The 144,179-nt window shown below is 37.1% G+C and overlaps 1 protein-coding gene and 1 pseudogene across 1 annotated transcript; both read right to left on the bottom strand.

The window, feature by feature from the left end:
- Positions 1–44,864: 44,864 nt before the first annotated feature.
- Positions 44,865–51,495, bottom strand: LOC134363673 (Y+L amino acid transporter 1-like; annotated as a pseudogene).
- A 17,580-nt stretch (positions 51,496–69,075) lies between these two features.
- On the bottom strand, positions 69,076–108,111 carry RIPK2 (receptor interacting serine/threonine kinase 2). The gene is made up of 11 exons (XM_063079795.1): positions 107,279–108,111; positions 102,686–102,839; positions 100,050–100,205; positions 93,813–93,970; positions 92,746–92,795; positions 91,700–91,861; positions 85,157–85,242; positions 75,482–75,571; positions 74,321–74,414; positions 70,133–70,294; positions 69,076–69,554 (listed from the first exon to the last, which is right to left on the bottom strand). The coding sequence occupies exons 1-11, from the start codon at positions 107,449–107,451 to the stop codon at positions 69,223–69,225; spliced, it is 1,617 nt and encodes a 538-aa protein (XP_062935865.1). The 5' UTR covers positions 107,452–108,111; the 3' UTR covers positions 69,076–69,222.
- Between the last annotated feature and the right edge of the window lie 36,068 nt (positions 108,112–144,179).

Raw genomic sequence — 144,179 nt, 5'->3', positions numbered from 1 at the left:
TAAAAAATGTATTTTAAAAAGTATCTTTTTTAAAGTGAAATCACTTAAAAGGGGAAAGAAATAAATGTGTACTTATTTTTTAGAAATGTTCACCTTAGAATTAATAAAATAAAGTGATTCCTGGTATATTGTAAATACCGATATTTTAAAATACAACTGCCATATTGCTCTTTGCAATATTTCTAATTAACTGTAAGTACAATATTATATTAATACCTACCATCACTCACTTTACAAATAGTTGACTTACTATAGATAAATGTCTGAGATTTGCCTTTAAAACTTCAGCAAAAAAGAAGAAAAAAGACATGTAAAGGGAAATAGATGAAATAAGATTGGCAAAATATTAGTAATTATTGAAGCCACATAATGGGGGTTCACTAGATCATTCTCTCTGTTTTTGGTGTATGTTTGAAAATTTTCATAATAAAATGTAGTTTTTATATAAAGATGAATAGCTCCTCTTTAACAATCTTAAGCATTACATAATTCCTTTTTCTCTTTGAACTCAGATTTCCGTTTCACTTTTCCTTAATACTTGTATCTTAATGTAAGTTTTAAACTTGAAAATCTTATCTTGATTATCCTATCACACTTTGCAATAATAGTATCCATATTAATTGAATTTAAAAAAACTATTTCTGTGATCCTAAAGCTTTGTTACAATTTTTTTCTCAATTGGGTTTTCAGTGTAATCATAATTGGTACATAAAAGATGTATATTACGTAAAATTTATGCAATTATAAAAAGCAAAAGCTAAAATTTTAATGGAATTGCACCTCTTAATGAGATGGTTGGTTCTTTTTCTTGAAAATTTCAAATTAGTGTAATTTTACATTGGTGAATATTACTAGTTGCTAGAGTAAGACAAGATTCAGCATCAGTTCCATTCCTATTTTTTAATACTGTATATCTATTTTAAGAGCTGAGAAACTGTGTTTACATAAGTTAAGTAGATACAAGTGTAAAAGGTTTGTTGTAGCAATGTCATTTTGAAGTTTTTCCAAGTTATGCACCAAAAAAAAAAACAAAACAAAACCTCATAATAATCTATTATTAGAAGTTTTTGAAAATGTATATTAGTTGACATACTAGATTAGGTCCTCCTTCAATTCTGGTGATAGCAAAGAACTGGAAAATCCCGCACTTGCAAAAATGTTTGTTACCCAGTCATTAGAATAATCCACTTTCTCAAAACCAACTGTACTACTTCAGATTTTCCCTTTGTTTTGCACCCTGGAGGTGATTCTACTTGAAGCATTATGGTAAAGTTTAGGATAATCGAAAAATATGCCTTTCCTTTGTATCAAGGGAGATGAGCCATTGTAAAGATCTCTTGGGAAAGAGTCACATGAAGATGAAGATCAAGATCTGGCAAGTGATTCCCTTAGAATAGCTATACCTTCCTATCTCACTCTTTTTGTCTTAAAGTGGTATTTTTTACCTAAAAGTTGCAAAAATAATACAGTCAAATGAACTATAATGTTTGTAACATCATTTTCCCACCTCCAAATATGAATTCAAGTTTCAAGACTGCTCAATTAGAAACTGGGTCACAGTCTAGTTGAAATTAAAATACAAAGCAAGTATAAAATCTAAGAGGTAAGAGGTGGAACAGAGGGCCAGATTTAACCATGGACAGAAAAGAAAAGGGTTCTTCATAGCATGATGTGAGTTGACAGGGAAAAGTCCCCAAATATTTTTTCTCCTTTTAAATTTTTGCTGAATTCCAAGTGTCCATGTTGGGAATTAGACAGTTTATTGCAAGAGGTTAGATTGGAGTAAAGTGGCAAATGCTAATGCAAGGAACAAAACCAAATACTAGAGAAGTGTGCCAAGGTAGAAACAGCACACAAAGAGATAGAGAGGTCAGAGGTTAAACAAAGTCAAAGAGACCCAAAAGTGAGTGCATAAACCGATGTTACTGAGCCAAGAATCTGGGCATAGAGAATCGGCAAGCACAGTTGAATTGGGAACAAAGAGACAGGAGATAAGTGGGAATTCCAGTGAGTAATTTATTTTCTGGAATCTGGGTACGTGTCTAGAGTCTAGAGACCTCACAGGTATTTGTTTTTATCTCGTTTTCATGAGTGGCCTGGGGCATGGTACGTGCGTAGTTTGTGCTGACATAAAGTACTTTGACAGAAGTCAAATTCTAACTAGTAAAAGTTTTATCCCCTGGGCTTAAAGCACCTGAACGGACTTCTGTTAAAGTGTTAATGTGCCTGAAAAGATGAATTATCAGATCCTTAGCAATAGTGAGAAAAAGAGCCTTAAAATAAAATGTATGATGGTAATTCCACCACTTGTAAAAAATTTTGTATGCTTAAAACTGGTTCGATTTTATTATGTGTAAATTACACTTCAATAATTATGACAAAAAAATCAATTAAACAAAAGATAGTACCTTTCAGTTTTTAGGGATGGAAAAATTTTCAATTGAGAGACAGCTGGACAGAGTTTCCAACTCTGTCTCCTTAATTGGATCTTTTTTTGTTTCCTTGTTTTTTGTTTTTCTGACCGGTAAGGGGATCACAACCCTCTGCACGGTGTGGTTCACACCACGCTCAGCCAGTGAACGCACCGGCCATCCCTATATAGGATCCGAACCTGCGGCCTCAGTGCTACCAGCGCCACAATCTCCCGAGTGAGCCACGGGGCCAGCCCTTAACTGGATCTTCTTGAGATTTTCTCAAATCAGTTTCTATCCATGCAACACATTTTCTCTTAGGAATGTACTTCCCTCACTTCTAAAAATGTTTCTCTTTTTGACTTAAAAATATTTTCATTTAAAAAGTTAAAAATGGTTAAAAATTATCAAACCTTAATGAAATCTATAATGTTTCTTCTTCACATACTTTGCCCTACAACGTTCCCTCCTTAGATATAACCATTTTTAACAATTCAGTTTTTATCCTATTACACCCTTCTTTATGCAATACAGACATACGTATCTCTTTCTCTTAAACCAAATTGTGTCACAACTAACACACTATTTTGCACTTGCTTTTTTTTAATTCAATGACATATCATAGGTACTCTTCCACTACATATGTATCTACTTTATTATTTTAAAAATCTGAATTTTATTCTATTGAAAGAATATACCACAATTTATTTAACCAGTTGCTAACTGATTCACTTTAAATTTGTTCTAATTCTTTATATTTTCAAAAATGCTGTTAAGAATATTTTTGAACATATATCCTTGCCCATTTGGATGAATATTTTAATCAGAATTATGAAGAAATGAAGCTGATGGCTCAAAGGGTATGTGTATTTTTACCTTTTTTTTATAGGTACTATTTTACACTTCCCAAAATAGTATATAAGAGCATCTTTTCCTCCATTGTGATGTTTTGAATTTTTGTCTATCAAATAAATAAAAATGGTATCTTATTTAATTTGTAGTTCCCTATTCATTAGTAAGTTTAAGTATTTTTAAATATGTTTATTGATTGGTCATTTGTATTTATGTTCCTAGACTTGCCTGGTCATTTGTATGACTATCAATCGTGTTGTCTGTAGAAGCAATTTATTTATGAGATATGAGTTGTCTTACACATTGCAAATATTTTCTTTAGGTCTTGTATCTATAGATGTTAGAATTTTGCTTGAGTGTAGAGATTTAATATTTAATTACAAATTGGGAATATAATGGTTAAAATGCTTCAAAGTCACAAAAACCTAAGATTGAATACTCACTGCCATTAACTTCCACTGTGATTTCACGCTTACAGCTGGCCTGAGACTCAGTTTCCTCCTCTGTTAACTAAAGATAATAATACCAACTGCCTGAAATTTCTATTTGATATGGTGATACAGCCTGGTACTGTAGATGCTTAACATATGAAAACTCAAATTATTTTATTCTGTATTTTTGTTATCATGTTCTCCAGAACCTCCAGATCTTGCTTTTTTTGCTTTGAACTCAACTATTATTGCTCTGAAAATTAAACCAACACAGTTTTAGAAAAACTATGATGAATTAGTTATGAAAAAGATGAGGGTGAATCTGTTGTTTCCTTTATTATAAATATCTTTATAAAATCAGACTATTTCATTTATTTATTATTTCGATCATTTATTTATTTATTTATTCTGTGTCAGTCAGGAAGCAAGAAACCAATGGCACATTCAGATTAAGATGATTTTTTTTCCCATTATTATTATTTTTATTTATTTATTTTGAATGTTCAGGAGATACAAAGCTGATTGTCCCCCCTCGTACCCATGATGTGGGGGCCAGATTCATATTGGGGACATACCCATTACCATAAATTGCTTTTGTACCCTTTGTCCCCTTCCAATTATCCCCCAACTTCCCTCCCCCTCCCCCTCTTCCCTCAACTTCAATTTGTAGCCCTAGAAATGTTCCCTCCCTCTGTTGGATCATGGCACTACTGTGGTCTTTCTTTCCAGCCTTCATTTCTCTTTTAGCTCCCACATATGAGTGAGCACATGAGGTATTTATCCCTCTGTGCTTTGCTTGTTTCACTCAACATAAATTTCTCCAGGTTCATCCACGTTGTTGCAAACGGGAGTGTTTCATTCTTTTTTATGGCAGAGTTGTATTCCATACTGTATATATACCACAGTTTCCTTATCCAATCATCTATTAATGGACATTTAGGTTGGTTCCATATCTTGGCTATTGTAAACAGAGCAAAAGCAGACTATTTTAATGTTAAAACATTTAATGTTTAAATATTATCTCAATAATACTATATTTTAAAATTGCTGCCACAGCAATAAGTAGTACATTATCATAAACAAATATTTATTGCACCTATTTTGCACAAAGTGAAAGATGTCTGGGCATTTATCTTTAAGTAGTCTTTCATAAATATTAATGCTTTAATACATTTTTATATTACTCTATTTTTATCTTCTAATATATTTTATGTTTCCTAGAATTTTAATGGAATTTAAAAAATTTTAAGTATTTGGCCACCATCCTCCATTGCTGGTTTGTAAATTGATATAACACTTTTGAAAAGTAATTTGGCACACAATGTGCTTTTCTGAATCAAAAATTTCTTTGGTTTTGTAGGGATAGCAAAATCCCCATCTCCATCTTCCTAGATTCTCAACTAAGTACAAGAGTTAAATTGACAGAAGACAGATCAACAGGAAAAGAAGCACATGACCTTATTTAATACAAGTTTTATGTGGCACAGGAGGCTTCATAAAGTAAGAAAGACCTGAGGAAGCCGTTAAGAGTCACTTACTTATACATTGAATTGGACAAAGAACAGTAAATTGTAAAGAAGCAATTAAATTATGTGAGGAGGCTTAAAAGATAAGAATTCGTTTTTTAGATGAATAGAATTTGTATAGCATTCTCTTGGTTCCACTTCTTGTTCATGAGGATAAGATGTTACATCTTTCCCATGGGAATCTCATCTTCTGCATTTAAGAAGCAGCATGGAGGTCAGAGTGATCTTTTTGCATCTGCTGTTTTTCAAGTGCCTTTAACTTAAATAGTCAATATGCCAGAATGGTACATTTTTAACTTCAGTCTTAAAATGCAATTTTATTGTATTTATCACTAAGAAAGAAATAAAACTGCCATATCCTTTGACACAATGATTTCTTACAACTAATAACATTTGTTTTACCGTTACTGACTTATTTTAGACTTCTTTAGACAAGCATTTTTATTATCTATACTTCCAGTGCATGAATAAGAAGGAAAATACAAGCAAACCTCTTTATATTCAGAGTCCAAGTCTCTGTGTGTCACTTTTTCACTTGGAATTGTTTGTCTACATTTTACTACACAATTTTGTCCTCTGTGCCATCAAGGGTAAAATGTTATGTCCTTTCAAAGAGAGCTCCAGGTGGCTAAAACCCATTATGCAAAGTTTGAAACGTGCTTTCTTGATCTTGCCAGAAGATATCAAAGATGGCAAATTCATACAGAATGCAAAACAAGTATAGTAAGATCGCAATTATATGTATTAAAAAATGCCCAAACCTTAGGTTCAGGAAAAAGATAGGAAGAAAATACATCAAACTGTTATTATTATTTGTGTTTGGGGTGGTTTGAAATTAGTTTTTGCTGTTTAAATTTTTTAATTTTCTTTTTAAAATTCTTTTTAAATTTTCTGAAAGTATATACAGTTGACCCTTGAACTGCACAGGTCCACTTATACACAGATTTTTTTTTCAGTAAATACATAAATATTTTCTCTTCCTTATGATTGTCTTAATAACATTTTCTTTTCTCCAGCTTACTTTATTATAAGAATACAGTATATAATATATACATAACAAACAAAATATGTGTGGATTGATTGTGTTATTCGTAAGGTTTCTAGTGAACAATAGGCTATTAATAGTTAATCTTTTGGGGAGTCAAAAGTTACACTTGAATTTTTGACTGTGCAGAGGGTTGGTGCCCCTAACTCCCAAGTTGTTTAAGGGTCAACTGTACTGCTTTTATTGTTAATTTAATATTATTTGATGTTTTATTATTGTTTAATGAAAATCACAACCCTATATTGTATAAAATAGCTTTAACTATTTAGATTTTCCATTGTTATTAAATGAATCAGGCATTTTAGTGTTTTAATAACCCTTTTAAATAGGAAAATATTCAGCAGAATGTTTAATATGTATTCCTTTTCAAGATCTTTAGCTGATTACAAACTGTAATTCTTTAAAAAGTTTACAATGTAACATTTCAGTCTGAAAGCACTATTGCAAATTAGTTCAGCTGCCTTTTTAGTTCCAAGAATTTTTCAGTCTCCTCGGTGATCTAGAATTAGCAAGTCATGTTGTCACTAAAATATCACCTGCCTAGTCTTGTGAATGCATGAACAATTCAGACTTATCCAAAATAAATTTTGACTTTAACTTCCCCAGCACATTTTTATCTGCTCAGTTCTAATAGCTTCTCTGTTAACATTGTCACCTTTCCTGTGTATACCCCTGAATTATATTTTGTGAAAATGGCAGCCAAGTATTTTAGACAATCCTGATTTCAGATCTGTTCTTTTATTTCCCATAAGTACATCCATCTCACTGGTGGTTTAGAAATCCCAAATCCAAAAGTCATTGAAAGGGAAAGAGATAGATTAACATCAGAATCAAAATAGCTAATTACTTATCCAAGCTTTTGGGAACAAGGCAGTTTTATGAATTTTTGGAGAATTAGCAACACCCACAACCAAACAGATTTAGAAGCATTCCAAGATTTAAGAAAAATTTTCTTTTGTTTACATTCTATATTATTCACACTAATATTGCCTCCCATAGTATGTGAAATAACTAAGCAATAGCATTTTTCCACATATAGTCAATTAAGGAAAGTATGTTGGAGTCAAAGTGATAACAGGATATGGAGTCATATGACTAAGTTTGTTTTCTCACCTTTCGCTAGGTGATATTGGGGAAGTTACTTAAATTTTCCAAAGCTTTGTTTCCTTGACTGTAAAATGGTAAAATGATAATATTTAACAGAGAAAATAGCAGGCCTTTGGGTGGATCACTATAATTTCTTACAACAGCTTGATAGAACATCTTTATAGACTTACAGCCTTAGTTCATATTCCTTTGTTATTCCCACCTTTGATCTAGAAATACTAGACAGGGTACAATCTTTCCTGGCCTTGTGAGTCTTTACCAGGTGCTGTTTTACAAAAGACAAACATGCCTTATGAATAAGATAAAGGTCTTCAAACTGGTTTTGTCAAGAAGGTGCTTGGGTATGCTTTGTGGTTGCAGTCTGTAGTTGCAGATATTGCAAAGTCAAATGTCTTTACTCTTGTCAATATAGTGGTCAGGGCACTGTCTTGACTCAGAGCAGTTGTAGAAAGGTCTTTCTTTTTTCATAACTCAGGATGTATTGCTGCCTTTAAATGTAAGAGAAGAAATCTTAACCCCTTGATAATTAACATTTTACACATCAAGCTTCAGGTGTGAAATTGCTGGTCTAGCTCAGTCGGTGGAAGTAAAATTATATTGTACAGTGTTTTTTTTTTTTTTTTTTCAATAGATACTGTCATTATACAAACTTCCAGACCCAATTTCTTTTTATCTTGACCTGTGTTTGCCTTTGGTGAAAATTTAGACTTTTCTCAGATGTGCCAGTGCCAACAGTGAAATGAAAAGAACAGCCTTGAATAAGCTGCTGCTGAATAAACTATGTGTTGGGTCATAAGGATTGTGTCAAAAATGACTCTGTTGTCCCTCAGCTTATTAGATAAGTCACTGAAAGCCATACCTTACCCAATTCAAATCATTTCCAGTAGAAAATGTTTTAGAAGGAGGAAAAGAAAATATTTGGTTTTGCAAAATAGTTTAGCTTTTGAATCTTATTTTAGGTGTCCATTGACATTGGCTTCATGGTTCACACAAATCCCCTTTCATTTCAAAGAGTTTTATGAACTCCCTTTCCACTCCCCCAAAATGGAGAAGAAACACTGGTCCCATCTGAATCAGGCCCTGTCTGACTCTGGGAGTTGACTTTCCGAGTCAGCAGAATTGAGGTCAATTATCTGGAAGCGATGCCGCCAGCGTTGGCAGCCTGAACCGAGAGCCTGTACAAACTTCAGAGTCTGATTATACCAAAGACAAAAGATTGTTGGCATCATCAGTTCCCTGAACAAGCAACAAGTGGGCATTCCATTCCAGGGGCTACTGAGTGACCTCATGATCCTTCCCCAACCATGAGAAAGTTACTTTTAGCTCAGCTATTAGGAAACAAAGGAAGGTTTTTATTTTGTAAAACTGTAGTATGACATAGGATTTTTTTTTTTTTTTTTTGGTCAAGAATTTTGTTGATTGGAAAAAACTAAAAATGTTTTGAAGTATGCTTTATTTAAAATATTAGATATTTCTATAAATTCAACTAATTTAAAATGTTTTATTGAACATTAATTGAGCAGCTGCTATGTGTTAAGCACTTTGTTAGGTAAGGGAGATACCAAATGAGTAAGACCTGCTGTCCTCAAGCAATATACAGCCTAGTGGACAAACATATACATATTTTATGTGTAAGACAAATTCAGTTTCTCTGATCATTAGAGTAATGACTACTAACATAGCAAGGCCAAATGCTACACAGGAAATATCAGGGCCCTAGAGTCACAAAGACCTGGTTTTAAATAGGGATGATTGTGCTAGCAAGCCATGTGAACTTCAGTTAGTCTCTTTGAGTCTCAGTTCCTTATCTATAAAATGGAGATATGACATTTATCTGATTGTGCAGCTGTGAGAATTAGACATATCAGAGGTCAGGGTTCAGCACTCTCTCTGGCGCAGAGTGAATGATCAGTAAAGAGGATCTTTTATTAACCCCATGACTTAGTAATAGTGATAACATTTATAATATTAATTAATGATCCCTCCTGATGTAGGCAAAGTAGACATCTAGAAAAAAAGTTTCCTAGCCCTTGATTAAATACCTTATTTTAAAATACATTGCTTTTCTTGATGTACTAAGGGCAGAATGTTAACTAAAAAGATAATGTAAATTCAGACAGGTGTTACATTTCTAAAAACAAACCTAATGCCAATGTGAGGTAGTAAGAGTCAGAGTGTTGGACTAGGAGCCCAGGCCTGGTTCTAACTCTGTCAAATAATGACTGAAAGAAGTTGGGCAAGACTCTTAATGTGATAGGGCGAAGGAGCATGGTGTGGGGGGTCCTGGGTGAGGCCTTTAGCAGCTTCAAGCTAGATTCAACCAAAGTAAAATCATACATTGATTTTACTTATGTGGCTGTGCAACGGTGTCTATAAAACCTGTCCTCCAGCCTTCCGGCCACAGTGCTATTCCAAGGCCTTCCCTGTAGAGGAGATCTGGGGCTGCACCTGCCATCTACTATTAAAGTCTCAGTTTCTTCATCTATAAATTGAAGATAATACTAGCGCTACTTATTTTAAACGGTTTCCAAAGGGATGAAATTATGAGAATATATCTGCAACTATTTTAAAAACAATATATTATACTAGTGTTTTTTTTTTTTTTTTTAACTCCTGACCTACCTGAATCTATATCATCTGGGGGTTGCTTGTTGAAAGGGAAGATTCCTGGGCCCTATCCTAGACCTGCTATGTTAGAATATGCAAGAGTAGAGCCTGGAGATCTGCATTTTAATCATGGCCTTCAAGTGATTCTTGTACACATCTAGTTGAAGAAATTTTACCTCATTCAAGTGTGTTATATAGTTATTACCATAGTGTCCCTCATCTGCAGTTACACTTTCCAAGGTTTCAGGTACCTGAGATCAACTGTGGTTTCAGTTACTGGAAGTCAACCACAGTCTGAAAATATTAAATGGAAAATTCCAGAAATAAACAATTCATATTTTTAAAATTGTACACAGTTCTGAGTAGCATGATGAAATCTCACACTATCCCTCTCCATCCTGCCTGGGACATGGATTATCCCTTTGTCCCTTGTGTCCACACAATAGATGCCACCCTCCTCTTAGTCACTTAGGAGCCTCCTCAGTTATCAGATCGACTGTCGCTGGATTGCAGTGTTTGCGTACAAACCACCCTTGTTCTACTTAATAATGACCCCAAAGTGCAAGAGTTGTGATGCTGGCAATTTGGATATGACAAAGAGAAGCTGTAAAGCAATTACTTTTAATGAAAAGGTGAAAGTTCTCGACTTAACAAAGAACAAAAAAAAATTGTATTCTGAGGTTGCTAAGATCTATGGATAGAACGAATCCTTTAACTACAAAATTGGGAAAAAGGAAAAAGAAATTCATACCAGTGTTGCTGTCACACCTCAGACCACAAAAGTTACAGCCACAGTGCACAATAAGTGCTTAGATAAAATGGAAAAGGCATTAAATTTGTGGGCAGAGACATGAACGTGTTCAGATTGATGGCAACATATTGCACCAGATTGATTTAATCTTAATTTAACTTTATCACAGGCATGTATGTATAAGAAAAAAATACAGTACATATAGGGCTCAGTACTGTCCATGTTTTCAGGCATCTACTGAGGGTCTTGGAACATATTCCCAGCAGATAAGGGGGGACTATTGTACAAAAATATTGAATTGCACATGGACAGGGATTATTTTCAGAATCAAAGTTTGGAAACAATAAGTGACCTGCCCAAAGTTACGTAGCATGTAGTGGAAACAGGGCTCCAATTTAATTATCTGTAAATCCAGTTCTCTTTCTACAACATCAGGTTCTTTCTTATATAAAAGGATTATATAAATAAAAAGACATTATTTTTCTTAATGTGAGACACTAACTGTATTTTGAAAACAGCCACTTCCATGCCAAACAGTGGCAAAGGGTGGTGTTTCTGTTCTAAAAGATTGACTGGGAAGATTCCAGCAAGTGGTATCTTTAAGGAACAGGCCAAGAGAAGAGCAGAGGTGAATCCTAGCATCTGGCTGCTACCTCTTTTTCCTATCCCCTTCCAGAACAGGTCTCCCCCAGGGCAACTGAACAAATATTTATAAAATGGGGGAGTTCTACTTGACTTACTCTTCTGAGAGTTGAACTTCCATAGCTTAACATTAGGACCATCACAGTTCCCAAACTGTGTGCCTCAGTGCCCTCAGCGAATTCACTGGGGATCATAGTGGTATTAGTAAATACCAAGCTCGAGGTAGTTCACTGTTCTATTAGTCAGGGTTCTCCAGAGAGACAGAACCAACAGGACATGTATATAAATATATGAGAGGGGATTTACTAGAGGAATTGGCTCACGCCATTGTGAAGGCTGAGGACTCCCACAATAGCCGTCTGCAAACTGTATGCCTATAGGGTGGCTCAGTCCGAGCCCAGAAGCTTCAGAACCAGGGAAGCTGATGGTGTGATTCTCAGTCCGAGGCCAAAGGCCTGAGAGCCTGGGGATATCACTGGTGTAGGTCCTAGAACCCAAAGGCTGAAGAGTCGTGAGTACAGAGAATAGTATATCTCGGCTCCAGCAGAATAGAGTGAGAGAAATGTCTTTTCCTCCAGTGGGTTGGGTGGTGCCCACCCATATGAGGGTGGATTCTTCCCACCTTGTCCACTCAGGCCCACATGTTAATCTCCTCTGGAAACACTTTCATAGATGCACCCCAAAATAATGCTTTACCAGGTTTCTACATATTCCTTAATCTAATCAAGTTGACACCTAAAATTAACCATCACAACAGTTTTTAACATTCATTTATGCTACCTTTCTTCTTATTATATAATATTTTTGAAAGGGTGAGTTTTCAGCTGTTGCCGTGATAAAAACCCATCACCCTGAGTAAGATCAATATGTAACTAGAAAATGAGGGTGGTGGTGTCCCGTCTGATCTCAAGGTCTGAAAAGTTGTCTGGTGCCCAACTGGCACACACATCCCATTAGGAAACAATTGTGGCCCCTTAGGAGCAAAGTGACAATATTATTTTTTCCTCTTAATTTATGTGTATTATTTTTTCAAATGGCTATTAAATTGGTAGGACATAAATATTTACCAAATTATTTAGCTCTAATACTTAATAAGCCTAAGTATAAGTATTTCTTTTGGCCTGAGGCATTTGATAAAATTACTGAAACACAAAGGGTACCACAAAGCCATAAATTTTGGGAACTTCTGCATTAAAAGTTGGGGGGGGAGGATTTTATTAAAAATTTCAATTCAATTCAATAAATTTATTCATAGATAAGGTACTCATTTCTTTAAGCAGTAGAGGCAGCAGTCAATAATCTGAGGGCCCAGACATCTGGGTCCTCTTAGCCATGGCAGAACTACATGGGGTCAAGTGTGCCCACCTGTGCACAACTATTTCTTCTTTTCAACAAGAGAATCATTCCTGACACATCCTGTGTGGTCTACCCGACACCTTTCCGGACTTCGTGGATGGCACCATTTCCTGGGACTATGCACCTCAGACAAGAATTGCTTTGCTTCAGTTGTATCTGACTGCGGGGAGCAAACAGAAAAGGAAAGGCTGCCCCCATGCCCCGGCTCACTACCAGCTTCTCACTTACAGACGCAGAGGGATCTAGTTTCACGGTTTTGAGATCACTCCACATACAGATTATTTGATATTTTTTACATTTTTGCCTCTCTGAGACTTTAAGTCAATTAACAGAAATCTCTTGCAGTATTCTTCAAGAAACAAAAACAGAAAACGAAAAGAATTTGTTGCATTTTGCCAAAATCCTCCACTGAATGGTGAGAGCTGCTGTGGGTGAGAAATGTGCGGTTCTCAGCAGCTACGTAGGGGATGGACACTAAATTCTTGGCTGCCTTTTCTCATTTTGTGAAATGGGGATATTAATGACTGCTTCAGAAGGGTTTTAAAAGGGCATCACATATAAAGCAAATGTAAAGCATATGTAAAGCAAGTGATTGCATGGTGCCTGGCACATTTTAAATCTCCAAGAATTGCAGTAATTTCCATAGATATCTTCCGGTGATTAGTTATCAAATCTCCCTGGGCCTTAGCTTTCATGTTGAACTCTGCATTGTAGGTATGCATGTTTGTAATTTTAGGAAGCAGAACTCACATAACATCTCGAGCTTTGAGAAAGACAATTCTGTCTCTACCCTCTTCTCATATGAGCTATTTTGACCACTAATTGCTTAGCTTCTTCCTGCTTTGTCAAGAATGGCTTGGGAGATAGGACATCATGTGAAGTTGACAGTTCTCTCCCACCCCTGCCTTGTAGTGTATGCTGTGGAGAAGTCATTTGCTCTCCGCACAGATACTCAGTACAAACCTTCCCCTGACATGTCTGGGATATTTTATTCTGTGTCTTTGCTCATGCTCAAAATTACCTTTTCCCTCCTCTCTTTTTATCCAAAATTTACACACTCTTTTAACTATTCCTTTTTCTTATCAACCCTTCTTACAGGAGTTCTCCCCAGTGTGAAATCTCTTAGCATTTGGAGTCTAGACTACTGTATTCATATAGCACGTATAATATCATATAGTGCAGTATCTTACTTTCCGTTTTTCTCCTGTTTATAGTTCATCTCCTGAGCCACATTCTCAGCTCCAGTTCTAGCTGTGTGACACTCTGTAAGTTTGTCTCTTTGAGATTCACTTATTTCAGTTATAAAATTCAGGACTACCTGAAGACAGTGGCTCTGCCTTTTGTACCTCTGTCACACAGGACCTTGCATGTAGTCAATTCTCAACAAATTCTCAATAAATAATTCGGATTGATTGCAAGGCTTACTATGTATGTTATGTACTTGAAAATGCACAGATAAAAGACACTCTGTAAAACGTCAAATATTGTCCTAAATTATTTATATTTATCTGTTGAGTGTGTTATTTTTGACCCAAAACTAATTTTGTTAGAGTGTGTGTTTATTAAAATTAAGTGAAAACCTCTCTTTTATATCCTTAGCTTATATTAGGTCTAAAGGAAGAAATAAGAGATCATTAAGCTTGATGAAAGGATCTAACATGCTGGTCAGTAGAGGGTCAATAAAACAGCAACTACTACTACAAATAACATATATCCAGTGCTTACATGACAGCAGTGTTCCATGCTCTTTAAGTGTCTTAATTTATATATTGACAACTATAAAAAATAGGCAGCATTCTTATCCTCTCTTCACGGATGGAGAAACTGAGACAGAGAGTTTACAGGACTTGCCTCAAATTTAGAGCTAAGGTGAAAAATAGCCTCTCCAAGATGTCCATGCCCTAATCCCGAGAACGTGTGGATGTTACTTTACATTATAAAAGGATCTTTACAGACATAATTAAGTTAAGGATCTTGAGATGGGGAAATTGTCCTGTACTATCCAGGTAGGTCCGATATCAATCAGTACAAGGGTTCTTAAAGGAGAGAGGTGGAAGGATCAAAGAAGGAGATGGGACAAAGGAAGCAGAAGCTGGAGTGATGTGCTTTGAATGTGGAGGAAGAGAGCCATAAACCGAGGAATGTGGGCCACCTCTACAAGCTGGAAAAAACAAGGAGAGGGATTCTCCCCTGGAGCCTCCAGAAGGAATGGTAGCCCTACCAACAAATTGATTTTATCCCTGTAAGACTCATTTTGGGCTACAGGCCTTCAGAAACGTAAGATAATAAATTTCTGCTGTTTCAAGCCACTAAGTTTGTGGTAATTTGTGACATCAGTCATAGGAAAAAATTACAACACATATATTTAGTCCTAAGAGACTAAGTCTGGAAGTAGAAATAGACTTAAACTGAGAAGTAAAAGAAAAATGTACTTAGAGATACTAAAAGAAAGAGCTTACTAAAAAGGATCATTTAAAGGAATTAGCCAAGGCAAAGAGCTCCATATGAGGAGTCATTTCCAGACTTTGCTCCTGGTTCCTGGCTAGCTCTCAGATGCCAAACAATCACCTCAGCACTTGGGGCTCAGGTTTCTTAACTCTGAAATGAGGATATTGTGACATTTTTCTCAGAAATGGAAAAAACTATTCAGACATTTATATGGAACAATAAAAGACCACGCATAGCCAAAGTAATGCTGAGCAAAAAAAAATAAAGCTGGAGGCATAACACTACCTGACTTTAAGCTATACTACAAAGCTATAATAACCAAAACAGTATGGTACTGGCATAAAAACAGACACACTGACCAATGGAATAGAATAGAGAATCCAGAAATCAACCCACACACTTACTGTCAGCTGATCTTTGACAAAGGCACCAAGCCTATTCACTGGGGAAGGGACTGCCTCTTCAGCAAATGGTGCTGGGAGAACTGGATATCCATATGCAGGAGAATGAAACTAGATCCATACCTCTCACCGTATACTAAAATCAACTCAAAATGGATTAAGGATTTAAATATACACCCTGAAACAATAAAACTTCTTAAAGAAAACATAGGAGAAACACTTCAGGAAATAGGACTGGGCACAGACTTCATGAATACGACACCAAAAGCATGGGCAACCGAAGGAAAAATAAACGAATGGGATTATATCAAACTAAAAAGCTTCTGCACAGCAAAAGAAACAAAAGAGTTAAAAGACAACCAACAGAGTGGGAGAAAATATTTGCAAAATATACATCTGACAAAGGATTAATATCCAGAATATATAAGGAACTCAAACAACTTTACAAGAAGAAAACAAGCAACCCAATTAAAAAATGGGCAAAAGAGCTAAGTAGGCATTTCTCTAAGGAAGATATACAAATGGCCAACAGACATATGGAAAAATGCTCAACATCACTCAGCATCCGGGAAATGCAAATCAAAACCACATTGAGATACCATCTAACCCCAGTTAGGATGGCTAAAATCCAAAAGACTCTGAACGATAAATGCTGGCGAGGCTGCGGAGAAAAAGGAACTCTCATACATTGTTGGTGAGACTGCAAAATGGTGCAGCCTCTATGGAAAATGGTATGGAGGTTCCTCAAACAATTGCAGATAGATCTACCATACGACCCAGCTATCCCACTGTTGGGAATATACCCAGAGGAATGGAAATCATCAAGTCGAAGGTATACCCATTCCCCAATGTTCACCGCAGCACTCTTTACAATAGCCAAGAGTTGGAACCAGCCCAAATGCCCATCATCAGATGAGTGGATACGGAAAATGTGGTACATCTACACAATGGAATACTACTCAGCTATAAAAACGAATGAAATACTGCCATTTGCAACAACATGGATGGACCTTGAGAGAATTATATTAAGTGAAACAAGTCAGGCACAGAAAGAGAAATACCACATGTTCTCACTTATTGGTGGGAGCTAAAGATTAATATATAAATTCACACACACACACACACACACACACACAAAAAAAACCGGGGGGGGGGGGGGAAGAAGATATAACAACCACAATTATTTGAAGTTGATACGACAAGCAAACAGAAAGGACATTGTTGGGGGGGAGGGGGGGAGGGAGAAGGGAGGGAGGTCTTGGTAATGGGGAGCAATAATCAGCTACAATGTATATCGACAAAATAAAATTTAAAAAAAAAATGAAATGAGGATATTGTACTAGGAAGACTGGGTCATATACATATTATTAAAAAAATTTTTGAATAGGTAATATATACATATTAATGGTACAGATTTGAAAAAGTTTACAGGGAAAAGGAAGTCTTTCTCTTACTTCTTGTCCTTCAGGTGTCTAAGTCCCCTTCCCAGGGGCAATTATTGTTACCCATTATATTATGCATTCTTCTAGAGATATCGCATGCATTTACAAACCCATACATATTGAAAACCAAAAAAAACAAAACAAACAAAAAAAAACAACCCATGCTCTGACCAGCTAAATTATAGTGCCCTGGAAGATCCAGGAAAGTCAGTAATCACATCCACTTCTCCTGGAAAACATTATCATAAGACCATTTTTACTTAGAAGCAGACTTAATGGCTCCAGAAAGCCATAAAATAACCTAGGATCTTCTTATAACCCTTACCCTAGATACCTGCACGTAGGATGCAATCTAGTAACAATCTCAAATCCATATATCATGTGCAACCAATGGAAAACCTAATGAAGTAATTTGGTGGGGCTGTCCCTCTCTCTCCCTCCTTTGATCCTGCCCCCTTCTTGTGATTATCTAATGCTAAGCTCTGCTGGCTCTGTTCAGTGCATTTCTCAGGGTGACTTGACAATGGATCTCCCTGTTGCAATTGTCAGATTGGCTCAATAAATCTTTGCTATATGTATTTGGCCTCAGTTTCTTTTTAGGTCAACAATATGCATATTATTTTTTGTTGTACAAATTATAGCATATTAAACAGATTGTTCTGCCCCTTGCTGTAGAGTTAACAATTTGGGAATTGTCCCATATGGCTCCAGACTAGTATATACCATCATTCCTCTTCCTTTTTAATAGCAGCATATTCCATCATTTCAGTATTCCTGAGTGTATTTAACCTGTGCTCTATGGAGACATTTAGAATTTTTCCTGTCTTCTGCTATTATAAATGAAGCTGCAATATATATTTTGTTGCATGATACTTCTATGTGTTTCAGTATATCTGTAGCATAAACATATGTAATTTCTGAGTTATAGAGTGTGTTAAATTAGAAATTTGACAAATATTATGAAATTATGTTCCCAAGAGGTGTATTCCAGTTTTCTCCTGCTATATATATCAAACCACTCTACACTTACAGACTTAAAACAGCAATTTGTTCCCATCTCTCATGGCTCTGAGAATTGATGGGCTCAGCTGGATGGTTTCTGGTTGGGGTTTCCCACATACTTGCAGTCAGATGGTGAGAGCAGGGTCTTCTGAATGCATCTTCACTCACACGTCTGACCTCTGGGTTAGAAGCACTAGAAGAGCCAGGGGCTGGGGACAAAGAATATTCAGCCAACTTTAATATAACCTAAAGTAGGACCAGTCTTCATCTCTCTCAGCATTATAGTCTCTTGCATCATATCTCTGCAATTTTGATAAGTGAAAGATAGTATCTCATTATAATTTTTATTTGCATTGATCTTATTGATTGAGGTTTAACATTGTTACATATATTTAAGACCCTTTGTATTTCTTTTTATGTGTATATGTAGACTGTTCTCATAACTTTTGCCCATCTTCCTATTGAGTTTTTAGTTAGGCAAGAAATAGGTTTCCATAGGGTGACGGGGAAGAGAGGGAAAGGTGACTGGGGGTCATCTGAGCTGAGGGAATCTACCATTCTCTGCACTTTCTGGGGAGGTGGCAAGGCCTAAAAAGAATTGGCTGAATGTTGTGTTCTGTGCATGTGGACCTTTGTGGAGGCAGCCTTGTGAGAAGTTTCACATGTCCCAGACATGTCACAGAAGCTGTGAAGAGCCACAGACCTGAAGAGGCCATGCAGAGATGAACGGTGGATAGATAACATCTGTGGACAGATGATCAATAACCAGAAGGACTTCATCAATGCATTAGCCCTCTGTAGGGTCCCCAAACTATGGCTCAGTAGAAGGTAAAGTGACAGGATGTAGAAACCCTCGGTATAACTGAAGTCAAGATTTCTGCTGGCCTTAAGAGTAAGGAGAATATAGAACATTAAACCATATTTCTCGCTCACCTGAGATGATGGACTTCTTTGATCCACAGCTACTTTCTGCTCTAAAATCTACAAATCCTTCCATTTGTTCAAAAAGTGTTTTATTGAGTACATGCTTTTTGCTTGGCACTGAATTAGCAGATATGATTTCTACTTTTATGAATCAGCAGACCAATGGAGGTAAATTATCATACAATGAACTACTATACACTGTAATGACAATGATGAACTTATACCATCAAAGACAAGCAAAAGGTGTGATCAGACATCATAACAGAGTCCTAGTCTAGACCAGGGGCTCAGGAAGCCTTCTTGACAAAATGATATTGGAGGGGCAGAGGACAGCTTTTCAGAAAAGGTATTCAGAGAAGAGCATTTCTTATGATTTTGAGGTTGGTGAGGATGATGATGAATTTGGATAATGTGTCATAAGAAGCTGTTGAAATAATCTGTTTTTACTGCTGAGGTAATACTTTTTTAAAAATTAAAAGGTTTAATCTCTAAAAAATACAAATTTTAGTTTAGGGAACTAATACATAAGAAAATAACATAAGCATCTTTCAAAAAATGCATCTACAAGAATTTTTTAGTGATTGTTTTAATAGCCAAAATGTAAAACCACCTAAATATTCAACAGTAGTGAGTTATTTAAATAAATATGGTCAAACATGCAATGGACTACTATTCAACTTTAAAAATGTTGTTGTAGATAATTTATTGACTGGTTACATAAAAAGGAGTTTAGAAATGATAAATAATTTTGTGTGTGTGTGTGAAAAAATTCAATAAAGAGGTATATAAAAGTTGACATAGAAAAACCAGTAACCAAGTTTATTTCTGAGCAGTTAGGTTATTTCCTTCATTTGGCATGTCTGAATTTTCTAACTTTTATAAAAAGTTTTACACCAAGGGAAAAATGGGGGGGGGGGGAAGTATCTTTTAGTAAAAATGTAAATAAACCTGTAATATTTTAGCTGGATATAAAAAGATGGGAATGGGCATGGGGCTGGGGAAGGAGGAAGCAGTTGTGGTGGGCATGATGTCTCTGTTCAGATTCAACACTGTTGGGAAAATAAAATAGTTTGGTCAGGGCCCTCTCCTCAGGTCCAGTTGGGTGTGGTTTTAGCACATCCTTTGTAAGCAAATTGTGTGTGTGTGTGTGTGTGTGGAGTTAGTGCACATGTGTGCCAATGTGTCTTTTTAGTTTTGTTGCTATTCTTGTATTCTAGAGAGAGTGACAGAGAGAGAGAGAGAGAGAGAGAGAAAGAGAAGAGAGTAGTTTTCTACTCTCATCTGCCTGGCACAGCCATGCTTTCCAACCTACAGCTTCCAAGGATCTTTTGGCCAGTTACCTAGCTCATAGACCTGCATGTGACGGGTCTGGTGACCCAGCCTGGCATGTGAAGGGTTTGTGACCCAGTCTGTGAATGGGCTTGAGGGGTCTGTGAACTCCAGACCCAGCCACAGCTCAGTGATCAGCCCAGTTGGTGCAGGATTACAGCAGGTAAAAGAGCCCAACAATTGGCATAGTTGCCTAGCTTTACAATTGGCATCACAAACAGGATTAAGAGCTAGACAATTGGCAATGTTGACAGGATAGCTAGACATTAGCCTTAGCAGTAGCACCACAATTGGCATAGTCAGGGCAGGAGCCAGAGCTCTACAATTGGTGTAGTTGGCAGGATTCTGAGCAGTCACAGGAGGCAACAGCCCTTGGAAGAAGGAGAAAATGTGGCTACTTTTGAACATGCTCTGCCTTATGGCCACCTTCCTGTTGACTGGGATCTGGTTGCTGCACACTGTACTACAAGGCAGCATAGACCAGGCACTACAACTGAAAACCCCTTGGGTGGGGGAGGAAATGTGGCTATCCTTGAGCATGTGGTGCCTGGTGGCCACTTTTCTGCTGACCAGAGCCTGGCTGCTGACCACTATGCTGCAAACTGATCAAGATTTGTGGCAGAAAGCAGAGTTGTTGGAAGCATGGATAAATGTCCTAGAGGACAATGTGCAGTGAATGGCCACTCCTGCCTCTCACACCAGGGAAGACAACCAACCCAGTGGTGAGTTGGGGAAAACCGTGCATCTCTAGCCACGACCTGTTGTGCATGAGAAGTTGAGACAGTAAAGCAGCAGAAACAGGGAGAGCCCCTGGTGGCTCCAGCTATGACACCTAGGGGTGGATGGTATAACATGCTCTAGAGACTATGTGGTAAATGCATGTTGCATTTGTCTGATGGCAAGAGGCTTGGAGGGTGCCACTTAAACCTGATGGCTGGCCAGGTGCCATAAAACCCGAGAAAAGAGTGCCACATGCAGATGGGCCAATGACCTGAGGACAGGTGCCCCTGAAGAATTTCAAGTATGTTTTCACTTGGTGAAAAAGTGGAAAAGTTAGTCTCCATTACTACATGCCTGCCTTGGTGTCAGCAGTTACAGGAGAGCCACAGATATGCACAGGGGCAGGGCAGCCACTCCTTGATGGACTGGGCGAATGCAGCTGTTTGTACTGTGTGGGCAAATGCTGCAAAACTACCTGAGACTGAGTCAGTAGCCAGTGTAAGCTGAGCTGATTGAAGTAATTCAAAAGCCAGAATGTGAAAGGGAAGCAGAGCATAAAGATTTGGAAAACTTGCAGCCTGGCCATGTGGTAGAGAAGTGGAGAGCAGGCAAAAAATGCAACGGTGAAGCAGATAAACTGTTTGCTAAAGACATTATCTTGGAGGTGAGGCAGCCAGATGCTAAGAGCCAAGACAATGGGGATAAAAGCCCTAAACACATTTGAGAAGTCTGCATGGGTGCTCCACCCATCACAGGCCCTGAGGGAGAAGTTTGGGAATGTGCCCCTCCCATCCTAAAAGGACTGAGTTTGTCCTGGAGGACAGACCTGGGGTGCAGCTGCCCTCGGCAAACTGCTCCCTGCATCCCAGCCACTCTGGCTGGAGTGATCTTGCCTCAGCACCTCTGAAGAAAAAAAGCCAAAAATGTTGGTGGCGTTCACGTCGTGTTAAGTTTGCAGGCCAGAAGTATGTGAGAGCAGTGGAGGCATGGGAGCCTCCACCTAGATTTCGGAAGATGTATGAAAAAGCTGGGGACTCAGGCAGAGAACAGCTGCAGGGATGGAGCCTCTGTGGAGGTCATCTATGGGGCAATGTGGAGCAGAAAAGTGGGGTCAGAACCCCCACAGAGAACCCCCTCTGAGGAAATGTCTAGTGGAGCCAGGATGGCAGGACTGCCACCAGCAGCCCAGAACTGTGGCACTGCTGGCAGCGTGGAGCACCAGCTTGGAAAAGCCACAGGCACCAGGCAGCTCAATTCTCTGCACCTGGCAGAGCTGTAGGAGCGAGGTTGCCCAACACTTTCTGGGTCCAAGTGCCCCAGTGTGCTTAACGTTTGTCCTGTTTGGGTTTTGGATTAGTTTGGGGTCTGTTTTTCCTTTCTATTCCTCCCTTCTGGAATGGGAATGTGTACCCACTGTCTGTCCCACCTCTGTATCTTGGAAGTACATAAACTTGTTTTTGACTCCTTACAGGTTCACGGCTGGAAGGCCTTTTGCTTTTGGTCTCAGAGGAGACTTTGGACTTTTGAGTTGGTGCTGCAGCAAGCTAAAGACTTTTGGGACTGGGATGGAATGCATAGTATGTAAATATAAGGGTCATTTATCCTCACTAAGGGAACATCTCAGAAGATTCTGAATGTGTAGGTTATACTGTGAGGACCCTGAAGGGGTAGATTGTTGGGAAAATAGAATAGTTTGGTCAGGGCCCTTGCCTCAGGTCCAGTTGGGTGTGGTTTTAGCACATCCTTTGTAAGCAAATTGTGTGTGTGTGTGTGTGTGTGTGTGTGTGTGGAGTTAGTGCGCATGCACGCCAATGTATCTTTTTAGTTTTGTTGCTATTCTCGTGTTCTTCAGAGAGAGAGAGAGAGAGAGAGAGAAGAGAGAGAGAGAGAGAGAAGAGAGTAGGTTTAGTGAAGCAGGCAGGCGGGTGTCTGCCTTGGGCGTCTGCCCAGCACAGCCATGCTTTCCAATCTACAGCTTCCAAGGACCTTTTGACCAGTTACCTAGCTCATAGACCTGCGTGTGACGGGTCTGGTGACCCAGCCTGGCATGTGAAGGGTTTGTGACCCAGTCTGTGAATGGGCTTGAGGGGTCTGTGAGCTCCAGACCCAGCCCTAGCTTGACAATAGGCCCAGTCAGTGCAGGATTACTGGCAGGTAAAAGAGCCCAACAACTGGCATAGTTGCTTAGCTTTACAATTGGTGTCATGAACAGGATTAAGAGCAAGACTATTGGTGCTGTGAACAGGATTCCAACATTAGCCCCAGTGCCACAAACAGCTTTCCTGAGAACAAGAAAAGAGACTTTTTACCTTCTGCCAAAGGGCAGAGACAGAATAAAAGTATAAGATGAGCAGAAAATTCCAGTTCCGAAGATAGAGAGTTTCTTTGGCAGAATTAGAGCCATCCACTAAGAGACAGGAGTACATTAAAGTGTGACTGGATCCCCTCCACTGTGTGAATGCCACAGTGATTGCCCAAGAAGGCAGAGGAACAAGAGGTGACAAAAGGGATTTCTGCATAGGTAAGAGGTAGATAACTACTCCTGAGTTCCTTCCAGATTAAAGAGTCTATGACTTTATAAACTTCATTTCCTCCAGGAAATATGTGCAAATAACCACCTCTAGAGTGTCTTAAGGCTCATGCCTGGGGAAGTAGAAAGGAATGCCTGGATCTCTTATTTTTATTATGTTTTACTTCTTCCCTAGAAATCAGGCTTGTGAAAAAATATGTGTGATGTTAATATCCTTTTAATTTTTATCTACAGCCTCATTTGATTCAATTATTCTTACAAGGCCTAGAACTATCTTTTATTTTTGTTCACAGTGCTTCAACTCCAGGACTTGGTAAGGATTTATTGTCTTCTAAACGTCTCATCTAATCTTTTTAAAAAACAGCTTGAGTCCAAAGTTCAGTGGTCTTTGACCATAAATAGTGCTGGAAAAATACATGTTTCCCTTGTTTTTCAAAAATGCAACTTCACAAGAGTTGTATGTATGAGCCATTCACATACAATAATAATACAGATTTAAAGGTGGAGAATCGTCTGAGATCCAGATCCTGTCCATCTGGTTATTGTGCTATGTGCCCTGCATAGTCTCCTACTGAGCCCTCTGTGCTGAAGCACATGTCATGCATTGTGTTCTAATCTTTTTTCTTCCATTCCATTTTGGACCATTGCAAAGAGCATGAGGCGTTTTGGAGCTGCTTTCAAAGAAGTGTATGTGTTATTTTGACAGTGGCACCAGGGAGACGAAAGCATTCATACTTGCCCCAAATACCATGAAAAGCATGAGAGCTAATGCAGTCACTTTCATTTTCTAGGAAAAATAATTGTGTTGGTTTATTTGGAAGCCCTTACACACAGCACAATGGGATGCAAACTGCCGTTTTATTGCCAGTGAACTGGATTCTTTTAGAATACAAATTGAGCACTGAGCTCCCTCTAGTGACAATAATATAGATACATTTAAGAACTGCCGTACTTGTACATATTGTGCAATTTAATTCAATTATTTTAAATTGTATTAAATTCAATTACTTCCATTTACACTTAATTTTATTTTTTGGCAACTGGCTCGTGTGGGGATTGGGACCCTTGACTTTGGTGTTATAACACTGCACTCTAACCAACTGAGCTAACTGGCCAGCCCATTTACATTTAATTTTATACAACAGATATTTATAGAAGCAGAAATTTTGTTAAGGAAACATTTAGTAAAACTATAATTTTAAAGGACTGCTAGAAATGGAAATTACAATAACTGAAAATGTTTCAGGCGATGATAGCATAATGTGAAAAAGACAACATTCAAGCTCAGTTACTTTGTGTCTTTTGACCAATGCCCCAGGCTTTGGTAACCACATTTTACTCTCTGTTTCTATGAGTTTGATTTTTTAATATGCCATATATCAGTGAGAGCATAAAGGCAGGTATTTGTCTTTCTGTGGCCTGGCTTATTTCACTTCACATAATGTCCTTCAGGTTGTCCATGTGTCACGAATGGCAGAATGACAAGATTTCCACTGTGTGGAAATTTTCTTTATCCATTTATTCATTGATGGATCATTGAGTTTGATGTTAGCTATGAGTTTGTCATATATGGCCTGTATCTTATTGTGGTATACTCTTTCTATATATAATTATTTGTGAGTTTGTTTTTTTTTTAATCATAAAAAGATGTTGAATTTTGTTGAAAACCTTTTCTGTATCTATTAAGATGATCATATGATTATTGTCCTTTATTCTGCTAATGTGGTATAACAAGTCTATTGATTTGCAAATGTTGAACCATCCTTGAATCCCAGGAATAAATCCCACTTGGACATGGTGAATGAACCTTTAAATGTGCTGTTGAATTCAATTTGCAAGTGTTTTGTTGAGGATTTGCATCTATGTTGTCAGGGATATTGGCCTGTAATTTCTATACTTTCGTATATCTTCATGTTTCTGATTAGAATTCTTTTCTGTCAGTTTGAAGAACTCCCTTTAGTATTTCTTGTAAGACAGGTTTGGTGTTGATGAACTCAGCTTTTGTTTGTTTGGGAAGGACTTTATCTCTCCTTCATTTCTAAAGGACAGCTTTGCTGACTACAGCATTCTTGGTTGGCAGGTTTTTTAAAATTCCTTCATCACTTTGAATATATCATCTCATTCTCCCCTGTTTTGTAAGTTTTCTGCTGAGAAGTCCACTGCTAGCCTTACTAGAACTCCCTTATGTGTGATTTGCTTCTTTCTCTTGCTGCTTTCAGGATCCTTTATCTTTGATTTTATTGTTGTCAGGATTGTTGTTGCTGTTGTTTTGGCAGCTGGCCAGGACAGGGATCAATCTCCAGACCTTGGTGTTATCAGCACCATGCTCTAAATAACTGAGCTAACCAGCCAGCCCTGTTTTTGATTTTTGACAGTTTGTTTATAACATGTTCTGGTGTAGTTCTGTTTAGATTCAATCTGATTGTAGACCCTTGACCTACCTTCCTTCCTTCCCTCCCTAGCATGCCTTCCAACCCTCCCTATTGCTATTCTTAAGGCTTAGCTCAAACACCACTTCCTTAGGCAGACATTTGGTTCAGGAAAATTATTGTAGAGTATAAAGTTTACTATATGAATAGCTCAGTAAGTAAATTAAAAATATTGTGATGTACAAGATATGGAACATTTTAGGCATAACACACTTATAGACTTGCTACTGAATGAGAGCGAAAGTATTCTAGCTCTTTTACCTTACTGGCTACCTCTGTGACAGGGAAGGGATACTAGGCCTACTGTTCACAAGAGGTTGCCTGGTTACTGTAACTTTAAAAGTATTTCTCAAATCTCTGATTTTGCCAACATTAATGAGCTCTAATAAGAATATGATAAAAACAAACTTATTTTTAAAATTTCTTATGTTTAATTTAAGAAAAGTTAGCATTTAAAATTAATATTGGTAAAAATTGCCAATTTTTATTATAGACCCCAAAAGGAGAATTTATCCTTAAAGTTGAACGCAGTAATTTATGCCTATTAACTTTTTAAAAAGCATTTCCACATATGTCATTTCATTTCATCTTCCCTACAAATTCACAAGAACTATTTTTCAAGGCACTTTAAGTGACCAGAAATGAGATTTAGAGAACCATACTTAGCTTTCTCCATTCATTGGAACTCTCTGTGAATCATTATCCACTTTGAGTGTTCTAAGGAAGGTCTTATTCCAGAAGCTGGGTGTTACATTAGATGTCTCCTCACCTTCCTGTATGATCCTTTTTGTTATTGTTTAGCAACTGTTGTCAAAGATGTGGAGTATGGGTAGTGGAGGAGAGACAGAAAGGAAAGGGGACAAGTCCAGATTTAGGAAAATATACTACAAAACAGAAAACGTGGAAACAAGGGACATTCTGAAGGAAAGAAAGGCAAGTGTACTATCAGCCGTCCTCAGAGCTGGGTGTGATTAGCTGGGAATTGTATCACCTCTAGGTGATACAATTGATCACCTCTAGGAAAGAGATGTAGTTCCTCCACAATGTACACTCTCTATCCTGCAGCTCTTAGTGAAGGATTAATTTCAGGAAGAAAAATAATCAATTGCTTAAAAAAGAGAAAATATTTCAACATGTGAATTTTGAGAAGAAAAAGAAAAAAAAGGAAAATATTCTCAAGAAGATTCAAGAATATATCAATTCATATGGATTATTCATAAAACATTAATTAAACACCCATTATATGCCAGATTCTGGGAATACAGTGATGAAGGACAGAGCCAAAAAGTTTGTAGGTCAATGAGTGTCAGAAAATAATAATGACCATTTATTACGTGTTTACCTTGTGTGGAATTTGTTTACCTTTGGCATTACTTAATCTTCACAACAACCCTATGACGTGGTTATTATTATTTTCACTTCATACATATTGTGACTATGGTATAGAGAGGTTAAGTAATTGTCTAGGGTGCTACAGCTGGCAAGTGACAAAACTGAAAATTTGAACACAGGGAGTAGAATGTCAAAACCTTTGCCTTTGACCTCTCTTGTCTCCCCAAATAGTACTTCACTAATTTCCTTGGGAAACATTTTATTGAATGCTTTCAGTGTGTTAGCCTTATACTGGGTTCTGTGGATACTCCAGCATGTAAAATTGATTACAAAGATGGAGGCCAATAGACAGTTATTATGAGGCAGTGTAATATGTGATGGTGGAAGTCAACAACCACATATGTGGGGTTGGTCAGGAACAGTCTCTTGTAAGAGTCAATACCTGACCCGAACCCTGATAAGTGTGTAGGGATCAGCCAAGCAAAGAGCAGAGGCAAGTGCTTTCCAGCCAGAGGATGCTGGATGTGTCAAGGATTGGAGGCTCCAGAGAGCATAGTTGGCTGAGAGAATGTAAGTGATCAATATGGTGTGAGATAAGGGTTAGGGTAGGGACCAGGAGAAAAGAGAGGGGAAACAGCAAAGCTGAAAGAGGCAAGGCCAGTAATAAAGAGTCTCTTTATTTAATATTTTTAATGTTTTCCTGTTTCTGTAAAAACGAAACATTTGTTTTTTTGAAAAGGATTCTGATAGTATATGTATTATGTATGTAAAAGTAGAAAAAAAGCAAGTAAAAATCACCTGAAATCTCTCTCCTCACTCTGAGATTACAATTGTTGACATTTTATTGAACATCCAGTAACTTTCTATACATTTATAAACATACGTGTATATTTATGTAAATTTACATAAGTGGGATCATACTATGCATTCTGTTCTGTAACTTCCCTGTTTATATGTCAGTGATAAGAATCATGCACTTTATTCTGAAGAAGTATAAATGAAGGATTTCAGATAAGAAAGTAATGATTATAATTCCATATTATAAAAATATAACCATAATAACAATATCATATTGTGTGAATTTGAGGCAATTTGATGGCAGGAAGACTAACTATGAGGCTGTTTGGGGAACCCAGCAGAGAAACAATGATGAAATGGACCCAGGCAGTGGCAGTGGGATGGAAAAATGGATGAGTTCAGATGACATGGGGGTAGGCTCAGCAGCCTCTGTGACTGGGGAGGCAGGGTGGTCAAATGGTGGGAGAGGAGGAAAGAGAATAATCTTCAGTGACTTCCAAGTTGCTGGCTTAGGATGATGCGTCAGTGTTAGTGCCTTCAACTAGAACCTCGGGGTGCCTGTGGAATATCCAATTCAAGAGAAAAGTAAGCATTTAAATATGCAGGTCTGGAGCTCAAGATTGAGGTCAGAGCTAAAGAAATAATTCTGGATATGATAGGTGGTTAAAACCAAGAAAACTAAGGACTGAACAATGTCTGACGGTGGGCTAAAGGGAAAATGCCTACCAAACTGAGAAGGTGTCTTGAAACCAAAAAACAAAATAGGCAATTTCACATGATAAAGCAAAGAATTTTATTAGGATGATGGATTGGGTAGGCGATGACGCAGAGTTGTATGCAAGGTGTCTCCATGCCACTTCTGGTCAAGCCCACGTTTACATAGGCAGTTCACACAAAGGCAGTGGTAAAAGCCAAGAAGCAATTACTAAATAAGAAACAAGCTAGTGGCACTCACTCCAAATGTCTTATGGCAGTGATTATTATCTTTGGTGGTCTTGTGCTGTAGGTAGCTGGAATGCTGTTGCCATACCAGTACCTGATCATTAAGTTCTTGTTGTCAACAAGTTGTTTCTACCTATTGTTCTAACTACCTCATCCCCAGTTACTGTATAACTCTTGTGGGCAGGGTTCACATGAAGGGCACAGAAAGCGGTAAGGGCTTCAAGATGGAGTAAGTTATGTTCAGCCTCATAGGGAGACACCAAAATGTACAGACCAGGCAGAGGACTTTGAGTAGGGACTTTGTTTTGTTTGGTGTTGTATGCTCAGACAGCCACTAGCACATACTAGGCTCAAAATGTTCCTTGAATGAGTAAATGGATAATAATACACATTCTACTTCTATTTCAATACAAACCTAGTAAATACATCACAACTTGCATCTCTATTTCTTTCTTGTTCCATGTATCTATGGCTGCATAACAAACTGCCTCAAACTTTGGTGACATAAAACAAAAACTTTTTCATTCTGCCCACAGATCCTGTGGGTCAGGAATTTAAATGTACCACAGAAGGATGGCTTATCTATTCTCCACAGAGTTTGGGACCTCAGCTGGGAAGATTTGAGGGCTGGGATGACTTGATGGCTAAGGCTGCAGTCATCTGAAAGCCTGTTTGCTTACATGTCTGGTGGTTCATGCTGGCTGTACCATGTAGCATCTTAGGTTTCAAGAACGAGTGTCCTGAGAGAACCAGGCAGGAGCTGTATTGCCTTTTATGACCCAGCCTAGGAAGTCACATGGTAGTATTTCTGTCATAGTAACAAACACACACAGATTCAAGGAGAGGAAACATGGGCCACTAGTCAGTAGGAGAAACATCGACAGTCACCTTGTTAAAAGAGCATATGGGATGAGAGATATTGTTTGGGAAACTATGATCCTCCACAAGCTTTTTGCGTTCCTCACTATTTGTCCATTTCTCTATCTGTTTATCTGTAGCTCTCTGGTAGCAATGTCAGAATGGTGACAACATTAAGAAGACAATCAGCTAAATTCCCTACACCATTCCCAAATGGACTGAGAAGACAGCCACTTCCCTTTCATCTCAGACTTATTTTTAAACAAAGACATTGCATTAACTGTGATTAAATTTAATTATCACTTAATAAATACTTATTGAGTTTCTATTGTTTGCTAAGTGTTGCTCTAGGCAATGGGGATAGGCTGAATGTAACACAGAAACCAGTTTGCTCTCTCAAGAAGTTTACAATCCAGAGGAAAAGGAAAATTAAATTAGAAATTTGTATACTAGGTGATGCAAATTTCTGTTAGCTCATTGTTCTATCAACCACTGGTAGAATATCATTTGTTTTCAGAATATAGTAACATGAAACAATTTATTGAATAACTGGTTGGATACCAGACACATCATTCCACTGGCATTCCCCGATCTACCAGTCTGATGACTTCTCCAGAAAGGAAATGAAGTGATTGAGGCATGACTTGTGCTTCATGAGTTCATGCTGACTTGATCATGAGTGATCACGGCTTCCCTTTTTTCAAACTCATTTTCTTATTTTAAATATTTGAATAATCTTAGACATCTTTATTAATGTTCAGTAGCCATCTGTATTTCATTTTTATAGGTTCAAAACTCTCTAGAATCTCTCTGAAGATATTAAACATACTTACGTTGGCACTTTATTTTGTGCCCTATGTTGTGCTTTCTTAGATTTTAGTTCTGCTTTTCAGTTCGGTGTTTCTCTTCCATCATCTTGGTTGTTTGATGGTTCCTGGTTGTTTGGTCATTTTAGTAGACAAAATACTGATCCAAATAGTGGTGGTGGCTGGACAGTGCAAGAAATTCTCTTTTGAGTGGCTAGAAGCTTAAGTGTGGATTAAATCAGCTCCAACTCAAGTGGTTGATTGCGGCAAAGAGAGGGTAGGCTTTTCCTTTAGATGTGAGTATGGTTTGTTTTAAAGGATACACAGGTCTTCTTTGCCTGTGACAGCGCCCTGATTCTCTGGACCCAATGTCCATTCTGATAGTCTCTTCTGTAAAACTCTCACTAGATAGAGCCTGAGGCACACATCAGCACCACCCTGCGGGTGGCACGAAGAACAGCTTTGCCTTTACTAGTTACCTGGCCCCTGACCAAGGCTCACTTCTTCCAGCCAGCCTCTGTTCATTTTGATTGTGAGGCTTTTGCAGAATTTTGCTGAAAAAACTTTTATTTTCAAAGTTCTCCTTCATGGGTCTGAATTAATAGTTTGCTTAGCTCCATTATGTTTCAGCATCAGTATATTCCAGAAATTCTTCAGTATATTCCAGTAATGCCTTCTGAATTTAAAAAAAAAAAACTTATTTAGACTTATTTTTATTTAGTTTTATTCTTCTGGCATTTCTATTTGGGAAGAGAGGTGACTGCATGTTTCCAGTCAGCCAGCTTTAGCTAACAGCCACCTACCCCTTTGTATGGTAACTAATTGTTAGAGAGTTCTGCTGGGGTCACAGTGACCTCACACAGTGTGTGGTTTCTAGAAGACAATTTTTTTTCTCTATTCTTAAATTATTACATGCCTATGTCCATTTCTCTTGCATTTCTCCCATTCTCTGCAGTTTGTCAAAGATTGCTGAGAGCAGCCCTTTGCCAACATTGACAATTCTGTTTATAGTGCTCTGGAAAGTATTTCATTTGAACAGAGAAAATAACTCAATGATCGTGCTGTTCCTTACCTATCCAATTCACTTCAGTTCCGTCTTAAATGTGCTTGTTTTATCTTTTCAGGTGTTGAAACTTTTCATTGAAGCACTTTTTCTTGATCGCAAAAAAAGAAGAAAATCAGATGGAAATTGGGTAGTTCTATTTATTTTTTCCACCTTTGAACATTGCACCACCGTCATTAATGAAAAGAAATCTCCTCCGTCTTTATTATCTCTCACCTTTAATTGATTTTCTCAAGTCTGAACTCATCTAAAGCCTCGCCATTCTGGGCATTATTAACAGAGAGGTCGGTACACAAATTTTAATTTGTTCCTGATTTTATACTTCTGCTATTAATTTTTGTACCTGTCTTTTAAAAATCCTAGCCTTTGAAATAACACACAGCACAATGTTGATAGCTCAGGGGTGTTGAGATAGAGGGAGAAATGAAAAGTGAGAGAATAAGGAATGAATCATTGGTGATGAAATACAGGCAGTACGAATAGCAAATGCTGAAGTAGTTTCTGGTGAAACATATCAGATGTAATATGAGTAGCTCCTCCTGTGGTTGTGGTGTGTTCCATTGGTCACCTCTGACCCTTGATGTTAGGACTCTTTTTCCATTGAAAAGACATATCCGAGTCATCTAGACCAGTGGACTTTCCACCCGACATTCATCTTGTACACAGTATTTTACAGATTCCAAAGCTTTCCAGATGCACTGTTAACACTTATATTTCTTTCCCATCCTCACAACAATTCTTTGAAAGGAAGGAGGGAGCTAGAAGTCAGGGGAAACTGTATTTTTAGGCATAGAGGAAGGAACCGGGAGAGGAGAAGTGAGGTCATCGGGTGGAAATTTGCAAAAGTACCTCTGTCCTCGGCTCTGTTTCTAGAACCACTCTTTCTCCTCTTTGAAACTCTTTACTTGGCTTCATTAATTCTATGTTCTCTTGATTTTCCTCTTACCTTTTCCAGTCTCCTTTGCTGGCTCCTCTTCTTCTCATCCACTAAAACTTGTAATTCTTTTAGAAAAGGCAAAAGCAGCTTTTTGAAGCATCCAAAATGATATTCTTCATGAAACTTAATTAACTTAGAATGTCATTTTTGCCATGTGAGAAGTACTTTACTTTCAGATTAAACAAAACAAAAGCTAGAATTGGAAAGGAAAGAAAAGCAACCAAAGGCTTTGTGGGTTAAAAGTGGGTTGAGATAGTCTTTCCAATTCCAAAATAAATGTGATTTCTTTAAAAATGGCAGAAATACTCTGATGCTTCACTAATCCATTTAAAATCTGCTTAAACTTCTTTCTCATTTGTATTTTAAAATATTTTTGTTACACTATGTTAGTAAAGACAATTTGGAATAATAACAACTGTTGTAAATAAAATTAGCAAGTCTAACTGGAAATGCTAAGAATCACCTTGATATGTGCAAATAGTAAACCATTATCTCCCCACCAAATCTTGTATGTCTGTCTTAATATTGACTTAAAGGGGTCAGATCTGGCAGGCCTAATACCTATACATATTTTAACTCTTTAAAATTTCACTTGAAATGAGTTAGTTTTTAACTTCCATGGACAACTTATCTAGTCTGGATAATTATTTAGAATGAGTGTGAGGTGGGAGATAAGAGCGGAGATGTATGTATGTGTTGGGGGTTGGGGAGAGGTTGGGCAGGTAGTGGTTGTAGCTGCAACCTGTTTCCAAATTTTGGCCAGCTCTTAAAAAAATGTTATTTTTCTATCAGGAAGAGAGAAAATAGTATAAATAACTAGGGAACCTTATTTCAATACTTTAAAAAGAGTTAGAACAAATCCTTCTAATTGCAATTGAGTACATTTTTGATCCTTAAAATTACAAAGAAATGAAAACAGGTACTTAAGCAAGTACATGTACATGCACATTCACAGCAGCACTTTTAGTAATAGCCAAAAGGTGAAAAAGTCCCAAATGTCAATCAATAGATGAGTGCATAAACAAATTGGGATATATATTTACAGTGGGATATCAGTCAGCCTAAAAATCATTGGTACTTTCTGCAAAAAATATTGATACTACAGCATGGATGAATTTCAGAAACATTAAGCTAAGTGGAAGAAGCCAGACACAAGGTCACATACTGTATTATTCCACTTATATGAAATATCCAGAATAGGCAAATCATTAGAAATAAAATGCAGAATGGTGGTTGCCAGAGACTGGAGGGAGGAAGGGGAGGAATGGAGAGCAGCTGTTTAATAGGTACAGTGTTTCCTTGGGTGATGAACTAGACATTTTGGAATTAGACAGAGGTGGAAGTTATGCAACATTGTGAATAAACTTATTTTTTTAAAAGTATGTATTTATGTATAGATTTATATACAGAAAGCCTGGAATGATGTGCAGCAAAATGTTAACAGTACTTACTTTTGTACTTATCTGTAGTGAGCTTATTTTGTGATTATCTGTATCTTTTAAATTTCAATCGTAAGTATTTATTACTTAAATAAAAATATAGCTTTTTATGTTTTCCATGCTTCCATAGTTAACCTTCTATTCTTCCTATGCAACTTCAGATATAATCCTCACTCCTGAAATTTATTGAAAAATATCAGGACAATAGCTTTCTCCTAGCATTCTGGTGACACTTTTGGGTAATCGTCCTCCTTCTGTCCCTCAATAACATGTCCTCAAGCATGTCACTCCTAGGTCTCTCAGCCAACCATGGCTTTGGGGAAAATAGGAACAGCGTAAGGATGCCAGGACAACCCAGTACATTTCTCCTTTCATTGATATGACCAGCCTCAATCAACTGTACCTGCTCTGTTTCCACACCTCACAGTGGAACTTTCTGCATCTTTCTGATCCAATAAGGTATCCCAAACTGATGTTTTCATACAAAGACCGAGAGCAGACATGATTTTTTGTTTTCTTCCAAGTGATATGTTTGCACTTATGAAATCTTGTTAAATTTAATGTCCACTAATTTCTAAAGGTGGAAATCTTAGATAACGTCAGAGAGTAAGTAAGCCCTTGTGAACAAGAAAATTTGCTTAAGGCCACATTACTGGACAAAGTCATGTCTGGAATCCAGACTCCAGTTCTAGCACTTATTCTTCTAAACCATAATGCCATGGATGTGAAGCCGAATTCAAGAACAATCTGCATGGAAAATCTTGGTTTAGGTAGATAAATATGGAAATATGATAAAACATATCATTTAGTTCTATTTAAATGTTCAAGTTCTTCATCTTAAAAGGATTTGCTGGATGACAGCTAACAGGTTGGATGATTCACAAAGATCATTTACAGTGTTTTTAAAAATATGCTGGGGATTTTCACAGAAATTTTTACTTTCCTGAAAGTCTTTTATTTCCTCATCTTTCTTTCTGCTCATACACATGTGAAGTTCTTCTCACTGTCTGCACATAAACAGGATTTGTTGCGAGCGAGTTCAAAGAGATAACTAAGTGAAATGTTTGCAGTTGATATGAATCAAGAACAGATCAGTGAAGTGGAAACCAGTGAAACAATTTCTTTATTGTTAGTATTCAGAGAACACTGGCAACAGATCATGAGCTACTAAAAGCAATAACTACTTGAGGGTAGAGCTGTATTTTCATTTACTTATTTACTTTTACTATGGTAATACTACTTAATAACTTTCCTCCAATGAACTCTTTGAGATCATAAGTGAGTGCTCTTGATATTAGGGATGCATTCTCTTGCCCCAATTATAGATACTGATTGAATTTTCATGTTAAAATAGAGCAAAATAGAGAGTAATTTAAAATATTTAATCAAATATTTTAAAAATTTCAGTAGTAAAGTAAACTCACATCAACAGAGAAAGGGTTATCACAATATAAAAAAAGGAAACTGATAAACTAGGCTATAGACAAGCCCAGGACATTTTAGAATATGGCACATGATTGTAAATATCCATTGAGTTCTACTTAGATTTTTTTGTTTGTTTTGTTTTTTTCTTGTTCACCATCCAAATCTGTTAGGACAGCAACTGAATATATTTTGTTGTTGAAGCTATAACTACACAGAAAAACAAAACATGGGAAATGACATTACTGAAACACAATTTTGGGACATATTAACTTTAAATATTGTGAACTATGACTCCAAAAGACAATGGACATTCTTCCCATTATAATTTAGGATATAAAAGACCTTTAATTAAAGCCTCAATGGAAAAATTCCATTATTTCCTTTTGAGAAAATAAATCCATTATCATATCAGCCTTATTGTCTTTTTTTTTTTTTTTTTTTAAGATGACTGGTAAGGGGGTCTTAATCCTTAACTTGGTGTTGTCAGCATCACACTCACCCAGTGAGCTAACCGACCGTCCTTATATGGGATCCGAACCCTCGGCCTTGGTGTTATCAGCACCACACTCTCCCGTGTGAGCCACTGGCCGGCTCATCATATCAGCCTTACTGTACAAAATTTCTTCTATCCCCTATCTTTCATGGTGAAATTTTCTCCTTTCTTTTTGGAAGTAGAAAGAATTTGGTTATGACATTTTGTAAACATTTGAGATTATCTTTAGAGAAAGGGAGAACAACGAATGGAATCATATTCTTGAACTATGATTCAAGATGATTATTTGCCTTTAAAAAAACTGTTTCCTTGTTTGAAGTAAGAACCTCTGATTTATCACCTATAATGCTCAGGGGGTAAGTTGTCACTTTGAAGGCAGGAATTATCCCACACTTCCCTGTACTGAATTAATATTGACATTCATAAACAAGACTAACAATAGGTATCAAAATAATAAGCAATTTGTCTCATGTATAGGAAGGTACAAGTTATTGATCATTTTTCCCTGTTGTTTTGAGTTTAGAATTTGCTCATCTGTAAAAATCACAAGTAAAATGTGTATTGTGCTTCATGGGATGAAAATAACATTTCAAATACGATACCTTGGGTTAATTCTCATAATACCTCTGTTAGAAAAGCATGATCATATTCCCATTTTTGCTGATGAATATCCTCTCTTCCCAGAGAGGATAGATAAGGAGTAGAAAGAAGATTCAAACTCATCACCTTGACTCCAAACTCCAGGTTTTTCTACAGTTTCTTCTTCCTTCCTTCCCTTTCAAAGTTTTGTTTCCTTCCTCTCAACTCTTCTCTCTTCCAATTCCAAGGCTCAGAGACACGTGCTTGTCCACGATGGGTTATTTCTAGTCTTCTCTTTCGAGTGTCTCTAAAACTGAGGAAGAAAGGATACTTCTGATCAGGCTTTTCTATTTGTTACACAGATTCTCCTCTCCCTTAATCTGAAGGAATCGCATAAACACACTTTAAGAACTGAAGCTCTTCTTGGCTTTCTCCGTCTTCATCTCTCCTTTCTCCTCCCCTCTTCTTTTCTGGCACTGGAGGAAAAACTGGAGAAGACATCCTTACAGTCACGCTCATTTTTTAGTATGCCCTATTTTTTTAAAAATGTGGTGAAAAACCCATAATACTTCCTCTTTTAGCCATTTTTAAGTGTACAGTTCAGTAATGTGAACTATATTCACCCTGTTGTGTGACAGATCTCTAGACCTGTTTTGTCTTGCAAAACTGAAACTCTGCACCCATCAAACAACAACTTCCCATTTCACTCTCCACCCCCGACCCCCGGCAACTGACATTCTACTTTCTGTTCGCATGATTTTTACTACTCTGGAGTCTTATATAAGTGGAATTAAACAGTATTTGTCCTTTTGTGGAGGCTTATTTTACTCACCACAATGTCTTCAATGTGGCAACATGTGACAAGATTTTCTTCTTTTTTAAAGGGTTGGATAATATTCCATTGTATGTATAACCACATTTTGTTTGTTCGTCTATTGATGGATGTTTGAACAGCTTCCACATCTTGGCAATTGCAAATAATGCTCTGATGAACATAGGTGTACAAATTCCTCTTTGAGATTTTACTTTATATGTATTTTTGATATAAATCCAGAAGCAAAATGCTGAATCATATGGTGATTCTATTTTTAGTATTTTGAGAAATCTCCATACTGTTTTGCGTAGCAGCTACAATATTTTACATTTCCACCAGCAGCACACAAAAGTTCCAGTTTCTCCACATCCTCACCAACGCTTGTTATTTTTTGATTTTGAGATAGTGGCCATCCTAATGGTATGAAATGATATCTCATGGTTTTGATTTGCATTTTTTCTAATGACCAGTGGGTATGCCCTTTTTATCAAAACATTTTGTTTTCGTAACTGAGTATATATTATGTTCTCGGCACAGTGGTAAGTGTTTTGCCTGCAAAGCTTGTTACGTTTACCGAACATCCTATGACCGAAGTAGTATTATCCTTACTTTGCATCTGAGGAAAAACATTAGAGTTTAGTTTTTCTAAGGACGGAGAGCTGCTAAATGATGAAGTCAGAATTCTAAACCAGATCTGACACCGAAGCTCATATTTCTAACCACTGAACTATTCTCTCCCTGACTTTTGCTTTGTTTATTAATTTCCTAAGGCAATGTTTGGTGGCTAACACATTGTCCTACACAAAAGAAAGGGAAAGTAACATTCCTTAAGTGTCTGTTTTGCGCTAGGCACATTGCTAAGTGCTTTTAGATGTGTACGTGTGCATGTGATTTGGAGGGAAGTGAAAGAGGGAAGTCCTTTCATTTGGTACATTTACTCCATTTGCATGATTACCATTGTAAGTCAAATGTGGGAAGAAAATTGAGCTTGGATTTCTTACCATGGAGTCTGAATTCCAGACAAATTCCAATTCCAATTAAGGAGTTGATTGTATCAGTGTAAAGAGGGAATATCACCAAGAGAAGGGTACACAAGCAAGAAACCATAGCAAGAAGAAGAGGCATAGCTAGGGATAAAAGGAAACAATAAGTAACTACATCAATACCATGTGGGAGCTATGTGGTGGTCTATTCTCTTTGACACTACTCCTTATTCCACTAGCTCTATTTTCCCAGTGTAAGATGCTTACAGCTTCTCCCATTATAGTCCCTTTGTTCTATTCCACTACATGACTGCACATTGTTATGTTAATAATAAAAGCAATGGGTTGAGATTTATAATTTAGTTTCATTTACATAGTGACACATTCAGAAGTGATTGTGACATTTAAGATGACCTTAAATCCCAGGAAAATTAGATTGTGTGAAGAACCACGCAACCCAATTGGGACATTAACTGTGTATGGGAATCCCCTAATAATGAAATCTTTAGCCCAATGCTCACTTGGTCACAAAAAGCATCAAGTCAATGTGTGTATTAGTCCTTTTCTGTTGTTTATAACAAAATACCTGGAACTGGGTAATATAAGAAAATGAAATTTATTGCTTACAGTTTCAGAGGCTGGGAAGTCCAAAGTCCAGGGAACACTTATGGTGAACGTCTGCTTTGGTGGTGGCTTGACAGCAATGCAGGGATCTCACATGGCAGAAAATGGTGGAGCAGAGAGAGAGAGAGACTCTCATGTGCTTTCCTTTTAAAGCCCTCAGAACCATGGCCCCATCACCCTTATTAACCCCTTCACTATAGCATGGTCCTTAAAATCTAATTACCTCTTCAAGGCCCCACCTTTCAACTTCCATAATAGGATTTCCCACCCTCAAAAGTTACAGTGAGAATTAAGCTTCTAATATATAAATTTGGGGGGACATAATTCAATCAATCTACAGCAATGGCAAACTAAAATTATTTTATCTGTGCCTTACAACTAAGAAACACATCAACTTCCACCCCCAAATATCTGGATAGAAATACATTGGGATCTACAACTGTATTTTTTTCTAATTTATAGCTCCAATTATACACAAAAATATCTCTAAGTAAAACAGCATAAATATCCCAATAAGCTTATAAAAGAGGCAATTAAAATGACCTTTGGTATTTATAATACTCATTGAGTGCTGCCAATGATACAGAAACAAATAAGCTAGTTAGTGTTTGTAGCCAAATGTGGTATCATCCTCAGCCCTCCCTCACTAAAGCAAGGAGGCAGTGTGGTAAGCTTGGCAATGTAATTTGTATCACAGCCTTCAGTGTTGAATCCATGAGCCAGAAACAGCAAGTCGTATTATCTCAGCATTTCTAAATTTTGTAGATTTAGAATTGCTGAATTGAAATGAAATTATCAAATATATTAAATGCTGCTCATTGACATCAATATCTGGAATCACAGCCATCTGTAAAAATTATACACAGATTTATTATTCCATTTTATTAACCCATTTCATATGTTCTTGTTAGACATTGTCTTATTCATTCACCCAGTAAGGCTATCCTTCAGAAATAAGGGAAAAATAGCATATTTTCCAGACAAACAAAAACTGTGGGAGTTCATCACCACACAACCAGCTCTGCAAGAAATCCTCAAGGGAGTATTGCACTTGGAATTCAAAAAATGATAATCACTACCATGAAAACACAATAAAGAACAAAACCCACTGGTAGAAAAAAATGCAAATGAGAAAGAGAAAGAAAATAAATCTTACCACTTCAAAAAAACCAACAAACACCAAAGAGACTTCTGATCAAGATGGTGGAATAGACAGTATCCAGCATCACCCTCTCCCACAATCAACCAATTTACAACTTATTAAAAAGCAACAGCTACCAAGCTGGGGCCACTAGAGCTCAGGAGAAGAGGAGGAGAGACCTATGTAGTTCATGAGGCAGGAGAAGCTATGATGGGGGAAAGAAATGACCACTCTGACTGTTTCAAGTCCCCAACACTTCAAATCTGGTCCTGGTGAGCACACAGAGCCAGAGCTGGCAAAATCAGCAGCTGTGCCAAATAACCAAGTACAAATGATGGATTCTATCTTCAACATCTTCTCCTGTATAATCTCTTCTTACTGTCCTTTTCCCCCAACTTTCCTGACCATAGGAAAAATTCCTATTTATTGAAACTCAGCTAAAGCATTACTGTTGTGTGAGGCTTTCCTAATCCATAGAGCTGAGTGAAGTTCCCTTCTCTATGCAGTTTTTGGACTCTGTGCTCACTTCTGTTATAATATTGATCCTTCCTTATAGTAATTGCTGATTAGATTTTCTCTCACTCCATACAGTGCTTAGCAAGGCCTGTTTCTTATTCTTACTTAATCTTCAGTCACTATGTTAGACGATCTGCACATATTCTGTTCCACCTAAACTGCTCTTGTCGGTGTATTTCATCACTTTTATCCAACTTTGAAGCTGACTCTAGAGAGGGTGACCTCTCTAGAAAAATCTTTCTGGAGCATACCAAGCCAATTCTGTACCCCCCTTCACACTATTATAGCTTTATTCTAGATAACTCCTATTTTACACTAAAAGTTGGCTTCCAACTACCTCCAAATTGGGCATAAACCTATTTTCATTATTAGCTATAAATTCCTTGGGGACAGAATTGTCTAACTTATCTCTCATATCCTGGTCCCTTCCACCATGTTTGGCACAGAGCAAATACTCAAGGATTGGTAATCATTATGCATCTGAGATTCTCAAAACCACGATCCAGTGATGTTTTCCATAATGACAAGCTACACCAATAGAAAAAGATATCAAAATCCTCCATTTATAGTGTTTCCAAAGAATAAATATTTTTCAATCAGAAAATTTATTTTTGTCTTTGCAATGACTTATAGAAATAAATCTTCATATGTGAAAAAATTGATAGGACAGAAAATTTAGTCCTGTATATTAGAAGAAGAAAACACCAATAATCCCTTTTTACTAGTTGTTAAAGTAGACCTGTCTATCTTTTATTTGGTTGGTAATGACTTTCAAATATAATGCACAGAAATGAATTTTCCTAGCTGTGGTAGATAACCCATTTCTTTGACTCAGAAGTACAAGAAAGGCCAAATAGACTGAAGTGAAGATTTAATAAGTCTTTATTTTTTATTCTTATTTTCAAACACATGGATAGCTATAATGGAAAAGTAGAAATTCAGCCAAATGAATGTCTGTACTGTCTGCTTTGTGGTTAGAAGCTAGAGAGCTAGCTGAATTGCCCTCTGGGCAAAGAGGAGAGATCAGCTTCCCTATACACACTTCCCTTCTCTCTACTCTCACAATTCTAAAGCAACAAAAAACCAGTATAACCTGAAAGAATAATACTACTGAAATCAGTGTACAGGCAGGGAAAGAAGAGATTTTCAATCACAGTAATTTATTGGAGAAAAACTAATGCTTGCATGGCCATACTATAATTAAGGTTACAAACTTAAAACTCTTGGAACCCTAATAGGAACTCAAGAAGAACAGAGGTGACCTTGCTTCCTGATCGTCTCATAAAGGGGGTAGGAAGGAACGCAGAGTACCTGGGTTGATTCAAACTCCATATTCTGCTCATCTCTGGCCAGTCTCTGGCCCAGGCTCTTAGGTCTCATATAGATTTAAGAAGCTTTAAGATACACCTCCCTTATTTTAAAGCTGGATGAAGATCTGTGAATATTCTCAGATCTATAAATGTAAAAAGATGAGTGGGACAAGAGCAGAATTCTTGCCAATAACAGTTTCTGTAACATCCACATCTGATTTACTTACATTGAAGAGAGCAGGGACTTGTGTGAATTGTTCCACAGGGATCATGCTTAAACCACAGGGAGGTGCCTTTTTCTAGAGCCCACATAAAAGAGCCTGGAAAATGGGTGTGAAGAATGAGATGCTTTATTGCTGTCTGCTAGATGGTCTGAAAACACAGCGACTGGTATTTCTATGTAAATAGACATGGCAAGACGGAGAGAAATTCAGATGGCACACATCATGAGGTGCTTTTTTTTCCCTCATGACTCCTGAAAATCAGAGACCACATGGGAACAAGATGGTAGGACTGGAAAGCCCCTTGTCCTTGCCATTTGGTTTAGTTACTTATTAAGAGTAGGGGGAAAGCCGGGATGAGGGCAGACAAGACCAAGTGTTGCCAGATAAGATTTAATGCAACCACTAGACAACTGAGAGAAAATAAAACACTGTAGCAAAATTATTTTTTTCACTGCACAGAAGCAGACAGCACTCACCACCGGCATGGTGTGGTGGAAAGGCCACAGAAACTGGAGTCAGAAGACGTGAGAATGAGCCCTGAGCTCTTCCACTTCCTGGCATACGGTCTTGGATAAACCCCTGTTACATCATTCTGAATGAGGTGGTTTACCCAACACCAAGATAATGGTAATGATAGCATCAGCAGCAACAATCTCACCGGGTTTGTTATAGTAAATGAGATAAGATTAGCAAAGCTCATTTATCATCATTTCCAAAAAAAAAAAAAAAAAAAAAGACTAGACTCAAATGATTGTGGGAACTGTTCCACCTTTATTATTCACCACGAAAACTAGAAACATCTCCCCCAAATCTCCTTCAAGCACACCCATACCCTAAGCTCCTCTTTTCTCTTCACAATTAGTTGCAAAAAGCTGCAATTAGATGAAAAAAAGCCGAACAGTTTTCTGATGGCCCACCGTTATTCTAGCCAACTCTAGGGCAACGAGACGATGGCCAACAAGGGAACCTGCAAACGGGAGGGAATTTTAAGTACATTGGGGAAGAGGGGGTGCATGAGTCTTGATTTTTCACAGCCTGTTTTGCTGCATTCATCAGTTGGCTCCTTTCCCCTTGTATTCATCCACTTAGCATTTTCCCACGTTAGTACTTTGCTATGTAATTATCCTGACTAACAACTATGTACAGAATGTGAAGTGACTGAGCTGCTGCTTACAAACTCTGCTTTCCCACGTCCTGGAAAAGGCTAACTTTTTTTTTTTTTAAATAAATTTTACTGTGCATATTTAAGATGTACGACATGTTTTAAGATACATATATATAGTAAAATGGTTATTATAGTGAAACAAGTGAACAAATCCATCACCTCATATAGTTACTCAATTCTTTCCCCCCTGTGGCAAGAGCAGCTATAATCTGCTCATTTAGCAAAAATCCTAAATATAATATACTGTTATTTACTATAGTCTTCAAGTTGTACATTAGCTCGTTGAACTTATTCATCCTACATAGTTGCTACTTTGTATCCTCTGACTACATCTTTCCATTTCCTTCCCCCTTCCCCCAATCCTGGTAACCACTATTTTATGCTCTGTTTCCATACATTTGCCTTTTTTTTTTCCCCCAGATTCAAAATATAAGCGAAATCATGGAATATTTTTCTTTCTGTGTCTGTCTTATTTAACTTAGCATAATGTTCTCCAGGTCCATCTATGTTGTGGCAAATGCCACGGTCACCTCCTTTTTTTAAGGCTGAATAATATTCCATTGTATACTGTATATCTAACAGTTTCTTCATCCATTCCTTCATTAATGGATGTATAGGTTGTTTCCATATCTTGGCTACTGTGAATAATGTTGCAATGAATGTAAAAATGCAGTTATCTTCATGAGATGGTGATTTCATTTTGGGGCTTATATACCTAAAAGAGGAATTGCTGTATCATATGGTTTTACTTCTAATCTCTTTAGGAAACTTTGTACTGTTTTCCATAATGGCTGCACCAACGTACATCCTCACCAACAGTGTACTAGGGCTCCCTTTCCTCCACACCCTCACTAACACTTATCTCTTGTCTTTTTGATAACAAGCATTTTAACAGTTATGAGGTGGTATTAGTTGCATCTGGCACAGGCCTCAGGCTGCTTCTACTCATGGTGGAAAGTGGCAGGCAGCTGGCGGGTACAAGCAGATCACATGGCGAGAGGAAGCAAGAGAGAGAGAGGGGAGGTGCCAGGGTCCTTTAAACAATAAGCTCTCCTGGGAACTAACAGAGTGAGAACTCACTCATTACTCCCCCCTCCCCCCAGGGAGAGCATTAATCCATTCAGGAGGGATCCGCCCCCATGACTCAATCAGTTTCCAACACTGCCACATTGGAGATCAAATTTCCACATGAGTTTTGGAGGGGACAACACATCCAAACTCCATCATCACATCTCACATTTTCCAGTCTTATCTCCTAAGACCATTCCTATGAAGATTTCCTCCAACATTCTTGTGAACACGCAGAATACGGCTAAGTTCCCAGATCTTTATACTTTTTGTATTAAATTTATATGATCACAGTAGCCCAAACCATGCCCTGGTTTCATATCCAAATCCTGCATATGTGACTTTTGCATATGAAGGAAATTTCAGACCATATTTTAGAACTATGCAGTACCTGTCAGGTACTTAAAACAGGGTTTAGTTCTTCAGTGATAAAATTCACAGCATCCCATCCTATGTAGGAATAAAGGGCTGAATACAGAGCTAGCACAATGTGTCCTTGACCAGTGGTGGAATGTTCGAATGAGTTCATTAGGTTTTCTCTGTTTCCTAGAATAATTTTTAAAAACAGTGCTTTAACTTTTTCTTTTGTATGCATGAAAAATCTGTTGAATGGGAGAGAGTTTCACAAAGAAGTTAGGAAAACAGGGTTTGGTTATCAGACTGGGATTGAGAACTTGCTGTTACCTATTGTGTAAACTTGGAGAAGGCTTTGATCCTCAATTTCTTCATTTTTTAAAAAAATGGAGATAATAGACTTTTCTAACTCCTAGGGTTCTCCTGACAATTAAATAATTTGTGAAGAATCTGGCCTATACTAAATATTTAATCAATAACATTACTATCTTACAAGTGAAGAAAAAGTTTTAAAACAATAGATAAAATTTTCAACTTGACTACTTGATCTCTGAGACTCTAAGATTCAAAGATTCTTTGAGTAGAGAATGTTTCTCAGCTCAGAAAATGAGTTGCAACATTTCACGTATTCAACATGTTATTTTTCATCAGCACTCTACTCTCTAAGATGATGGAAGTTACTTTCAAGTGGTTAGTTGTGCAACGAACTGTACATTAACTCTTGCCAGACACTGGTATACCCCTTCTGAGAAAGTAAACAGCAAAGCTGGAGTCTTTAAGCAGTTTCCTTGTCTCACTGTCAGAAACTCCATGTTTCAACTGTCTTACGAGTTCAAAAGTAACATAATCTAAGGAAAAAAGGGAGCTTGTAGGAATACAGGTAAGTTTGAATTAACATAGGATTGACTCAAAATACAGCCTGGGAAGCTTAAGGGAAGATGAGCATATCTCTGCTCTGGGCCTTTTCAAAATCATTGTATATTCTGAAATCCTTGATATTCTTCTTAACCCGTATAAAAATCAGAGTGGGGTGGGAGTAAGCAAATCTAAGATACGGACTGATACAATTTGAGTGTGATAGCTTCCTCTTTGCTGAACACCAATTCAAAAAACACTTACATCTTGTAGTTAAGAATGCATTATTCTACCACATTTAAAAAAAAAAATACATTTTCTAAGCTTGAGAGGTTTCTTCCTAAGTCAATTATTAGGCTACTACTCACTCATGCAATAGATTACTTCAAGTCCTTCCCTTCAAAAATCTTCCCAGATATTTTCAATAAGTTTTTTCAAACATGCCATCACTCTAAAGATGTTTTGTGGGATTAGAAGTTTAAAGAAATTCTGCCCAACACAAGTAGAGCCATTTTTTTTTTCAATGTTAATTTTTCACTTGCTCGTAATGCATGCTACTCATTTTCCCTGACCTTTTGCAAATGTTACTTGCGTGAGCAGTTCTGGGGATAAAAATGTCATTTCCTTCAAGAATTTGATAATAAGATTTATTTCTGCTCAATACTTTTAAACGTGATGAAATAAAGGATTAGAAGAGATATCTGTAATAGTCTTAAATAGTCTACTCCCCTCCTAATGTAGAGAGTTAGGTGTCTTCAATTTTTCTGCACTGGTATGGTATGCCAAATGCAGTTCTACATATCGATGTGAATATATCTCAAAAACAGTATGTTCAGAGAAAACCTCAAGTAGCAAATGGATATGGATAGTGTAGTACCATTTATGAAATGACACTAGGGATATATTGATATGTAGTCAGATTTTTAAAAAAATACTCGGGAACATAAGTGCTTGGGAATATAAATACTTGATTTATATTTACCTCAAGATGGTTATTTTTTCGAGAAAAGTGGTAGTGAGAGAAAGATACAGGGATGGAGCTTTAGTTTTATATACAGTGTTTTATTTCTTTTAAAAAGTCTGAAACAAATATGGTGAAATATTAACACCTCATACTGGGGGTCTCAAAAAGTTCATGAAAAGATTCATATTATCTTTTAATTCTATTTTTCCATGAACTTTTTGAAGTACTCTCATATGTGTGGTTCATAAATTCGTTGTTATGTTTTGTACTTTTGAAAAATTTCATAATTTGACAAAGAGCTAGTTTTCTGGGAGCTATTAACATCTCTGAAGAAACTAATTAAAACAGGTGGCAGAGATCAGCGAAGTCACTCGTGTAGTACCCACTCTGGCATTTCCTGGGTGAGAGAGCACTCAAGTCTAAAGCTTCAATTATGATATCTTTGTAGGGAAGATGACCAGACATCCCCTATTCTGTGTTCTTTTGTTTACAATGTAGGTTTCAGTACAAATCTGACACTATCAGAAGAGAATGTGTTCCTCAAGAAATCATGGAAGCCTAGCAACGTTATTCTATCTCTTGTCTTTAAAAATGGCATCGCATTCTGGTTTGATTTGTCAGTCTTGGAATCGGTGGGTACCCATCTGACAGATGGATCCATGCTCAGCTTGATGTCAAAATCTGTATTCGAGTTTACAAAACTGAAGACCGGAACCTGAAACTCAATAAGGTAAGGTAAGAGTGCTATGTCAGGCCTCTTGAGAAAGAGTTAGCTTGCTTTCTCTGGGCTATACTCCCTCTTTGACTTCTGTCATTTTCTCTCTAATTTCCACTTCAAATTTGGTGATGATTTTGCAGCTCACCTAAGGCCTAACTGTCCTTTGAAGACACATACATTATGGTTGGTTGTTTATGTTTTGGTTTCTTCTCTCATCTCTAATTTGATCTCCTGGAGAGCAAGAATGTTTGTTTTTTGTTATTTTCTCCTCTAAGAGTTCAATACATGTTTGTGGATAAAATAACATTGTGAAGGTTTCAATTTACTTTGAGATATCTGAGCTTTGGTGGCACTAATTTGTGTGGCTTAAAAGAACATCAGCAATAAATAAAACAACTGCTATTATCAGAATATTTTTTAAAAAGTGTGTCTATTACAAAAGTAGCAAGCTCAGAAGAAAAGTTATATTTGTCACACAATGGTATAAATTTTGACTTTGGGCATCTAAGTATCAATTTTTAATGCTCTACTTCCATTGAAGTTTTGATACTAGAAGGTCCTAGGAATTTCACCTTAGGGTCATTCTCATTTAATGGCTGAGAAAACCAAAACTTGAAATGGTTTCAGTAATTTTTTAAAATGGTCCTCAACTACTAGAGTCTAATTAGAATCTAGGTAGGTCTCCTGGCTTGATATTATAGTGCTTTTTCCATGATCTGTTATTATGGCATCCCCCCCCACCCACCATATATATCCAAGATTTTGAAGACTTATGGTCAATATGGTGACATGGCTCCTGAAGATCAAGAGTATGTCCTGTTTATCTTTGTATAGCCAGTGCTTAGCCTTGCGCCAGACACAGAGCTAGCATTTGTCAAATGAATGGTTTAATGAGTGTCTTTCCTTGATAACCTTGGGAGAAACATTCATTGTCCTAATTCTCACTTTCCTGATCTCATAAAGCATGGATGATATTTGCTTTGCTTATTCTATAGATTGGTTTTGGTTAAATCATTAAATGAGATAATTATGCCCAAAAAGCCACTGAAAATTGAAAAGCTAGATAGATTTATGTTTTCATAGTCAAAACATTTGATAGTGGCCACATCTGAAACTCCATAACATTTTCTTTAAACTGTGGTATTAGCGAGTTTAGAGTCTACTAAACAGTCTAGCTTAGTGCCTAAGAACTATGTAGTAGGTTAATACCTGTGTAATACAGTAGTTAATGTTTATTTAAATACTCCATGGGTATAGTTTGCTTATTTATCTTATTTGCCTAGCTTTTGGTCTTATGTTTAATAAGGAAATAGCCACCTACAGATATAATTAAGGTGAGGGTCAAGACCTTGGCACATGTGAAGATATCCTGCACTCTGGTCCCAGACTTCACACTCATGAAATTAATAATTGTTAAGGTGCCTGTAGAGAAAATGAATACAGTATGTTAAAGGCAGCATTATGCTAATCACATCACAGGAACAGATTCTTACAAGCATCAGTGCTCAGGAAGAACTCTCAACAGGGCAAAAGTCTATTGTTTAAAAAATAAAAATCTTAAGTCTGCAATTAAGACTTAATGTCTACAGAATGCATAGTAGTTCTTAAACTTACCTACTTTCATTTTTCCTACCCTTTCCTGCCCTGTGATTAGAGTGGTTCCATGAGTTCTGAAAATGTTCATAAAAGAGATCTCATAGTTTGGTGTAACAACCCAAGCTGGACCCCAGCAGTCCTCTTCTTATGCGGGAACAGCTAAGGCTGCCCTGTCATACAACTCCAGGGGCACCATTCATTCTTATTTCCCTGTCCCTGCACCTTTGCTCATGCTGTTTTCTACACGTGACTGCTCTCTTGTATATGTCCTATATTTCTCTTTGTTAAAGTCCAGTCTTTCACTGTGTCCTGACAGTCATCTTTACTAAGAAATGTTTTTTAAACCCAATTCAAATGTGTGCTCTCTCACCTTTGAAATATTATAGAGCTTGTTTAATACATTTCTGATGGAATATCATTTCTTTGCTTAAGCTATTTATATGTGTCTTAGACTCTCAATAATATCTGGGCTAATTGGGCAAGACTTTATTTTTATAATGTCCCCACAATTTTTGACATATGGAATATTTATTTATTTATTTTATTTTATTTTATTTTTTCATCTTTATTTATTTTATTTTTTTAAATTTTATTTTGTCGATATACATTGTAGCTGATTATTGCTCCCCATCACCAAAACCTCCCTCCCTTCTCCCTCCCCCCCTCCCCCCCAACAATGTCCTTTCTGTTTGCTTGTTGTATCAACTTCAAATAATTGTGGTTGTTATATCTTCTTCCCCCCCCCCCCCGGTTTGTGTGTGTGTGTATGTATGTGTGTGTGTGAATTTATATATTAATTTTTAGCTCCCACCAATAAGTGAGAACATGTGGTATTTCTCTTTCTGTGCCTGACTTGTTTCACTTAATATAATTCTCTCAAGGTCCATCCATGTTGTTGCAAATGGCAGTATTTCATTCGTTTTTATAGCTGAGTAGCATTCCATTGTGTAGATGTACCACATTTTCCGTATCCACTCATCTGATGATGGGCATTTGGGCTGGTTCCAACTCTTGGCTATTGTAAAGAGTGCTGCGATGAACATTGGGGAACAGGTATACCTTCGACTTGATGATTTCCATTCCTCTGGGTATATTCCCAACAGTGGGATGGCTGGGTCGTATGGTAGATCTATTTGCAATTGTTTAAGGAACCTCCATACCATTTTCCATAGAGGCTGCACCATTTTGCAGTCCCACCAACAATGTATGAGAGTTCCTTTTTCTCCGCAGCCTCGCCAGCATTTATCGTTCAGAGTCTTTTGGATTTTAGCCATCCTAACTGGGGTTAGATGGTATCTCAATGTGGTTTTGATTTGCATTTCCCGGATGCTGAGTGATGTTGAGCATTTTTTCATATGTCTGTTGGCCATTTGGATATCTTCCTTAGAAAAATGCCTACTTAGCTCTTTTGCCCATTTTTTAATTGGGTTGCTTGTTTTCTTCTTGTAAAGTTGTTTGAGTTCCTTATATATTCTGGATATTAATCCTTTGTCAGATGTATATTTTGCAAATATTTTCTCCCACTCTGTTGGTTGTCTTTTAACTCTTTTAATTGTTTCTTTTGCTGTGCAGAAGCTTTTTAGTTTGATATAATCCCATTTGTTTATTTTTCCTTTGGTTGTCCGTGCTTTTGGGTTCGTATTCATGAAGTCTGTGCCCAGTCCTATTTCCTGAAGTGGACATATGGAATATTTATAACTGAGTGGAATGAAATGGAATTAAACTTTCAAGATTTAGAATCTTATTTTAGCTTTATTGCCCACTAACTATAAACTGCTAGTGGGTTCTGAATCTGAAGTTACCAATTATTTTTTACAACATTTGTAAGTAAAATAAATCTGAAATAAATGAGTGCAAATTTCTTGGTGATAAAAGGTCCTAAGTTTAAAAATTGAATATTACCAGAAATAGAAGTGACTATTTCCCACAAATAGATTAGCCCACAGCTAAATTTGAAATATTAGGTTGATAGGGTTTTAAAATAGCCTATGAAGTCTCCTTGATTAGATTTGAAGAGCAAAGTACTATACTCATGTAGGCAGGCAGCCTAGACCAACTTCGCTGCCTCATATGGGGGCTCACAGTTTGGCCAAAGTGGTGCAATAATGTATTTCATAAATGTGATGGCCTTTATGGCCTGTCCTGTTGGCTCGGTGAGGAGTAAAGATGACCAAAGTCAGATGAAGGCAGTAAATCCACTGCAGGCTTCCAAGATGTATGCATAGCTGGCCCCTGACTTCTGGATGGAAGTTCCCAGCTCAGTGTAACATAGAGCTCCAAACAGTGAAAAAACTCCAGCAATGGCCCACATAACCAGGGAAAGCCATAGGAGGTGCTATGCATCAGAACCCCCTCGGGGGATATGAATATGTCTGAGCTGATCATGTGCCCTTCTATGGGACAGATGCCACTCTATAAAGTGAGGTCCTGCTTCATTTGGACTTTTTCTTTTTGATCCATGTCGTGCTTGTTTTCTGCTGGTTCTCCATTACTGGGTGTGGCACATTTACTACAGGATACAGAAAAAGGACCAGCCATCTTGTGCTGTAATCACACCTGCAGGTTGATGAGACAATAGGAAAATACTGTTAGTAAGATGGCACAAGAAGATGGCAAAAACAACTCTTGGTAACTCTCAAACCAACAATAAGTGTGAAGAGTGGTTAAAGAATACTCATAGAAGATTCTGATACGCTGTCACTGAATATATACAGTGAATGACTTTATTTTTAGCATGATTCACTCATTCATTTATTCATTTTCAAAAGCAGTTAAAGAACTCGGCAGACATATGTTTTAGGAATACAAATAATAAAGCATAATCCTGGTCCTCAGGGATCTCAGTGCTGAGAAAAAATTAGGATGCAATGTAAAAGGTCAGTTGGGCCGCAATGAGCTCACGGGGAAGGCAGCAACTGACTTGTCTCTGAGATGATGGGAGTGTCTTCAGAGTTGGGCATGCTGACTCAGGCACATGAAAAGGAGAAAGAGGCATTGCAGGTAAAGCTCACAGCTATGCAAGGCAACGACACATGAAAGGCCTAGTAGCCTGGTGCAGTTTAGGACACAGAGAGAGTGGTACCAGGAGAAGAATCTGAAAAGTGTGTATAAAGCTGGGAACTTTAAAGAGTTTTTGCCATAGGGAGATTGGCCTCTATCCTGTGACTATTTGGGAACCTTTGAAGATTAAGCAGATGTGACGTGACAAGCTCTATTTTAGAAAAATGGAAGAAGCATGATGGAGAAAAACTGGGCATTGGTTTTTACAGTGATTTAAGAAATTTACAAAATTCTATCAGTCCTGCTTTAAAAATCTGACCATTCCTACCTTTATTATTGTAGTTGGAGGCAAGGTCTATGGGACAGTCTCTTAAACAGCTCTCCCTGCTCTTGCCCCTCCCAGTCATTGTCTGCACAGCAGCCCTAGTGATCTTCAAACACATACATCACAGGATACCATATCATTTCTCTGCTTAAATGTGTGCACTGGCTTCCATCATATGTAACGTGGAATCCAAACTCTACCAAAGGCCCGCTCCATTCTGCCTACTCCTCTGGCTTCCTCTTGGGGCTCCTTCACCCTCATTCACGACCCTCCAATCACACTGACCTCCTTTGGTCCCTTCAACAAGGGAAGCCCATCTCCCACTTAGAGCACTGGCTCTTGTCCTACATTAAGAGCTCTTCCTCCACATCTTCACCTGGCACACTCCTTCTCTTCATGGGGAAATCTTTCAGATCTTGCTTTTTTAAAAAATTAACCTAACAATTTTTTTTTCTCAAGTAATTTCTTCCTTCCCCTAATCCCTCTGAAACTCATTATTCTGCTGTGGTTTCCTGATAACATTAAGCACTATCTGATAGGATCTTGAAGTGAACACTTAAATAAATTCATACATTGATCCCACTAAAATATAAACCTCCGAAGACAGAGATTTTATCTTTTTCATCACATTTCTACTCCCTAGAACAGAGCCTGACACATGGCCAGTGTTCACTCGTAATTTCTAGAATAAATTAAATCTCAGCATTATATTCCTTGTGGGAGGGAGGCACAACAGCAAGAAGTCAAGAAATCTAACAATGTGGATAACACTGTCTGAGGCAATTATATTTCTTAGCAGAATGTGCCCAGGACATCAGCCAAGCCACTACTTGTAAATCTACTCTCCCTCTGCTACTCCACTGGGGACTTCTGCAGCATTTTCTAGTGAAAAACTTACAATCTCAAAGGATAGGTTGGCTTTTGGAAGAACTGTAGGGCATCCTACAGCTACTGAAAGCAAGTTTTTCCATAAGAGGTACTAAATTCACTACAATTCATTCGCTGATATTGCATTTCTTCTATGCTACCACACTGAATATTTTATTATTTTTACAGTTCAAAGAATATTTAAGGAAACATTTTTGTATACTTGTCATTGAATTGAAGTGTAATTATGCCAAAATGTGAGTTTACCTGTAAACAAACATGCAAAAGGTTTTCTCTGAGTCCCTGAAAACAGTCTATTTATTAGGCTCAAAAAATTCTTTCATCCAGATAAGATATGCTACATGAATCATTGTAAACTTATTGAATGAAAAGTTAATCGGAAGTAAATTGCAGCAGTAATAACTTTCAGAACAGTTATAGAACAGTGCAGAAATGGTATAGAAAGTGGTGTAGTTCTTATTCCATTTTATTAAGACAAAAATTAAGATTTGACACCTATGCAAAGCACAGGTTGTCCTTGTGAAAATCCAGAGAATGACGTTACTCAGTTTTATCTTAATTAATCACATAAAAATACAGGGTGGAATGTTATTTCTGACTGGTAAAGTGCAGGAAAAATAACTCCATCTTACATCCAATCTATTTATATCTCTTTGGAACAATCAGACCATCTGATCATTTAAGCTACACCCTTATTCTCTAACCACATCATAAAGTAGTCAAGAACTATGCATTTGAAAGATAACAGATGGCTTCACAGAACAAGTACATTAGATATGCCACTCAGTTTTAAAAGAAAAGCTATCAGCAATTCCAGAAAGAAAAGGTGTACCCCTTGTACTTTCCTCTGTGTTCAAACAATCGAAGAGTTATGTTTCTGTGATTGATAACTGATAGAAACAGTCAAACTTCTTTCTCCCGGGGAAAACACAGTCATGCTTTCTCTGCCCCATCTACTCTGAGTATGCCATTAGCTGAGTCAGAGAGCAGTCTGTGTCAGCAGGAGAGTTCTCTGATTAGCTGATGTGGAGTTGTCTTCTCAGGCCTGACCTGAGAAAAGCAGTTTCTGCTCATGACGTAATTGGAAAGCCTAGAGCATTATGTCTAGTTGCTTGTTATTGTTTTAATAAAACAGGGCATATGGAATCTTGCATCTAAACTTAACAGTTTGTGGTAATGGGCATGCTGCCAGGATGGATCTGGCCATCACATCCTGGGCACGAGTGGTGATAATCAGCTTTGTACCCCATGAATATTCGTAACCAATAAAAAAAATAAACTTAGGGAGAAGGGGTGAGAGAGGGTGGTTGTGGTTTGGGAGAGGAAATAAATACAAAAGAAAAGGAGATATGATTTTTGTGTATGGGAAATGGTGATGGTTAGTGCAGGCGATGTGAAGAAGAGCAATGTCAAGTTGTTTCCTCAAGAACCTGAGGACTTCTCTTACTTGGCAGACGAGGCACTGGACTTCTTTTTTTTCTGGAGCTTCAGCTCAGTCTTAGTCCTACTGGCGTGACTTCTAGAAGCCAAACTCCTTTAGTGGCTGCTAAATACGGCTATTACTGCTGAAGGACATTTTACACATTTTACTCTGAAGTGCCCTAAGGCACTTCCCTAATAATGATTATTATTCCCTAATAATCATTTATGCTACTGTTAAACAGACAAGTTTTAAATTTTAATTGCATTTATTTAAGCAAAGAAAAACAAAACAAAACAGAGCAAAGCAAACAAAACAGAAACGATTCACAATCCAGCAGCGCTCAGAACCAGAGCATATTCAGAAAACTCCAACCAGAACCGTGACCTGACAGCGTTTATAGGAAAGGGAAGTGCAGTGTAGAGAGAACTTAATTGGTTACAGCTTATTAGTTAATTGGTTACACGGCCTCCTGCAATTAACTATAGCTCAGCTACCGTAGTTAAACTACAAATTAGTTTGGTCTATCAGGCCTAGTATAGGAGCCTAGTCCAAATTGATGGATTTTCACAGATTTTATTTAATATTACATATGCATACAATGAAAGAGATACTAACAAAGAGGGAGGCTCTTTAAATAACTTCAATTGAGGAAGTCCCCCCCCTTGCTGGTAAAGAGACACTAATTCTTAAATAGTTCACCTGAAAAGATTAGAAATAATAAGTATTAACCATTTCTCACTATGATGAACCTACTATGTTTACTTGACCTTCCATTTGTAGAATTGCAAATTGAAGAATTGTTAAATTGACTTAGTAAGGTTGTGTTCAGTCATCATCCATCACCCATGACCATGCAAAGTATTCAAAAGAGAACCGGGAAAAAAACCAAAAAGCAAACCCCAAACCAAAAACCTCAAGTTCTTCAAATTCATCTTTTTTTCCACTGGCAATTAATGTCTTCTCTTTACTTACATAGATGTTTTTTTCCTTATGAAAAGTAAGTATGTTGTTACAAAAAACATCATTCTGCTTTTTAAATTTCCTGATATGATTCTAGAATTATGAGTAACTTAAAAATTTTTATATAACTTAAAAATATTTCAAAAGTGCATACTGATGGTAGAGAAGGTATGGGTAATCTGGTTCTTCCATTTATTATCTTTTGGGTAGTTATCACCACTTACTGTATTTTGGTAAACTTTTATTGATCCAGTCTTCTCTATTCTCATTGCTGGTGAGCTCATCTATTTTCATGATATTAAATAATATTTAAATGTCATGTACATATTAATGAATGTCAAATTTATTTATCCAGCTCAGATTTCTCTGATCACAGACTTGAACTTGATATTTTGGACTTATTCTTGCAATTTCAAACAATGTACCCCAAACTGAACTCTTAATATTTTTCACCCCAAACCTGGTTGTTACCAGTTTTTTTCTATCTCAGAAAATTTAACCATATTTTAAAGCTAAAATCTTTGAGCTCGTTCTGACCCTTCTTTCCCTCCCCAATCCCATATTTCCATAGCCAATAGGTGGGCAAGTCTTGTTGTTCTACCTCCAAAATATATCTTAACTCTACCACTCCTTTTTATTTCCATTGCCAAGACCCCATCCAAGTCACCATGGTCTCCTTCCTGGACCTATTTTAATAGCCTTCTAACTGGTCTTCCTTCCTTCACTTTGAAGTCCTTACAATTCATATTTGTATATAGCAGCCAGTGTGATTTTTGAAAATTCGAATCATCACATCATTACTTGTATAAGTCAGGGCCCTTCAGACAGGCAAAACAAATAGGATGTGTACAAGGTTATTTTGAAAAGTTCATGGAATGATTCATGTTATCTTTTGATTTCATTTTTTTCACAAACTTTTTGAAGTATCCTCATATGTGAAGGGATTCCTTAGGGGAATTGGCTCACACAATTATGGTGGCTGAGAAGTCCCATGACAGGCCATCTGGAAGCTGGAGATCCTGGGACGCCGGCAGTGAGCTCAGTCCAAGTCTGAAAGCCTCAGAATCAGGGAAGCTGATTGTGTAACTCTCAGTCCTAGTCTGAAAGCCTGAGAACCCAGGGAGCCAGCGGTGTAAGTCCTAGGGTCCAGGGCTGGGGTTCTGATGTCCAGGATGAGAGACCAGTGTATCTCAGGTTCCAGAGGTTGATGAACACATTTGCCTTTTTCTGTTTTTCTCTCTGGGGGCCTCCAGTGATTGGATGGTGCCTGCCCAAATAGAGGGTGAGTCTTCCCTGTGTGGCTCACTTGGACTCATACAATGCTGTCCTCTGAAACACCCTGATGGACACACACGTAGTGCTTTACTGGGTTTCTAGGTATTCCTTAATTGAGTCAAGGGGACACCTAAAATTAACCATCACATATTCTTCTCAAACCCTTCCATATAGATCCCTTTGCACTTGGGATTATACACTCCTTCCCTTGGCCTGTGAAACCCTATATGATCTTGCTCCTCCCTCCCTCTCCTCATTTACTGTTCTAGTTACAGTGGCCCCCTTTCCACTTCTCAGAAAAATGCCATGCTTTTCCGTCCTTGAGACTTTGCATTTCTTGTTCTTTCAGACTGTCATATCCCAGGCAGACTGGTTCCTGCTTCTTACTTAGGATTCCATTTCAATGTGACCTCTTCAATTATTCGATTTAATGTAAGTCTCCCCTTTTAGTCACTATTACTACTCCCTCTTGATCATCAAAGCTCTGATAACAATCTGTAATTATTTCCTGTACTGATTTTGTTTATTGTCTATTTGTCCCATTATAATGTAAGCTCCTTAAAGGCAGAGATGCCGCCTCTTCTTATTACCATTGAAACCACAATACTTAGTAATAAATAACAGATACTCAATAAATATCCATTAATAAATAATACTAGCACCCTCACTTCATATCAAAATCTTGTATCATTTGGTTCAATTTTTTCATCACAGTAATTCTGGTCTGAATATTCCAGTGTCTGCACATTTTCACCATGCTATGCATATTCAGGCAATGCATATCCATCTCTTGATTAAGGAGCTAATGAGTTTGTAAAATTGTCTAAAAAGATTTGATGATACCCAAACACATAGAAATTTTAATTGGCACTGTTGTCACTATTTTGGGTTTTAACATATATTATGCTCCTAATTTCATATCCTGTGTAAGAGTTTACCCTTTTAAGAGTAGTACTATGTTATTGACTCATAGTCAGCTTAGATAGTGTCAGAGATCATTCTTTTTAAAGCGTTGCTTTAAAAGCATCTCTTCCTTTAAAGCATTTCATTTTTTTGTTACAACACAAATAGCTGTTCATTGTAGAAATGAATTTAAATACAGATAGCTTAAAAGGTTAAAATAAAATGATCATAATCCCTACACCTAGAGGTCATTGTTATTAAATTTTTTGTATATTCCACACATAGTACATGCATGATTTATAAATTTTGACTCTTAGTATATATAGTTTTTGGAAACACAATTTTTACTAAATATATTCTACTCATTTTTTAATGACATTAAATATTTTTCTTTAGTGCCATGTTAATGATGTGTATGTATTCTATTACAGAGGTATGCCATAATTTATTCAACAACATTCAAGAAATATTCAACACATTTTTGGCAGGCTCTCTACTAGGCTTATTGAAAGTCACTGTAAATGAGATGTAATTCTTGTCCTCAAAGAGTTTACAGTCTAGTAAAGAATACAGACCATTAGCAGGTAATTGCAAGACAGGGAATTAAAACTCAGACGGGGGTGTTGATTAGTTTTCTATTGTTAATACAACAGTTTACTACAAAGTTAGTGGTTTAAAACAACACAAGTTTATTCTCTTCCAAAACTGGAGTCCAGAAGTCCCAAATCAGTTTCACGAGGTTACGGTCAAGGTGTGGCAGAGCTGGTTCCTTTTGGAGGTTCTGAGGGGAGAATCATTTTCCCTGCCTTTTCCACTTTCTAAAGCTTCATTCTTTGCATTACTTGGCTCCTGGCCCCTTCCTCCACCTTGAAGACAGTAGCATAGCATCATCAAATTTCTCTTTGGTTCCATAGTCACATGCTTTCTTTCTTCCGTAATAAAATCTCCAGAGCTGGCCTGTGGCTTACTTGGGAGAGTGTGATGCTGATAACACCAAGGCCACGGGTTCAGATCCCTACGTAGGGATGACCGGTTAGTTCACTTGGGAGAGCGTGGTGCTGACAACACCAAGTCAAGGGTTAAGATTCCCCTAACCGGTCATCTTTATTTAAAAAAAAAAAAAAAAAATTCCCTCTCCTTCCTTCTTTAGAACACTTGTGATTACATTTAGGGCCACTCCCAAATCCAGGTAATCTCCCTATCTCAAGATTTTGAGATATATAAGGTAACATTCATGGGTTCCAGGGATTCAAATTTGGATATTTTAAAGAGAGCTGGGGTGGTGGGGGGTTGGGGGGTAGGGAGGAGGGCATCCCACGATCAGGGAAAGTTGAGTGCAGTGGTAGATGTCAAAGGTGAGAACTTTCAGGAAAGTCTAGATTAGTTGGAAAGGGAAAGGGAAGAATGATCTATTTAATTAGTAGGAACCAGAGAATGGTTGAGACCCAGACGATAGCTGTGGTTTATGGGAATTGCTGACAGCTTGAGTGTATCAAATTCAATTGCAGAAGGGAGAAGGAAAGGAAAGGAAATCAGAAGCCAGAATTTGAAGGACTTTGTGTCCTGGGGAAATAAAAACCATCAAAGGGTTTTAAAAGGGGCAGGGACAGACCCAGCTTGTGCACTAAAAAGATATGACTGATTCCACTGTGAAAAATGTACTGAGGAAGGGAGCAATCATTCATTCATCCAAATTCAACACATACTTTTTCAACCTACTAGGAAATACTAGATCCTACAAGTACTTAGAATCAGACATGGTTCCTACCTATCCTTATGGAATTTAGTTTAGTGAGGATAAAGCAAACAGACAATAAATAAACTAAATATTTACACTTTGAGATATGGTACAAAAGGAATACATGGGGTGATGTAAGAGAGAATAACTGGAAACTCTACTTTAGACATGGTGCTCAGGGAAGGCCTTTAGGAGGAAATGAGGTTGGAGCTGAGATTTGAAGGGTGAGAAAAAGCCAGGAGAAGATGTCCTCAAGAAAGATACCACTTGTAAAAGGCAGAGAAAGAGTGCCAGTGAGCTCCAGGGGAGCCAGCCAGGAGGGTGGCGTGACATGACATCAGAGAGGTCAGCAGACTCAAATCTTAGAGATTTTTTTTTTTTCCTAAACACAATGAGAAGTCACTGAAATACTTTGAGCCAGAGAGTGACTTGAGTGGATTTATTTTTTAAACACCAGATGAATGTTTAAGCTGATAGTTATCAGGTAAAGAGATGCTTTTGATCTGAAGTATGGTAATGCAATGGAAATGGAAAAAGTTGTCAGAAAGAAAATGTGCTTTTGGAGGTCAAATCAATAGGATTTGTGATTAATCGGATATGAATGAAGCGGGGTTAGAGAGTAGAGGGAGGAGGAAGTGAGAGACAGAAAAGTCAAGCTTTTCAAGGTAGATGGTGGTATTATTCACTGAGAAGCAAAATGTAAGAAGGAGATCAGGGTTTGGGTGTATGTCGCAGTGAGGAATGAAGAGGTGACTTTGGGAATGTGGAGCTTCCTGTGGAGCTTTCAAGTTGGCAGGTCTGGTATGAGGTGAATCTCAAATTCAGGACAGAGGGCTGACTTTGGGAGTCATTAATATCTAGGCGACAGTTAAGACCATGGAGGGGGATGAGGTAGATCAGAGAAGGGTATAAAGAGGCCAGACTGAACCTTGAGTAAGAGCACTTGACCAGGAGAGGACCAAGAAAAAACAGGGATGTGTGGTGTCAGGAAAGCGAAGGGAACTATTAAAAAAGGAGAAAGTGATCAGCCGCATCAAACGGGAGAAGGACTGAAAGCTTCCCCAGGATTCAGAAACTAGGAGGGTGTGTTAGTTATTTTTGGCAAGAGCAAGTGCACTGGAGAGGTTCAGATGGAAGCCTGATTAAATGGGTGGAGGGATGAACAGAGAGAGATTAGGGAGGTGCAAAAGTGAGAATTGCTATAGAGAGCTCTTTCAAGAAGTCTGGCCATAATTAACTTGAGCTATTGGTGGGAGTGTAAATTTATACAAACTCTTAAGGGGAAATTTGCCAACGTTCACTGACATCTAAAACGTTTATACTCTTTGATCCAAATAGTTCAATTTCTAGATCTGTGCCATAGTACTTAAGAAGTCTACAAAATTATATATACCATATCTATTCATACCTTCTCTAATAGTAGAAATTTTAAAAATTAAAATGTCCATCCACAGGAAGTAGATTAAATATTGGTACATTTATATGATGGAATACCATATAGTGGTTTAAAATAATGATGTACTGACATATAAATGTTTAAGAAGCAAGTTCCAGAACAGTATGTGTTATTAGTTTATGGAAAAACAAAATCTGAAAACTTAATTACCAGGCTGTGAATTGTGGTCATTTTGGTCAGGGTTAGAGATCATGGAGCCCTTTTACTTTGTGTATTTATTTTTATCTTATTTCTTTAGGAAGCAGGGGGAAAAAGAAAAAAAAAAAAAAAAAGGAAAGAAATCTGGCTGTAATGGAAAGAAGAAGGAAAAAGAGAGAGGTAGAGGCAAAGGAATGAAATTTTTTTTTTTTTTTTTTTTTTTTTTAATATTAGAAAGTCTTGAGCAGGCTTAAGTGTTACTGACAGAAGCCTGGAGAAGGAAGTGGTTGGAGTGGATTGAGAGGGAAAAGACCTCTAACAAGCTAGAGGAGAAATGCAGGAACAAAGGATTATTCTTAAAAGGAGGAGGGGTATTTCTTCCCCATAAGAAGAGAGTAAGAAGACAAAAAAAAAAAAAAAAAAAAAAAAAAAGGTTTTGATTCAGTTAACTATTTAATAGTAAGAAGGGTCATTTAATGAAATCCTTATTTGACATTTTTTATGTTGTTTCAAACTTTTTAGTGTTTAAAGCCAGCATTTCTTAAAGTATGACCCGGAGACTCCCTGAGACCTTTTGGGGGTCCATGAGGTCAGATCTATTTTGATAATAATTCTAAGATGTTCTTGCATTTCTCACTCTGCCGCAGAAGAAGAGTGGAATTTTCCAGAGGCTACATGACCTGTGATTTTGCAACAGATTGAATGTGAAAATGAGAACCCAGCTCCCTTCCACTTATCTTCTTTAAATATTAAAGAGGTTTGCAAAAATATAAAACAATGCCATTCTTCTCAACAATTTTTTTAAAAAAATTATCAATATACAATGTAGTTGATTTTTGTGTCCCGTTACCAATTCCTGCTTTTCCTCCCTCCTTCTTCCCCCTCCCCCCATCAACATCATATCTGTTCACTTGTCTTAACAAGTTCAAGGAATTGTTGTGGTTGTTGTTCTCACCAATTTTTTAGTTATTTTTCATAAAGATAGATTAACATGTAATGGGTATATTATTTCTATTTTTAAATGAATTAATATATATTTTGATTTCTCAGTTTAAATTTTTACTATGGCAAATATGGATAGATATAACCCATAAAAGCAAAAAACTTTTGGCTTCTCAATACTTTTTAAGCAGTGCTTCAATGAACATGTTTGTGGCTTAATCTTTATGCACATCTGTGATTATTTCCTTAGAATAAATTCTTGGATTGGTGAATTAAAAAGTATGAATTAAAAAGTATGCAAAAGTCTAAGGAGACAGGACAACTAAATGTACTGTATTTTGGTATCCTGGAACAGAAAAAGGGCCTTAGATAAAAACTAGAAAAATCTGAATCAACTATGGTTATAGTTAATAATAATGTATTAGTATTGGTTCAGTTATCATAACAAATGTACCATACTAATGTAAGATATTAACACTAGGGAAAATTGGGTGTGGGGTATATGTATAAAATAAACTAACATCGTGTTAGTTTTCATTGTAGCAGCTGCTTAAATGTGTCATCAGCGACTAAAGCAAATCAAAGAGGAAGAACTCATTTAGTAATAAAAAAGGGTGTAAGAGCTGGTTAAGGAGGTCAGGGTGATTAACAGCATCACTGTGGGACTCAGCAGAGTTCTTCCTAGACTCTGGAAATTACTAGCTGTGTCTCTTAGGGCTAGTCACTTAACCCTCAATAACCTCTCCTACCCTCAGTTTCCTCATCTGTATGGTATGGATAATAATAGCACCACCTCATGGTGTTGTTTTCAGAATTAGATGATATTTGGTAGGATAAGTCTAGTACAGAGTAAGCACTCGAAAAATGTTAGATATTGCATTATAATTAAGCAATTCCAGTTTTAAAAAACATCTTTCTGAATATTTATATTATATCTCTGGTCTGGTGCCCTTCTGTGATCTCCAGAATGCTTACTTGACTGGATATCCAAAAGGCTTCTCAAATTTATCACATCTAAAACAGATCTCTTCATTACACTTCTCAAAACCAAATTTAAGAAAGAAACAAAAAAACTCACAACTTCTTTCTACTTTTTCCCATTCACTAAATTACTCAGGTCCCAAACCTAGGAGTAATCCTTTGTCCTTTCCTTCTGTCATATCTAATCCATTATCAAATTGTGTTGGCTCTGACTCTAAAATATATACTGAGTTTGTTGCTTTGCCTCCCATGGATTTGTCACCCCTTTTCCCCTGGGTGATGGAGCCACCAAAGATTACTCAAAGTCCACCTCTTCTGAGCAGTGTGATGCGCCCAAAAGGGGTTAATCTCCCAGAACCCTCAAGATAGAGGCATTCCTTCCATCTGGGAAATTAACCACGAATTGGGGCTCTCTTCCCACATTTATTCTCCAGACCAGGAAGTTCCAGGAAGAGAACATAGGTGGGGCTTTTGCTAAGTACAGCTTAATAAGTTTAACAATAGAAGCTGGTAACATTCAGTAAGGTGACATTCTATAATGCAATTAAGTTGATCCACTAACAAAAGCTTGATTTTAGCAAACATTCTCTTCTTACAGCAATTTTCCAGCATCTTTACATATCAATCAGTAACCTGTCTGTCTTTGAGCCAGCAACCTTGCTGTGTTACAATTTTTTCTCTTACAACAGAGACTATATAGCGTTGGGAAAATTTCCTGTCCTTTGCAAGGTCAATATTTGAAACTGCAAGGCTTTGGAAAACCAGGCCCTGTGAAGTATATTTGTTTTATGCATACTTCATAGAGTTTGTTCATTTCTCTGTCTAAACTGACCCACTCTGGTCCAAGCCTTCTAAATGGAGTCTCATATCCTCCTCTTGTCACTCCCCTCCCTCACAATACCTTCTTCATAGAGCAATGAGCATTTTCTATCATGCTTAGAATGAAGTTAAACTCCTTACTAGGGCCTAAAGCACCTCAGGTTCTGGACTGTATTTATCTCTCCCACTATCTCACACCACCCTCCTCTTCCATTGCCTTCCAGCTATATTGCCCTCTGCTGTTCTTTTGCCTGGAAAGTTTTTCTCCCACCCCTCAGCATGGTTGGCTCATTCTCTTCCATAATATACTGCAAGCTTCACCTTCTAAGAGAGGTATTTCCAACCATGACATGCAAATTAATTTTCACCTCACATGCAAATTCTCTCACAAGACTTGCTCATTTTTTAGTTCTTTCCATATTCTCTAATTACCTTTTCCTTTTGTTTACTAGATTGTTTTACTCAGCCACGAAAGGGTAATTTCACTCTTTAATTTTCTTAGTACTTTTTTCAAGATATTGAATTTGGGGGTTCATTATGTGGTTGGTATCCTTAAATCATGGAATTTTGGTGGGTACAGTGCCTTGCACCTAGATTTTATAAGCAGAGTTCAAGCAATACCAATTTATTTATTTATTTATTTCAAAAGATGACCGGTAAGGGGATCTTAGCCCCTGACTTGGTGTTGTCAGCACCGTGCTCTCCCAAGTGAGTGAACCAGCCATCCCTATATAGGGATCCGATCCCGTGGCCTTGGTGTTATCACCACCACACTCTCCCAAGTGAGCCACGGGCCGGCCCTAGCAATACCCACTTAATATTTTGAGAGGAGGCACGTCCCATTTTAATAATTTAATGTACTTATAGTCAAAAAAAAAGTGTACTTATACTAAAACACACATTTTAGATGAAAAGATAAGCCTTTGCTTTAAAAACTGACCTGGAAAAAAATCATCTGGGTTAAATTCGTTGATATTACAAATATTACAATTACATTCATTAGTAATTACTAATTGAAAATATTTCAATTACATTCATTAGAAATTATATGAATGATTATAGCTAAATAGCGATAAGCTTTGTCAAATTGAAGGGCAGAAGCCTTGTGGCATTTTGCAGACCTTGTCCTTGGCTCAGCACCATTCACCATTTTAATTAGTAACTTGGATGAAATTATAAAAGGTACGTTTGTCAAATTTGTGTACAACAAGCTGGGAGGTTCCAGATTTAGGAATCAAAACTATATTGAATGAGTGGGAACTAGGAATAAACTTAGATAAGAGGGATCAAGGCAGCATGTTATATATGGGCCTGAAAATCCAACTCAACTCCATGAATATGAAAAATGGAGAAATAAGGCAAAACAATGCAAATGTAAAGACAAAGGAGTTTTAGCTGGTAGTTAAATATTAATTCAACAATGACATATGACTGCTAAGAAATGGGCTTTTAGTGTCTTATTTAAGTATAAGGAAGGTGATATTTCAACTAGGCTAGCAAGACCTAACTAGGAGAATTGTGTTCAATTACAAATACCATACCTTGAGAGGAAATACAGACTATGCCTCTTAAATAACCACTGAAGGAAGTAGGGACTATTTTGAATCAGAAAAAAAATATTATCAGGAACAGAAGTGTTGCCTGGAAATATATGAAAGGTTTGTCCTGTGGAGGAAGGATGAGATTTACTTATAAACTACCCCAAGGTTTGGAACCAGAGCTGATAGATACACACTACGGGGAAATAGATTTTTATATCAATGTAGGCAAGCATTGATAGTACTGTCTGGAGATGAAATCAATCTCCTGAAAAGGGAATAAGCTCCCCCTTTACCAATGGAAGTGTTTAATCATGAGATACATGTCAACAAACAACTTTACTGTAGAGAAATTTGAGACATCAGATGCACACTTGTTCCCTTCAGTCCATTCATTGATTATATGACTTCAAGTCTTAAACAATTAAGAAAGAAATGGATAACAAAAATAGAGGCAGTGTAGAATAATTTCCAGGAAAAGGATTAGAAGGAATAGACAGGTTTTTAAAGGAAACCTGGGTGTTTGAGATTGAAAAGAAACGATCCAGTGGAGAGAAAAAGCAGGAGATAGTTTGGGAACTAGTCTCTGTGGAAGACGGCAGGTATGAATTTAGGGAAGAAGCACATTTCTGAAACTGACGTGTTTGTGAGGATGGCTGAGCCTGAAAGTTTACTGATTTTCCTTCTCTCCCATTAACCATAATTTTTCCTCATTAATTAGGAAATTAAGTATTTGACAAAGGGGAGTAAGGGCGGGCAGAGAATTAATGATGGAGAGAAATAAAAACCAGCCCCCATTGCTTGGTACTATTGCTTCAACAGCCCAGTCTTTCACAGTCATGCTAATTTCTTTAGTGTAACTTTGAGCACAATTTGGTCTTGCTTCTTGTGTTGTTCCTTTTGTATCAGCTGAGCTCTTCTGCTGTCGTAATTCAAGTATTTGTCTCTTCTGAAGTTCTTCCCTAAAGAACTGAGTTGTAGGTTCTAATCTACTGATCTGATTGTCATGTTTAAGTGAAGTGATCTTTCCAAAATGAAAGACATAACTAAAATTGTTTTGGGAATTCAAGTTGGATGCAAAACAAAAGTAAAATTTTCTAATCAAACCTCGGTTCGGAGACTGCACATGTTGTAGATACCTGTGGTAATCAGTCATCAGGAAAACAGATCTGTGAACCTAAAGAGAAAGCATTTTATGCACAATTCTATAGTGTTTCTTAAAACAAAGGGTCTTGAACTTTATCATGGATAAAAATCACCTGAGACATTGTTAAAACATGTTCCTGGACTTTACCCCCAGAGACTGATTCAGTAGGTGTGATAGGAGCCATGAAGTTGCATTTCTAACAAGCTCCAGGTGATACTAATGCAGCTGTCTGTGGCCTATATGTCTGGGTGGTCTTAAAATACACTGAGAGGAATGACATCTCTAGCATTATGTAGTACTGTCTAGTCAAAAGGCAGATTATTAGGTCCCTTCCTGGAGTGACTGAATTTTAATCTCTTTCTCCTGTTACATTTATGATGTTGTTCCTTGTTGGCACATTCAGGTACTAACTACATTATGATTTACTTAACAGTACTTAAAATTGTCTTTTTGAATATTATAAAATGACACCTTACATATTAAATTAAAATAGAAAACCAGTAACACTTGTGATGTGTAGTTCATTTTCAAACTGAATACAATTAAAAAATAATTATAAAATTCTTGCTAAATATTGTTTCTGAACGTCTGAGCCTGAAGCCTATTCTGTTTTTGTTAGCAAAGGGGATTAAAAGACGATAGCACAAACTTAAGATATTTTTCTTCACTTAATTAGAAGGCATGAAAAAGAACTATATGACTCCAATGTTACTTAGTGCTGTCTACATACTACCTAAAATAATCCCACTTACCACTAGCTGTACTCACACTACATTTTGAGAAATGTGATTTAAAGGAAACATCTCCCCTTCTCCAGCTTTCACTCCACTGAACTATTGTTAAAGAGATATTCAGAAAGTGCCTACTCTATGCCAAGCCCTGTTATATACTGCCTGATCGCAGTCAGCATACTGTCTCAGCTTCCCCTAAACATCACTGCGTTATTAAATACAGGTCAGAATGAAAATCGGCTATTGAGAAGGGATGAGAATTCATTGCAGGTTCATCTTGATCCTTGACACCATCTTTTTATTCATTAATATGTTATTATTCATGCAGAAAAAGTCTGCAGAGCTGTGATGATTGATGACTACATCTGTGTCTTCCTTAAAGCAAATTATGGGAGAAAGCAGCTGTTATGCAGATAGCCATAAGCATATAGAATATGAGTTCTTAGACCTTTGCAGAAAATGGAAAAAGCAGGGCAAAGTTCATTTCATCAATCCAGGCTTGGCAGTTAGTTCAGTTGGTTAGAGCACAGCCTTATAACACCAACGTTGAGGGTTTGGATCCCTGTACTGGCCAGCTACCAAAAAAAAAAAAAAAAAAAAAAAAAAAAAAAATCATCAATACAGATGTAGCATATCAAATAGATAAAAGTCAATTTGAGGTCATCAATATTCAAAATAATTAATTTTCTATGTACAGAGAAAAGGGAAAGCCTCCGAAAGAAAAGGTTTTTTCTCTACTTATTATTTCCAAAATTGTCTTTTACTTTAACACCTTTTAAAATTTAATAGAAAACTCATGTGTTTCATTAGTTTTTATTTTTCCCTATTAATTTCCATATTTCTCAAAGACACAGTTACCCACAGGTTACCCACAGGTTAATGTCAAGCTCCAAAATGGAGATCAAAATACTTATTTTATAATTTTAATGAAATATTTAAGTGCCTTGATGCCATCTAGTCTCACGCTTGTTTTCAATTTTTTTCAGGTTATGGGTGGTGCATCTTAAAAGTTTGTACTTTCAAATTATTCTGTATCTCACTTTTTAATGACTTTGCTAACATTTTAGGTTTTCATTTATGGATATAAACTTTTACCCCCCAAAAAGAGCTCACACTGTACTTTTGTTGTTTGGGCTAAACTTGGTGTGAACAAGTTAAAAAAAAAAAAGGAGTCCAGATATTATGCAGCAATTAAAAGAATGAGTTAGATCTATATCTGATCTGGAAGGTTGTATATGCTGTTACTATTAAGTGCAAAAAGGAAGTTGCAGCATGATGTGTCATAATGATGATAATACTTATAATATTAAGAAAAGACCCTCTTCCAAATGAGCATATACTTTAATGTAAGCAGGAAGAAGGATGCAGACTGTTAACTTTTGTTAGCTTGGTTGTCGCTGACAGGGAGGAGAGCTGAGGTTAAAAGTGAGGGCAGACAAGTGATGTTAAAATATTAATTTTTTCTCTGTATACTTTGTATTATTTTAAACAACTTTTTAAAAAAGAATTCATAAATAAAATTTAAAAATGTAATCTGGATAACAGAGTTTACAATGAACCTGGGATTGTAGGATAGGAATGCTATACTATCTCTGACTTGTGTATAAAGGATATATATACTTCATAAAGTCAATCAAACTGCATCTAAGACAAGCAAAAAATGATCCACAAAGAAAGTGAATTTGAAAATGGCTTCCATCAGAAACTCATTATAACTTAAGACACTGTTATGAACAAGAACAATATAATTATTACACTTTAAAAAATAGTTTCAGTTAACAAAAGAGACAAAAAAATGAAATATGTAGCAAAATGAAAACTTTTTAGTTACATTAATTTAAAAAAATACTGCAATGTCACAGAAGGAGACTAATATTTACCCAAAGAAGAATCTTCAGTAAAGCTTCTAATACTCGTATGAATTTTATAAAAACAATGTCAAGGCAACAGAAAGATAAATATCCTTTTACAGACTGACTTTTCTTCTTGAAAAAGACTCACTTATAAGCTTTTATTTTGAAATAAAGATGGTGATCTAGAAACTATAAGTGTTTCCGGGTAAGGTTGAAGACCCATTTGTCTGTTATCTTTCAACTTTTGTACTATAACTTTGGCAAATTCTTCTCCTTGGATGTCAGTAGTGTCCAGTAATTGCCTGACTTTTGAAGTCCTTGTAGGCTTGGTACTAATAAGTTCATAGTCCTCCTTCATGATCAAGTCCCTGGACAGAAGGGCATCTAGTGATTGGTTAAGGCAGGCCTCTGTCATTTGGTTCACAATTTCTTCCCTTTTGCTCTGGATCCACTGCTGGGCTATCCCAGGCTGCAGACGCTCTGTAGAAGAGCAAGGACAATTAAAAAGGTGAGGACAGATATATTTAACAAAAAATTACATGAAAAAGAAAGTAGGCATAAAATTAATTTTTCTATGACTGTGCCAATATTGAACACCAGTATTTTAGGGGGGATGCTGTTATTTTTCAGGAAACGTTCAGTGATCTGGGTTATCTACCCCTCACAGCCCAGGAGCAGCACCGCCCTTTTATATGCTATAAATCATGAGGCAAAAACCACTTTATTTTTCAGTTTTTGATTTTTGTTTTGTTTGTTTCAAATACAAAGGATGCCTGCATATTTGTTAAATAAACAAAAATAACTTTACCTTTTGTGACATATTAACCTCTTCTTAGTACTCCCTTTCTAGTTATATGTTAATGAATACCATTTGGACCTATTCTTATTTGTCAGCATTCCTGTCTTCTGGGATCGGAAGTGCTTTCCTACTTAAAAAGGTATGTATTTAACATATTGAGTTAATAAAGACAAATAAAGCTTATTGTATGGCAAATCGACTGAACATATATTTGTTAGGTAAATGGCATCATTTACAGTGTCCCGCAGTAAACAAATACCTGAATTTCCTTCAGCTAAGAGTGAATTTATTATTGCTGTAGAGCATGGGGCAGTCTTGTGATCACATAATTTCATCCTTTGAGATGCAGAAATGGTACTATCCCAACTGTGATTTACTGGACAGTGATGGAGCTTCAAAGAAGAACATTCTTGAGTTTTTCCTGTAAAACACATCTTCATTAGGAGTAGAATATTCCTTAGGTATTCCTATTAGCAAAAATATCCACATGTGGGTCATATACAAGGTAGGCTCCAATATCTTCAGCTTTTACTACTATTAAAACTGGTTCAGAAACCTAATTTTGCAAGTAAATATTTTTTTTAAAACAAAAAAGAGCTTGTACTAAATGTTTTTACTATAACTTCCATCTGTGAATGTCTTATTTATATAATTACGTTATATAAATTTCTAATTTATATAAATCATGGAATTTTACTTCATCACATAGTCCCATAGTTCTTCTTGTGTGTCTTCTTCCTCATTCTACACTTTAAATGTATCCACTAAATCTACATATGACTTGTGTCTTTCTACTTTCTCTCTGGCAAGCCTATTCAATCTCAGAGCCTCAATCATCTCCTTATTCTCAAATCCATGTAATTACATTTTCTGTCTTCACTGAACCTTAGTCTTAAATTTTCAAAAGCCCACTGGATATCATCCCCATATGCACTGCTAGTACCTCAAATTAAGGGGGATGGGGAGGCAGGTCGGAGATGGGGGACATGGGGTATAATTGGAATTTGTGGTCATGGGCATTCTGCCAGTATGGATCTGGCCATTACATTTTGGGCATGAGTAGTCACAGTCAGCTTTGTACCCCATAAATATTCATAACAACAACAACAAAAATTAAAAACTTAATTCATCTTAAGTCTAAAACCTGTTTCAACTTCTGTTTCTGTTAATAGCACCAATGCTCTCCCAGTCACCAGGCTTACCTTATTCAGCCTGGCCTCTTTTTTCTCTCTTTTTTCCTTCAGGTGAAAAATTATTTAGTCCTATCAAGTCCTCCATAACATCTCTTGCATCACTCCTACCCCCTTCTTTTACTCTGGATCAGTTTCCATAATCTTTCATTGGCACTACAGTAATAGTCTCCAAATTGATCTTCCTATTTCGAGTCTCCTTTTCCTTTCAAAATATCCTACATATTCCAGCTAGGATGAATCTTCCTAAATCAAAAAATTTTATCATGTCACAGCCTTGCTCAAAAATGTGCTATAGTGGCTCCCTACCCAAGTAAAAAAGCTCAAATCTCTTAGATGAGTGTTAGAATTTGTGATTATATGACTCCAGCCTACTTAATTTTATCTACTTTTATTCAACTTTTTCACCAGCTAAACCAAACTAGTCACCAATCTCTGTATTTTTTTGCTTCTGTGCCTCTTTAGCCTGGAATGCCCATCCTTGATAACTATTGGTCCAGCCTTCAGCCAGAAATCATTTCTTCATAATGACAACATGATAAAGTGACATGAAAATATTATCAAAAGACTTGGCTTTGAGTGTTGGGTTTGCCAGGAACTAGCTATGTGATCCAGAAAGTCCTTAATCTGTAAAATGAGGACTACATTCCTTACAAGGTAGTTGTGAAAATACTTTGTAAAGAGTGTTACTCTTCTACTGTACTACCACAGCTCTGTATCCATCTCTCTCTTATGATATATCAATTTCAACCTCATACTATGGTTACTTAGAAATACTTATTCTATTTCTTACCTGTTTTTTTTTTTTTTTTGGTTTGTTTCCACAGTGTCTAACATAATGCCTTTAATACTTAAATGTATTTGTTGAACATTCTGCTACTATGTTCATATTTTTAGCACTTGTCCCTTTTAAAAAGTGACTAATGAATGCAAATGAAAGACATATTCCATTCATGACAAAGACCCTCTATAAGTTAGGTATAGAGGGAAAGTATCTCAACATAATTAAAGCCATATATGACAAACCCACTGCCAATATCATCCTGAATGGGGAAAAGCTGAAAGCTTTTCCTTTAAGAACAGGAACTAGACAAGAATGCCCACTCTCACCACTCCTATTCAACATAGCGTTGGAAGTACTAGCCAGAGCAATCAGAGAAGAGAAAGAAATAAAGGGCATCCAGATTGGAAAAGATGAAGTCAAACTGTCCCTGTTTGCAGATGACATGATCCTATATATCAAACAGCTTAAAACCTCTACAAAAAAAACTCTTAGAATTGATAAATGATTTCAGCACAGTAGCAGGATATAAAATCAACACACAAAAATCAGTAGCATTTCTTTTCTCCAATAGTGAACATGCAGAAGGAGAAATCAAGAAAGCCTGCCCAGTTACAATAGCCACCAAAAAAATAAAATACTTAGGAATTGAGTTAACCAAGGAGGTGAAAAATCTCTATAATGAGAACTACAAACCACTGCTGAGGGAAATTAGAGAGGATCCAAGAAGATGGAAAGATATCCCATGCTCTTGGATTGGAAGAATCAACATAGTGAAAATGTCCATACTACCCAAAGTGATATACAAATTCAATGCAATCCCCATCAAAATTCCAAAGACATTTTTCTCAGAAATGGAAAGAACTATTCAGACATTTATATGGAATAATAAAAGACCACGTGTAGCCAAAGCAATGCTGAGCAAAAAAAATAAAGCTGGAGGCAAAACACTACCTGACTTTACGCTATACTACAAAGCTACAATAACCAAAACAGTATGGTACTGGCATAAAAACAGACACACTGATCAATGGAATAGAATAGAGAATCCAGAAATCAACCCACACACTTACTGCCATCTGATCTTTGACAAAGGCACCAAGCCTATTCACTGGGGAAGGGACTGCCTCTTCAGCAAATGGTGCTGGGATTACTGGATATCCATATGCAGGAGAATGAAACTAGATCCATACCTCTCACCATATACTAAAATCAACTCAAAATGGATTAAGGATTTAAATATACACCCTGAAACAATAAAACTTCTTAAAGAAAACATAGGAGAAACACTTCAGGAAATAGGACTGGACACAGACTTCATGAATACGACCCCAAAAGCACGGGCAACCAAAGGAAAAATAAACAAATGGGATTATATCAAACTAAAAAGCTTCTGCACAGCAAAGGAAACAATTAACAGAGTTAAAAGACAACCAACAGTGTGGGAGAAAATATTTGCAAAATATACATCTGACAAAGGATTAATATCCAGAATATATAAGGAACTCAAACAACTTTACAAGAAAAAAACAAGCAGCCCAATTAAAAAATGGGCAAAAGAGCTAAGTAGGCATTTCTCTAAGGAAGATATACAAATGGCCAACAGACATATGAAAAAATGCTCAATATCACTCAGCATCCGGGAAATGCAAATTAAAACCATGCTGAGATACCATCTAACCCCAGTTAGGATGGCTAAAATCCAAAAGACTCTGAACGATAAATGCTGGCGAGGTTGGGGAGAAAAAGGAACTCTCATACATTGTTGGTGGGACTGCAAAATGGTGCAGCCTCAATGGAAAATGCTATGGAGGTTCCTCAAACAACTGCAGATAGATCTACCATATGACCCAGCTATCCCACTGTTGGGAATATACCCAGAGGAATGGAAATCATCAAGTCGAAGGTATACCTGTTCCCCAATGTTCATCGCAGCACTCTTTACAATCGCTAAGAGTTGGAACCAGCCCAAATGTCCATCATCAGACGAGTGGATACGGAAAATGTGGTACATCTACACAATGGAATACTACTCAGCTATAAAAACGAATGAAATACTGCCATTTGCAACAACATGGATGGACCTTGAGAGAATTATATTAAGTGAAATAAGTCAGGCACAGAAAGAGAAATACCACATGTTCTTACTTATTGGTGGGAGCTAAAAATTAATATATAAATTCACACACACACACACACACAAAAAAAAAAACGGGGGGGAAGAAGATATAACAACCACAGTTACTTGAAGTTGATACGACAAGCAAACAGAGGGGACATTGTTGGGGGGGAGGGGGGGAGAAAGGGGGGTGTTGGGTAAGGGGCAACAATAATCAGCCACAATGTATATCGACAAAATAAAATTAAAAAAAAAAAAAAGACATATTCCATATAAACCATGATTGTCTGTCAAGAATATAATAGTGAGAGAAAATAGATAACTTGCAAGTCAATACTGATTGAAAAATTTACATACTAGATAAAAAATCATCGTCTTGACGAGCTGACAGGGACTTTGAAGTTGCAGGAGAACCACTATTTTCATGGACCTGAGAGGATCCACATGATTCCTAAAATAAATAGAAGATAAAAGATTTAGGTTAATAAAAAATCATTTTTTTCAAAGTTGTACAGTTTTAATTTCTAAACAGTTCTTTCTTTTGGCTTATTACAAATGAAAAATCAAAACTATGAAAAATTATACCTTAGAAAATTAAAGAAACACATATATAAAATAACCAACAAAGATAAACTTAATTTCTTTACCAACTTAAATGATGGGAATGGGGCAATAATTAAATATTAGAAATAATTAATTTTTCAATATTTCCTAAATGATCTTAGAGGCTATATCCAGTGGCTAGAACAGTGGATGAGAAATTTGAAATCTGCAACTCTAGTTACCTACAGATTTACAAAAAATGCCTGTTCTCAGTGTCCCAGATTGCTTCAACATGGAGGGTTGGGAAACCATGAAAATGTTAATAGAGAACACTCCTAGCTCTGTCATGGAATTACTGACCAACCTTCAATAAAGCACTTAAACCCTCTGGCTCTCAGGTTCTTTGTACTATCTATCTAAAATATGCACAAAAGGGCTTTAAGGATCAAAGGAGATAGTGTATGTAAAGATGATTTGAAAAGTATGTATTGTGCTTTAAGATTCATTTTGAAGGCATTATCACTTTTCTAAATTGTAAAGTGAACATATATATTCTTAAAAGAGAAGACTAATATGAAATAAGTCTGAATGAATGCTACTAAATAAATCTTTCTTCTTGGCTTTTCCTCTTATTAATTATTGTAACAGGTAAGAACAAGGTGGCATAAATATAGTGGTAGAACTATAATCAATGGTTTGCCTCTACATTACCCAGGGACATCATTCATTATACAATGAAAGGACAAGGACAGAACTCAAAGTCAAACAAAGAAGCAAGGATTGTGGTATGATGAGATTAATAATGAATTGAGAATCAAAAGAGCTGGGTTTCAACTTGGAGATTGCCATAGGCTACCAAATAAATCCTAAAAGCTCCCTGGGCTGTAGTTGCCCATCTGTAAAAGAAGAGGTTAGAATAAATGATTTTTCATGTTCTTCACACACTTTGAGTTTAATACATATATATTTTTTTACCTCCTGTGGACCACGATTTACAGATATGTTCACAGATAATTCCATTTTCTTCTGGTCACATAAGTGAATAGTACTTGAAGCCCTCTGTAACTGTAATGAATACATACATGTACTTTAATTAAAGGTGATTAGGAAATTACAGAAGTAAAATATAATTTAATTGACATATTTTATATGTTTATACAAAATCAGTGGAAATAAAAGCTAAATCAGTTGGGGATATAATACATAAGGTAAGGTCTTAGGCAGGAGCTGAAGGCAGGCCCCACCACCCAACAGCAGGTAGGAGCATGCTCAGGGTTCTAGGCAGGAGCTGAGGGCAGCAGCCCCCTGGCCAGCAGCAAGCAGGAGCACACTTGGGGTTCTAGGGTCTATGCAGGAGCTGAGTGTGGCACCCCTGCCCAGCATCAGGAAAGAACATGGTGAAAACACCACATCTGCATGGGTAGCCCACCATAGCCACTGCCACAGCCACAGCTTGCTGCCACAGTAATAGTCACGGCCACCATGCAGGTGACTCACTAGACACTTGAATGAATTCACAAAAAGAGAGTCACCAGTGGAGATTGGAAAAAAGAAGAGGAAGTCTCTCTCCTCAAAGCCAACTCCAGACAATAGAAGAAGCAACTGCTCTACCAGATGACTAGACATGAACATAGAGATACCAGACATATAAAAATCCCAGAAAATATGACTCCACCAAAAGAAAACAGTAATTCTCAAATACCAGACCCTATAGAGCAGGAAACCCTTGAAATGACTGAAAAGGCATTCTAAGTAATGATCTTAAGGAAACTCAATGTGATATGAGAAGACTCAGACAACATAATAAAACAAGAAAAAATATCCAGGATATGAAGGAGTAAATTTACAAAGAGATTAATACTTTAAAAGAGGATGTAGCAAAACTTACGGAACTGAAAGACTCATTCAATGAAATAAAAAACACAACCGAGAACCTAAGCAGCAGTCTAGAACAAGCAGAAAAAAGAATTTCTGATCTTGAAAATAGTCTTTTAGAAATAACCAAGGTGAATAAAAGAAAAAGAATTTTTTTAAAAAAAATGAAGAAAAGGGGAGGAGAAAGGAAAAGGCATCGGAAACCTATTCAATGAAATAATAACAGAAAACTTCCCAGGCATATGGAGAGACAAGGACCTTCAGATCCATGAGGCTCAAAGATCTCCAAACAGATTCAGTCCAAATATATTTTCTCTGAGACACGTTATAGTCAAACTGGCAAAGCTCAAAGACAAAGAGAAAATCTTAAAAGCAGCAAGAGAAAAGCATCAAGTCATCTATAAGGGAGCCCCCCCTACCTGAATAACAGCAGATATCTCAATAGAAACTCTACAGGCCAGAAGAAAATGGGATGATATATTCAAAATACTAAAAGAAAAAACTGCCAGTCAAGAATGCTATGCTCAGCAAGGCTATCCTTCAGAAATGAAGGAGAAATAGTGTATTTTCCAGACAAAAAAAGAAATTCGGGAGTTCACTACCACACGACCAGCCCTGCAAGAAATCCTCAAGGGAGTCGTGAATCTAGAATCTGAAAAATGATAATTACTACCATGAATACATGGGAAAGAACAAAACCTGCTGGTAGAACAAAAATGCAAACAAGAAAAAGAAAATTTTACCACTGCACACAAAAAAACAAATATCAAAGACAAACAATAAAAGGGGGAGAAAGGTACAAAAGATATTTAAAGCTTCCAAATGAAAATGGATAGAATGCCAGGAGTAAGACAACACCTTTCAATAACAACCCTAAATGTAAATGGATTACACTCCCTTATCAAAAGACACAGACTGACTGATTTAATTAAAAAGCTAGACCCAACTATATGCTGTCTTCAAGAGACTCACCTCACCTGGTGAGGCACACACAGACTAATAGTGAAGGGATGGAAAAAGATATACCATGCAAAAAGAAATCAAAAATAAGCAGGAGCAGTTATTCTTCTATCAGGTAATATAGACTTTAAACCAGAAACCATAAGAGACAAAGAAGACCACTATATAATGATAAAGGGATCTATACAACAAGAAGACATAACAATTATAAATATATCTGTAACCAACAATGGAGCACCCAGATATATAAAGCACACACTATTAGGCCTAAAGAAAGAGACCCTAATATGATAATAGTAGGGGACCTGAATGCCACCTGTTAGCACTGGACAGATCATCTAGGCAACAAATCAACAGAGAAACATGGGATTTCAACTATACTTTAGACCAACTGGATCTGGCAGGTAATTACAGAATATTTCATCCAACAACTACAGAATATACATTTTTCTCATCAGCACGTGGAACGTTCTCCAGGATAGACCATGTTAGGCCACAAATCAAGTCTCAACATATTTTAAAAATTTAAATCATTTCAAGTATCTTTTCAGACCACAAAAGATTGACACTAGATGTCATTAACAAGCAGAACCAAAGAAACTATAAAAACACATGGACATTAAACAACATGCTCCTGAACAACCAGTGGGTCCAAGAAGAAATTAAACAAGGATCAAAAAATTTCTTAAAACTAACAAAAATATACATCATAACAAAACCTGTGTGATACTGCAAAAGCAGTAGTAAGAGGGAAATTTATTTCAGTAAACACTTACATCAAAAGAATAGAAAGATTTCAAATAAACAACCTAATGCTGCACCTCAAAGAATGAGAAAATCAAGAATAATCCAATCCCAAAATTAGCACACAGAAAGAAATAATTATGATCAGAGCAGAAGCAAATGAAATAGAGACCCCCAAAATGATACAAAAGATCAATTAAATAAAAGTTGGTTTTTTGAGAAGATAAACAAAATAGACAAGCCAATAGCAATGCAAACTAAAAAAAGAAGACCTAAATAACAAAAATTATAAATAAAAATGGAGGCATTACAACCAATACCACAGAAATAAAAAGAATCATTAGAGACTATTATAAAGTATATGCCAACAAATTTGAAAACCTGGAGGAAATGGATAAATTTTTGTTCCCATACAAACTACCAAGACTGAACCAAGAAGAAATAGAAAACCTGAACATATCAATAACAAGCAATGAGATTGAAGCAGTAATCAGCAGTTTCCCAACAAGCAAAAGCCCAGGACTGGATGATTATACTGCTGAATTCCACCATACCTATAAAGAGGAATAAACACAAATTTTCTTCAAACTATTCCAAAAAATTGAAACAGAGGCCATTCTCCTAAATTCATTCTATGAGGCCAGCATTACCCTAATACCAAAACCAAAGACATCAAAAAAAAGAAAAATACAGGCCAATAATTCTGATTAACAAACACAAAAATCCTCAAAAAATATTAGCGATCAGAATACAACAACACATCAGAAAAATTACACACTATGATCAAGTGGGATTCATCTCAGGGATGTAAGGATGGTTCAAGATATGCAAGTCAATAAATGTGAAACACCACATTAACAAAATCAAGGATTAAAAACCATATGATTATCTCAATAGACACAGAAAAAACAGTTGACAAAATTCAACATCTCTTCATGATGAAGACTCTCAGCAAATTAGGTATAGAAGGTCCACTGCTAATATCATCCTGAATGGGAACAAGACAAGGATGCCCACTTTCACCACTCCTTTTAAACATAGTATTGGAAGTAATAGCTAGAGCAATCAGGCAAGAGAAAGAAATGAAAGGGCATCCATATTGGAAAATATGAAGTCAAACTGTCCCTGTTTGCAGATGACATGATCCTATACATAGAAAAACCTAAAGACTTTACCAAAAAACCCTTAGAGCTGATAAATGATTTCAGTAAAGTTGCAGTATATAAAATCAATATGCAAAAAGCAGTAGTATTTTTATACTTCAGCAATGAACTAGCAGAACAAGAAATCAAGAAAGCAAGCCCATTTACAATAGTCACCAAAAAAATAAAATACCTAGGCATCAATTTAACCAAGGAGGTAAAAGATCTCTACAATGAGAAATACAAATCACCACTGAAAGAAATCAAAGAGGACACAAAAAGAAGGAAAGACACTCCACACTCTTGGATTGGAAAAATTAACATTGTGAAAATGTCCATTCTATCCAAAGCGATCTACAGATCCAATGCAATCCCCATCAAAATACCAATGACATCCTTCACAGAAATAGAAAAAGCAATCCTAACATTCATGTGGAACAACAAAAGACTCCAAACAGCCAAAGCAATCCTGAGCAAAATAAATAAATAAATGAATAAATAAATAAGTAAATAAATAAAATAAAGCCAGAGGCATAATACTACTTGACTTCAAATTATTCTACAAAGCTATAGTAACCAAGACAGCATGGTACTGGCAATAAAAAACAGACACTCAGACCAATGGAACAGAATAGAAAACCCAGAACAGAATAGAAAAGCCAATACCTGTTGGCTGTAAATATTCAACGCCCTTATTTACAGCCAACATATATTTGACAATGGCAACAGGAGCATAATTGGGGAAAGGATGGCCTCTTCAGTAAGTGGTACTGGGAAAACTGGACATTCATATGTAGAAGAATGAAACTAGACCTGTAACTCTCACCATATACCAAAATCAAGTCAAAATGGATTAAAGATTTATCTATAAGACCCAAAATTATAAAACTCCTAAAATAAAACATAGGGGAAACACTTCAGGAAGCAGGACTGGTCAAAGACTTTATGAACAAGACCCCAAAAGCACAGGCAACAGAAGGAAAAATAACCGATTGGGATTATATCAAATTAAAAAACTTCTGCACAGCAAAAGAAATAGTTAGCAGAGTAAAAAGACAACCTACAGAATGGGAGAAAATATTCACAAACTATGCATCCAACAAGGCATTAGTATGCAGAATATACAAGGAACTCAAACAACTTAACAGTAAAAAAACATGTAACCGAATTAAAAAATGGGCAAAGGAGTTGAAAAGGCATTTCTCAAAGGAAGATAAACAAATGGCCAACAGACATGAAAAAATGCTCAACTTTCACTAAGCATCAGGGAAATGCAAATCAAAACCACGTTGAAATATATCATCTCACCCTAGTTAGACTGGCCAGTACCAAAAAGACAAAGAATAACAACTGCTGGCAAGGATGTGGAGAAAGGGGAACCCTCCTACACTGCTGGTGGGACTGTACATTAGTGCATCCATTATGAAAAACAGTATGGAGGTCCTTAAAGAACTACAGATAGAACTTTCATCTGATCCAGCAATCCCACTGCTTGGTGTATTCCCAAAGGAACGGAAATCATCATGTCGAGGGGATACCTGCACTCCAATGTTCATTGCGGCTCTATTTACAATAGGTAAGAGTTGGAACCAACCTAAATGTCCATTGATGGATGACTGGAAAAGGAAAATGTGGTATATATACACAATGTAAAAGTACTCTGCCATAAAAACGAATGAAATTTTGCCATTCACAGCAACATGGGTTAACTTAGAGAAAATTCTGAAGTGAAATAAGCCAGGCACAGAAAGAGAAATACCATATGTCCTCGCTCATAAGTGGGAGCTGAAAGAAAAAAATAAACAAACAAAAAGAAAGAAAGAAAGAACAATCACAATAATTCCTTGAACTCTCAAAAGGAGAGAACAGAACTGAAGACACCAGAGGTGAGAAAGGAGGAGGGGGAGGGGGGTTAGGGAGAAATTGGTAAAGGGCCACAAGAAATATTTACATTTTGTAATTATAAAAATAAAATAAAATAAAAAATAATTTAAAAAATAAAGAGACATGTGAGAATCTTTCTCTCTCTCTGCTCCGCCATTTTCTACTATGTGAGACCCCTGTGTTGCTGCAAAGCCACCAACAAAAAAGACCCTCATCGTAAGTGTTCCCTGGACTTTGAACTTCCCCACCTCTGAAACTGTAAGCAATGTTTCTTTTTCTTTCAAATTAATATATATATATATACACACACACACACACATATATATACAGTAGGAGAAATAACTTTAGAGACACAGAGTTTGAATTCTGCTTCATATTAACTGGTTAACTTGAGCCAATTATTGATCTTTCAGAGACTCAGCTTCATTCTTAAAAATGTAGTACTACCTACATGCAGGATTTTTTAGAGACTGAGATAAAGAATGTAAAGTTCAGGTATAAACTAGGTATTTAATAAATTTTAGTGTGTGTTTGTGTGGGCCTATTCACAATTATTAAACATTTACTATATTTCAGGCACTATGCTTGTAAGTACTACTATTATTTTCACTTTACAGATGAGAAACTGAGGCTTGGACTAAGTAAAGGAGGTAATACATCATAATGGAATGGTGGGGGCCATGTAGCCAATCAGACCTGGTTTAGAATGCCAGGATACCTAAATGTTTGACAGTGGGCATGAGACTTAATATCACTTTACTTATCTATAAATTGGAGATAAGAATACCTATTTTGCAGGATAACTGAAAAGAAAATTAGAAATAATATATACAGATAAGCCCTAAGACTACTTGTAAGTACTCGAGAATTGGTAGCTGCTAAGCAGATGATTTATTTAAATACAGTCTTCCCTCCAAATCCATGGGTTCTAAGTCCGTGGATTCAATTAACTGTGGATCAAAAATATTAAAAAAAATTTTTGTCTGTACTGAAAATGTACAGACTTTTTTCTTGTCCATTATTCCCTAACCAATATAGTATAACAACTACCTATACAGCATTTACATTGTATTAGGTATTATAAGTAATCTGGAGACAATTTAAAGTATACAGAAGGATGTGTGTAGGCTATGTGCAAATACTATGCCATTTTATATAAGGGACATGAGCACGCAGATTTTGATGTCCAAGTGGGTCCTGGAGTAAATCCCCCATGGATACCAATGGATGAGTGTACTATAGTTCTGCATTAAAATCAAGTGATTTACTCCTGTCTCCATAAACCAGGCTTGGATTAGATGCCATCACTAATGAGTGATTTAATAACAAACCTTTGGTTTGCTTCCCTTCCCCAGACCAACATAATGCCAACTGCTCTTCAGAACTTTAGAAACTGGTGAGTTCCACACCCATCCCCACATGATTCACATTTGTGACTGCCTTTTCCATTACATAGGTAAGGAACTTTAGGAGAAAAAAACTCCTATTCATCTATGTATATAATGTACCTAGTCTAGTACTTTGCACACAGTAGTTCAATGGACATTTGTAAATACATTTTTATATAAACTTTTAAAATTAGTTTTGGTTATGTCTCTGTTATGTAAGGTTTTTCTGTGCTTATAAAATTTACCAAAATATTTCTGATAATGAAGTATCCTTGAATTAGCAATATTGTTTTTCATAACTGATCAGTTATGATGATTCAAATTGCATATGAACTAGTGAATCAATACCCAAGAAGAAATAAAATGGAGTATTAAAAAAAACCCTCTTTTTTTGTTCAGTTTTTTTACTTAACATATAGGAAACATTTACCTATGAAAACATGAATTATAGGAGGCAGTGCAAAGAACCGAAAAAATAAATGCAGGAAACTCAAACAAAACAAGTCAACCTAAATGCTAATCTTCGTTTTCAAAAATTTCTTCATGAAGAATATTATTAAATTTGTATTCTAAAGTTGGCCCTGCCATTAGCTAGCCGTGTGTGGTATTACGCAATTGACTAACTTCCCTATAAAGTAGTCCCCTCCTATCTGTAGTTTCACTTTCCCCAGTTCCAGTTACCAGAGGTCAACTACTGCCAGAAAATACTAAATAAAGAATTCTAGCAATAAACAATTCCTACAGCGGCCAGCCACCAAAACAAAACAAAAACAAAACAATTCCTAAGTTTTAAACTGCACACTGTTCTGAGCAGCGTGATGAAATCACGTGCCGTCCTCTGCCTTCCCACTCCATCCTGCGCCGGACATGAATCATCTCTTTGTCCAGCAGATGAACATGGTAGCCGCTCCCTGCCTAGTAGTCACTTAGTAGCCATCTGGGTTTACAGATAACCGTGGTGGTACACCAGTGGTTGTTTTAAAAGAACCCTTATTTGACTTAATAATGGCTCCAAAGTGCAAGAGTAGTGATGATGGCATATTGTTATGATTGTTATATTTTATTATTAGTTGTTGCTGCTAATCTCTTACTGTGCATAATTTATAAATTAAACTTTATCGTAGGTATGTATGTATAGGAAAGAAAGAGTAGAATTTGGTATTATCTGAGGTTTCAGGCATCACAGGGGGTCTTGGAACTTATCCCCTGTGGACAAGGTGGGATTTTGGTAGGTCAGTTTCTCATCTGTATAATCAGATGCTATTCTTGCTCTAGCAGTTTCACAGAATTGAGACAAGGATTTAAGAAAGAAAAAACAACTATAACAACTCTACGTGAAAAAAAATATGACAAGTTAAAAACACTGAAGAAAGCAATGCTATTATTAAATGGTATTATAAAATATTTGAAAATATACCCTATATTTAAAAAGCCAAAATTTCTTCTAGAAATTAAGTCTTAAATAAAGGATCCTAGTGTTTAAGTTGTTTCAGGACAAGATGCTTCTCTTCCCTTTCATAACCAAGACAACAGGCCCTTCTATCCACCTCTCTTTGGAAGAAGAGAAAGAAAAGAGAAGGTTGTGAGGAGATAAAAAGGAACTAAAAAGATAAGGCAAAAAGAAATGTTACCCGAAGTTCATATCTACTAAAAGTGGAGAAATTGGTATGCTCTAGAAAGGCTGTACCTACTCAGATGCCAGGGACCAGTGAAACGTTACCAAAAAAACTGAAATGCAGTTCCTATTTAATTCCTTCCTTTATGCGCTCCCTTTTAAACCAAATGTTACATCAGTAGATCCAGCAAACTCAAGGGGCAAGCAACATCATTTAGCGATGAGTAAATTGTAGCTTGTGCTTCTTCACAACCCGAGGATTTGGCTAACTGGTGGTTTGTATTATCAGATGTTAAGTACAATTTAATTAAACCCAGCAAGTGCTAAACTATGCTTACCTTGTCCTAAAGAACTGTAGTTCTTTTAAGACAACTTTTGGTAATACTAAGAAAAGCCTGCAGTGATAGGTCCCTTCAATTGTTGTTCTGATCCACAAGAACCAGATTGAGTAAGTAAGATAACTGTCCTAGGTAATTCATATCAACTGCTACTGTGTTTTTGATCTACGCAACATGTAGTGTTTGAGTGTGTGTGGGGGGGAAACCAAGTAATGAAAAAAGTACACATTTTGGCCTCAATCATAATAAAAATTCTACAGCTTAACTTGGCAATACATCTTAGAAAAGCCCAAATACACCAAATAAAAAGAGAATTGCAAGAATCCAGGCATCTGTAGGTAAACTTTAGAAAAATAAATGTAGATTAAAAAATAAAAAAACAAACAGAAACTTCTAGTGATTCAGGACATTCATTGTATACAACTGGCCTTCATTATACATTTTAAATTTAAATCAGATATATGAGGGTTATGGAAATGTCTTTAAAATCTGAAGGTGGTCATTTGAATGAAATGGAAAAGCTTTTTAATGACAAAGAAAAGGTAGTATTCATAGTCTCTGGTAAACTCTCCCACCCCCAAACTGTAGCCTATATCTGTGAAAAATATATAGATTAAAAATTGAACTAAACTGAAAATTTCCATGAGTAATAAATAGTTGTTTAAAGTCCGTCCTAATTTCTAGCATTTCATTTGGCAATTTACCTTTGTTTTCTTTAGCTGAATAACAGCTTCAAGAAAAGTTATTTCTTCAAATGTTCTCAGAACTGGCTCAAGTTCTATTAAACATTCTAAATAAGAAAAAAAAAATACAATTGGAGTTCAGATTGTTCTTAATCATTCAATTGAAATGCTAATATTTACCTGATAAAGCCCCAAGTCAATTTTTCCTCAAACTGTGACATTCCATTGTCTTAAGAGTCTTTATTACTGGCATAAAGATAGACATAGGGATCAATGGAATAGAATTGAGAGTCTAAAAATAAACCCTTATAATTATAGCCAACTGATTTTTGGCAAAGGTGCTAAGACCATTCAATGGGGAAAAGACAATCTTTTCAACAAATGGTGGTAATACTGTTGGATATCCACATGAAAAAAGGTAAATTTAGACCTTTATCTCACACCATACATAAAAATTAACTTAAAATAGATCATAAACCTAAATGTAAACATAGGAGAAAATCTTCATGAACTTGGGTTAGGCAGAGTTCTTAGATATGACATCAAAAACAGAAAAACAGGATCCATTAAAAACATTGATAATTTAACTTCAAAAAAACTAGAAAACTTTTACACTTCAAGACACTATTAAGAAAAAAATAATAAGCCACAGACTGGGAGAGTATATTTCCATATCACATACCTGATACTTGTATCTAGAATATTTAAAGAACTCTGACAACTCAACAATAAAACAAGTAACACAATTAAACAACAAGTAAAAGTTTTGAATTTCACCAACGGAGATATACAGATGGCTAAAAAGCACGTGAAAAGGTGCTTAAAACCATTAGGAAATGCAAATTAAAACTGCAATGAGATAACACCCAATACCAGTATAATAGTTATAATTAAAAAAGACAGAAACTAACAACTGTTGACAATGATGTGGAAAAACAGACACCCTCTTACACAGCTGGTGGAAATGTAAAATGATGTAGCCACTTTGCGAAACAGTGTGGCAGTTTCTTAAAAGATAAATTGATTATACAACCTAGCAATTTTACTCATAGATAGTTAACTAACAGGAAGGAAAACATATGTTCATACAAAGACTTGTATGTGAATAGTCATAGCAGCATTATTCATATAGCCAAGTGAAAACAATCAAAATGTTCATCAACTGGCCAATGGATCAACAAAATGTGATACATCCATATCGTAGAACATGAGGGGTATTCAAAAACTTCATGGGAAGAGTCATATTTTTAATTCCATTTTCCCATGAATGTTTTGTAGTACCATCGTATTATTCCGCAATAAACTACTGAACACACTACTGATTCATGCTACAACCAAGGTGACCCTGGAAAATGTTATGCTAGGTGAAAAGAGCCAGTTGTTTATGCTTTTTATTAGCCAATCCCCTTACTACAATCCTCTACTATAGTCAATGCTTTATTTTAAACTTCCTCTATTCACATTATTATGTGATTTTTCTCTCCTAAGTACCTCTTACATGTGAATATAAAATATTGTCTTCCATAAAGTTTTTTTTTAAAGAACCAGTTGCAAAGAACCATATGTTATTATCATTTCATTTATATGAAATGTTCAGAAAAGATAACTCAAAAGAGACAAAATATAGATTACTGGTTGCCTGGGGTTGGATATGGGAACACTTAGTGATTACAAATGGATATGAGAAATTTTGGGGGATGATGGAAATGTTCTAAAACTGGGTTATGGTGATGGTTGCAAACTCTGTAGAATTACAAAACAATCAATCAACCTACACTTAAAATAGATGAATTTCAAGTAAATTATACTTCAATAAGGTTTTTGGAAAAAGAGAAACATTTTAATAAAACAATTCCTCTCTCTGCTGTTGTGCTACTTTGCCACTTAATGAGTACATTATTTTAATAGTTGAATCCATTTTTAGGATGTATATTCTACTAGTCATTATTTTTTTCAACAAAGCTTTATCGAGCTTTCCTCTTTTCCCCTAACCTATATTTTTTTAAAAAGAAAAAAACAATATTGCTTGCTGTTAATTTTTGAAGCTTATCCTTACCTTTTTCTATTATAATTTTTTTGTTCATTCTTATTCATTCTTTTCAGTCGGTTTATCCAAGAGTAGGCACTTTGAACTTTGATATCTAGAGGTCCTCTTGTACTTTCATGATCTCTCGTTTAGTCATGTTGACAGTTTGTTTCCTGAATACACTTACATTTTTCCCTATTACTGATTTTTATTCTAAACTAGATAACAGTGCTTTTTAAGAAATATGATAAAACTACTATCAGATATAAAGCTGAATATTTTTATAGCCTTTATAGCCAATTTTAGTTAAAGAGCCAGTTTAAAAATAATTACACTATAATTCTTGTTACTAAAGTTTCTGAAGCCATATGTGTGATTAACAAAACACTGCTCAAATCTTCATTCCAACTGAAAAAGCAATGTAATGTATTTTCCATTCCACATACCCCCAAGGTTCATCAGGGTTATATTTAAAAACTCAAAAGTTGCTAAGATAATGGATTCACATTTTATCTTATTTCCCATCACCACGAGGAAGGGTATGTACCTCCTTTTTCTCCAGTGCCACTTCTAAATAGTAATTTCATCTCCTTACCCTGAAATTCTAGCTCTAATTCGTGCCATTGTGTAATACTCACTTTCCCACATACTTCCTGTTTTTCCCTATTGTTCACTGAAGACTTTGGCTTTTGGCTTACTGACTTCTCCACCCTGCAATGATCAGTACTTTGTAGAACACTTGAGAGGAACCCTCTGCAAATCTCTGGGGCTCTCTCTCTGTGCATCTTTCTCCTCTCTGGTACTTTATATGTCCTATAAACTCTGTCTGCCTTGATCTACCCAGACTTTCAGCCCCACCTCCTCAACTCTGAGTGCCCACTGGGCTTCACCTCAGTTTCCTTTTCCTGTGCTGTGTCTAGAAACTCTCAAGGCAGTATGCTGGGCAATCATCAGGCTCAACTCATTTGTTTTCCATTTCTCAGAGTGTTTCCTGATATCTAGTGTCTTGAAAACCACTGTTTTATATGTTTTGCCTGGGTTCTTTGGTTGTCTCAGGCAGGAAGGTAAATTGGCCCTTGTTACTCCATCTTGGCCAGAAGTGGAAGTCACTGGTTTCTCTTTAAATTAACGGCCAAACCTGGGCATTAAACACTACTTAGCAATTCTATTATGCTTCCCAAATAAATTTATGATTGCATTCTCATAGATCAGCAGTTCTTAGTGTGGTCTAGGGAGCCCTGAGGGTGTTGGTCCCTGAGGCTCTTACAAGGGTTCATGAAGTCAAAACTATTTTCAAACTAATAAATATTAAGACATTATTTTCCCTTTTTACTCTCATTCTCTCACAAGTATATAGTAGATTTTTCCAGAGATTAAATGAGGCGTGATGTCATCACTGCTCCAACAGTCAATGGAATGTGTTCTTATGCATTCTTATATTTAAAAATTTTCTCAGTTTTAATTTCCAATGTGGTAAATATCTATAGATATGATCCACACAAACAAAAGCTCTCAATAATTTTGAAAAGTCCAGATACCTATAAGTTTGAGAATTGCTATCTTAGATGACCATCTTGTACAGCTGGAGGAGACACTTATGTCCTTTCTTCATGTTTCCAAGGTGAAGATGAAATCCCCAGTTTAATATATGAGAAGGAAAAGTACAGGAAGAACACATTTAGCTTCTTTCTGCCCCTCAGTCACTCCCCCTTAAACTTATCTCATTTGTTAATTTTGGAGAAAAACTGAACATGCTTATCTGGTCCCTTCTCAGTTTTCTCTTTCTTTTAGAATTCAGAATATCTAAAGAATGCACAGATTTTCTATTTCCCCACATAGAAGAAGGGTGAGGCCTGTGGTGAGCTGGTAAAGCTGTCAATTCCAGAGGCAAAGTATTGCCAAGCCCATTTAGCTGCAGATCTAAAGTACATTCTCCAATGAGCTTTATCAGTAATAAAGCTGATATTCTGATCCCCATCTGTCTTTCTTCTGTGGCTTTTCTTAATATATTCTGAACTTAGGAAGGGAATACAGGGGTAATATGTATTGTACCTTATTTTTCTTTTCTTAAGCTTCCATCTTTCTTTTGAGATGATCACCTATTCTCATACTACATTGAGAAAACAGAAGCCATGAGAGGGAACTCCCTCGAGTTCTACCACCAGATCTAGAAACTTGTATCTATCTTTCCTGCTTTATCCCTTGTATAGTGGAAAAAAATGTCCATATACTCATACAAATGTTAACAGTATCACCTCTGCTCTGAATACCATTTCCTTCACCTCTCTTTCATTCCATTCCTTACATTCTCTCTTAGCTCTTGTACTGCCAATCTCTGCCTATTAGATCATTCTATTATTCTATTATTGTCTCCTATCTTTATGTAGGGAAAAAATCTTGACCCCATATCATCCTTTAGCTACCACCTCAGTTTTCTGCTCCCACTCAGAGATAAACACCTTGTAGATATTGTCCATACATGTCTCCACTTCTTTCTCTCTAATTCTTTAACATACATCAGTCTTCTGTTTTCACATCTCCACTAAAACTACATTTGTTTCGGTTACCATGATGACAATATTGGAGAATTCTGCTCATCTTATTTGGCCTCTTGGCATATTAGACATGGCTGACCACTCCTTTGAAACTTTCCCTCTGGTGGCTTCCAAGACATAAGAGACTACATTATCTACCGTCCTCTCTTCCTCAATCTCTTTTCCTCTTCCTCTAGACAATTTCTAAGTATTGAAATGCCTCAGAGCTCTAACGCGGGTCCTTTACTCTTTGCTACTATATTCTCTCCCAAGGTGATACAGTCCAGACCATATATATGTCGGTGATGCTCAGTTTTATATCAGGAGCCCTGATCTTTCCCTTGAACAACAAATTCATTTTTATTGTAGTAGTAGCTATAATTATGATTGTGTCCACATTTTGGTCATTATGAATTATGCTGCTACAACTACTCACATACAAGTCTTTGTGTGAACATATCTCTTAGGTAACTTCTGTGAGTGGAATTGCTGGAGTGTATGGTAAATTTATCTTTCATTTTTAAGAAATTGCCAATTGTTTTCCAAAGTGGCTGCATCATTTTACATTCCCACCAGCAGTGTATGAGGGTTCAGTCTTTCCATATCACTGCCAACACTTGTTATTTTCTGTCTTTTTAATAATAGCTACTTTGGGGGTATAAAGCAGTATCTCATTGTGGTTTTAATTTGCATTTCATAATGACTAATAATGTTAAGCATCTTTTCATGTGCTTTTTAGCCATTTGTACATCCCATCTGGGGAAATTTAAATCTTTTACTCATTTTTTAATTGCGTTATTTGTATTATTATTGAGTTGTCAGAATTCTTTATATATTCTAGATTCAAGTCCTTTAGCAGATACATGATATGCAAATATGTTCTAGTCTGTGCCTTGCCTTTTTATCTTATCTTAATAGCATCTTTTGAAGTGCAAAAGTTTCCAATTTTTTTAAAAGTCCAATTACAATTTTTTTAAATTATGAATCCTGTTTTTGATGTCTCTGCCTAACCCAAGGTCATGAAGATTTTCTCCTATTTTACATTTAGATGTCCTGATCCATTCTACCTCTGCAATATATCTTAATTCTGTGTAACTTTTCTATCTCCAGAATTACTACCTTAATTAGAAAATCCTGAAACAGACTCCTAGCTGGTTTCTTTGTTTCCACTCTTGCCTTTGTCCAATTAATCTTCCACACAGCAGCAAGAGTGATTTCACCTAAACTTAAATTAGATCGTGTCACTTCCCTGCAAAACACACTTTAATGGCTCTCCATTGCACTTGGAATAAAAATCTAACCTTTTTACGATGGCCAACAGCCTCTTCCTTCCCTCTCCGTCATCTTATATTATTCCTTTCCTTGCTCACTATATTCCATATATTTAGCTACAGAAGCATTTTCTTTGTTCCTTGCAAATACAAAACTCTTTCCTCTTCTAGGCTCAGGGTCTTTACCCTTGCTGTTTTCTCTGCCTGCAATACTTTCTTTAGCTTTTGAATGAGTGGATTCTTTTGAATTTTCAAATCTCAGCTCAAATGTTTGCTTCTAAAAAAGACCTTTCCTTCCTTCCCTTAACTAGTCTATTACCTTACTTATTTCCTTACAGGAGTTCCACAGTCTCTTGTGTACTTGTTTTCTCTCTGCCTTCTCAACTAGAACGTGAGCTCCAGGAAGTTAGTGATTTAGATGGCCTTATTCACTACTCTATTCCCAGTGCTCACTCCTGTATATACAAAGGACATGGTATGTGTTCAATAAATACTTGTTGAATACCTGAGTGGAACTATTATTACTCCTATCAGATGACTTTTCTGTTAGGAATTCTCAGTTCTTCTCTAGAAGCAGTTACTCATATATGTTATAAATAACAAGAGTGAAAAGAATTTAAACAACTGCTATGAGCTAGTCATCTAACTTGCATAATTTTTCAGGGAATATTTATTCATAGTATATGAGCTATTTCTGTAATTCAAAAGGTCCAGATTAAAACTGTATACTCACTTAAGAAAGATGGTCTTTCATCTGGATTTTGTGCCCATCCACTTTCTATGAGAGAGATCATAAGTGCTCGATGAGGTATATCAAATGGCAAACTTTCTTCATTAGTGTCAGGTCGATGTCCCTGTGACACACTATACATAATCTGCAAAGGATTGGTGACTTCTGTCAAAACAAATATATTTCATTCCTTAGAAATATATTATGGTCTAGTAATATTAAATATCTTCCAAAATTAACCAAAATAAAATCACGGAATTTAAAAATTTTAGAAATAGATCATTACCCCCCTTTCTGTAAAAGGAATATAAATCCCAGCCATTGCCAGACTTATCTGCCTCCTGTGGGAGGCATTTATATCCTCACCTCCTTAAGTCTGGGCTTGGCCATGTGATTTGATTTGATTTGGTCAATGGAATGTGAGTAGAGCAGAGCCATGCAGAACTCAGCAGAGCTGAATAAAACCTAGCAGAGCCAAGAAGGGCAACAGCAACTAATATTTAATGTGAATGAGAAATAAATGTTTATTTTGCAAGTTATTGAGATTCTGAGGTTGCTACCCAGCAAGCTGATCTATACAAACCTCAAAATAAACGATATTATCAGAGAATGAAAAGGACAGATTATTCTTCAATGTTGGCTGGTTTCTATAGAAGAAGTACTAATTAAATTTTCACTTAAAGAGTTTTACAGCTGGAATCGATTTTAGAAATAGTAATTCAAAACTCTTGTTTTGCAGATGACAAAAATGAGGACTCAAAAGATTTAGTGGCTTGATCATAACGCTAATTATTGTCAGAACAAGAATTAGAATCTAGGTTTTTCTTATCCTTAATCCAGTACTTACTAGTATACAGTGGATTCACAACTGATCCTTAATCTAGTACACTTTGCAGTGTATGACAGATTCACAATTGATAATGTTTTTATAGTGTGTTTTCTACAAAATGAATGATAGGCAGATTTAAAGTAAAATGAACTTTAAATAGTTCTGAGTGTGGCCTACAAACACAATGTTATTGAGAATAACAGAATCAAAGTATAATTACCTTCAAAAGGCTGTTTTCTGGATAATACTTCCCATGTGATAACTGCATAGCTATTCAAGACAAAAACATATATATCACACATTATAAATAAATTCTGCATAATAAACTAAAATAGCACTAAGTTTAAAAGCTGACTGTGGAGATATCATTTTGAAAGTGATAAGGTAGTGAAATGATGCATAAAGAATTACTTTATACAACCAAGATGATAAACACTCAAATACAGTTTTGTTTTGAAAAGAAATCTATCTTAATATGAAAAATTAGGAAATTACTGTAATACAAACTTTTACATTCCCACCAGCAGTGTATGAGGGTTCAGTCTTTCCATATCACTGCCTAATACTAGACATTACAAATGATCATTTTCCTTTTCTCTGGCTAAGTAACCAGTATCAAGAACAATGTGTTATGCTTATTTCTGCATTATGAGATTATAAGTAATCTGCATCTGAAACATGAAAACATGATCTTACCAAACACATTGATTTGTTGTAAAACGGTTCACACATGTACAAATATTAGGAATTCTCTTTTTTTATTTTTTAAAGATGACTGGTAAGGGATCTTAACCCTTATGTTAGTGTTGTCAGCACGCTCTCCCAAGAGAGTCACAGGCTGGCCCCTAAAAATTCTTTAAATAAAAACATCCCCATGATTTTATCAAGATGATTAAGAGTTTATTTATTTCTCTAAAAAGATGTGTAGATCTCAAAGATTGAAAGGTTGAATAGGAGGAGAATCTTAAAGGTAAAATGTTAGAAACCATTGTTTACCTTTGCTTCCCCAAGTCACGTATGATAAATACCCTTGCGTATTATCATAAATTGACAGAATCATAAATTGACAGAACAAGAAGATATGCTTTAAAAATTTTTAAAGGATGTAAAAGTTGCTTAAAACAAGGCATTTTTAATTTGAAAAATATTAATCATTGTGGCCTCTAGTATATTTTCACCACAGTCCTGAGAGACGAATAAAAATCACACTTTAAAATGTAGCTTCAAAATTGTTTAATCTTATGTTTCAGACAAAGTTAACTTGGAACAAAAGCAACTTTACTGTACCTGTATATATCATGCTTGACGCTGGCCCTTGATTTCTGTCCAGGTTCATAGTTTTCAGGTGGCATATAGATAATTGTTCCTCCTTCTGGTGCAGATTTGCTACTTCGTGACTGTGAGAGGGACATCATGCGCCATTTTGATAAACCAAAATCTGCAATCTGTAAAAGAAAAGAGTACATTATTGAATTTAGAAATATTCTCTTTAAAAAGCCCTCAAATTGACTGGCTTTGTGTATATTCACTGTATTTAGATATCAGACCAGAGGAAATGTTATATATATTAATATTTTATTTCTATATATTCCATCAGCTTCTTACCAAATTACATGCCATTGCACTGAGCCAAATAATTTCAGAAACAATACATACTGACTTGACGTTTAGCACAATAACAGAAATTTCAAAAGAGAGACTAAGTTTTGAAAAATTAAAGAGAAGCATTTTTTGCCTGATATTCTGAATGAGTGCATACACTGAACATTTTACTTTTTATGACAAGCAGCTTTATATCATGTCTTTTCCAAATTCACCTACATTTTACATAACTGTTAAGTCTACTTATATCTCACACAATTGTCACTGGGCATTGTTTACAAGCCAGGTTTATATGGTCTTATTTGTAATGCACTAAAAGTAGTATCCTTAAATTTTGAAATAAGCAAAATCCCAATATAGTAAAGGTAATTATTATAGCTTTATGCCTACCACTAAAAGGATCACATCTGGTGGCAACAGTATAGTTAGCACAAAAAACATATTTATATCCATGATAATGGGTGAGTAAAGAATTATCAGTGACAAGCGTTTCGTACTTTTGATATGTCCGTTATAGTTTTACTTCAATTGTAAATATTGTGCAGATGTTATACAATATCTCACAATTCTATAAATATTTAAAAGTTTCCTTATTTTAAAAAAATGGAAGACAAAACGTAAATACAGAATCAATGTTTAGTGGAGTGAGCTCCATCCAGCACACCATTTGTTTTGATTATTTAAGTATTAGATTTTTACTACTTTTAACAGAAGAAATAATTTTTATCAGTGTTAGATGAATTTGAGATGAAAAAAATTGTGGCCCATACCCCAAAAAAGGAGGGGTAGAAAAATGAATCTTTTATACATTAACTATAATAAAAGGGAAAATCTAAGAAAAAAATATAAATAATACTGAGAATATTTTAAATTCTATTCATAGCAAAGAAGTACCAAGGATACTTTATTGCTTGATGAAAAAGAGAAAGTAGAGGTTATCAACTATTACTTTGCTTCTGTTTTCTCTGTCAAGGACAGTTTCTGGACTAAGATGAAGAAAATGATGTACAAGGAAGTTGAAATGTTTATAAAATCCAAGTACCTTTATTTCAAGTTATTGAGAGTCCTCAGTGCTATTAGTGTTCTTTGTGGGACAAAAATGGAGAGATGCTATAGGATATCAGAAAAGTAAATGTCAGTCTGATTTTTAAAAAAGAAAAAAAAGGTTGATTTTACAAATCTACATACTAATAGGAAACTATCCTTAAACCCTGCTGTCTAAGTCCAACACTGTGTGAAGCCTCTTTTTTTTTAAAGGCCTTAATCTCATTCAAGAGGGAGGAGTCCTCTTGGCCTAAACACCTCTTAAAAGGCTCCAACTCTTAATATTACCAAAGTGTCAACATCTGAATTTTGGAGGGGACACATTCAAACTAAGCATTCCACTCTTGGCCCCTCAAAATTCATATCCTTCTTACATACAAAATACATTCATTTCATCACAATAGCCCCCAAGTCTTAACTTGTTACAGCATCAACTTTAAAGTCAAAGTCCAAAGTCTAATCTAAACATCATACAGGTAAGACTCAGGTAAAATTCATCCTGAGGCAAATTTCCCTCTAGCTATGAGCCTGTGAAATCAAATAAATTATGTGCTTACAAAATACAATGGTAGGACAGGCATGCAATAGACACTCCTATTCCAATAGGGAGAAACAGGAAAGAAGAAAGGAATAACAGGTCACAAGTAAGTCCAAAACCCAACAGAGCAAACAACATTAAACCTTAAGGCTTGAGAATAATCTTCTTTGACTCCATGTCTCACTTTGACTTTTGTACACACTTGTGTAATGTGGATCCCAAGGCCTCAGTTAGCCCCATTCCTATGGCTTTGTTCGGTGTAGCTCATGCTTCAGCTCTCACACAATGAAGTCATGCTGGCATTGCACACTGGTGGCTCTACAGGTCTGGGGTCTTGAAGGTAGCCCTACCTCCACAGCTCCACTAAGCATTGCCCTAGTGTGGATTCTGTAGCAGCTCATCCCTGCTGCAGGTCTCTACCTAGGCCCTGAGGCTCTCCAAGGTATCCTTTGAAATCTATGTGGAGGAAGCCATGCTTCCACTGCTTTGGCACTCTGCATGCCTGCAGAACTAGCACTACATCAATGCTGCCAAGGCTCACTGCTTGTGCCCTCTGGAGTGGGGGCCTAAGTCACACTTGGGCCTGCTTGAGCCACTGCTGGGATAGACGAGGAGTACTGCAGTGGAATACAAGAAGCAGAGACCTGAGGTGACCCTGGGCTTTGAGCCCTGAGGTCCCACAATTGCTCTGAGCCCCTCCCCCTAAATCTGTTCTACTCCCAAGGCCCTAGCACTCTGAGCCTGTGACGGGTGTGGCAGCCTAGATCTCTGAAATGCCTTTAGTGTCATTCTTTCATTGTCTTGATGCATAGCATCTGGCTTCCTTCTTTCATACTTATTTCCTTATTAAAAGGTCACTTGCTCACATCTTTGGTTTTCTCTCCTAAACATCATTTTTCTTTCTTTACATGGCCAGGCTGAGAATTTTCCAAATCTTTACATTCTCCTTCCCTTTTGATTATAAATTCTCTCTTTAAATCATTTCTCTCTTCTTGCATTTTACTATAAGCAGTTAAGAAAAGCCATGCAACACCCTGAACATTTTGCTGCTTGGAGATTTCTTCTGCCAAATATCCTAGATCATTGCTCTTAAGATCTGCCTTCCCCGAAATCCTAAGATGCAGACATAATTCAGTCAAATTCTCAGCCACATTACAACAAGGATGACCTTTCTTCCAGTTTCCAATACATTGTTCCTCCTTTCCATCTCATACCATATCAGAATAGTCTTTACTGTCCATCTTTCTACCAACATCCTCTTCACAATCACTTAAGCAATCTCTAATTAGAATAAGGCTTTCTCTACAGTTCTTCACTTCTTCTCAGCCCTAATTAGAATTACACTTAATGCTCTGTTCACAGCAATCTAGGCTTTTCCTAGCATTCACTTCCAAACTGTTCCAGCTTCTTTCCATTACCCAGTTCCAAAGTTGCTTCCACATCTTTCGGTATTTGTTTTAGCAACACCCCACTCATCTGGTACTAATTTCTGTCTTAGTCTGTTTATGCTGCTATAACAGAATACCACAGGCTGAGTATTTTATAAGGAACAGAAATTTATTTCTTACACTTCTGGAGGCTGGGAAGTCTAAGATCAAGGTGTTGGCATTTGGTCTTGTGAGGGCCTTCTTGCTGTGTTCTCACATGGCAGAAGGCAGAAGGTAGAAGGGCAAACTAGCTGACTTTTTGTTGACACTAAGCTCAATTTGAATAGTATGATATGACTACCTCCCAGAAGTTAATGAATTATTATGGATCTATTAAGTATTTAGGACCAGAGAAATGACACTTTCATTCAGTTCTACATTTATCAGACCACACCAAGAGTATTTTGTTCAGTTGTGAGGATCAAAATCTAAGAGAGATTTAAACAAACAGATACATCTACATAGCACCAGGGATTAAAATCTATGTAATAAGGAAAGTGGTTGAAGGAACTAAAGGTATTTACAAGGGAGAAGGATGAAATGCAAGTGTATGTGAGGAGCTGTGGGAACATAGCTATCTTCAAATATTGGAGGTGCTATCATGTGCAAGTAGAATGGGATTTATTCAGTTTATCACAAAGAATGGGTGAAAGCAACCAGTAAGGAATTTTGATTGATCATGTAAGAAAATGTCACAGTCATTCAAGTAAGGATGTTAAGAAGCCCTTGTCACAGGATAACTGCCTTGGGAAATAGGGATTGTTTTAGCGAAGATTCAGAAGACTAGCTGACTATTAAGGTACCTCTACCTGTTGGTTCTGTAACTGGATCAACAGATTAGACTTTTTTTTTTTTTTTTTTTTTTTTAGCAATACTGAAGCAGCAGCTTGCTTCTCTCTTCCTTCATTTACCAATTTGTTCTAGGGAGAAAGTGTCTTTAATAAAGATTTATTTTTTCACTTAATTTTTTCTCACATTTTTTGTTTCAATTTTCCTATTGTTCCAACTTCTGCATTACTTATGTCTTTAAACTTTTTTATATTTATAATAATCTTCTGATCATGTATATTGTAAAGCAAAATAATATATAATAATACAGTGAGTTACATTTAGTATTAATTACTCAGAAACTACTTTTTATTTACTGTTATCAATTAGACATAGGATAACTGTGAAATCACTACTACATCTGGTGTCTTTAGCACCTAAGTCTTGTACCGTATGCAAAAATGAATTCAAAATGAATCATATATTTAAGAGTAAAACATAAAACTATAAAACTTCTAGAAGATAACATAAAAGGGGCTGTCCGGTTAGCTCACTTGGGAGAGCATGGTACTTGTGACACCAAGGTCAAGGGTTCAGATGCCCATACCAGCCAGCTGACAAAAAACAAAAACAAAAACAAAAAACGCAGAAAATCTTCAGGACCTAGAGCTTGGTGAAAAGTGCTTAGACATGATGGTAAAAGCATGATCCATGAAAGAAAAAACCTTGATAGATCAGACTTCACCAAAATTAAAACTTTTGCTCTGTGAAAGTCCCTGTTAAAAGGAGAAAATGACAAACTATAGACTGGGAGGAAAAATTTGCAAACTACATATCTGATGAAGGACTCATATCCAGAATATATAAAAAACTCTCTAACTCAACAGTAAGGAAAAAAAAATACCCTAAAGAATCCAATTAGAAAATGGGTTTAAGAGATCTGGACATTTAAAGGGGCTTAAGATATTTCATTGAAAAGGATGTATGGATGGAAAATGAGCACGTGAAAAGGTGTTCAATATCATTAGCCATTAGGAAAATGCAAATTAAGACCATAATGAGATATCACTATACACCTATTGGCACAGCTAAATAAAAAACAGTGATAATACCAAATGCTGGTGAGGATGCAGAAAAATTGGATCCCTCACACATTGCTGGTAGAATGTAAAATACTACAGCCACTCTAGAGAATAGTTTTTTTTTCTAAACAAAACATACCCTTCCTTACCATATGATCCAGCTGTTGCTCTCTTGGGAATTTATTCCAGACAAATGAAGACATGTTCACTTATAAGCCTGTACAGGATTGTTCATAGCAGCTTAACCGTAATTGCCAAAAACAGGTAAAATGTCCTTCAGTAGGTGAATGGTTAAATAACTGTGGTACACCTATACCATGGAATACTATTATCAATAAAAACCAACTACTGATAAAAGCAACAACTTAAATGGATTTCAAGAGCGTTATGATGTGTGAAAAAAGCCAATCTCAAAATACCACATACTATATGATTCCATTTACACAGCATTCTCAAAATGACAAAATTATAGAGATGGAAAACAGATTAGTGGTTGTCAAGGGTAAAGGGTGGTGAAAGGGAAAATGTGGGTGTGACCACAGAGGGTAGCACGAGCAATTTCTTTGTGGTGTCGGAATAGTGATGTACCTTGATTGCTGTGGTGGTTACACAAATCTACATGTGATAAAGTGTCATAAACTATATACATGCATTGTACCAATGCCAAATTCCTTGTCTTGAAATTGTACTATAATTATGTGTGTTGTAACCAGAGAGAAAACTGGGTAAAGGATACATAGGACCTCTTTGTACTATTTTGCAACATCCTGTGAATCTATAATAACTTCAAAATAAAAAGTAAAAAAAAAAACAAAAAAAGGTAATCTCGACAATTTCAATTAAGAAACATAATGACTTTGTATTTATATCATAACTCTATCTTTGTAGTCTAAGAATAACTAAACCACTTCATCAGGAAGAATGGGGACTGAAGATAGGAATTAGGGACTACGGAAAAGGGAGTGAGATTAAATTGGCTAGGTGGAAGAAATAACTCACAAATCTTTTTAAAACTATTAAGCACAAGGATACAGATAAACTTTTTTTTTTTTAAAGTAATCACCTTAACATGAAATTCATTATCCAATAAAATATTTTGAGTCTTCAAGTCATGATGAAGTAAAGGAGGATTCATATTGTGCAGGTAATTTACACCAAGTGCAATTTCATGCAGGATGCGAAATCTCAAAGGCCAAGCAACAACAGGATATTCAGTTTTCTTCATATATATGAAAAGAAAGAAAATGAAAATTAGTCCAAATTTCACTACATTTCATGCTTAGAGAATTAAATATTTCATGAGAAAATATAAACTAAGGTTGAAACCTATGCTCATTTTTATAACATAGAATCAGTTTGATACAAGGGAACTTCAAAAGATTTATGGAAAGATTTGTATTATCTTTTAATTCTATTTTTCCACAAACTTTTTGAAGTGTCTTATTTTGTTTAACATTCTTGTACTTTACTATCCTCACTTTTTAGAGAAAGTGATAACTTTATAGTACTGATACTTCCTTTTAGTTTATATTGATTATGCAACCACATGGTATTCGGTCTTCTTTCTCCAACTGACACAGATCTCAAATATTTTGTATCTATATATAGCCAGACACACATACCTATACTGTTCATATCCACCTCCTTGTTCTATGGCTTAATGAAGTAACTTGTGCACGCACACACACACACACAATTACACACAATTTGTTTCTAGCACATACAAAACCGTTCATTCAAAATTTATATTTTAATTTTTCTATTGATATAAAACCATACATTATTATTACAATAATCACTGCATCAATTAAAAATTATGACCATATTATATTTATTGACTAAGCATTAATAGCTCATACTTTTAATCATATAATTTATTAATCTGCATTCCAGTTTGGAAAATTAACCTTTGAGAGTTTTGTTTTTGTGAAAGAGATAAAGATCATTTTTGTTTTCAACCCATATTATACAAATGCATTTAAAACATAATGTTTTATATTTCTTGGTACTTATAACCAATAACCCCCTAAGCTTTCTTAAAATAAATGTTTTCTGACCATAAAAGTTAATGTAGCTCCCCAGGAGAATGAACATAGAAAAATCAGACGATTTGGGAAGACAGACAATGAATCATCAGGCATCGTGCTATTGGATACATTTTTCTAAATGCTATGAAAAATTATGCTTCTACTGAAAACTCAAAACTGTTCTTGAGAATTTTTTCTGCAAATGGAACAGCTTATAGTTCAGTAATCAACCCAACAGGGGGAGGGGCTTAAAATACTTTAGATTGCTTATATTGCATTTCGGTATTTTTCAATGATCTTTTTGTGAGGTTGGGGGAGGGTGCTTCAAGATAAATCCTACCTTAAATCCTTTCTAAATTTTCAGGAAATCAGAGGAAACACAAAAAACTAACGTGGAACACATTACTTCCTCAGGTATACACAGAGCCCCATCCTCTAGAGTAACTGGATCTTTTAGTCTGTAAAAAAGTAATGTTTTCTGAAAATTATGCGGTTTAAAGGAGAAATCAGGCCTCTCCGCAGCATAGTGTTATATGGAGGATTATCACAGAGATAAGGGTAGCAGGGTGCTCACTCTATATTTTATGATTCCTTCCAGGAGTTAGCAATCCCCCTGGAGGAGGCTGTAGAATCTCTAGTGGGCTCTAAATTTGGGTGCCAGAGTATCTATGGGGGTGTGGGAAGGAAACCTTAGAATTTCTACTTATAATAACTTCTAAAAAAATAAAAATAAATCGTGCTTTATTAATATTTATATCTTAATTGCTATGGTAATTACACAAATCTTACAGACTAACACCAGTAACTTTACTCCATCCTTGTTGCAGATGGTCATAAGTCATAGACAGAATGCGATGTATTCTGAAACGAAGAGGAATTTACTCCACGAGTGGCTGACAGTGGCACCCACTTTCCTGTGGTCACTTACAGAGCATTGTAATGTATTATAATTTAGGAGTGTCCAGTAATTGGATTTTATGGATTATATTATGCAGTTTTAACTAAACCAAACAACACTCACAAAACTGCAAATAGGAAATTATATTAATAATGTAAACTCAAGCAAAAAACAATAATTGAATACACATATTTTGAGAATGAGGACCCCTGAATATGTTTACTGCAGGAATTCACCATCAAAGCCAGAGTAACTGGTAATGTGAGAAAAAATGTAAATGGCTCATACCACTGTCTATTATGGGAAAAGCTAATGTATCTGGTACTCAGAGATTATTTATTTGGGCTGTTAATTTAGAACTTCATGGACTGAAATTAGTAACATTTAATATGAATCCTAAGTTATCATTAATATAAAATAAAATATGGCTTAACAGTGGATTGTAGAGTGTGGAGAGTTTATTTTTTCTCTTTTTCATTCCTACCTGTGTATATATGCATGTAGATACTGGAATTCAGTATAAACGTCAGGAACAGTAACCTAAGCAAAATAACCTAGGTCCCTTAGAACACAGAGCCTAACTCCACAGTATTTTTATCAATGCAAAAGAAGCCCCAAAGGTAAAACTTTACCACATGACTGTTTTTCATTATTTTTGCTTTGATTTTTCTATATATTCCCCAAATAATCTGATCAAATGTAAAACCAAGGTACTATATGTAGTCTGAATAACAGAAATGGTAATTATAGGCACTGAAAATGTACAATACTTACCCTATGTAGGAGTTCATTTAATGATCCATTTGGCATGTATTCAGTAACTATTCCCAAAAATTCTGGCTCATTGCAAATTCCCAAAATTGGAAGAATGTAACTAAATCTAGCTTTGTGTAAAATTTCAGCTTCTCTTAGGACATCATTTCTTTCACTAAGGAAAGAAAATACACAATTATTTCAAATAATGAAAAATACACAATTATCATGCCCATAAGATTAATTAAGCCTGGATTTTCATTAATTAGCTATGTGACCTCATGTAAATCATGCAACTTCTCTGTCCCTCAGTTTCATCATATTTATAACCGAGATAATACCTATCCTATATATTTCACAGGTCTGCTTAGAGACCAAAATAACTTATATAAACCACTGACAGGTAAAAGTGCTATACACAGGTTATTATATTGTACTTTTCCAAGGAAAGGGAAAGAACACAGTGTCAGTTTATTAAGCCTATCAATGTTAGAATGATTGGTGCTTGAACTAATTAAATTATTAAATTTATGTTATATTAAAATGAACAAATTCGATTAGAATATTATATTAAATTTTATGGTTGCATACCATATAAAATTTTCCCAAATATCCTGAATATTAAAACATTTAAATGTTGTAGATTTAAATGACTAGATGATAATAGCCTCATAAAGATCAATAATGCTTAGAAATTATACACCAGAATTCAGGAAAAGAATCCTGAGAACAGGTAAATGTTTACAACTGATATGTGGGGTGACTCTGGATCTCAGGTTCATTTGCTTATTCATGCATAAAACAAAAAATATTTAACTTTCATTATGAATAAAGAACTGTGCTTAGCAGTATGGAGAATACAGAGATATAAATACATAGTCTCTGCCTTCAAGTTGGTTGCCCAGAAATGAAAAAAAAAAAGAAAAGAGAAAAGAAAAAAACTATGGGCAGTTTAGAGAAAAGAGTGTAAATTTTGGGCTAGGAGAATCACTGCAGTTTTCAAAGTAGGATTACAGAATTTCAGCACTGGAGAGAGGGCATCTAAGATGGGTAAGGCCTCCACAAGAGCAGAGACCTTGCCTGGGGACCTGTGTATCCCCAGGATTTGGAACAGTGCCTACCACATAGTAACATAGTAGATGTCCAATAGATCTATATTTCAAATGAATTCAGGAAAGTTAAAGAGAAGGCTATGTTTGGGAAATTGTGAACTGTTTACCACATTTTACTTTACATTGCTATTTCTCTTTCTTAAAAGATTTCTGGGCAACTTGAAGGCAAGATAACATAATATAAAAGGAATAAAGGTGAATAAGATAGGCTAGGGGCACATCTCAGAGTCTTAAAGCCATATTAGGGTACCAATCCACTTCATTTGGCAGTCACTGAGTTGTGACTGAAGGTTTTTGAAGTAGGTAATGGCAGTAGAACAAAATTTTAGGATGAATAACTTGGCAGCGGGATGTAGGATCAGCCAAAAGAGGTAGAGTTTGAAAGTCAGGCATTAGATTTCAATACTGGTTAAGATGTGAAGTAATGAGAGCCTAACCTATAAAGGTAGCAGTGAAAATGGAAAGAAAAACACTAGCTTGAATGGAATGCCTAGGTCATGGTGACAGACTGACTGATTGCGGGGGCTAAAAAAATGGAAGGGAGTTGGAGATGCTATCAGCTTTTACTCTGGATGACTGGGTGTTGGTAGCAGCAATAACAGAAATCAAAACGTTTCCAGGAGAAGCTATTAGGTAAGCGATGATGTTAAGTCAGCTCTTAAACCACCCAAGCTCTAGATCAATGGCTGTTGTAATACGTAGCAACAGACATTCCAGACCTACTTTTAAAACAAACAAAAAACAAGCTAAAAAAAAGTAGTGATTTTTTTTGAATCAGTAATATAGTGATATGTTTTAAAATTCAAGAGAAACAAGAAGGTATAAAGTGAAAAGCTCTCTTTCTCCCTGTCCTTCAATCATTTAATACCCCAACTATGAGGAAACCAATTATACCAGCTTGTGAGACCTGTTTTAATTAACCTTGTACTGAAAAGCTGAAACATTTCTGTGTTTGCCCTAAGAAATTGGGCCGACAAGACAGTTATTGTGTAGCACTCTTACAGGCAGATACAAAGGAGTAAACTGAAGATTCCTGAGAAAGAACATTCTTTCTTCCTCCCATTAAGAGTATGAGGCATTCTTCCTTCTATTGTGACCCTATTATGTATCAGTCACTTTACATGCACTGTTATCCTAAGATCAACCCTCTAAATTGGTTTCATTATCCCCACTTTTATATGAGGGCACTAAGACTCAGGAAAACTTAATTTTCTAATGGCTACACCAATAATAAATGGCAAGGTTGGAGTCAGATTTGGACGGCAGTCATGTGACTCTAAAAAATAAAAATAAAAAATACAGTTTCTTTAGACATATCAACAAAATTACCCAACTTAAAATTTCAATAAAAAAACAGTTATGTCATCTACAGGATATCTGAACAACCAATCGAACTCATCTACTCATAAGGGGTGGGAATATTGTTAGGGAAGTTTCACTTATTGGAAAGAAGCCAGGATATGGAGAATGACTCACCAATCACCAAAATAAGAACATGTAACATCACATAAACTTATTTTTCTTTCAGGTAATCCCAAAGGACAATGCAAACATTTTCCAGGCCACAGCCCAATAAGTACATGTATTTATTATTCGCACTGTAGAAGTGAGGAAATAGACACTCCATGAGTCAATTGCATAGCCCAGCCCTATGGTCAGACTACATAAATACTGATAATATTAGGCTCTTAGGTAATAAGTGGGAGAAAAGAATGTGATGCAGTAATGCCAGTGTTTCAATGGTCTTATGGCTTCTTTGAGGACAGAATTAATGTTCTACTCAATTTAGTGAAGAATTTTAGACTGTAAAAATTGTTAATGAGTATGGGAAGAGAATTCCCTCTTCACTCCTTGGCCCCCAAATGTCACAAAGCTTAGATGAATTAATATCTTGAGAAGCAGCATCCAAAATGGGGGGATCAATCATCTTTAGAATACCTAATGGATCCATCAGTGTTACATTTCCATATAATATTTGCATAGTTGGTCCTCAAATATGACCACCCTCTCTAACCAATGACTACATACACATATGCAGACTTGCTCAGCACTTGCTCCACAGAATATAAGGCCCAGGGTAAACATATACCACACCCTGTATATATCACTGAACCCAGATTATAGTGTACAAAAAGTGGGAACAATCTCTAGGGATGTCCCAAATCTACTATGTAATATAGCCTATCCAAGCCTGACAGTGAGATACAGTCAAGAAAAGCCACAGGTAGATGAAAGTCTAATAAATCTGGTAGGGCTGAAGCTGAGGAATTTATTTGATATCGGTTGCTAACAGCTCTGGCCAATCAGGCATCTATCATGATGTATTATCACATTAGACACAGGGGAAGGAGGAAAGAATGTTGTAATCATGAACGTTAACTCACTAAAAACTGAATGCAGGGCCTAGTTAAATCCCTGCAGGAAGGAAAATATGCAAGACTGGTGACTAGACCCATTGACTACTACACACAGTCACAGGCCTATGGTATATAGTTGTAATGTTCTTCTGGAAACAAAAACTAATGCTAACCTTCCCTTAAAACCTGGACACAGCATTAAAATTGTTCCAGGATGTGAGAGACATTAGCAATTTTGGACCATTTAATAGACTTTTGATGCAATTTATTGTTAGCAAAAATAATACTCATTTCCTTAGGGATGATCTTTTCTCTGAGAGTGGAAGAAACTGAACTGCTAATGTTGAGTTTGAGATTTAAAACCACAAACAAAACAAAAATAAAAAGCCCAAATCAAAACATCCCAGACATTGGAACAGCGCTGTCCAATAAAAATATAATATGAACCACATATACAATTTAAAGTTTTCTAGTGGCCCCATCAGAAAAAAGTAAAAAAAAAAAAATGAATTTTAATAATATCTTATATTTAACCCAATATATCAAAATATTATTTTAGCATGTAATCAATATAAAAACATTAATGAGACATCATAACTTCTCTTGTTTGTTAGTACAAAGTGTTCAAAGTCTGGTGTGTATTTTACAATTTCAGCACCTTTCAATTCAGACGGCCATATTTGGAGTGCTCAATAGCCACCTTTGGCTAAAAGCTACCTATTGAACAGTGCAGCCCTACAGCCAGATTTCAAAAAAAAAAAAAAGTAAAAAACAAAGCAAACAGAACCGACACCCACAATATAAACACACATCAACTTCAATAAGCAGGGCGTTCAGAGTTGGGCTGTGACTGCTGATTTCGGAGTACGGAAAGAGGATGCTTAGGGCAGTAAGAGAGAAGGGGCAGTGGAGAGAAGAGATGAATGGAGGAATGCGATCATTGTGTCTCTAGAGAGGCCGGTTCTCCCCCGCATGCCAGCCCCAAGCTTGAAGGGCCACCTAGAGGTGACGAAGGGAGCGGGTGGGGCCCACCGGGGCCCACCCCAAGTGGTCACTGCCCTTTGGGTTCTAGGGCCCGCTTGCCGCGGGGGCGGGGGGTGCAGCCGAGCTCGGGGCTCTGCCGGGGAACCGCGGTGGCGCCCTACCTGTCGAGCAGCGGCGTGTGGATGTGCAGGTGCTTCACGGCCACCTGAACGCGCCAGTCTGCGTGGCGGGCGGACGACACGGTGCCCGAGGCTCCGCGGCTCAGGTAGCGCAGGTCGGCGAGCTTGTGGTAGGGAATGGTGGGCAGCGCGCTGCAGATGGCCTCGCCGTTCATGGTCACGGGCTGCGCTGGCGCTCAGGCCGCGGCCGGTGCCGGCTGTGCCCGCCGCTCCCGCGGCTCCTCGACCTCCGGGATCCGCCCGTGCGCCAGCGAGGCCGCCAAGGCCCTTCCTGCCCCGGGACACTAGGTCACGAGGGCGCCCATTCCCCGGGCGGCCCACGCCAGCCACTGCTTTGCGGGAGCCGGAGTAGACACTTATTTCAGGAGACCGGAGTCAAGTTTTTAGCACCGTGTCGCGCCGAGGAGGTGCTTCCTCTTGCGGACCTGGCCCTCCCAGGCGCGCCCCGCCACCCGGCTCCGCTGGCCCAGCTCCTCCCTCCCCAAGCTTCCCAGGCGACGTCAGCCGCACACACAGGCTGATGGAGGGTCCGCCTCCCTGTCGCCGCCCTCCCACCGGGCTCCCGCCTCGACCTGAGGCCGGGGATCCTCCACCCGCGTCGCGTGGCCCGACGATCTGGCCGACACCACAGGGCTGAGGCGGGCGGGCCGCAGGGGGAAAGGGAGGCGAGGCGCACCTCCTGTCTTCTCTTCCCCCCAGCCCTAGGTTTGGAAAAGTTTTCCTTTGGGAAAGCCCCTCTCGCTGGCTTGCTGGCCACTGTTGGATTGGGAGAATTCTCCTCTCGGCCGTGGGTCTTACGGGAGTCGCCGAAAGCCCAGAGGTGGCGGGGCGGGCGTGGGGCTGGGAGCTTCCAGACGGGGGCGCTCCGGCTCCCGACTCCTGACTGCGCCTGCGCAGGAAGAGTTTCGCGGGAGTTCAGTGACCTCCTCCAGAGGGCTCCTGACTTAATGAGGACGTAAATTCACGCCTATCTGGACTCCAGGCTTCCCTCACTAACAGCCACTTTAGGAGTGAGGGGTGGATGACAAATCCTGTCAACAGTGGAGCGAGTTCAGATGTTTAACTCCCATAGGATCTGCTGTTCTCTCTTCCTTCTTACTATCATAAGTATATTCAGAGATTGAAAAATAACCTTGAGAGAGTCCAGCTCTGTGACTTTGGGTAAGACTGCAAAGATTTCTTTCTTATAGATCTGGGAGGGATGCAATCAGTGTTTAATGCCAATCAAAAAAAGACTGCAAACATCTTTCCCTCTTTCCGCTTTAAACAAACACCTTCCTTCTCAGATGACCATTTGTAGGGTGTGAGTGCAAGTATTATATACAATACCAAGTCCATACTAGCTATTTAATGAATTCTAAGGCAACAGTAATAAGGAATGACTGAATTGAATAGAGGATTTCTGCCTACAGAGAACCAATACTTCTTGTATTTTTGCATTACCTAAATGAGAGTAACAATGTTACATTTTACAATCATGGGAAGTTGTCATCAAAAAGTGTGTTTAAAAATTTTGATCATTTACAATAAAATGTTTAGTTTTGAAGATATGGTCTGATACTCTGTGCTCTATTGCTTACTTAATAAGCTTTTTGCTACAAAAGTGTTCAGAAAACTTTTTCATTCAAGAATACTATGTTAATGGAATCATAAAATATGCGAAGTTTTGAGACTGGTTTCATTCACTCAGTGACATGCCCTTGAGATCCATCCAAGATGTTGCTTGTATCAGTAGTTGGTTCTTTTTTTATTGCTGCATAGTATTCCATGGTATGGTGTACCAGTTGTTTAACCATCCACCTATTGAGGGACATTTTAGTTGTTCCTGATTTTGGCTATTACAAATAAAGGAGCTATGAATAATATGTATAGGTTTTTGTGTGAACATAAATTTTTGTTTCTCTGAGATAAATGTCCAGGATTGTAATAGCTGCACTGCAAGATAAAAGTATGTTTAGTTTTAAAAGAAACTGCCACACAATTTTCCAGAGTGACATTTTACACTCTCACCAGCAATATATGAAAGATTCCATTTCTCTGCATTTATCACTATTTTTATTTTAATAATCTAGTAAGTGTGTAGTAATATCTTGTGTGTATGACCCACACACAATTTTTGAATGCAATTATATTAAGTTTTATCATATATATGTAGGTCTATTGTAGCCTTTTGTGAGTCTCTTAAATCTGTATTTCACTATATTGGCTGTCTTCTCCAGAAAGCACAATGTTTGGAATTATACGTACCTGACTTCAGCTCTTTGCTTTGTTACTTATGAACCATGTGACTTTGGTCAGCCTGATTAACCTCTCTGAGGGCGTATCTTCAATAAGATAATCTATCTAAAGTGTTTAGTATACAGCATACTCTCAATAGATACTACTTTCTTTCTCTTCTGTGTTTTTAACTCAACAAAAATGTGAACCTGAGAAAAGCAAGTTTAGAATCTAGTAGAAGTAACCACTAGAGACCTCTCTTCATTAATTAATCAGAAAAATTAGTATTCAGAAAATATTTTTTATTTGGTTTGTAAAACTTCAGAAAATCTTCCTTTGCCTTTCACATTATAACCTGTGTAAATTGCTCGTTTTACTTGCTTATTGAAATTGATCACATTGTTAAGCCTTTCAAGCTGAAATTATGAGGGTATTTCAAAACGTTCACGAAAAGATTCATATTATCTTTTAATTCAATTTTTCCATGAAATTTTTGAACTACCCTTGTATGGAGCATAATCCGGCACAAAAATGCAATTGGTATATTAATCCTGACTCCAAGCTTTCCATATCTGCATGATCTGAGTTACATAGCTAAAGAAATAGAAGTCCTTTAGGAACATTAAAGGATATATTGTGTTAATTCAGAGTAATATAGCAACTGAAATCTTTTGAAGTATTCCACGCAGGGAACCTTGCTTGCTAGAAAGTCTGTATTGGTTGGGGATGGGATTAGAGGTTTTGGTGCTATATGATGGCATTAGGCCAAAAGATGCAGGATTAGCTACATTATGCCTCAAGACCCAGCCACTCTGTTGCATGAAGTGCCTTGATAGAGCTCTACACACAAAGGACAGTGGCAAAAGAAAGAAAAGTAGTATCATATTTTTAAAGCTCTGATTTGCCTGTTAGAGCCTTAGGCGAAAGGCCCAAGAAATCCTCCCCCCTCTGCCTTTCTTCATCTACCTTCAAACTGGAATGTCCTGGATTTAAGATAGAGACAGCTGGACTAACTCTCCTTAATCACTTTTTCATAATAAAATAAAAATTACATCCAAATGAAATTACACTTTATTCCTCAAACTGTATGTACAGTTTATTATTTAGAAGAAGATGGAGAAAATAATTTGCCTTAAAATCAACTACTTTGATCTTATACTTAAAGAAGAAAGGAAGCTGGGCAATATTGAGTGCCTACTATTCCACTGTTACATACTTATTTGCTTATTTATGTGCAAGAAACATTTTCTCTCTTTTTTCTTTTCATGTAAATATGATTTTGAATGAAAAAGAAATTCACCTACCAAATGGGCATGGTAAGACATACACACATTATTAAAAGGTATGAAAAATGAGCCTTTCTGATACTCCAGATCTCCAGTCCAGTTCTCCTAAGGCAACAAATAAATTTAACAAGTATTTTATATGCCATTATGCTAGGTGCTGGAAATACAAGGATAACAAAATACATGTGGTCCCTGTTCTCAAAATGTTTTGCGTGTTCTAAGGGAGATACACACCAGAACATATAATTACAGTGTGATAAATGTTCTGATAGGGAAGTCGAGGCTTTAATATAGAAGTACAGGCTGCTCTCTGATAATGGGGAGGATAAGCATGCACGATAATTTAATGAGAGTAAAACCCATAGAGATTAGGTAAATTGCCATAAATTACAGTTTGTGTATTACAGAGACAGGATTCCTGAGCAAACGTGTTTGAATCAAAGTCTGTATTCTTTCCGGGAACTGCTTGATATATCAGTGGGGTATTACATTTTCAGTTTCACTTTATATAATGGGTAAGCAGAGAAATTTAGTAACAAGAGGGAACTTCCCAGCTATGAAAAAAAAAAAAAAAAACCAACAACCCCCAAAACAGTGCTGAACAAAGATTTATTATTAATAGACATTTCATGGGAAATTCCATTTTCCTTTGATATTTTACTTGGCAGGTTTCCAAGAGTGTGGAAAGACATGTAACTAGTAGATCAGCCTGTATTTAAAAATTTCAGCCCCTGAATTTAGCAGGATATAAATTTTTAAAAAAAATTTCTTTTCTTTCTTTCTTTCTTTTTTTTTTTTTTGTTTTAGGAAGTTACTATGTGAAAGAAGTTATAAATTTAGTATCCTTTTTGGCATCCAGACATGGCTGTGGAAGAAGGTGGAACTTTTCTTTTTGTAGTAGCCCATGTAGTTTAGGTCTGTTTTAGTACATTTTGTGTTGCTATAACAGAATGCCTGAGACTGGGTAATTTATAAAGGAAAGAGGTTTATTTGGCTTACGATTCTGGGACAGCTGCATCTGGCATGGGCCTCAGGCTGCTTCTACTCATGGCAGAAAGTGGCAGGCAGCCAGCGGGTACAAGCAGATCACATGGCGAGAGGAAGCAAGAGAGAGAGAGGGGAGGTGCCAGGGTCTTTTTAAGCAACGGACTCTCGCGGGAACTAATAGAGCGAGAACTCACTCATTAATCCCCCCTCCCCTAGAGAGAGCATTGATTCATTCATGAGGGATCCGCCCCCATGACTCAATCAGTTTCCAACATTGCCATATTGGAGATCAAATTTCCACATGAGTTTTGGAGGGGACAACACATCCGAACTCCATCAAGATCATAACAGGGTCGGCTGGTACAATTGTCTGGAAGAGGAAACTGACTGAGTTAGGGGTCCAACAGCAGCTCAACAGATTGCCAAGGAGAACCCTAAGATTTACGTGAAATAAGGAACTTATTTCCCAGTAAAGGAAGCTTATGTAAATCAAGTTTCATAATGGTTCAAAGGAATAGAAATGTCTACCCTGCCAGGGCAGCCTTGTTGCACAACTCCAGGAGGCATTATTCACACTGAGGAGGTGTCATTCATATGGAATACACTATGAATGAGGCCCCCGGAATTGTGCAACGTGGAGGTCCTATGGCCTGTTTATTCCCAGTATTGTTCTGAATGACTCAAATTATCAAATGAACATAGAAGGACTTTATAAACTATCCTTTAAAAACAGGCCCTTCTTTATAAACTGTCTTTTATAAATTTTATAAACAGGTTATAAACTGTCAACCTGTCAATACAGGTAAATAATAACCATTATAGTTGTTAGTTTTTGACCAGCTCTGCCCTTTGAGCAAAGCTTTCTTATCTAGTTTGAGAAATAGAAATGCAGCCTCTGCTAGCCAGGAGCTGTCCTGGCATTCACAATGAAGCTGTGGAGTTCTCCTGTTGAATGTAAACACTTTCACAGAACACCAACCTCAGACAAGGCTACTTTGTGACTATAGTGGAGAAAGACAAAAATAAAATTTTCATGATCATGTCTGAACAGACAAAAATAAGAACATTGTCCAAACAACAAAGTGAGCAAACATTCCCCTTTCCTGGCTAATAATGCTGCTGCTTTTCCAATTATAGCATTAGCCCTACTTCATGTTTAGATAAGGATTATTAAGATACTTTGCTTCCGGACAGCTTCTAGTCCAGAGAAGATCCCCATTTCCTTGAATACTCCCCCAAATCACCTAGCACAAGCCCCAATCCTATACTAAGTTCCTCCTAACACCCTCTTACTGAGATGCCCCATGTTTCTCTATAAAATTTGTTTCTCCTCCTTGCAACGAATCAATAAACATAGCTTTGTAGAAGTGCGGATGTGTTCCTGGTGGTCTTTGGGTAGAGGACATTGACAGGTTCATAGAGTAGTTATTACCCAGCCAGGAGCCCTCACTGTCTGTATCTCAGGCAAAGAGCTGGCTGCTCTGACTTCTCTGGGGATTTGTCTATGTTATTGGAGCTATTTCAGAGCCCGGATCTTCTGAGGAAAAGATTCTGGCCATTCTTTATGTTCTTCATGGATTATGAGGACATGAATCCAAGGTTTTAAATTTCTTAAAAACAATAACAATAACAATGGCTTTAATAATTAACACTTATATGATGCTAACCATGTGATAAGTGCTCTTCTAAGCATGTTACATGTAATAACTTGTTTAATACAACACACTGTACTGTAGGTGCGGTTATCATTCTCATTTTATGGATGAAGAAACTGAGGCACAGAAATGTTAGTTACTTGTGTAAGGCAGAGCCACAATTTGAACTAAGAAAATTATGTTGCTGCATCCTGAATCTGTTCGACTGTCCTCATAAAATGGTTTTCGACTGCTGAGAGATGGAGTGTGGATACATTGATGCAGCTCAACACTGTATTGGGTAAAGAGTTAATTTATTTGTGAGCAAGCATGTCATTTAAAGAGCACAGACTAGCACTCTTAAAGTGTCAATGTGTCTCTTTAATAGTTTACTGTTAGGAATGACAAGTTTTATGAAACTAACTCCATGAGTATAATTCGCTTTTTCTTTTACTTATTAACAATTTAGCTCAACATTTATTAAATGTCTGTGATGGGAAAGGCTCTTTGGTATGTGATATGGGATGCAGAAAGTTAAAAAAGCTCTCTACAGTGCTGCCTACAAAAGCAATAACTAAAGTCCTTATATACATCATTTTTATCCTTTAAAAATCTTGTTGCAATAACAGCTTTGACTTGGCATGTACTTGAAATTAACTGACTTATTTTAGCAGGAAAAATATGGGCTTTGGAATCAGATGGAGGTGAGTTAAAATCTCCTTCTTTGCTAACCAATGTGAATGACATTTTTTGTCCTCGTATTATGTAATATCATAAAGCCTCAATGTCTTTGATCTATTAAATAGTGATAGTAATACCTTTCTAAAGGGTGTTATGAGAATTAACGGGATTACGTACACAGGTTATATCCAATAAATATTAGTTTCCATTCCCAAACTAAAGTATTTGTGGCCTTGTCAATTTTAGCTTAAGTGAGAATTATCAGCTTTATAAAATGACTGTCAAGGCTGGCTTATGAAAATGTCAAAGAATGATTTGACAGCTATGTAGTCATGATCTTCTTTCGAATGTGAACTCCTTGAAGACAAGGGCCAAATTCGCTTTTGTTCACCAGTGCTTTGGGTCATAAATGAAAATGGTAATAATTTACTTACTATCACTTTAGACAATGGAAGTATGTTATTATGGCTACTTGAAGACCACAATTCTCGGATTAAGAGCATGCAGGATTATCTGGCATGCTTATTTCAAGTTTTTGTTTTCTCAGAGTTACCAAATTCATGTTTAAAAACTATTATAGTTCACAGACACAAAGTTATGAAAAAAAGTACCAGATTAAAAAAAACCTTTGCAACCAATATTCATATAGTTCTCTAAACTCTAGACTGCATCCAATGCAGTGGTATTTCCTATTACCTATTAAAAGTTTATTAAATATAGGGCCGGCCCCCATGGCTCACTCGGGAGAGTGCGGTGCTGGCATGCTGAGGCGGCGGGTTCGGATCCTATGTAGGGATGGTCGGTGTGCTCACTGGCTGAGCGTGGTGCGGACCACACCGAGCTGAGGGTTGCGATCCCCTTACGAGTCAAAAAAAAAAAAAAGTTTATTAAATATTAAAAATAAACCATGTATAACTGAAAAGTTTGTATGGGAGATATTTGTTTAGAGTGTAATTAGATGTTAGACTTAAGTATATCCTTCTTAGTAGATTTAATCAAAACTCAGTTATCTGATTGAGTGAATAAATTAATCTCCTTAAAAATTTATTATGGAATAGATACATGAAAAAGGATGATATTGAAATATGAAATTTTTGTACATAAAAGGTATTTACATGCTACCAAGTACAGTATTTGTTAAGACAATCTTGTGTTGTAACTATTATTATCCCTAGTGAGATATGATGGGGCTAATAAATGATACTCTTTATCCAAAGTTTGGACCCAACCGAGAAGTAAGAAAAGGAGCAGTGCAAATGGAGACCAAAATGTCAAGTTTATTACTGAGATTTGGAGAACAAGATTTAGATGTGTTAAGCAAGTGGGCTTGCTAGTCCTGTACCCACCTAATCACAGGAAGGACAAACACAAGCCTGCCCGTCGGAGACCTGCCCCTGTCAAGCGTATTACATGGAGGAAGCAAGGCAGAAAGATTCCAAAGAGAAAGGGGATGAACTATTACGTTCCCAAACTCACGGGTCAGGTGAGATACTCCTTCCCTAGGAAGGAGCACTGGGGCTAGGGAGAAGGGGGAAATGGATGGTGTAGAGAGAGGCCAGGAGTGTTATTCCAATAAAAGGACTCTCCTTCTGGAAGGAAATGCCCAGAATGAGGGGTGGTGGTGAGCGTTCTCCTCAATAATTCCTGGTTTAAAGAAAGTAAAACAAGCTTAAGAATAGAATGAATAGCTTCAAGTAACACAAGTAGTAAGTGCTAGAACTGAAATTAAACCAGATAGTCTAATTCAGGGTTTTTGCAAAGAGAGCCCTTGTTAATTTAGTTCATGAGATAGTATCCTAGAGTTATAGTAAAACTAGAACCTGGATATGTAAACATCAGAGCCAAATATGAATTTGCAGCTTTCTTTATATTTGCTTTGTGATGAGGTGGTAAACTCATTAGAATGAAGGCACTGTGTGTATGTCTATTTAGTGAGTACTCAAATGACACACACGTCTAAACTAAATGCCTGAGGTATCCCAGTCGTTAGGCAGCTTATATAGGAGACAAAGTAGAGTGTACATATGTATATGCTCACAAATATTTAACAGAAACACTGTAAAGAGATCCAGTAATAATCGTGTCAAAGTGGGAAGTTACTAGAGAGGTAATGAACGAGGAATCAAATTGTAGTATTTTTTTTTTTTTTTTTTTTTTTGTCCTTTTCGTGACTGGCACTCAGCCAGTGAGTGCACCGGCCAGTCCTATATAGGATCCGAACCCGCGGCGGGAGCGTCGCAGCGCTCCCAGCGCCGCACTCTACCAAGTGCGCCATGGGCTCGGCCCAAATTGTAGTATTTTGTAGGGTGCAAATGATTATGGAAGAAGGTGATCTGAAAGAGCAGTTTAAAGGAGAGGACAATTTTTGGTACCACAGACAAAAGGAAAGTTGTTTCAGAGTCTGTATGGTACATTTTAGAGAGGGCTACAAAGTCCACGAATGATAACCACATCTTTCTGGACCACCAGTGGGCCTGCACGCTGCAAGGGAGCCAGTCATGGTCAGTCAAGTCTGTATCTACTACACTCTGGAGCAATTAAATGTTTTAAGAGTTGAGTGTCATATTGTGAGTTTATAAATTCTTATCCATAATTTGTGGGTAGATGGGAAAAAGCTAGAGCCATTTAACAGGATCACGTGTGGATTCCGGTCCAGTCTCTATTTTAGTACCCACGTTGCCTGTCCTTGCTGAAACTTGCTTTCCTCATTTACATAAGTGGCAGGAGGAATGAATGAGATAATGCACGTGGAAGTGTTTCATGAACTGTGACACATTAGTTAATTTTAATTGTGGCTCCTGGCTCTGCTCTAAGGTTTTCTTTATTCTAGTTTAGTGTTCTTTTGAGGGTGAATACTGAGCTAGGCACATATAGAAAAACACAGGGTGTCCTGCTTCCTAGGAGTCCTAAGAGAAGAGTAAACAGTTTTTAGAGGCCCAGAAATGGGCCTATCCTTGGATGTTTTCCTGTTAACATAGTTTCTAAGATTACTCATCTGTGAGGAGCTCAGTAAATACTTCTCTACTGACTAATATGTGACGGCAGATCAGATTATTAGATGTAATACTTTTATTAATACAATGGGCATGTGTTCGTATACATGGAAATTGGCAAAATGTACAAAAAGTAACCAAACCGGCTTTCAGGATCTAGCTGTGCCAGTCAGTTTTGATTTATTCTTTCTCCTATACCTGCTGTAACTTGTACTTGTTTATTAATCTCATGCATAACATGTAATCTCTTAGTAAGAGCTTAACACTTTGGTTTTGAATACAGTTATGTTGCAACCTGATTAAAGAATCATTTTCTAATGCAACTCTTTCCCTAAACCTGAAAACATTTAAAGAATTATAAAGCCCACCATTTGCCTTAGTTACTGCTCGTAGCACTAATGCAACAGGTTGGCTGCCTTGGCCTTGTGGGATGCCTGCTTCGACTGATGAGCTCTCCAATAGTATAAATATAGTGAAACAATAGTGAAGCACAGATCATTCAGAAAGTGCAGTTTCACCGTCGTCCTGTAAAAACAATCATTGAGTCATTTCATTAGTTAGCTTTTAAAAACAAAAGAAGATAATCATAGGATACCTGTTGATTGATGAGATAAACAATTCCTTTGGATTGCATACTAAAGGTAAATATTGATGCCAATCCACTATGATGAAGGGGTACCAAGATGTGGGGATGAGACCCAATGGCAGGTGTTGTCTGAGCCAGGATGGAGGGCTGGGTCGTGATGTGTAGGCTTACTGATCATAGATATTGGGGGGAAATGACAGCATCCCGTGAGATTTTGGAGGCGGTTCTGAAGTAGCTTCTCATCCAAACTGGGAAAATGTAAAAAAATAATATAAAATGCCTAGACTCCAGCCCAAACTAGAGTTGATGCTTAGGGTGAGGTAGGAAGACAGTGGCCAAAGGAGCAATTTTTTAAGCCAATGTGAATATAGCTGAAGTAGCTTTACGGTGGAGGTATGGACAGAATTGGGAAGTGGCTTACCCTGAGTTTTTAAGCATGCCAAGAGCAGATGTCTTGTTTTACTTTATGGCATTGTGGGTCAGTAAAGATGGTCTTATATGGCGGTGGTGGTGGGAGGTCTTCGAAAAGTTATTTTAATTCTATTTTTCATGAACTTTTTGAAACACCTTCATATACATGTATATATCTCTATATTACTAGCTTATACATGTGAATCATATAAAATTTAGAAGAATCAAAAGGATAAGTTAGGCTCTACTCCTTTCAAATCTTGCAGCCAATCTCCCTTGCAGAAGGAGACTACAATTGCCAGTTCTATCCTCCTCCTTTCTTCTTGCTTTTTGTTCTAGTGCTAATTAGCCTCCCCAAGCCCAAGCTCTCCTGCCCAGAAACTTTCCAGATTCTGTATTTACCAGCCTATTTAAATTTAACCTTTTTTTAAAAAAAACCTGTCTTTCAAAGACTCCATGCTTTATTTACTCTCCTTTAATTAATCTCCCTTTCCGTTTCTCCCTAACAAGTTTCCTATGTCTTATCCCAACATGCACTTGTTCCCACTTCCTAGACACCATTGGTATTATCTATTCTTCTCTGATCTGTCTGAAATTTCTGGTTCTTTGAGACTGAGGTCAGACCCATTTCTTCTGACTGCTCCAGCACCATCAATTCCCTTCCTTACTGAACTCCTAGATCATTACTTCAATCTGGGACAATCCGTCAGGCATCTACAAAGATGGTTATTTGAGTTCCTGTTTTTACTATTCCAAAATGATGCCAAAATGTGTTAAATAAGACATTATGGTGAATTATTTTGGCTGGAACTATACAAATCCAAAAAGAGGCAAAGACGTAAGCTCAAAGCTATCAAACATTACAATTAGAAATTTGTCTTTGGTTCAAGTGAACAGAGATTATGTGTGGGGGGGAAGAGGAATGGGAAAGGGTCATGAAAATTGCGTGCAATGTATACTGAGAAGTTAAAATTAAAAAAAAGAAAACAAATTTGTCTTTGGTAAATGAAAAATATTTTAATATGCAAAATTTTTCAAAATAGGGTCCTTGGGGGAAAGAGTAAAAAGAGTGTGAGGGAGAAAGCTATGTATAATGTAGTGATTGAGAGCATGATCTTTGAAGGCAGGCAGTTCTCAGTTTCCCACTTTCTATCTCTATGACTTTCAGCAATTTGCATTATTTTTTGGAGTCCTGGTTTCTCACCAAGGAAATGAGTCAAGGCAAGTAAATCACTTAGCACAGTGCCTGCTGCATAGTAAATGTCCAATAAGTGTCATGGGTTATTGTTGTTATGTCCTATTTGCTATTTTCTGTGGTTTGTCTCCTGTGTTAGGCGGAAGAGTTGGACATCCCTTCTCTCCCAGTCCTGCCAAACGTCCATATCCTGATCCCTGGAACATCTGATGTTACTTTACATGGCAAAAGGGACTTTGAAGATGTGATTAAGTTGAGGATCTGAAGATAAGGAAATTGTCCTGGATTATTCAAGTGGACCCAGTATAATCACAAAGGTCTTTCAAAGATGTTGGAGGAAGGCAGAATAGTCAGAGAAAGAGATGTGATGATAGAGTCAATGTCAGAGTTAGAGTGATTCAACATGAGAAGGATTTAATCTGCTGTTGCTGGCTTTGAAGATGGATGAAGAGGCCATGAGCTAAGAAACACAGATGGCTTCTAGGAAGAAACTGGAAAAGGTAAGAAAATGGATTCTCCTCTGGAACTTCTAGAAAGGAATGCGGCCCTGCTGAAACCTTGATTTTAGCTCAGTGAGACCCAGCTCAGATTTCTGACCTTTAGAACTGTAAGAAAATATATATGTGTTGTTTTAAGCAATAAGTTTGTGGTAATTTGACAAAGCATCAATAAGAAACGAAAATTTCTCCCCAGCAAGACTCCTTTTGAAGACCATTTCTGTGTTGACCATCATATCCAGGATAAGTGTTAGATGTAAACATAGATCAGTAAATTAGAAGTACTGAGGGTTCTAGAAGAAAGTCACAGCTTGTAATTTGCCCTTTTTTAGCGGAGAAGAGGAAACCAGAGTTAACCACGAGTCAGCTCTCTTTCTGAATACTAATTTTCTTTTCAGAACAAGGTAAAGATACTGGGGATATTCTCCATTTCACTACCAAGGACAGATCCTAACTGTCAATAAATAGCCCAATCAGGATTTTCCCCTCAGTGTCCCTGTCTCCCGTAATTAACAGCTAGTTTTCAAGATTAATAATAATAGCTATGATGTATTGAGCACACAGAACGTGCCAGGCATTGTGCTAAATGCTCTGTGTATATTTTCTTATTTAATCATCATGAAATTCCTATGGTGGTAAAGAAAAATGCAATCCCTTGTTTATCAAACTTCAGGTCATGACTCTCAGTGGATTTTTGAAGTCAGTTTTTGAAATCAGAGAGTGATCAGCAGTTTTTAAATAATAAAATAGAATAGAAAATATCAGTGCATTGCATTAAGTAAGAATAGGTATAGTTTCGTAAAATTTTAGTTTCAATTATGTATATAACATAATATATGGGCATGTAACAGAATATATATGACATGTATAATGTGTCATATATATTATGACATATGTGTGTGTACTGGGTTGTGTTATAAAACATTTCTTACTATAGGTAATAGTAAAAAATATTTATTACAGTCTCATTAACAATTTTAAAAACCACCAATGAAATGGTTAAGAATACAGGCTCTAACAAGGAGGGTTACCTACAGCCAAGAATTCTTTACCCAGCAAGGCTCTTTTAAGAAATGAGAGAGAAATAGTGTATTTCCCAAACAAACAAAAGTTGTGGGAATTCACCACCACACAACCAGCCCTGCAAGAAATTCTCAAGGGAGTCCTTCAACTGGAATCTGAATAATGATGACCACTATCACAAATACACAAGAAAGAGCAAAACCCACCATTAAAACAAAAATGCCAGCAAGAAAGAGAAAGAAGCTAAATCATGCCACATTAAATTTACAACTAACATTGAAGAAGAGAAATAAAAGGGGAAGTAATGATCACAAGGTATTTAAATAATCTAAACAAAAAGCAATTAAATGGCAGGAATTAAACAATAATTGTCAATAACTACCCTACATGTGAATGGATTAAACTCCCCATTCAGAAGGCACAGACTGACTGACTGGATTAGAAAGCTAGACCCAAGTACATGCTGTCTTCAAGAGACCCATGTCACCTGTAGAGACACACACAGACTAAAAGTGAAGGGATGGAAAAAGATATAACATGCAAATAGAAACCAAAAATGAACAGGAGTAACTATTTTTATATCAGACAAAATAGACTTCAAACCAAAAAACATAAAAAGAGACAAAGAGGACCACTATGCAATGATAAAATGATCTATCCAGCTAGAAGTTGTAATAACCATAAATATGTATGCATCCAATACTGGAGCACCCAGATATATAAAGCAAACACTCTTAGACCTAAAGAAAGAAATAGGCCCTAATATGTTAATAGTGGGTGATCTGAACACCCCTCTCTCAGTATGGGACAGATCTTCCAGGCAATAAATCAACAAAGAGACACAGGATTTAATCTACACCTTAGACCAACTGGACCTGGCAGATATATACAGAACTTTTCACCCCAAAACTAAAGAATATACTTTCTTCTCATCAGCTCATGGAACATTCTCCAGGATAGACCACATAAGGTCACAAATCTAGTCTCAGAAAATTTTAAAAAATTGAAATCACTCCAAGTATCTTTTCAGACCACAATGTACTAAAACTGGAAATTAATAATAAGCAAAACTCCGGAAACTATAAAAATACATGGAAACTAAACAATAGTCTCCTGAATGACCTATGGGTCTAAGAAGAATTAAACAGGGAATCAAAAAATTTCTTGAAACTAATGAAAGTAAAGACACATCATACCAAACCCTGTGGGATACTGTAAAAGCAGTACTAAGAGGCAAATTTATTGCAATAAATGCTTATATCAAAAGAATGGAAAGACTTCAAATAAACGACCTAACACTATTCCTCAAAGAACTTGAAAAACAACAATCCAAACCTAAAGATAGTAGACAGAAAGAAATAATTAAGGCCAGAGCAGATCTAAATAAAATAGAGACCCAAAAAACAATAGAAAAGATCAATGAAACAAAAGTTGGTTTTCCAAGAAGATAAATAAAATAGACAAACCATTAGTGAGGTTAACAAAAAAAAAAAAAAAAAAAAGAGACCCAAATTACAACTGATACCGCAGAAATACAGAGAACCATTAGCGACTATTATAAATAACAGTATGGCAACAAATATGAAAATCTGGAAGGTAGAGATAAGTTTCTAGACACATACACAACCCAGACTGAACCATGAAGAGATAGAAAATGTGAACAGACCAATAACAAGCATCGTGATTGAAGCGGTATTCAGCAATCTTCCAACAAAGAAAAGTCCAAGTCTGGATGGCTTTACAGCTGAATTCTATCAGACTTTAAAAGAGGAGTTAATATCAAGTGGACTCAAACTATTCCAAAAAATTGAAACAGAAGCTACTCTCCCAAACTCATTCTATGAGGCCAACATAACTCTGATACCAAAACCAGATAAAGATACAACAAAAAAAGAAAATTACAGGCCAATATTCTTGATGGACATAGATGCAAAAATCCTCAACAAAATATTAATAATCAGAATACAGCAACATATTAAAAAAATTATACATCTGATCAAATGGGATTCACCTCAGGGATGCGAGGATGGTTCAACATACAAGAGTCGATAAATGTGATACATCACATCAACAAACTCAAGGACAAAGACCATGTGATTATCTCAATAGATGCTGAAAAAGCACTTGACAAAATTCAACATCCCTTCATGATAAAAACAAAGTAGGTATAGAAGGAAAGTATCTCAACACAATAAAAACCGTCTATGACAAGCCCACCACCAGTATCATTCTGAATGGAGAAAAACTGAGGGCCTTTCCCTTAAGAGCAGGAATGAGACAAGAATGCTCACTCTCAGCACTTTTATTTAACATAGTACTGGAGGTACTAGACAGAGCAATCAGGCAAGAGAAAGAAATAAAGGGCATCTAGATTGGAAAAGATGAAGTCAAACTGTCTGTATTTGCAGATGACATGATACCATATAAAGAAAAACCTAAAGACTCTATCAAAAAACTCCTAGAGCTGGTTAATAACTTCAGTAACATTGCAGGATACAAAATAAATGCCCCCAAATCAGTTGCATTTATGTACTCAAATAATGAACTAACAGAAAGAGAAATAAAGAAAGTAAGCCCATTTACAATGGTCATGAAAAAAATAAAATACCTAGGGATCAATTTAACCAAGGAGGTGAAAGATCTCTACAATGAGAACTACAAACCACTACTGAAAGAAATGAAAGATGACACAAAAAGATGGAAAGATATTCCATGGTCTTGGATTGGAAGAATTAACATTGTGAAAATGTCTACCCTAAGTGATCTACAGATTAAATGCAATCCTCATCAAAATACCAATGACATTCTTCACAGAAATGGAAAAAACAATCTTACCTTTCATATGGAACAACAAAAGACCCTGAATAGCCACAGCAATCCTGAGGGAAAAAAATAAGGCTGGAGGCATAATACTACCTGACTTCAAGTTATACTATAAAGCTATTGTATCCCAAACAGCATGGTACTGGCATAAAAATAGACACTCAGACCAGTGAAGCAGAATTTAGGACCCAGAAATCACCCCTCAGGCTTACAGCCATCCAATATTGGACAAAGTCAACAAAAATCTACATTGGGGAAAAGACTGTCTCTTCAACAAGTGGTTCTGGGAAGATTGGATATCCATATGCAGCAGAATGAAACTAGATATGCACCTCTCACAATATACTAAATCAACTCAAAATGGATTAAAGACTTAAGTATAATACCTGAAACTGTAAAATTACTTAGGGAAAATATAGGTGAAACACTTCAGGAACTAGGTCTGAGCACAGACTTTATGAATATAAGCCCAAAAGCACAAGCAGCAAAAGAAAAAATAAACAAATGGGACTATATCAAACTATAAAGCTTTTGCACAGCATAGGAAACAATCAACAGAGTGAAATGACAACCTACAGAGTGGGAGAAAATTTTTGCTAACTATGCATCTGACAAGGGATTAATATCCGTAATATACAAGGAACTCAAACAATTACACAATAAAAAAACAAACAAACAAATAACAGAATTAAAAAATGGGCAAAGGAGCTTAATAGACATTTTTCAAAGGAAGACATACAAATGGCCAATAGGTACATGGAAAAATGCTTAATATCACTACTCATCAGAGAAATGCAAATTAAAACTACATTGAGAAACCACCTCACCCAAGTAGACTGGCTATAATCAAAAAGACGGTGAATAATAAATGCTGGCAAGGGTATGTAGAGAAAGGAATGCTACTGCACTGTTGGTGGGACTGTAAATTAGTACAACCACTATGGAAAACAGTATGGAGGTTTCTCAAACAACTACAGATAGATCTTCCATATGATCCAGCAATCCCACTTCTGGGTATATACCCAGAGCAATGGAAATCATCACGTCAAAGGGATACCTGCACTCCCATGTTCATCGCAGCGCTGTTTATAGTAGCTGAGACATCAAACCAACCTAAATGTCCATTGATGGATGATTGGATAAGGAAACTGTGGTATGTATACACCATGGAATACTACTCTGCCATAAAAAAGAATGAAATTCTCCCATTTGCAACAACATGGATGAGCCTGGAGAACCTCATGTTAAGTGAAATAAGCAAAGCACAGAGGTATAAATACTGCATGTACTCATAAGTGGAAGCTAAGAGACAAAGAAAGAAGGAAAGAAAGACCACAGTGGTGTGTTGGACTTGTAGAGGGAGAGAACATACCTTGGGATACAAAGTGGAGTTGGGGGGGACAGGGGGAGGTGGAGGGAGGTTGGGGATAATTGGGTGGGGATCATGGGGTACAAACACAATTTGTGGTAATGGGCATGCTGCCAGTATGAATCTGGCCCTCACATTATGGGCACGAGGGGTGACAATCAGCTTTGTATCTCATGAATATTCATAACCAATAAAAAAAAAAGAAATAGAGAGTTACCTGGGTTTAATCCCAATTCTTATCTTGCCACCTCTGTGATCTTGAGCATATTACCTGTTCTTTCTATCTCAGTTAACTCATTTATAGGGTCCCATCTCATAGGGTGTTTTTGAGGAGTAAGTTAGTTAATCCAAGTAAAGCACTTTGAACAGTGTTACTAAGACACTAAGATATTAATTCTGAGTTAGTGTTACTTTCCCAGTGTCACATGGGTTATTAAGTGGCGGAACCAGCCAGATTCCTGTTCTGTCTGACAAAGTCTAGTCAATAAGCTACTGAATGTCACTGTGTGAGTTTGAAATCTAAGGCAATTTCACATGTGGAAGGCACTGGGTGGTTTGACATATATAGAACAAACTGACGACTCACTTAAACCTTGAAAGTAGGGGTACCATATAAATTATTATATCTAAGGGAATCAGGTGAAGGAAGAATCTGGAGGGAGGCCTGTTGTTCAAAAGCTTATTAAGTGACTGGGGTGCTGGTTTTGTTATTTATTTTTTTTCCTGCTCTATTTTTTCCCCTCTACTTCAGCAAGCAATTCAGGCATTTTATCAATATCTTAAAACATGTTTTGACCCTACCTGGTGATTGAAATATATATAGCCAGGCTGTATTGCTTTTATAAGCTCTGAAAATGTAAGGATTTTTGAAGCTAGTGACTCTCTTAAATTACAGGTAAATCTAATTGATAAAATTATTCTGGGATTTTATTATTATTATTTATTTGTTTGTTTGTTTTATTGAATCATAATTGATTATACATATTTTGGGGATTCAATATTGACATATGTTGATTAAATCAATATTACTAGTATGTATATTGTTACAAATTATACTTATTCTTTATGCCCCTTGTCCAATCTCTCCCTATTCCCCTCTCCCTCCCCCCTCCCACCACTGATAACCCTAGATTTCTTCTCTCCCTCTGAAAGATTAATGGTTGCTCTGTTGATTTGTTGCCTAGGTGACCTGTCCAGTGCTAAAGGTGTGTTCAGGTCCCCCAATATTATCACAGAGCAGATGCTTCTTCTGTCACTCTGGAATGGGCTTTGTGGAGAGAGACTTTCCATTCTTTTCTTTGGTCTCTGCTGGTGACTCTCCTTGTGTCAATGCACTCCAGTGGCTGGCGGACCATCTGCATGGTGGTTGTGACGTCTAGCCACTTTTGCGGCAACTGTGGTTACTGTTGTGGCTGTGGTGGGCCACCTACATGGAGGTGATGTTTTTGGCATGCTCCTTGGTGCTGGTGGTGTGCCTCATTGTGGGGGGGGGGGCCCAGTTCCCACTCCATGCCCTGGAATGTGTGCCTGGCTGTGGGCAGGAAATCCGGTCCCCAAATCCCTGCCTCAGGTCCCCTGGTGGGCCCCAAGGCACTGGTGGTGTGCCTGGGCTAGAACTAATTTTTTGTCCTTTGCTTACTTCTAAAACAGGAGAACTTCTTGTGGGAACCAGTACTTGAACTGTGTGGTTGAGCTAAATGCTGCTTTGCTGCTGTTTCCCTAAGGAAGGCTTTTTGTGCAGCTCTGTGTTTAATGGTTGACCTTATAGGTACTGCCAGCTCACCAGAGACCCGGTGCACTTGGGTTGTGTAGAAATTCTGATCTGGGCCTGAATCTTTTCATCAAACTGCACCCCATACAATTCCGCATTCTTGACCAGTCTCCTCTGAGTGGTCCTGCACTGATTGGGGTGGGGAGGGGATTTTCTGTCCTTGCTGTGTCCCAGTGTTCTCCCAGTGGGCCTTTCTCCCTACCACCCAACACTTCCCATGGGATGGGTCCTGTGCTGGTCCCTTGCGCTGACTCACTGGCCTCTGAATGGCTCCCCTTTCTCAGCTGTTCTGGCTCCTTGCTCCTGCATGGGTCCACGGGAACCCTTTTAGTGGTCTTGCTCTCCTGGGGGACACCAAGGCCCTCTTCTCCCCTGCTGCCTCCAAGTAACTCCATCTGAAGGGCACAGCTGCAGCTTCTGCTGGCTCCTGATCCATGCACTCAGCAGTTTCAGCCTTAAAGTGGCCATGGCCCAAAACACTCTGACCAGTTTTTTCTTTCTCTCATCATGGCTTCTCCCCTTTCATGAACTCTGTATGTCTCTTCTCCTCTTCCCCTGAGCTCCAGTGGCCCCAGCTTGTCTGTTGTTACATTTTTATATTTGTAAATTGGTTGACTTGTGGGAGAGAGTGATGCTGGGGACCGTCTATTCCACCATCTTGACTGGAACCTCTATTCTGGGCTTTCAATCCATTCATATAGTATTCAGCTAATATCCCCTTGACAATGAATTCCTTACTACTTCAAACTTGCTTGACTGTAGAGTAATTTTGTTTCTAATTACAGTATTTCTGGAAAGTGTATATTTAGGATTTAGGATTTGGGAAGTGTGCAAGTCCAACCTCTCTAGCAGGATCTGGCAAGTAGATAGCAGTGTGATGAAACATCAGGGAAAGAAGATATATTCAGCACCCCTGCCCTTGTCTCAACACACCTATTTCCTCCTCTTAATGGTAGTAATCTTTCATTTGTTATTTTGGTTTGAATGTTGTTTGTGTCATATAGCCCATTGCCTTAGAGCTCTAAAAACAAGGGAAAATAGTGCCCATAATTTCCTTACAAAGATGTGCCTCTCTGTTTTTAAGTCAATGAATAATCCTTGAGGTTAGCGGTGTGGTTACTTAGTGGGTGTGGTTTTGCAAGGCACACTATGGAGCTGGTTATTAACCTCTGGGCATGAGAGTTTTCTGCAACTGACCTCAGGACTCTACAGTCCCATCGACGAGGTTTTGTGAAAAGCATACAGGAGCTGAACTGTGTATCTCATTGGTCTCTAGTGGGCAGATGCATGGAATTGCAGCAAGGACTAGGGAAGCAGCCTCATAAGTACGCATGTGGAGGTCTCTGATCCTCTGAAATACGCTGGATGCCCATTGTCTTTGAGAACAAAGAAAAAGCAGAAGTATACTCATATTTGCCTTTTAGGGGGAGCTCAGCGTTCCTTTCTGCAAAACACACGTACCCTCTCACACGTGCCTTGTATTTGCCTTTTAGGGGAGCTCGGTGTTCCTTTCTGCCAAACACTATCATCTCACACTTGCCTTTTTGGGACAGGGACAATTTATTACAGGAAAGATACTCTGAGGGAGGAGTTAAAAGTCAGAGTCTGGTGGATGGTTTTTGGGGACACTCTCTCTGTTAAGACCTTAGAGAGGTGGCTTAGTATGCTCAGGCTGCTGTAACAGAATACCATAAACTAGGTGGCTCATAAACAACAGACATTTCTCACAGTTCTGGAGGCGGGGAAGTCCAGGATCAAAGCACCAGCAGATTCAGTGCCTGCGGAAGGACTGCTTTTTAGTTGATAGATGGCCATCTTCTTGCTGTGTCCTCACATGGCAGAAGGGGCAAGGAAGCTCTCTGGGATCTCTTTTATAAGGACACTAATTTCATTTGTGAGGGCTCTGCCCTCATGACCTCATTACCTCCTAAAGGCCCCACCTCCTAATACCATCACATTGGGAATTAGGTTTTAACATACAAATTGTGGGGGGACATAAACATGCAGACTGCAGGGCTCTCATGCCTCACTGTCCCTTTTCCTTGGTGCACTTAGTAATGAGTATGTTTGCTTATTGGACAGATACATGCTAGAGTGTAGTAGAAGCACATGACTTAGTTTACATGGATTTTAAACAGTAATATAACTAATAGGTACATTTAAAATTAAAAGGTTTAATGATAAAAATGTTGGGGCTTGAGGGTACCCATTAAATAAAATGTTTCTTCTCCTCTTGAACTTGGAGCCAGTGAGGGATAAAGTCAGTAGCCAGCAGACAGAGATCAAATGCCAGCTCTAGTGCTGATCAGCACTGGATGAGAGCACATGGCCTAGGAGTGCAGCCGCAGTGGACTTGTCAGACTTTATCTCTAAATTAGATCAACTAGCTTAGTTGTGGGCACTGCTGGACAATTGCCAGCCTCTGGAGGGAGCAGGCTGCTTACCACATAGTAGAAAACAGAGGGGATTTATTCATTTCTTCAAAAAAAAAATTTATTTATTGAGCACCCAGTGTGTGCTAGGCATTGTTTGAGATGCTGGAAATACAGCAGTGGACAAAAGAGACAAAGTCCTTGCTTTACTGTGTGATTTTACTCTGTGTCTGTGGGGATTGGGGGTGGGGACTTAAGAGGGGTGTCACAGACACTGAGGACAATAAAGAAATGCATGCCTCCCGTTGACAGACTGGCTCCAAAAAGATTGAGAAGGGGGCTGTGAGCTGTCTTTGTTCCTTTTCCTAGTTCAGTTATCAGATAATTCCCAGAGAAGAGCCTGTAAAGGAGGAAGAGGGGCACTTTAAGTAAACATGAGGCAGGGAAATGGGGGTTTTTCTTTTAATAAAAAAATCATATTTACGCATAAAAATTCAGCAGATGTGGATAATGTAATAAGTGAAAGCCTTCCTCAAATATCCTAGAGTATCACCTTTTTACCCCCCCAGAATAATTATTGTTAACTTTGTTATTTATCAATATATTTTTCTATGAACATAAAATATACATAGTATGTATACCTAACCATTTAAAATATTTGATAGATATAAGCACATGAATCCAAAGAAGAGAAAAAATAAATGAATGCAAAGATCCTCTAGGTATCCTTATTACATACTTGTTAGTAAATAATGTTTTCTCTAACTTTCACTCTTTTTGTTTTCTAGTCTCAGTGGGAAAAAAATTGAAAAAATTAATTTTCTTGCATCAACTGTGATCCTAGGCTTTGAAAAGTCTGGAGTCTTTGCCTAATTTATTGATTAAGTACCTGCTATTCACCACTGTGTGAGAAAGAATAATAAATACTGGTGCCTTCTTTAAAGTCCATGTTGCTTGTGTTTCCAGGAAAGCTGCCTACAGCTGGGCTGTCGAGAACCCCTCAGTGCTCTCCCTGCAGTGGGCACTGGTGGAAAGTCCCTCCTGATGTGGAATCCTCACATCTCTGCTGCTCAGCCCCACTAATTAGTTGGTTCTTCTGTTGAAGTAGGGGGGCCTTAAAGCTCTCCAAGAAGACCTCACACTGTGTCTCATATACCTCATATTCTGTGATTTCTTCTCTTATTCTAGGAGACAGAAGAATGGTGGAAAGACACCACTTCCTTTCTTTCTCTAGATTTGGAAAGAGTTACATACTGGAATTATGGTGTTACTCCTTCCACTTGAATTGTTTAGATTAGGTGAAAAGTTATTTTATGTTGAACAGATAAAAATTACTCTTTAACTAGGTTTCAGTATATTCCAACTTTCGACATAAGCTGCTTTATAAAAGATGGTTGTACTGACTTTTCATATTGGATGATTAAAATAAGACACATTCAAATTTTGCACTTTTCTTTACAAAACCAAATACAGGCTTTGTTTTGAGAGGAAACTCAATTTTCCCCTCAAACTAAGAAATTAGGGAACTAGAATGAGACACTAGAATGGATTTCATCATACAGGGAGGATTAATAACCAGTAGAATGGGGCATTCTTTACAAAGGCTGGACTGCAGGGGTTATAATTTAGCCAGCATTAGCAGGTGCAGTTTTCTACCAAGGACAAAGTGGGTGCTCTTTAGCTTGTTGGAATTGAGCGGACGTACAAACAAGGAAACAACAGAAACCAAGGGATTCCCAGCTCCCTGGTCTGCTTACAGGGAGCCCTTTGAAATGTGGACTAAGAATACTTTCCTTTCCCTTCCCAAAGACTCTTTTCAAAAACTCTTCAGGCTATTTTGCTTTCCGTCTGTTACTTATTTTCTACTTCCACTCTTGTCTGATTGTGCTGCCTCATATTTTTGAAAATTAAATTTTTGTCTTTATTTTCTGTCAAGCTACACAACTAAGCTAGGGCTCATACCCTTCAAACCTGTTGTATAGACTGGGTCCCCAGACCCCTCACACACCAGGTTGGGTCATCAGACCCCTCACATGCAGGTCCACCCTAGATAATTGGGAAAGATTCCAGGAGCCATGGGCAGTGCTCAGCAATGGCAGCAGCAGCTTACAGGTCCGGCGGTGGCGGCGGCCTCTCGGAGGGTCTCAGGGGCCCTGCCAGTAACAGCCTCCAGCAGCAGTAGTGGCCTCCCCATAGCCCCACCCCCTTAAGGGGCATCCCAGGGGCGGGAGGTGCTATGGATCAGAGCCACTCATCCTTTATACTTAAATCATAACCCAGGATACCTGGGCGCACATGCGCAGTTACATTAGACACTAACCAAGAAACACCTGAGGGCATGTGCATATTTACAGCAAGTGCTCAGCAAGATTCTGAACATCTGAGGGGCCCTGACCATTTTCTTTCACTTTCCCAACATTTTCTTATTCCGATTCTTTATTCCAATTATTATTCTCATTATTATTATTCTCATTATTCCAGTTCTTTCCCTTCATTCTGGTACCTCCTCTTCAATACAGTACTTTTTTTCCTGGTTCAACAAAAAGATTACTTTAAAGATTTCTAAAATGCTAAAATAAATACTCTTACTTTTGGTATTTGATGGAAACTATATATCTTTACAAGGAGTATCTATCTACAAACTATGCATCTTTACAAGACAAGATCTTCAATTACTTCTGCTTTGGTTAAATGCAATAGGTACTTACAAGAATACCAGGGAGAACAATTTTATGTAGACCACAATATCTGCTGAGACACTGCATATTTTCTATTTTGTGCTACTGAAAATATGGTGCATGGGCTAGTGGCATTGGCCTCACCTGGAGGAGTTTGTTAGAATTGCAGGATTTCAAGCCCTACCTCATTCTTATTGAATCAGAAGATTCCCAGGTGATTCACATACACAAAAAAATTTGAGAAGTGCTGTATTAGAGGATATACAGAAACCTGTGGCTTTTCTGCTAGAAGGTTGTCAATGCCCAGAATTTTATAACTAAATGACACTAATTTAGTATATTAGAGCACAGAACTAAAAGCTATCTTGGTGGCTTCATAGAGTTAATGTAGTTAACGTCATGTAGTATAAACTACAGTCTAAGACAGTGACTTAGGAGAGAATAGAACTTGTTAATGTTTGGACTGTTTCAGTGAGGGATCATAAATATTTCTATATTGTTCTAAGTAACTAATTGTTACATTTATATAACACTTTATTATTATTAAATTGTTATATAACAATTTATATTATAGCCCTGTATACAGGTATACAGAAACAAAAGAATATTTTCATAGTCTTTATTTGAATGTTTGACCAGTTGGAGAAGCTAGACTTGTATAACCAGTTTAATCTTAATGATCATGTTCAAAAAATAATACGTAGACTTCCGCCTAGTTTCTTTTCTATTCAAGGCCTCCTGTGATCCAGATAATGCTACAGATTTAAGGAAGCTGGTAGGAGTCCAAAATTCTCTGAGTGCCTTTGTGAATCACTTTGTCTGATTCATATATATATACCTTCATATAATAGCTTTTAATAGTAAGGGATATTTGAAGATTACAAGATTAGAGTAATTGTGAGCCCATTAAATTGTAGGTTGTCATCTTTTATGAGGATTTATTTTCCTGGTACCACATGTTTTCATTACTAGTTTTTATTTTATTTTATTTTTGGCTTACATTTGGAGTTCTCTATTCAGGAAAAATCAAAAGTAGTTCTTTAGCCATGCTGTTTTGTGACTAGGAAGCATAGGTGAAATGCCTGTTATTCTCCAGACACATCACTACTAGTGAGTAAAGGATAGAATTCAGGCCATAATTCACAAAATTCAGGCTTTATTTTGAAGTAACTTGACTGAAAATTTATGGATTTGAATGATTAAGGAAATGTTCTGCTTTTTTTTTGAAAGGGGAATTGTTCAAACATAAGATCCCATGGAAAACACAGAGGGTGCTAAAAATGCAGTAACTATGCACCAACCTTTAAGAAATTTTGTCTAGAACCAGACTCCGGTGCCCCTTAGGAGAAAACTTATGAGCTTCCTTATTCACTAATATTTTGATCATCTGTAGTTGGCAGCAGACTGAGGATCTGTGGAAGAAGGGACAACTGACCTTGTACCTAGGACTTCTGTCCTCAGGGCTGAGGATCTCACTAATCACTGTTGCCACCCCCACCCTGGCACTGGGAAAATGTCAATATCTCCCTCTGTAGCACCAGGCTAGGACATACAATCCTGCCTGAATTTCCCACAGCACAACTGAGACCACACTGTAGACACTAACAAGCATTTACCAGGGTTCAGAGGTAACAGCAGAGAATTATAATATAATAAGGAACACATGATTGCTCCCAAGGTGTGGCTTGCCTTTTATAGTATACAGACCCATTCTCACCTCCTAGGAGGGCCAGGAAAAGAGAGCAGTTTGGAAAGGCCTGTTTGATTGAGTCTTCTCATGTGGCTGCCTCTTCTGTCTGTCTTTGGCTCTTTCCTCCTCCCACTTAGGTGCTTCTCAGATGATTGACCAATCACTTTTTTATAGGCTAATCTCATATGAGGGAAGAAGCGTAATCAAAATGACATCATGTGAACTCTTGAAATAAAATGGCTGAAGACTGAAGAGAGGCTCCTCGCACTGCCATTCTCAAAAGGAAACCTCAGTAGTCTACAGATATTTAAAAAGCAAGCAAACAGCCAAACAAGAAACACCTGAAAAAAAAAATTCCAGAATAATCTTCAAGCTATTCTTTCACATGCTAAACTTTCATAATGAGAAAGATTTCTTAGAACGTGCATTATCTCCTGTGGTGTCAGTGTATGAGGTGGTGATAGTTGTGGTGTGGGCTGCCTTTTTCCTTGTTTATTTTCCCAAACATTTATTTGGGGAAAGTAGTGCTGTCTCATTGTGAACTGAAGATACATATGCTGGATGATATAACTTTAATTCATATGAGTATATAGGGTACTTCAAAAGTTCATGGAGAGATTCTTATTACCTTTCAATTCTAGTTTTCCAGGAACTTTTTGAAGTGCCCTCATATTGTGTTATGTTATTTTTGGAGTTATGTATTAGGCAGGCCACCTTCTGGTCATTATTAAGAAAGTATCTAAAATGAAGTTGGGAAACAGGATGATGGGAGCTGTGCTTTCTGAAGGCTGATTCTCCAACCACACCCTTAGAACTGCTGTGGTGCTTGCTAAAAGCAGATTCCAACCCAGCCCACGCTTACACAATTGGAATCTCTGGAGGTGGGAGGGAATCTGAGTTTGTAACCAGAACCAGGTGAGATTCCTTTGCTGACTGAAGTTAGAGAGCCACTAGCTTAGAGACGTGGCATAGACTTTGAGACCAGAACTTTCCCGTCCCTAATTGATTATGTTACTTACTGTCTTCTATTTCCTTCCATATTCCATGTTTCCATCCTCACCAGTACCCTCAACTGTGGGAGAGGTTAAAGTAGTCTGTGTGTCTTCCTGATGGCACCAAAGCTTTTATTGCCCTGAAAGCACAGATGTCCTGGTAAACCCAGCTCCCTGACTAGCCACTCCGACTTACTTTTAGCAATACCATTTTTATTACCATAGTTGTATTTTCCATTTATTTTTAAATTTAATTTCTTTTAAACTTTACAAAATACTTTGAAATACCTTATTTCACTGGTCCTCACAGTTTACTTTTTATAGACTTCCCTCAGAAACTATGGGACAGAATTTTTATTAATTTTAATTGCATATACCTCCTGTTATATGTATATATCCCATATATGTCACATATATGTATTGTACACACATACATATGACATAAATGTCCCATACATATATGTATATAGCCCTAATATATACCCTTTAGAGAGGTTCCAAATTGTGTAATTACTGTTTGTATGTGCTTTAAATTTACAGTAGTTTCCTCAAAGATATTCTTCCTTACTAATTAAAAAAAATTCTTAAGGCTATTTTTCCCAGGGACCCTTTGGGATTCCTGAACTCTACCAATCTAGATGTGGTCTCTGGGATTAAAGGATAGATGCAGATAGAAAATCAGACTTGTTTTGGCTCTCACTATTGACAGAATTTATTTATAATAATGGAGCAGCCTTGTTTGTGTTATCTTACCGCTTTTTAAAAAATTGAAACATAATTGATTGTACACATTAAAGATCAATACCTGTGTGCAATATATGATGCTCAAATCAGGATAATTAGTGTTTTAGCTTATTGTTAATTCATTCAATAAATATTTATTGAATGCCTACTATATTCAAGGCACTATTTCAGGGATGCAGAAGTGAATAAAACATACAAAATTACCACTCTCCACTCTCCTGGAGTTCACATTGTAGTAGTAGGAGACAGACAATCAATAAAATAAAGTATAAGTACTCTGGTGAAAAATAATGCAGGGAGGATGGCTGGAAAGTATCAAAAGGTTTGAAATTATAAATGTGGTGCTCTGGGAAGACCTCACTAAGAAGGTCATATTTAAGCAAAGATCTGAAAAGGGCAAGAGACACCTGAATAATGTTTCAGATAGAGGGCATTGAGAGTATAAAGACCTGAGATAGAAATTTGCCTGGCCCGTTCCAGGTTAGCAAGGAGGCCTATGCTGCTGGGACTGACAGAGTGAGCGGGCAATAGCAGAAAATGAAGTCAGAGGAGTGACTGGGTGCAGGATTGATTGAGGCTGTGTAGACCATTGCATGGACTGAGTGAAATGGGCAGCCATTGATGGATTTTTAGCAGCAGATGATCCTAGCATATTTTCAAAGGATCATTTTGGATGCATTGTTGAGCACAGACTGAAAAGTGCTAGGGAAAGAATAGGCAGACCAATTAGGAGGCTGTGTAGATTATTGGTCAGCAAATATTCACCCTATTGTCCTCCTCTTCACCAGGCAGAGTAAATTTTCGCAGCCTAATAACACAGAATTTGGCTTTTTGACTTACTTTATTTAGTCAATGGAATGTGAATGAAAAGTGATTATGTGCCAGTCCATGATTATGTGCCAGTCCAAAGGTGAGGCTTTAAAAGACACAACAAGTTTCTTTCAGCCCTCTTGTGCTTTTGCCAAAAGAATACCCCTAGTAGCCAGTGCTCCTTTAGCCTGGGCCCCAAAGAGACATGGAGCAGACCAGAGCCTGACTGGCAGCCTAGAGCCAAGCCAAGAGGACCCAGCAAAGTTAAGCCAAGCATAGCAAAGCCACAGCAGACTTGCAGACCTATTAACAAGAATACATTGCATAGAAAGTCAACAAAATTTGGGGGATATTTTTGGATATTTTTAATACATGATTAATATAGTAACTGTCATTAATACAGGTGCTATTGCAATAATCCAGGGAAACAGTGATGGAACTAGAATAAAATAGAATACTTGTGGTAGGATTAGATGCTGGATCTATTTTTGAAGACAAGAGTTAAATCTGCTGATGGCTTACATTGAATTTTAGGAGAAGTTTTGAAGATTTGGTCCAAATAACTGGAAGAGTAGAGTTGCCATTAACTGACATGGGGAAGATTGAAAGACGGGCAGGTTTACTTGATTCAGGTCATGCAGGGCAGATCAGAGTTAAACTGTAAATGCTAAATTCAATATTTCTATTATATTTGCAAGTAGAGGTGTCCAGCTAGCAGTGTGATACTTAAAGACTTTAGGAGAATACTTCTGCCCTGGCCATGATGTGGTAACAAGGACTGCATTTACTCTTCTACCTTAAACAGCTACAAAATTGGACAGTTTTTTTTTCAGGCATTGGATAAAAGTCACTAGGAACCCCAAGAAAAGGAAAACAAAGTGAACCTTATTATTGCTCTAGCTTGATTTGCCATCTAGAGGCAGTTTACAGACTTCAGTGGATGAAGGGAAAACTCATATGGAGCCTGGTGGTCTACCTGTGTGGAAGGAATAGAGATACGAGTTCAGGGAGGATAAAGTGGCTAGAAATTTGGTGGCAGAGAAAGAGAAAGAGAATTCCAAATATCCAGAGATGGACAAATGGGTCCTTTGAGCCCTTATCTGAATATTGATATGAGCGTGTAAAAGAGAAAACTACCCTAGGCAGGGGAAAGAACCACTGGACAGCAACAAGCTAAATAATTCCTGAAGGTCACATGAGGCCTGGAAAAGTTTGTATTATATTGGACACTGGATAGATCCTAAGAAAGGTACTTTAGTAGGGAAGTTAGTGGTGAGGCTAAATTAGCCCTAGACTAAAAGATGCAAAGATGCTCTAGATTTTCCTAACAAAGTTTAAAACAAGACTCCAAAGGTTTAGACTAAGTAACCTAACTATGTGCCAAAATAAAGCCCAACACTATTAAAAGCAATATGACAAAGCCTACCACCCAATTAGGTAAGGTCTCAATGACCAATATGCAATAGAAAAATACCAGGTATTAGAAAGAATAAGAAATATGACCCACAATCAGAAGAAATATGTCAATCAATAAAAACAGAACCAGAAATAATAGAGGTGATAGAATAACTAAAATTGGCTATTATAAACATATCTCATGGTATCAAGAAGGTACAGAGAAACATGAACATGATGAAGAGAGAAACAGATAATAGAAAAAAGACCCAAATCAAACTTACAGAGATGAAAAATACAATATCTGAAATAAAGAATAGACTGGATGGGATTAACAGCTGATTAGACACTGCAGAGGAAAATACCAGTGAAATTGAAGACAGAGCAATAGAAAATATCAAAAATGAAGCTCAGAGAGAAAAATATGACTGATATAAAAATGAACAGAGCTTTAGTGACCTGAGGGGCAATTTCAGGAGCTCTAACATACTTATAATTGGAATCCCAGAAGCACGGTGGAAAAGGGCAGAAAATATTTGAAGAGATAATGGCCAAATTTTCATTCAAAATTGTTGAAAAGTATAAACTCACAGGTCCAAGAAACTCAACAAGTCCTAAGGAGAAAAAGCATAAAGAAAACTATACCAGGATGTATTATAATCATATTTTAGAAAATCAGTGATAAAGAAAAAATTTTAATTGCAGTCAGAGGGGGGTGGGGAAACACTCTCTCATCAGAAACTCTGCAAGCCAGAAGACAATCCTCAAAGTTTTGGGAAAAAAACAAACTGTCAACTAAGAATTATATATCCAACTTTTTGATCTTTAAAAAATAAAGATGAAGTAAGCACTTTTCCAAACAAAAAAAAGCAGATAAAATTCATTGTCAGTGGACTAACTATAGGAAATATTAAAGAAAGTCACTCAGGCAGAAGGAAAATGATACCTGCTGAAAATTTGTATTTTCATAAAGGAATGGAAAGAGTCAGAAAAGGTAAATATGTAGATAAATATAAAACACTTAGTTTTATATTCTTAGTTTTATATATTCTTAGTTATATATTCTTAGTTTTCCAGTCTTTTTAAATGATAATTAACTACTTAAAGCAAAATAGAAATAATGTATTGTTGAGTTTATAACATATGTAGAAGTAAAGTGTGTGATGAGGACACTTTAACTTCAAAGTTGTGTTAACCAGCTTCCAAGATTTTCTCTAAAGGTCTCTGAATTCTAGTGTTCAAGCTCTGATATAGTCTCCTCCTGCACTGAATAGTGTTGAACTATGTGAACAATAGTATATGGAGAAATGACAGTGTATGACTTCTAAGGTTAGTGCTGTGGATTCATTGAATTGTGTCCCCCAAAGTCCATATACTAGAAACTTAATTCCCACTATCACTGTTGAGGTTGGGAAATCCTATTATGGTAATTGAGGTGGGGTCTTGAAGAGGTGAATAGATTGTAGGATGATGCCATGATGAATGGATTAATAATGGTGGTCAGGGGCATGGTTCTCAGGGCTAAAAAAGGAGAGCACATGAAGAAGAGTCTCTCTTTCTCTGCTTTGCCATGTTCTACCATGTGAGACCCCTGCATTGCTATAAAGCCACCATCAAAGAAACACCTCACCAGATGTGTTTCCTGGACTTTGGACTTCTCAGCCTCTGAAGCTGTTAGCAATAAATTTCATTTTCTTATAAATTGTCCAGTTCCAGATATTTTGTTATAAGCAATAGAAAAAGACTAATACAGAAAATTGTTGCTTATAACAAATACTTGAAAATTTGGAAACAGCTTTGGAACTGTGTGTTGAGGAAAGGCTAGAAGAATTTGAAGGAGCAGGTGAGATAAAGCCAAGCTGCTGATGGGAGTTTAGAAGACAAGAAAACCAGGGAAAATTTGGAACGTTTGAGAGACCAGTTAAATGGTGGTGACCAGAATGCTATGGAAATATGGAGTGTAAAAACCATTCTAAAGAGGCCTCAGATGTAAATATGAAGGGACTTATTTGAAACTGGGGCAAAGATCACCCTTGCTATGAACTTGAACTGACAAGGAACTTGGCTGCATTCTGTTTATGCCCCAAACTTTTCTGGAATGTGAAACTTAAAGGTGCTGACCCAGAGTATTTGGCTGAAGAAATGTCTAAGCAGCAAAACACTCAGGAAGCTGCATGGCTACTTGCAAGAGCCTGTGCTGAGTTATGGCTGAAAAGGCATGACATAAAGCCAGAATTTATAATTAGAAGGAAAACAGAGTGTAAACATTTGGAAAATTTGCAGCCTGTCCATGTGGTAGAGAAGCAGAGAGCATTTTCAGAAGAAAAATGCAATGCTGCTAATAAGATTAGTAAAAAAGAAAGGGATCAAGAGAAGGGAGGAAAGGCCATGAAGGCATTGTAGAAGGCTCTGAGGCCAACCCTTACATTGTAGGCCCAGAGGCCTAGGGAGAAAGAATAGTCTTGGGGAACAGGCCCGAGGCCCCCTCTGTGGGCTCACTGCCCAGGGCCACCTCAGGGTGCTGCTTCCCATACTGGCACTACACATGCTTCAGCTGCTCCAGCCATGGCTAAATTGGCCCTAAGTGTGGCTGGACCCACAGCTTTGGCAAATACAAGCCACAAACCTTGATGGTGCCCATGTGGTGTTAGGTCTGTAGGCTTGCAGAATGCCAGAGCTGCAAAGGCCTGGGAGCCTCCACCCCAACTTCAAAGGATGTATGGAAAAGCCTAGGGTCCTAGGAAGAGATCTGCCACAGGGGCAGAGTCACTGCAAGCAGCCTTTGCTAGAAAAATGTTGAGCAGAAATGTAGAGTCAGAGTTGCAGCAGAAAAACCCCAACAGCACCAGGCCTAGTAGAACCATGAGAGTGGGACGCTCATGGACACATCAGACCTGTGGGACTACCAGAGTAGTATGCCAGCCTGGGAGAGCTGAAGTGTGGCCTGAGACCAGGAAAGCCATAGCTGTCCAAGGACTTGGGGATCTAACCCCCACACCAGCATTCAGAGAAGAGTGAACATGGAGTCAAAGTACATGACTCACCAGCTGTAAGATTTAATGCCTGCCTTGCTGGCTTTTTGGACTTTTTTGGAAACTGTTACCCCTTTCTCTTGGCCTATTTCTCCCTTTTTGAATGGGAATATGTACCCTATGCTTGTCCCACCATTGTATCTTGGCAGTAGATAACTTGTTTTGGTTTAACAGATAGGGATTTGGACCTTTTGAGTTGAAGTAAGTTAAGACTTTGGGGATAGAATAAATATATTTGCCTGTGAGAAGGACATGAACTTTGGGGTCCAGGGGTGGAATGCTGTGCATTGATTGAATTGTGTCCCCTGAAATCCATATATTAGAATCTTAATTCCCACTGTAATTGTTGAGGGTGGGAAATCCTATTATGGTAATTGAAAGATAAGGGTCTATAAAAGGTGATTAGATTGTAGGACCATGCCATAATGAATGGATTAATAATGGTGGTTGGGATATGGTTACAAGGGCTAAACAAGGAGAGTGCATGAAGAGTCTCTCTCTGCTTTGCCATTTTCTGCTGTGTGAGACCCCTGCATTGCTATAAAGCTACCACCAAAGAAAACCCTCACTAGATACGTTCCCTGGACTTTGGACTTCCCAGCCTCTGAAATGGTAAGCAATAAATTTCACTTTCTTACACATGCCCCAGTTCTAGGTATTTTGTTATGAGCAACAGAAATGAACCAATACAGCTAGGTCAAAAAGACATTGCAGCTTCCAACTTTTTCTTTCTTGCATTGCTTACTCTGAGGAAAGCCAGCTGCTATGCTCCAAGGACACTCAACACCATGGAAAGTTCACATGAAGGGGAACTGAGGCCTCTGGCCAAGACCCAGCACCAGCTTTTCAGTCACTTGAGTGAGCCATCTTGGAAGCAAATTCTCCAGCCCCAGGAAAGTGTTTAGGTGATTGCAACACTTTTCAACATCTTGACTGTAACTTCACGCGATTCCCTGAGCCAGAACCACCCAGCTAGGTCCATCCCAATACACAGAAACTGTGTGAGATAATAAATGTTAACTTCTGTTTTAAGCTGCTAAGTTTGGGGGTAGTTTGTTATTCAACAATAGGTAAGTAATATGACAGTCTATCTTTAGATGATAAATCACTTCATGAATAGTGTAAGAAACCTTCAACAGTATACTTCTATTTCACTTTGCTGTCCATAGTTACCCCTTCCTTTCTATGTTTTATTGTGGTTACTAACTAGTGCAGTTTGGCAATAAAAAGAAACAAAAAACATATAAGTTGGAAAAGAAAAGTTTTTATTTGCAGATGATATGATCATCCATGTTTGAAAAAACAACTGAAGAATCTACAAAGAAGCTACTGTAACTAATACATAAGTTTAGCAAAGCTGCAGGATACAAGGTCAACATTCAAAAATTAATTCTATACACTCACAACCAACAACTGAGATTGATATTAATATAATAATGTCATTTTAATGGCATTTAAAACACTTTTGATGTTATTAAAATATGAAATATTTAGGGATGTTTCACTAAATATGTATAGCATTTGTACACTCAAAAGTATAAAATACACTGAGAAATCCCCATCAAAATTCCAAAGACATTTTTCTCAGAAATGGAAAGAACTATCCAGACATTTATATGGAATAATAAAAGACCATGCATAGCCAAAGCAATGCTGAGCAAAAAAAAAATAAAGCTGAAGGCATACACTACCTGACTTTAAGCTATACTACAAAGCTATAATAACCAAAACAGTATGGTACTGGCATAAAAACAGACACACTGATCAATGGAATAGAATAGAGAATCCAGAAATCAACCCACACACTTACTGCCATCTGATCTTTGACAAAGGCACCAAGCCTATTCACTGGGGAAGGGACTGCCTCTTCAGCAAATGGTGCTGGGATAACTGGATATCTATACGCAGGAGAATGAAACTAGACCCATACCTCTCACCATATACTAAAATCAACTCAAAATGGATTAAGGATTTAAATATACACCCTGAAACAATAAAACTTCTTAAAGAAAACATAGGAGAAACACTTCAGGAAATAGGACTGGACACAGACTTCATGAATACGACCCCAAAAGCACGGGCAACCAAAGGAAAAATAAACAAATGGGATTATATCAAACTAAAAAGCTTCTGCACAGGAAAAGAAACAATTAACAGAGTTAAAAGACAACCAACAGAGTGGGAGAAAATATTTGCAAAATATACATCTGACAAAGGATTAATATCCAGAATATATAAGGAACTCAAACAACTTTACAAGAAAAAAACAAGCAGCCCAATTAAAAAATGGGCAAAAGAGCTAAGTAGGCATTTCTCTAAGGAAGATATACAAATGGCCAACAGACATATGAAAAAATGCTCAACTTCACTCAGCATCCGGGAAATGCAAATTAAAACCACGCTGAGATACCATCTAACTCCAGTTAGGATGGCTAAAATCCAAAGGACTCTGAACGATAAATGCTGATGAGGTTGCGGAGAAAAAGGAACTCTCATACATTGTTGGTGGGACTGCAAAATGGTGCAGCCTCTATGGAAAATGGTATGGAGGTTCCTCAAACAATTGCAGATAGATCTACGATACGACCCAGCTATCCCACTGTTGGGAATATACCCAGAGGAATGGAAATCATCAAGTCAAAGGTATACCTGTTCCCCAATGTTCATCGCAGCACTCTTTACAATAGCCAAGAGTTGGAACCAGCCCAAATGCCCATCATCAGATGAGTGGATATGGAAAATGTGGTACATCTACACAATGGAATACTACTCAGCTATAAAAACGAATGAAATACTGCCATTTGCAACAACATGGATGGACTTTGAGAGAATTATATTAAGTGAAACGGGTCAGGCACAGAAAGAGAAATACCACATGTTCTCACTTATTGGTGGGAGCTAAAAATTAATATATAAATTCACACACACACAGAAAAAAAAAACTGGGGGGGGGGGGAAGAAGATATAACAACCACAATTACTTGAAGTTGATATGACAAGCAAACAGAAAGGACATTGTTGGGGGGGAGGGAGGAGAGGGAGGAGGGAGGGAGGTTTTGGTAAGGAGCAACAATAATCAACCACAATGTAAATCGACAAAATAAAATTAAAAATAAATAAAAAAACAAATGTGTTTTAGAATTAAAAAAAAAAGTATAAAATACACTGAAAGAAAGAAATTAAAGAAAACCTTAGTAAATGGAGACATAACCGTGTTCACAGACTGGAAGATTAATTATTGTTAAACTGTCAAATTTTCTTAAATTGGTATACAGATTTAACTCAATCTCTATCAAAATCCCAGCAGCTTTTTGGTGAAGACTATGAGTCAATTCAAAAATTTATATACAAGTCCAAAAGTCTTTAAATAACCAAAACAATTGTTAAAAAGAACAAAATTGGAGAACTTACACTATCTGATTTCTAGTCTTACTCTAAAGCTGCAGTAATTAAATAGCATGGTATTGGCATAAGGATAGACATATAGAAAAATGGAAACAAATAGGTGTTCCCAAAATAGATATATACACGTGGTCAATTTATTTTCGGCAAGGTTTTCAAGGTAATTCAATAGAGGAAAGAATAGTCTTTGCAATAAATAGTGCTGGAACAATTGGATAGCCACATGAGCCTTGACCTTTATCACATTCCCTATAAAAAATTAGCTTTAAATGGATTATACACCTAAATGTAAAAG

Source organism: Cynocephalus volans, chromosome 15 (assembly GCF_027409185.1).
Source record: "Cynocephalus volans isolate mCynVol1 chromosome 15, mCynVol1.pri, whole genome shotgun sequence".
Taxonomy (NCBI): Eukaryota; Metazoa; Chordata; class Mammalia; order Dermoptera; family Cynocephalidae; genus Cynocephalus; species Cynocephalus volans.
This window is presented reverse-complemented; position numbering and strand designations above follow the sequence as displayed.

What these genes read in the sequence shown, in the direction of transcription:
- RIPK2 (XM_063079795.1), bottom strand. Translation starts at nt 107,451, where the DNA reads ATGAACGGCGAGGCCATCTGCAGCGCGCTGCCCACCATTCCCTACCAC. An exon ending in CACACGCCGCTGCTCGACAG is followed by an intron (nt 102,840 to 107,278) that starts GTAGGGCGCCAC and finishes TTCTTTCCTTAG; the next exon opens with TGAAAGAAATGATGTCCTAA. An exon ending in TAAATCGTGGTCCACAGGAG is followed by an intron (nt 74,415 to 75,481) that starts GTAAAAAAATAT and finishes TATTTATTTTAG; the next exon opens with GAATCATGTGGATCCTCTCA.